The 109,645-nt window shown below is 47.2% G+C and overlaps 3 protein-coding genes and 1 non-coding gene across 16 annotated transcripts; 2 read left to right on the top strand and 2 right to left on the bottom strand.

The window, feature by feature from the left end:
- The first annotated feature begins 9,615 nt into the window (after window positions 1–9,615).
- On the top strand, window positions 9,616–12,732 carry LOC122375084 (ethanolamine-phosphate phospho-lyase-like). The gene is made up of 4 exons (XM_043354254.1): window positions 9,616–9,895; window positions 10,281–10,377; window positions 11,468–11,635; window positions 12,282–12,732. The coding sequence occupies exons 1-4, from the start codon at window positions 9,616–9,618 to the stop codon at window positions 12,352–12,354; spliced, it is 618 nt and encodes a 205-aa protein (XP_043210189.1). The 3' UTR covers window positions 12,355–12,732.
- Window positions 11,885–11,957, top strand: Trnak-uuu. Its single transcript has one exon. It is a non-coding gene; the product is annotated as a tRNA-Lys (tRNA).
- A 7,292-nt stretch (window positions 12,733–20,024) lies between the features above and the next one.
- LOC122375085 (PDZ and LIM domain protein Zasp-like) lies at window positions 20,025–79,654 on the bottom strand. 13 transcript variants are annotated; one of them, XM_043354255.1, is made up of 18 exons: window positions 79,435–79,654; window positions 61,357–61,508; window positions 55,371–55,428; window positions 54,620–54,703; window positions 53,223–53,267; window positions 51,402–51,538; window positions 45,493–45,689; window positions 44,393–44,568; window positions 40,069–40,185; window positions 38,946–39,551; window positions 37,599–37,802; window positions 35,195–35,501; window positions 29,059–29,602; window positions 28,259–28,445; window positions 25,496–25,616; window positions 25,001–25,116; window positions 24,071–24,175; window positions 20,025–21,788 (listed from the first exon to the last, which is right to left on the bottom strand). In XM_043354255.1, the coding sequence occupies exons 1-17, from the start codon at window positions 79,540–79,542 to the stop codon at window positions 24,095–24,097; spliced, it is 3,240 nt and encodes a 1,079-aa protein (XP_043210190.1). In that variant the 5' UTR covers window positions 79,543–79,654; the 3' UTR covers window positions 20,025–21,788; window positions 24,071–24,094. The 13 variants fall into 13 exon arrangements, with proteins under 13 accessions (XP_043210190.1, XP_043210192.1, XP_043210193.1 ...); XM_043354257.1 differs by lacking the exon at window positions 24,071–24,175; XM_043354258.1 differs by lacking the exons at window positions 24,071–24,175; window positions 37,599–37,802; window positions 40,069–40,185.
- A 3,978-nt stretch (window positions 79,655–83,632) lies between these two features.
- On the bottom strand, window positions 83,633–86,242 carry LOC122375087. Its single transcript, XM_043354269.1, has 3 exons — window positions 85,971–86,242; window positions 85,518–85,679; window positions 83,633–84,866 (listed from the first exon to the last, which is right to left on the bottom strand). The coding sequence occupies exons 1-3, from the start codon at window positions 86,047–86,049 to the stop codon at window positions 84,637–84,639; spliced, it is 471 nt and encodes a 156-aa protein (XP_043210204.1). The 5' UTR covers window positions 86,050–86,242; the 3' UTR covers window positions 83,633–84,636.
- Between the last annotated feature and the right edge of the window lie 23,403 nt (window positions 86,243–109,645).

Genomic DNA, 109,645 nt, shown 5'->3' on the forward strand with positions numbered 1-109,645 from the left:
CTGCAAACATCCTTTCACCTAGTTAGAAGGAGTCGTGTTTTTCATCAACGTTGCTTCGCCATTCCCTAGTTTCATATTCTGCGTTAATCGCTGCTCTTTCTCCACACCTTATGGTATCTTTTCGATGGTGGTGCATGCTGGCTGGAATTTGTTAACCGTGCCCTGACTTTGTACCGAGCCTGAACCGGCCCTGAACTAACCCTGACCTGACCCTGACCTGACTCTGTCCCTTGCCTTACCCTGGCGGTTGACCTGACTCTGACTAACCTGAGCCTATTCTCTCACCTGGCTCTGACCCCGACCTTGACCTGAACTGACGATGAATGAAACGGAATGAATGAAACGGAAACTGTTCCGCCCCTGACCTGACTCTGACCTCGATCCTGACCTAACCCTCAGCCTGACCTGTACCTGGCCTTACCCTGACGACTGACCTGGCTCACCTGACCTGATCATGACCTGACGCTGACTGACCTGCTGCTGCTGTGCTCTCCAGATCGCCTGTTTCCTCAGTGAGCCAGTGATGACCGTGCCGGGTATTGTGATCCCGCCGCCCGGTTGGCTGCGGAAAATACACGAGTAAGTACTTTAAAAATGAGTTTTCATTAGATACGATATCAAATTCCTTGCTAATGTTCATACCACTGCTCAATGAACAGGTCAGCAATGACTTAATGGGAATGTTGTGTAGGGCCCACGAGTGATCGCGTATGGTGTGCTATGCACGTTTGTAGGTATATCCTTATTGTTCTAGTTCGTGCTGATGCCGTGCCTACTTCTATCGTCCAGCTTTTTTGACGTCATACCTACCTTATTCCCAACTCTATTGACGCCATTCCCACTTCAATTGGCACTGCTCCCACCTCTATTGACGCTTTCTCATCTCTGTTAACGCCGTCCACGCCTCTAATGAATATTTCCTCACCTCTATTGGGTCCGCTCCCACCTCTATTGACGCCGTTCCCACCTCTACCCTACCTCTATTGACGCCTTGTCCACCCCTTTTGACGCTTTTTCCACCTCCATTGACGCTTTGCCCACCTCTGTTGACGCCTCGCCCACCCGTATTGACGCTTATTTCACCTCTATTGAGTCTGTTCCCACCTGTATTGACTCCTTTTCACCTCTATTGACGCCCTGCCCACCTCTATTGACGCCGTTCTTACCTCTATCCCACCTCTATTGACGCCTCACCCACCCTTATTGACGCCTTTTCCCCTCTATTGACGTCGTTCCCACCTCTATCTCACCTCTATTGACGCTTATTCCACCTCTTTTGAGTCTGTTCTCACCTCTATTGGCGCCTTGCCCACCTCTATTGACGCCTTGCCCACCTCTATTCGGCAGCTACATGCACAGTCTGGGCGCGCTGGTGATTTCCGATGAGATGTGCACTGCGATGGGGCGGAACGGAAAGTCGTTCTGGGGCTTCCAGGGGGAGAGCGGCGATCCCGACTTCATCTGCTGTGGAAAGCCTATCGGTAAGATAAACACTACTGACGGGGAAATATTACCCAAATAACCGAGAAAAAATGGCATGGGAAGCCTTCTGATCAGGGAAATATTACCGAAATTTAAAAAAAAGAATTGACACACACATCGGCGGGAGAAACTTCATTTATGAGGGAAATATTGCTGAAGTATATCGATGGAATTATGTAATGAGTTGTAATCGTCACGTAACATGTGGAATGTTTTTAATGTCAATATGCAGATTACATGCATTCACACATCGACAATAAGTGAAAAATACCGGCCCGACTGATGTGTGTGGTATGCACCAATTACAATTACAAAATGTATTCGGTGCCATGTGTGAAATTAGTAAGTGCACTGTATGTTAGATGAACGAATAGATGAATCCGAACAGCGCTGCCATAGCGCACTCCGACTCCTGAGAGCGCTGCGACCTTTGGCTGAGATGTGATGCAAGCTGTATTGACTGTCGTTGCTAGGCAACGGCTACCCGATGGCGGCGGCTCTGACGCGGAAGGATCTTCTAAAATCCATCAACCAGCCCAGCCTATGGGAACAGGTGAGTGCCTCTCCGAAGAGAAAATAATGAATTGTTTCCTGTTAGTAGTTTATTGTGTTTTAGTGGCTAATGGAGTGTGTTTTCCCAATGGCTGTAACCCATGGATAGGACCATAGATAACATGAGTAACATGATAACACAGTGGCGGCGGAACACCTCCAATTAAGGGGGGGGGCACTGCCGACTTTTGGTCCCATTCTTTCCATGCAACGCCCATAGGGCTAATGTTAAAATGCCAAAATCAAAGGGGGACACGGTGCCCCCGTTCCGCCGCCTATGTGATAACATAATTCATGTTATCTATGATAGGACACATGAGCCCGACGCCATTTCATGTCCCTGACCCTGTCCCTGCATATACCCCTTTCTTCTTCGTCTCTCCTCAATACAAGCTTTACGGAACACTCCCGTCGCACTTCAGTATATCTCACTTTCCCAATACATTCCCTACAGTCCTCTTCGCTAGTTCCTCTCTTTGTCTCTATTGTATTGTGTTGGAGACGGGTTCAATAGAACTCCAATACACTGTCTCCAATAAACTGCCTCCAATACACTGTCCGGTCTCCTCCACATCTCTCTCTCTCTCTCTCTCTCTCTCTCTCTCTCTCTCTCTCTCTCTCTCTCTCTCTCTCTCTCTCTCTCTCTCTCTCTCTCTCTCTCTCTCCCTCCCTCTCTCCCTCCCTCTCCCTCTCTCCCTTCCCCTATCCTCCCCTCTCTTCTCCCCTCTCCCCCTCCCTCCCCTCTCTTCCCCCACGCTCCCCGTCCCTCCCCATCTATCATTACGTTCCGATATGGCACTCCCTGTCCCATTGACAGGACGCTCGTGAGAGCTTCAGTCATGTACCCCCTGACCTCTCCTTCGTTCGCAGTAGGTTATATAACTGACTGTGAACTTGTGCACGCCGGCGGGTCTGGGGCGTCACTGGCAAGGTTTCACATTGTTTTATTTAATAGTTTGATTGTTTAGTTTGGTTATTTAGGGAAATGTGGGCCAGAAGTTTGGAGAATTTCATGGTGAATGCATTTAGAGTAGATGGTAATTGATGTTGCCATTGCATATGAGGTTATTTATTGTTTTATTCATTAGTTTGGTGGTGGTATATTAACAGTGCTAATTGAAACGGAAAATGACGAACTTTGTTGTTGCATTATTCATGACACCGACCTCCGGTGGTACGAGGAGGCATATTTGGCGCATAAATACTTTTTGATGTTTCATTTGTTATTTTCCCTGTGAATTCATCAAGGCTTGTTTCACACAGATGTTGAGGAATATAACAGCTATTTTAAGCACATGTCCAAGACTTAACCCTATTAGTGGCAGGCTCCTGGCTACCCCATATTAGTGGCAGGGGGGGCTGTTTACGACCCCCCCTTGATATCTCGAGATCTAACCGGCCGATTTTCAAAATTCAAACGGCATTCGATTTGGCTCAACGAGATCTACATTTGTAAAAAAATAAAATTAAAAAATGTCAATAGGGGGGGGGTAGAGGGGGGTAAAAACGGGCAAATTGCAGATACATTTTAGACTGTTTATCACGGCCAGGTTTCTGAACCAATCTTAACGCAACTTTTGCCGATCGATAGAGAATGAACCAGGAATTCACATGGGTCCTAAAAATATGCATTTTCAAAAATCATAGGCGGATACAGATCATTGAGATTGGGGGTACACAAAAAGTATAGTAAATAAGGGTTTTGTTGGTACTGTTTCTAAAAAGGGTGGCAATGGTCTTGTTATGTTACAATTTTCTTATGAGAGAACGACTAAAATTGTATTGGTCATGCATAGGCGGTGTCAGGGCACCTATGTTGGGAGGTAAAAAATAACCCCCCTTTTTGGACACCTGGATCCGCCTATTATAGCAAAAACGTGTCAAAAGAGGATGCACAATAACTTTGTATATGTTATCACATGATACCTTTTATTCACTGTTCGTAAAACTGGTGCAGCGTCGTGATCTTCGCCCAAATGACTCGCTTCACGAATAGGACCCCCCAATTCCCAGTGCTCTGGAGCCGCCCCTGGTTAAGTTATGAACTTGAAATTTTCAGGGAATGTGCCCAATTTAGTTTTAGGAAAAGTCAGAAAATTTCAGCATCGTAGCTTCAGCGGTTTCGGAGATATTCCCGAAAAACCTGAGGGGTGGAAAAAACAACCCCCCCCCTGCCACTAATAGGGTTAATGTAAGAAGAATGAATACATTTCACGCTAACTCTACAGAAGTATTGCGGCGCTTAGGCATGTTTTTAATAATTATCACTAGTAGTGTCACAAACGCTGATTGGTCCCGACTGTACGTGACAATATGTTCTGAAAATTACCGAGTGCACATAGTGCGGAAATGAAGGCATAAAAACAGACAGACACTTTACATGCAGAGTTCATATATGTAGACTGACAAAGCAGCGGGAACAAGCAGGCCTAAAGCATGTCAGCAGCATGTGCCTGATAGATTAGTCTGTTTACTTCCTTGTTGAACATTTCGACATTCGTGACTTGTGTTGTCATTTTCTTAATTCATTCAACATTCCGTTATAAATAGCTTGTCTGAAAAGAATACCTGTTCATGTTCTATGTAACACGATCTATAAAAGACATTAGCGCCTGACACGTGATCACGAAAGCACCATTTGGAAACGATAACTTCGATGCAGGACACGCGGTCAACTACACAGCAACCTCTCGAGCTTTGCGCCGGCAGTTTCTCATGTCATTTTCAAGCCATCAACAATGACGTTGTATGGAATAAAATGTGCCCGGACTACAGAATGATGCTTCACTTCCCACAGGAAACATATAGATGCCCGTGACGGCAGTCTGTGCCGCATAACACAGGCCTGACTACACTGTGCGTTTTCTGCGTGCGTTTTTTGCGGCTTTGCGTTTTTTGCGTAATATCGTGCTAGAAAAATAACGAAATTACGCTTTTGTGATGTTTTTTTATTGATTTTTTGTTAATATATTAGTTATAATAATTTTTGCATACACTTAATGTAAAATTTATATTATTGATAACTTTTTTCTAGAACGATATTACACAAAAAACGCAAACCCGCAAAAACCGCACGCAGAAAACGCATAGTGTAGCCAAGCCGTTGCACAGCATCTCCCTGTGACCCTCAGCTCATCATAAACACGCTTGATTGCATGCTTAGCGGCACAACTTACCGTTCCAGTCCACTGATAGTTTCTAAGGAGTGGAACATCGCTTTGTAGTCAGTTTTGCACACTGACAGACCGACTCACTGTTTTATATAACAGTAGCGATGTCAGGCATGCTCTTGTGACTATTTTTATCTGCATTATCACATGATCCCCGTTTTTTGCAGTTGGCCGTGCCCCCCTGCCATACCGGCTCTGCTTTCATGTTCGCTTTGTCATTCCTTGTTATCGGATTATCTGTACTGCTCATCGTTCTAGGCATACCTGAGGATCATATCACGACACGAAACGGTGGGAAAGGGAATGTGATATGAAACAGTGAAGGTGACGGCTGTTGTGTTGTTAAACATCTCCAAGGGTGGGTACGGGCAACCTCTTCATATATTATTGGAGCTGGCTATTGCTGTATGCTGGGGGAGGGGAAAGAAAGAATAGGAATTAACCCGCGACCTGGTGGGGGGGGGGGCTATTTTTTGCCCCCCCCCCCTCCAGACTTTTCGATATATCTCCAGAACCCCTGCGCCGATCGTCACCAAACTTTCAGTACCCTCCCGGACATCAATTTTACACATTGTGACCAAATATTTTTGCAAAGGCTATAATAGGTTGGCCGGAAATGACGTCAGAGTGACGTCATGTTCTGCCGTTTTCGACCCAAAAAAGGGTTTCGCGGGAAGAGCTGTCAGGCCTATAGCTTTGCAAATACAGAAAAATGATAAAGACATTAACCCGCGCCCTGCTGGGGGTCCTGGATTTCCACGCCCTGCTGGGGGGGGGGGGTGTTCAAACACCCCCCCTTCTAACTCGGCTCCTGGGCCACGTAGCGATACGCGGAAGGCGGCGTTCGAAAGAGCGTAAAAAATAATGACGAAATTACTTCGGTCAATTTTTTGGTCAGGTCAAAGGTCAGGTCACCAGAGGTCATTGAAGGCAAAATTTCGCCGATTTCCAGGTCGAATGTCGACAATTTCCAAGAAGCCAACGCATAACTCAGGAACCAATAGAGCTACAGCGCTGCGGAAAAGCGCATTCGATAGCCCTATTAACGCTCTTTCTGAGTAATTCTCTCAGATTTGACCTAGCGTCAACGGTTTTGCCTGCAGGGGGTAAAAACTGCAAAAATAGCCGATTTTTTCGGAAACAGTTTTTCTGCAATAACTTTTGACCCAAACCTTGTACGAGCTTACTTTTACCGGCATCGTGTTCCTCTCGTCAAGACGCATCGAATGAACTATAACTTGACCTTGAAAGGTCAACTTGAAAATTTGACCTCAGGTCAAGGTCATGACCTGACCGGAAAGGGTCATGTTGCATATCAGTCGATCCGTATCGTCGAGCTGAACACATCTAAGGCGTTTTCATCGCTCTAGCATGCCTCTATCAAAAGTTATTTGCGAAAAACTGTTAGATACCATTCGTGACCTAAGATGACCTCAGGGGCATAACCAGGGGTCACGGACACCATTTTCATGTTCAATGTGTCTAAACCACTTGTAATTCAGTGTTTGGGAGTGTTTATAATGCTTTTCGTCCAAAAGAGGCGCATTTCAATTTTCTCCCATTGACTTATAATGGGGAGGTCGCAAAATTGACCTGACCTTAGGTCATCGATATCAAAATTCTGAGATATACATTTTGTACATGCTATTGCTCTTAGTAATCGCTGAAAGTTTCAAAGCGATCGGTCACTCGGTGTAGCTATGGCAGACATTGAAACTTTTTATGAGGTGAGGTCACTTCAAGTGACCTGGTGACCTGACCTTGAATGACCTTGGTCTGAAATTTTCACAACATGTGTAGAATTGATGTATGATAAGGTGTACCAAAAACGGCGGCGCTCCGCGCCGCCGTTTTTGAGATATCCGCGAAAAACCACAGGGGGGGTGTTCAAACACCCCCCCCCCAGCAGGGCGCGGGTTAAAAGCTGTAGATTGGACAGGGCTACAAAACTGCTATCTCGGATTTTCGAAATTTTCGGATTTTGACCCCCAAAAATAAAAAAATAGATTTTTTGGATATAATACTCGAAAAAATCCAAAAAGTTTTTTGAATTTCGCAAAAACCGGAATATATGTGATAGTCCTTACCGCCTTCCAACAACATACCAAATTTGAGATTGATACCTCTTTTTTTGGCGAAGTTATAGCGAAAAAACTGTTCAAAATTGATGACGTCAAACTTTCAAACTCAATTTTAAGCAATTCTAGACCCCGTAGCGCAAAACAAAGACCACCATTAGACTCCCCGTGACGAGCTGCATCGAATCAATACCCATTTTATGCAAAACTATCAACTTTAAAATTTGACCTTTTTTGGCCTGACCTTGACCTGACCTTGACCTGAACTTCACCAGAAAGTGACCTAAGCCGTACCTGATAGTCTTATAACCAACACCATTGAGTTGGAAATAAATTGGCCATAAAACATGTATCACACAACCTTAGTAAAGTTGGGCTCATGTGACCTGACCTGTGACCCTTGGTGACCTGACCTGTGACCTGACCTGGTATTGCCAGTGACCTCTAATAGCAACATATCTACTAGGCAACTGACGCCCTACCGCTGATTCTCGACAAAATGCGTTTTCCTCAGTGTTATAGCGCATTCTCTAGAAGACCCGTGAACGGTGAAACATTTCATCTTTGACCTGACCTGTGACGTCATCGGTGACCCCGAGGTCAATGAAATTTGGTTTCCCTCGACAAATTTGACAGGCCTTTCGAACGCCGTTTGAATTTTGCGGATCCGTCCAGAACATAGTTTCGGAGATACGAGGGTGGGGGGCAAAAAATAACCCCCCCCCCCCCCCACCAGGTCGCGTTATAAACAGACCCCACCAGGGCGCGGGTTAAGAGAGAGGGTGAAAGAGAGAGAGAGAGAGAGAGAGAGAGAGAGAGAGAGAGAGAGAGGAGAGGAGAGGGAGAGAGATAGATAGAGGGAGGGAGGGAGGGAGGGAGGGAGAGAGGGAGAGAGAGAGAGAGAGAGAGAGAGAGAGAGAGAGAGAGAGAGAGAGAGGAGAGAGGGAGGGATAGGGAGGAGAGGGAGAGGTAGTGTGAAAGAGCAGGCTTTGTTGCCAAATGCGAGCCTTAACCCGCGCCCCAGTGGCGGTCTCAGCCAACTTCGCCCTAGTGGGGGGGGGGGGGGGCATATGTTACCACCCACCTCTAACTCAAAAACTAAAAGGGATAGAAAGACGCGGTAAAAAAGCAGTCGATAGCTCTCAATGCGTACGTTTGAAAGTATTTCGGTCATTTTTCACCTTCCAGCAATATTGGGGTCACCAGAGGTCATCAAAGGTCAAAATTTGCCAATTGTCATTATATTTTTCAGAAAACATGCCGCTATCTCAGGAGCTATGGTAGCTAGAAAACGCATGGAAGACCAAACGATAGCTTTTGAACTCTTCTTTTGAAAAGGTCATTATCAATATTGACCTCAGGTCAACGGTTTAGCCTCCAGAGGGCAAAAACTCCAAAAATAGCTGTTTTTACGGAAAGTGTTTTTCGACAATAACTTTCGACTCCAAAAAGCCACGACATTTCTATGGCCAGAATCGTGTTCCCCTCGCCGAGACGCGTCGAATGAATTATAATTTGACCTTGAAAGGTCAACTTGAAAATTTGACCTCAGGTCAAGGTCATGACCTGACCGGAAAAGGTCATGTTGTATATCAGTCGATGCGTCTCAACAAGACAAACACAATGAGACCATCCCCAGCGTTCTATCTCTTTCCAATCGCGAGTTATTGGCAAAAAAAAAACTGTTTGTAGCCTCAAGTGACCTCGGATGACCTGCCTAGAGGCTATCAGCAAAAATGATACCTTGGTCATCACGAGTGGACTAAATCATTGTGATTCTGAAATATTTGGACTGTTCCGATGCGTACACACGGATCTAGAGGCATTTTCATTTTTCTCCATTGACTTGTAATGGAAAGGTCACGCCACTGACCTGACCTTAGGTCACGGATATAAAAAATCCGAGATATACAAATTGTAGGCGCCCATAACAGCATGCAATTCACCAAGTTTAAAATCTTTCTGACAAACACTGCAGGCTGGACATGATTGCAAACTTTTTTTAGGCTTGGTCAGTTAACTTGACCTGGTGACCTGACCTGACATGACCTGGGGTAAAAAAATTGACACATTGTCCAAAATTGATGTACCAAAAGCTACCCTAAGCGGCGCGGCGCTACGCGCCGCGGTTTTTTAGTCACACGCAAAAAACGCGACAGGGTGGTAACATATGCCCCCCCCCCCCACTGGGGCGAAGGTTAAAACAATAACAAGCCTCCTAAAATTTCGGAAGAGGATCTTGATTTCAATCAATATCTTCCTCGGTTACTTCTACGTCCTTTTTAGCCTGAATTCGCCGTCATATACATATACAAAAAAAAGAAGAGAACACCATGATCATTTATGATGGTTTCCGTCTGCGTCTCACCAGGATTACACTCTGTATAAACCGTTTCACAGACGTTCATTCCGGGACTCACGAGATTTGTATTAACCTGCTATCTATCGTGTGTTTGTATAACTTACAGTACCGACCGTCGCCGCTGGCGTGCGCCATTGGCACCACCGTACTGCGTGTTCTGGAGCAGGAGGACCTGATGGCACGCGCCAGGGATGTCGGGGCGCTTCTGAAACGGCACCTGCTGGCCCTGAAAGCCAAACACAGCTGTGTTGGTGAGGATCTGTGTCTTTTTGTTGGTGTTGGTGCTGTTGTTGTTGCTGTTGTTGTTGTTGTTGTTGTTGTTTGTGTTCTGAAAAGTTAAAACACTGTCACATCAGCTGCCTATCAGCATGTGATGATGACTGCTCTTTTTTAACAGCTGTAATATAAGTCACTAAACGTCAAACAGTTCATTACCTGCTTAGTTATCTTGTGCCTGCCCTCATTCGTTTTGCTTTGTGATTGACGGACGTCCCTCTCGTCACTTGTCGGTTAGTCACCTGTTTTCTGATTGGTCAATGTCTGTCTGCAGTCAGACGTCTTGTTTTTTGATTGGCTGTCTCGTGTCTGCCCTCTGACGTGTCGTGGTCTGATTGGTTGCCACACGTTTGCCCCCAGGCGATGTACGCGGGGAGGGCCTTCTGCTTGGCGTGGATATAGTGACAGTCAGCGACCGAAAACCCGACCGACAGGCCTGTCAGTGTGTCGTCTATAGGTGAGAGGTATAATTGTACGCTATGCACTATGCACTATACACTCTACAGGGTGTCGTCTACAGGTGAGATGTATAATTGTACACTATACACTATACAGGGTGTTGTCTATAGGTGAGATGTATAATTGTATACTGCACTATACACTATACATTATACAGGGTGTCGTCTAAAGATGAGTTGTACCTACAATGTACATACAGTTCACTATGCATTATACAATATACATAGGTACATGCAAGGTGTTGTCTAAAGGTAAGCTGTACAGGTATAGTGTTTATCTATTTCAAACAGCCTGCGGTTACACTATACAGTGTGTCGCCTATAGGCAATATTTCATCTTCCTAAGCAACAATATTTGTCTTTAGTACTACCTGAAGTCAAGCGACCGTTTTCGTGAATATCTACCGGGCCATCAAGGCTGGAGAGCTATACCAGGTAAATATGTCATCGTCTCATCTTATGATGATTTTCTAACACAGGCGGCGTCAGTATTCATGAGCACGACGCCGTGGGAAATACGGATCTTCCGACGCTTTTGGCTTAGCACTGCAGTCAAAACCAATTGAATTCGTGATGCCAGTTCCTTCGCACCCGACATGTCTATTTTATGAAATTGGACGGGACTTTGTAAAGCTTGCCACCAACCACCACCTTGCATTGCCAATGGCATGAGTGTCCTGCATTTGAAATCAGTCATTGAGATTCAACGCCCTGTCGTGAATCTATCCGAGTGGGAAACGTGACAGTTGGGCAACTTCATCTGCGTTAGAAGCTTTGATCCTACTAATTTTGTGTGTTATTGATGTTTGTTACTGTCTAGTTACTGTACTTTTAGGTTCACTTATTAGGTACTGTTTGACATTTCGATTTGCGACGAAATGGTAAAATGACTAAGAACATAATGCGCTGAAGCTTTGAATTAAATTCGTTCATAGGGGCACTTGATGTGCGAATCTTATATCTATTCCCTGTAGCTAGCCGTAACAACGAATCTGAATGACCTTTCGCTGTCCTACTCCCTCGTCTCCCGTCTCCCTCCCTTTCACTCTCTCCTCTCCCTCCCCCTTACTCTCCCCCTCTTTCCGGCAGACTGAAGGAAGAGGAGCGGATCATCGCCGCCTCGGAGGGCGAGCACCTGAACGTACTGTACATCACGCCGCCGCTCTGTTTTTCTGAGGAGAATGCCAGGAGCCTGGTGGCCGCTCTGGACAGGGTGCTGACCTATATGGAGGAGAACGGCACGGACATCAACTTCAGGTGAGAGGGGAGAACTTGGGAGGTGGGATGTGTGAGAGATGGAGGGTGAGAGAAAATATGAGGGAAGTTGCAGGGGGTATGGTTGACATGGTACTGTGAAAACTTGGCAGACGAGTTGAGTCAATGTAAAAAAGGGGGGAAATGGCATAGTGGTGCGATTTGAAACAACCCGCTGGATGTGACGTAGTTGTTCTACGCGTAGACAAGGTTCTTTATTATATTGTACATCTAAGCCTCGTGCTTCCAGGGGCCCGGATAGCTCAGTTGGTAGAGCGTTAGGCTTTTAACCTAACGGTCCAGGGTTCGAGTCCCTGTTCGGGCGTGCTTTTTCGTTTTGGGACAGCGATCAGATTACCGTTTCTCCCCCCCCCCCCCCCCCAACGGCCCTCAGTTACGTCGGTCCCATCGGCGTTTAGCTTCGCTGTGAATCTAACAGGTTAAATTTGTTGTGATTGTCCGATGTTCGGGCTATTCACAAAGTCTTTCTTTGTAGTTCGAAGTTTCCATGCCTTCTGGTGTTAACGACTCAACGATAATGAAAACTCTCCTGCCATTTTTAACTGAACGGTTCAACAGCAGGCTAACATTTGTGCCCATTATTTAACAACAAGCTATACCTTATCGCTATCTTCGCCTTGATTCACAGCTCCCTGGGTGCTAGTCTGCTGGAACCCGAGGCGGAACCGGTCGACTTGGCCACCTATGAAGACGTTGACTAAAACCGCTGATTCCTGCGAGCAGCCTCTCTGCGCTATCTGCGCTCTCTGAATCAACCAGAGATGCAGTGTTTTCTTTCCATCTACAGACTTTATCTGATGAAATTTGAAGCTTTTCTACGGTGAAATGATATATTCTTGGAAAAGAAGGGTCGCTGGACGCCCAAGAAGTGAATCTCAGCCGCGCAGAGTATGGGAAGGTGTATTTATAGCGGATGACATATCTCGATATTAGGCTAACCATGTCGGTATTTTGGTGAATAAGTTTCTACGTTACACCGCTGGGCGGAAGAGCTGTGTTCTATTCCATAAAAGTGATGCTGCGCTAAAGGTCACGCGCGGATGACGTTACTTGTCATGTAGTGACATCAGACTGAGAATGACTCAGTGGCGCAGCCAGGATTTCGTTTCGGGGGGGTCATCGCCTCCAAAGCGGGCCCCCTAGTGTGCGGGCCCCCCACTCATTTTTCAGAATCTCTCCATATTTCATACACATTCTTCTGAGCGGGCCCCCTTTACCTGCACGATAACCCTGAGCGAGTATGAATCAGAAAATTTGGATAGAACAATAGCTCGGTAATCACCCGGTGTTCAATTTTTACGCAAATTGACCACAACAGAAATATGTTACTATGACGTGTGAATTCGTATCTTTCGAGGCTGAAAAGTGCCCCTTTCGCAATATGCATAGCATATATGCAATCGGAACTGTTGCCTGATTCTGTCGGGCAAGATTTAAGTAGGCTCATATGCCTGTCCTAAGCCATCTATTGGCTGCTGTAGTATGTAGATTATGCCATTATTATTCTTCATTGCGTGAATTCGCTCACAAAAAGTTTTAACCCTCGCCGGCACAGGGGGGAGGGGTTGATGCACCCCCCCTAAGGTTTTTTCGCGAATAACTCGCGTAAAAAGCGGCTGATCGCGACGTAACTTTCAGCACCCTCGCGTTGATCAATTTTACACCTACCTACCCTAGCCCGCGCCCCGCTGGGCTATTCAGCCATACGCGCCCTGCTGGGGGGGGGGGGGCAGATTCTGCCACCCCTGTCTAACTTCCGAACCGATGGTCGTAGAAAGACAGGGAAAACGGCAATCGAAAGCTCTCAACAAGGCGGATCTTAAGAGCCCAATTTTTTTTGCTTAAGTAGGTCAGAGGTCAGGTCAAGGTCAGGTCAAGGGTACAAAATGCAAGTTTCTACAGTATCGGCCTTGCACCGTAGTTGCCGAAGAATGGACTGAGACTGATTGCCCAAAACGTGTTCTTAGACTACCAAGACAATATTCGTTGCACACAATGTCATTCAAAGGTCAAGTTCAAGGTCAGGTCAGGTCAGGTCAGGTCACCAAAAACAAAATATAGAAAAGGGCATGTGCGACACAGGTTTTATGGGTCATTTTACTCATGGAATTCAATAGGCACACTCAATAAGTGATATGGACCACCTCTGGATGAATTTCAGGTCGAGGTCAGGTCAAGGTCAGGTCAAGTGAGGTCAAATTTTGAAGTTGGTTGTTAAGGTCTAAAAAGGTGTCTATCCGATGCAGTTTTTCACGGCGAATCGAATGGTGCTATTTTTGTTTCCGTACAAGGTCTAGAACTTCCAAAAAATCATTTTTCAAAATTTTTGTGTGTCGTGACGTCATACAATTTTGAATAACTCCCACATTTTTGAACCGATTCTTCTAAAAATTGGTATGTAGGTGCACATAGCCCACTTCTTTGACATATATTCCGGTTTTTTCGATAAACTCAAAATTTTGGATTTTATAAATAATTTCCCAAAAAAGTCAGTTTTTTGGAAAAATTTTGGTCAAAATCCAAAATTTTCAAAAAACCGAGATAGCCATTTGATAGACAAAGTAGAATCACGTATAACCTTTTTTGTTACGCCTTGATTCCTTTAAAAATGAAGATGTTAGCGGCATTTGAAATTTTGCCGTTTTTGAGGCGAAAATGGCGAACATGACGTCACTAAAACGTCAATTTCTCAAAAATTTTCTGACGGATTTCGCTCAAATTTTCAGGGAACGTGTCAAATTGATGTATGATAAGGTACTGAAAGTTTGGCGTCGCTGGCGTAACGCGTTTAGAAGTTATTGCCGAAAAACGGGAGGGGGGGGGGCAGATTCTGCCCCCCCCAGCGGGGCGCGGGCTAGATATTTCATGACCCTGACCCAAATGACCTTTGACCTACTTTCCGAGACCATGTTTGGCCAGAATCGCGGTTCGGCGTATGCCGGTTCGCATTAGCCGCGCGTCTGCAGTCCTTTCGTGGTTTCAAGCGTTCAAACATGTGATTTGATGTTGCTCCCATGCATAAGGGTGATGTCAATGTCACCTGAAGGTCAGGTCAGGTCAGGTCATTGACTTATGATGACCTCGATACACTTTTCCAAGCAATGCATGTGTCTAGGCTAGTTTTTTTTAAAGCTGAATTCGATTTTAGCAACCATTGGAACATTTAAGAAGTAGTTTTGGTGCCTTCGTAACATTTTACGCAGCTGTCAGAGGCGGTTGACACGTAGGTACTACGAATACCCGGCAGGACCCCTACTGGTTGACGTGACCTGACCTGACCCGACCTGGCCTTAATGCATGACGACATCATCTGTCATCAAAACTAACATAATATTCGTGATCAGCACCCCGACAAAAACCCTATAGCAGCCACATTTTACGACGTTCTAACAGGTCCCGATTTTCCCGACATTTGGGTCATTGACCTGACCTGGAAGGTCAATCAATGACCTAGGACATTGGAATTGGGTATTATCGGCTTCCTCTCGTCACGGGCAACACGCTCGTTTTTTTTCCGCGAAGCTCTAGCTCGATCATGGACCAAACGCGAGAAAGGGGGTCGTACCCTCCCTCCCTTGTGCCGTCGAAGGACGCAAAATGGCCTGAGCCGGCGAGGGTTAACGCGCTCACATGGTTCATGTATTGCCTTGGGCCAGGCTTGTTGTGGTGTGGTGATGTGGTGACGTGGGTTCTGTCTGTCACCGTGGTCCCGGCATGGTGTTATTTATCCCGGGGTAGGTACAGGCCAGACCGTTGCACCTACATAGTGCGCTGAACTTTGCGCAACTTATAGAACAAGGATGGGGAACGTGCCTATGAGGGGTCTCAGCTCGATCGGGCCGGTGGTGAGCACATGGCGCGTGCTCAAAAAGTGCAAATTCGCGTCATAGACTTTACATGTATAAATCGGCTTGCAAAATTGGGCGAAAATGGCTAAATTTGCCCGACACGGGTCCGGTCCCCGTGCAGTATCTCGGTAACCGTGGGTCCGATCGGCATGGGGAACACAGTATCGTATATGAGGATCGAACGGGCAATCGAATGGTGTGCGGTGCAGGGATGACACGCGCCACGTGCACCCGTGAGGGCACTTATGCTTGAAAAATTGACGTTTGGGACGGATTTTGGACTTAATGCTATTTTCGGGTGACTGTCAGACGGAGCGGGTTCAAACAACGCCTGTTGGCAAGAGAAATGTACCGCCTCTCAAGGAAAATTTGTGAAAAGATAATTGATCAAAACAATGTGGAACAAATCGCTGGAGAAAATGGTATTTGTTCATGACTTACTTAATTACACGGCTTTTGCTGCATAACCTGATCCGTTTGACAATTAAAAATGGCATCGTTGGAAAGAGCATTCAATTTTGTCCAAGATCCAATCATCGCTTTTGCAAGATGAGCAACAGTATTCTTAAAAATATAATTTTTTTTTTCAAACCTCTACATGGCAATTCATCTATGGTTCTCATTTTTCAATGACCTACGTCAACCTATGCTATAAAATACACTTGGCAAGTTCTATAGTAGACTTATGGTTATCAGACACGAGCACCTCGATGCGATGGATGTTTTTTCCCAAACTAAAATGCTTAGCCGTTAAAAGACAACAGACCGAAATGTATAAATGGCCCACGGACACAAGATCAACCAAACGCCCACCGATCGAAAATATCCCTTATTCGCGTTGCGGAGCAAGCGGATCACCCTAGCGGGCCCCATCCACCCGGGGGGCCCGGCCCCCATCCACAGGGGGCTGGTCCCCGTCCACACGAGGGCCCGGGCTCCGTCCACCCGGGGCTCCGGGCCCCGTCCACCTGGGGCTCCGTGGCCCGTCCGCCAGGGGCCCGGGTCCCGTTCTCCCGGGGGCCCGGGTCCAATCCACCCGGGGGTCCGGGCCCTGTCCACCCGGGCCCCGACCCTATCCCCCCGGGCCCGGGCCCCGTCCACCCGGGGCTCCGGGGCCCCGTTCTCCCGGGGACCCGGCCCCATCCACCCGGGGGCCCGGGCCCCATTCACCCGAGGGCCCGGGCCCTATTCCCACGGGGGCCCGGGCCACGTCCACCTGGGCTCCGAGACCAGGCCCCGTTCTCCCGGGGGCCCGGGTCCAATCCACCCGGGGCCCGGGCCCCGTCCACCCGGAGCCGGACCCCATCCACCCGGGGCCCGGGCCCCGTTCTCCCGGGGACTCGGCCCCATCCACCCGGGGGCCCGGGCCCCATTCACCCAAGGGCCCGGGCCCTATCCCCTCGGGGGCCCGGGCCACGTCCACCTGGGCTCCGAGACCAGGCCCCGTTCTCCCGGGGCCCGGGCCCCATCCACCCGGGGGCCCGGTCCCCATCCACTCGGGGGCCCCGGGCCCCATCCACCCAGGGGGCCCGGACCCATCCAACGGGGGGCCCGGGCCCCATCCACCGGGGCCCGGGCCCTATCCACCCGGGGGCCCGGACCCATCCAAGGGGGTCCGGGTCCCATCCACCCAGGGGGCCCGGGCCCATTCTCCCGGGGCCTGGGCCCCGTCTCTCTCTCTCTCTCTCTCTCTCTCTCTCTCTCTCTCTCTCTCTCTCTCTCTCTCTCTCTCTCTCTCTCTCTCTCTCTCTCTCTCTCTCTCTCTCTCTCTCTCTCTCTCTCGAGCGGGCCCCTGGCAGAAATTTCGGGGGGGTCAGCTGACCCTCTGACCCCCCCCTGGCTGCGCCACTGGAATGACTCAATTTTCCTAGCATGAAGGCAAGGCCAGTTGATGAAAAGCGTCACTTTATGATTGCTTTGCGTTTTTTCGCTTGAACCAAATGTCCATCGGGATAGGTATGTAAGTGCTGTTTGGATATGATTCATTTTACTACCATTGGAAACTGTTATTGTTCAGGGTTAAGTTCGCAACGCGACTTTCTTTATTTCTTGATATTAGCTCATGTTAGCAATGATTCAATGTGCTACTGAGATGCTAAATCCAACAGCGTTTTGTGTTTTGCCGTTTTCATGTGATGTGTGACTGTGAGGAAGCGTGCTTATTTTCGTGCATTATGTCGTTATGAATTATGAAGAAAAACGATAAGCTAAAACATAATTTCGACTTTTGTTTCGTTAAACTGGGTTAATAAAATACCGCCTTTCAAAAATACTCGCAAATTAACATCCTTTTTAGACCTCAAATTATGAACAGAGTTTTTGCAGCTTCTTTCTTCAGATATATCTCTGACCCGTCACTGAATTGCTCATGTGTTCATCGTCATTGTTTACTTGACAACGCTGTCACAGGCCATTGCAGCCGGATAATGTAAGACGTGTGCTTCCCTGTCAATACCTGATACCTGCACAAAACAAACTATATTTTGCGATCTAACGACGCACGGTGTATCCTCAAGTCAAACCTTTTCTACACTTGAAAAATAACTGATGTCGCGGTGTTGTTTGTCTAATCGTGCTCAATGTCGTCATATAATGTCAACCCATGTCCACTATCTCAGCGGTTTCATGTCAATTTTTTTCGGCTCTGTTAGGTGCCACGCTGGTCGGTGATAAGTATACCTTTTTATGTAGTTTCGCAATTACTTTGTATTCTGTCGATGTCACTTTTGATTGATTTTCCAGTGTTTCTACAGTGTAGTGTTCTTTTCCAACCGAAATAACTATATTTGTTGTTTGATGTTAGTAATAATCACTTGTCAAATGTTGATTCTCATCTAACCATTTGTCATTTTGTGGAGTTATTACTCGTCTGCTAAATGTCATCATTTATGCCAAAAATCAACTGTGGATGTCTTCTGTCTATTCCAAATGTAGGTACCCGCGAAAAGTCGGATTCTTAAAAGCCATCAAGTTAAGAGATAAATGCAGCATACTTGGAACGAAATTGCGCCATGGACGTGATTCAAGACGACCCTTGTTGTATCTTAAATGTTTTGTTTAGACACCCAGTAGTTCGTAAAGTACTTAACATAGTCGCACACCAGTAGCAATGTTTGCTGTCTGTCTACATAGCGAAATAGTGAAGAGCACAGCTGTACTATTGAAGTAGAGACCCCCTAATTTAGACGTGGAGAGACGCTGTTTCAGGGACATCAGTGATAAGATGACGGTGTGCGATGTGGCGCTGTGAGCATGGTTTTTGATGTGGTTCGACGTGTGAACACTGAACGCGCGTTGTTTAGGATGTTCTTCGATGTAGGAGTGCGTGTTGTGCGAGTCTGGAGTGTTTGTTCTTATGTTTGTGTACGGGACAATATATACAGCATAGATGTCACATGTTGCATTGAACGTCTGCTTGTTGAACTGGCAGCGCCCCTTTCTCACGTCATGCTACGTTATTACGGAGCGAGCGAAGCGAGCGGAGTCTTACGTAGAATAACGGAAATTTCTGAGTATGAGCGGCCGGCCGGCCGGCCGGCCGGCCGTGGTCACGATTCTGCGATGCTTATATCTCAGCAACCACTTGACCGATTTACACGCGGTAATTTTTGTAGGGTAGCTTCATTCCTTCTACCAAGTATTGGACTATTCCCGATGCATGTGGGTGACCCCTTATGCACGTGCCACGTGCAAAACGAAGAGGTGTCACTTTTGTAATTGTTGCAATATCTCGGTAACTACTTGGCCGATTGCGCTGAAAGTTGGCATTGAGGTAGGCACCCACTAGGCACTGCATATCCATGTGCCAGAGTTGGGGTGCTGCTGCACGTGCGCACGTGCAGGGGTCGATTCCAGATCTCGAGAACGGCTGGACCGATGGCGCTCAAATTTGGTACATGGCTAGGGACCGGTTAGTAGGGTGCCGTGCAAAAGTCAGTTGGGACCCATTTTGCACGTGCGCACGTGCAGGGTGCCGCTTCCAGATCTCGAGAACGGCTGGGCCGATTGTGCTCAAATTTGGCACATCGCTAGAGACCGGTTGGTAGGGTGCCGTGCACAAGTCAGCTGGAGGTACCCCCTCGAAATTTCGCACGTGCAAGGCTCACCCTCTCGCTCGCTCCGTTAGTCGCCCCAAAAGGCGTTATACTGGTTTTATTATCCTTAGTAGTAAGTTGTCAATCGTCACGACCACTGAACCAATTTCGTCCTGTTTTCTAGCGTTGGAGAGCTTCATTGTCCCTGAGACTCCATCCTCCTGTCTGCTATCATACCGTTATCGCATGTCATCTTCTTTAGAATGTGCAGTTTCGTGTAGTTTCTAAACCTTTCTGTCTTACTTATGGGAGTACTGCTACTTTTTCCGCACCGTTCCGACTTTCGCCGTTGTATCTATTTCCTGTGTCTTCTCCGTTTTTTTTTTTTGTGCCGTTTCGGTCACTCCCTCGGTCATTCTATCTAATTATTGCGCCATTCCGCCTTTCCTCAACGTCACCCCGTCTTCTTTCCGCCTCAGTCTGCGCCGGTCCGTCTATTTTATGTTTATTTTCTGGTCGACACAACCAGCGGTCAGTCTAGGGGTGAACAGTTTCTGTCGGGCACCACCCGCGCTCTCGGCCTGTGTCCCAGTGGGACGGGCGCGGGCGGGAGCCGACAGGGGCAGACGCTAGGCAGAGGCGCCGGTCACATTGGCATAGCGCGGCGCCCGTCACAGGCGGGAGGCAAACAACACGGCCGCGCGAGGGTCACACAAACACACTAGGGGCAGCGAACACTATGGGCTGCCCGCGGCGAACACTACAGGCTGCCCGTGGCGCGCAGCATTGACTAGAGAGGCGGTCCACTGGCGAACAAGTCTGTGAAATATTGGTAACATGTCGTTTACAGGATGGCCATATTTCGAGGAAAAGACATTAGAAGATGCTGTGACCGAAACATCCTGTTTAGTTACAGCGAAAACCAAAAGCCTCTGGTTTGGTTGCAAAAGAACGCATTTTCGACATCTAACGCACGGCAAACGGTGAAGCAAGACTTATACTGAACAGGCAGTATTGACGATCGAATCTTGTCCGTGGCATCATCGTTATTTCCTAGACACAGCAACGACTTTACTCTAAGTGTAGCGTGTTTTTCCCACAAGGCACTCGGCGCCGTTTAAGACGACGCTGTTTTCAAACACACACGAAAAGCTGTTCAAAAAAGGCCCTACCTTAGGAGCCAGAGATATATGCAGGTGGCTAAGGCTGGCATACCTTTCCCTGGCACTTCGGTTTAGACATCATTCCAAAATACTGACCCAATAGGCATCCACTCCTTAGGCATGTGGGGCCCCCACTTCATGCCAACAGCACTCGCCAGTACGTTCATACACACGCATACACACAATTGCGAAAACGCACACACGTAAGCACTTTCTATAACACGCGACACACGCGGACTCTAGCGGACGGTTGAGGGCGAAAACACTCCTGGTTAGTCGACTAGTAACGATGGCAAATTCGCTGCCGAAAGCGCTCAGCACTTGGTGGTCACACCGTGAGTAGCGTTAGTTCTAACGCGTCTAACATACGCCGGGGCGTACGCACGCACAGCATAGGTATGCCACGCACTCATTTGCATGATACGCCGCGCACGCTGCATTCGTCGAATGCGCGACGTTTATACTCCGCGGGGCCTCAGAAGACACGCTACATCGCACCGGAAGATCTTCATAAGCGATGTTCGGAGATGATAATCCACGTGCTGAACGCTGAGATATTGTACCACGCAGCGTATACGATGCGTATTCGGCGTATGTAGCGTGCGCACTGTGTGTTCACCTCAACACACGTAGATCCACTCCCGCATACACAGAGCCTCTTCATTGGCTCATTCAATCACACCAAGCAACGTTAGCTGCAAGCACAGGCTACCTGAACACACCATCTCCGTCGAAGGCACTTGGTAATGCCACTTCGTTGTTGTGAAACCTTAGGCACTTTTAAATCAAACATCAACACGATCTTTTCTTTGTCTTCTTTATGGTGCCCTACTGTGAGGCGTTCGCACCACTGGCTGGCGGCTAGGTAGAAATACACCACAACAGGGTGTAGAAATACACCACAACAGGGTGTAGAAATACACCACAGCAGGGTGTAGAAATACACCGCAGCAGGGTGTAGAAATACACCGCAGCAGGGTGAAGAAGTACACCGCAGCAGTGTGTAGATTTACATCCGGGCGTGGTGTTTGCAGAAGGGTCGGCCCTGCTTGGCGAAGAAGCTCTGTCCTTCCAGGTTGTTGCCACATATCTGCAGACAGAAATAAAAACGGTACTGTCAGAGAGCGATATAGTGACAGCTACGGTAGTGGTAGGTATAAAACATTAAATTGATCGTGGCTTAACCCGCGCCCCGTTGGGCTCTGCCGAGCAACGCGCCCGGTTGGGGGGGGGGGCCATTTTGGCCCCCCCCCTAAGATCTCGAGAACCACGCAACATAGCGACAAGCGGTAAACGGCGTTGGATAGCCCCGACGGGGAACTACCTTGTGACCCAGTTTTATTGACCTAGGTCAAACCGATGACGTCACAGGTCAGGTCAAAGGTCCAATTTTCACCGTTTACAGGCACTTCAAGAAATGCGTTGTAAAAACGAGTAAAATGCATTTCATTGAAAATCATCGATGGGGAAATGTTCTTCAAACACATATTTTGCTATTTGAGGTCACTGATACCAGGTCAGGTCACAGAGGTCAGGTCACGGGGGGTCACAATATGAAAGTTTCGTGTGATACATGTTTTATGGTCCATTTTACATGACAAATGCGATTATATGGGTCAGGCAGCCTTTGGGGCCAGCTTAGATCACGTTTTGGTCAAGGTCAGGTCAAGGTCAGGTCAAGGTCAGGTCAAATTAGGTCAAATTTCAAAATTAATATTTTTGCATAAAATGGGTATCGAATCGATGCAGCTCGTCACGGGGAGTTCAATGGTGGTCTTTGTTTTGCCGTACGTGGTCTAGAATTGCTAAAAATTGAGTTCAAAAATTTGACGTCATCATTTTTGAACAGTTTTTTCGCTATAACTTGGCCAAAAAACGAGATATCGATCTGAAATTTGGTATGTATATAGAAGAGCGCTAGGACTATCACATATATTCCGGTTTTTTCGAAATTCGGAAAAATTTTGCATTTTTTCAAAGTTTTTCCAAAAAAATCAATTTTTTGATTTTTTTTTGGTCAAAAACCAAAAATTTTGAAAATCCGAGATAGCAGTTTTGTAGCGCCGCTTTTTGTCTACTAGACCATATAAAGAACTTTGAAATTGCTTAATAACTGTAGATTTGGTGAGCGTTTCAAGATTGCATGTTTTTTGCTCATTTTTGCTCGAACATGACCTCAGTTTGACCTCAATAACTCCTGACCTAAGGTGACCTAAGACTTGAAATTTGGTGTGAAGGTGTCAAATTGATGCCCGGGAAGGTACTGAAAATTTGGCGGCGCTGCGCGCCGCCGTTTTCTTGCTATTCAGGAAAAACCACAGGGGGGGGCCAAAATGGCCCCCCCCCAACGGGGCGAGGGTTAACAACTCCGGTAAGAGCCACGGCTGCAACGAATAAATGCATGCTTATATTGGGATGTATAGTCGACTACAGAATGATGTTCCACTCCTCAGAAGCTATCAGTTGACCGGAGCGCTAAGTTGTGCCGTTTATCACGCAATTAAGCGTGTCGATTGTGAGCATTGGGACAAAGCTATAATTTGTGAACTCAGCCCGTGTGATGCGGCACAGCCTACCACTCCAGGCAAATAATTGCCTGTGAAAAGAGGAACATCATTCTGTAGTTGACTATACCTACAATTGCCAGGTTAACGCGTTATTTAGTTCGTTGTCGCAAATAATTATCCTGATTGAGTACAAATACAGCAAGTTGAGTGTGCGATTGGGATGTGGGCCGGATGCCTAAACTTCTCGTCACTGCGCTGTAGGAAATTTGATTCACACTTTATAAAGAATAGCTTGAAGCCTGGATGATCGAAAACTCAGAAATCATTGCGTAAAAACCCACGATCCGCCCCTTGATCGATTGAACACACCATCAAATGCAGTACCTGCAAAACATCCGAAGAGAAAAACTCAAAATAATGTGAGTTTACGCTAGAGTTTATGGACTATATTCCTGATCGTCAAAGTGTTGAAACATTGTGTGGATGCTATCGCATGCTTCTAGGCATTAAAAGTTTAGATTTAGGTACTAGTGCGATATATTGGTGGTTATAATTGTGTTTACTATATCTAGAACAAAAAGGTGTTTTATGATATGGTAAACAAATCCATTTATGCGGTTTATGTACAGTTAACACAGCTACGAAAAAAGAAATTGTTTATTATCACGGTAGGTACTAAATGAGCACTAAAACAATAACTGTAATAAAGCCATTGTGCGCACTGCATTAAGATCAAATAGCCCTATCGTTCTAGCAATTTGCCAGACGTTGATCTACTTTTGGACTATATTTGGACTACCATTTAGGCCATCTATAAAGCATGTCTACCAACTATAGGCAACTCGCTCGACTATAAGCGCCTTACCTGCGCTCGGCTGGATCAGCCATTTTACAGACCGGCGTGGGACTTGCACACGGCTCGCCCAGCCTTCGCATAGAACTGGGCGCCATCCAGCGTGCACCGACACACCTATGAGGGCCCGCAGTAGAAGAAGAAACACAGCAGAAATGCAGCAGAAACAGTCAGCGGTTAGCTAAAGGGGGCGCCACCGGCGCAGAAGGTAGGGAAGTTTGATGAATATACAGCACAGCAAAAGCACGGCAGATATAAAGGCTGAATACAGAAGTCAGAAAGAGATAGTTAGCTATAAGGGGAAACCATAGGTTGAATGAAAGCAGCATAAGAAATACACACCTCAGAAGAACTGAAGTTAGCTATGCATGAAAAAAAAACACAACGACCAAAAAAGAAATGGAAATTTCGAAAACGATATTTCCAAACAAATCGCAGTATGCATCCACGAACGCAATTGGCCACAAGTGATTCACACCATCGTGTTTTGCATCACTATAGCTATGCGTTTCTACGCATGACTGAGCAAAAATATAGGTACCTACTTGCAAATGGCCGAAAGTACGTAGATTTGGTATCTGGGATGCAAAACACAAATAATATGCAAATATTGATTAATGTGACTTTTTGAAATAAAAAAGAATCGACCGTCGGTCACCTCCGTCAAGCATGGCCGTCTGATTTGAGCGTGTACCCACACATAGGTAGGCTTCACCATAATCAAATGCGTTAAACGCTGGAAGGGGTTATACAGAAAGCTGATAGTTATGTGCGAATGTAAATAAAACAACTTTCAAAACTGGACAAAATCAGGATGCACAAGCTAGGTAATAAACTATAAAAGCAAACCAGACATTCTTACCCTTGCTACAAAAACTGTCCGTGGATTTCCCCTAAAATCCACTACGGACGTGGTAGATTCTACCACACAGCGGTACGTACCGCGCATTTGAAGCATTGCGAGTGGAAGTTTTTGTTGAGAGCCTCCACCCAGCGGTCTCCTGCCTCGATCGGGAACCCGCAGCCCACGCACTTCGTGGTGAACAGCTCGTTCCAGTCTGCGGATAGATGGAATGAGAGTGAAGACGTTGACGAAGTCAAAGACTGATCAGCAGCATTTCCCACATGTTACTAGTACCAAAGAAGATCCCAGCAGGGCTCAGTGGAGCTCACCGAATTCTCCTCGCAGCATAGCTCACCGTTTTCAAGTACAGTTTCTGTTGAGAGTACTGCGCGTCGGTGCGTCGGATCCATCAAGCCTTACCGACGAGAAAATTGTACAGCTAACCGTACTCAAGATTGACAGTCCTAGACCAGTATGGCAGTCCGCTCTTCGACCGTTGTCGCGGTTTCGGCTCCCTGTTCTCGCAGTAGAACAGTCTATTCTTTAGCTCACCGTTGCCGTTATAGCTCACCGTTCTCGCGGTTATAGCTCACCGTTCTCGCAGTACGGCAGTCCGTCCTCGAGGAAGAAGGCCGAGTTTCCGAACAGGCCTCCGCAATAAGCGCAGGCGAAACACTCCGGATGGTAGGATTTGCCGATCGCCTTCAGACAATCCTAAAGGACAAACGGACAGTCAGCCATTAGACAGAGAGGTGTGGGCAAACGGATAAATTTACTGTAGACGGCCATGAAAACAGTTGGACAGGGCATCCACCCGAAGACTTTACATGTCTTAGCAGTCATGATCCTTCGTTAACAATGCAAACATTTAGGCACGAACGGATGATGCGTGATGACGCAAAAGCCAGTAATAAATATATGATAGAACAATAATTATTGTCCGAAATGCGCTTGAGTCAAATGAGACGACCCATGACTAAAAACGTCCCGAATCGTTGAACAAAGAAAATGAGCAAAACACCCGTACTCCATCCCTACTCTCCGTAGCCAGGAGCCTGCCACTAATAGGGTTAAAATTCCCTATATTTATACACCAGTATAACGCCTTTGGGGCGACTAACGGAGCGAGCGAGAGGGTGAGCCTTGCACGTGCGAAATTGCGAGGGGATACCTCCAACTGAGTTGTGCACGGCACCCTACTAACCGGTCTCTAGCGATGTGCCAAATTTGAGCACAATCGGCCCAGCCGTTCTCGAGATCTGGAAGCGGCACCCTGCACGTGCGCACGTGCAAAATGGGTCCCAACTGACTTTTGCACGGCACCCTACTAACCGGTCCCTAACCATGTACCAAATTTGAGCGCCATCGGTCCAGCCGCTCTCGAGATCTGGAATCGACCCCTGCACGTGCGCACGTGCAGCAGCACCTCAACTCTGGCACATGGATATGCATTGCATAGTGGGTGCCTACCTACATGCCAACTTTCAGCGCAATCGGCCAAGTAGTTACCGAGATATTGCAACAATTACAAAAGTGACACCTCTTCGTTTTGCACGTGGCACGTGCATAAGGGGTCACCCACATGCATCGGGAATAGACCAATACTTGGTAGAAGGAATGAAGCTACCCTACAAAAATTACCGCATGTAAATCGGTCAAGTGGTTGCTGAGATATAAGCCTCGCAAAAGCGTGACCACGGCCGGCCGGCCGGCCGCTCATACTCAAAAATTTCCGTTAATTACGGAGCGAGCGAAGTAGGTAGAACCAGTATAACGCCTTTTGGGGCGACTAACGGAGCGAGCGAGAGGGTGGGCCTTGCACGTGCGAAATTGCGAGGGGGTACCTCCAACTGACTTGTGCACGGCACCCTACTAACCGGTCTCTAGCGATGTGCCAAATTTGGGCACAATCGGCCCAGCCGTTCTCGAGATCTGGAAGCGGCACCCTGCACGTGCGCACGTGCAAAATGGGTCCCAACTGACTTGTGCACGGCACCCTACTAACCGGTCCCTAACTGTGTACCAAATTTGAGCGCAATCGGTCGAGCCGTTCTCGAGATCTGGAAACGACCCCTGCACGTGCGCACGTGCAGCAGCACCCCAACTCTGGCACATGGATATGCAGTGCCTAGTGGGTGCCTACCTACATGCCAACTTTCAGCGCAATCGGCCAAGTAGTTACCGAGATATTGCAACAATTACAAAACTGACACCTCTTCGTTTTGCACGTGGCACGTGCATAAGGGGTCACCCACATGCATCGGGAATAGTCCAATACTTGGTAGAAGGAATGAAGCTACCCTACAAAATTTACCGCATGTAAATCGGTCAAGTGGTTGCTGAGATATAAGCCTCTCAAAAGCGTGACCACGGCCGGCCGGCCGGCCGGCCGCTCATACTCAGAAATTTCCGTTAATCTAAGGAAAGACTACGCTCGCTTCGCTCGCTCCGTAATAACGGAAATTTCTGAGTATGAGCGGCCGGCCGGCCGGCTGGCCGTGGTCACGATTCTGCGACGCTTATATCTCAGCAACCACTTGACCGATTTACATGCGGTAATTTTTGTAGGGTAGCTTCATTCCTTCTACCAAGTATTGAACTATTCCCGATGGATGTGGGTGACCCCTTATGCACGTGCCACGTGCAAAACGAAGAGGTGTCACTTTTGTAATTGTTGCAATATCTCGGTAACTACTTGGCCGATTGCGCTGAAAGTTTGCATGTAGGTAGGCAGTAGGCACCCATTAGGCAATGCATATCCATGTGCCAGAGTTGGGGTGCTGCTGCACGTGCGCACGTGCATGGGTCGATTCCAGATCTCGAGAACGGCTGGACCGATAACGCTCAAATTTGGCACATGGTTAGGGACCGGTTAGTAGGGTGCCGTGCAAAAGTCAGTTGGGACCCATTTTGCACGTGCGCACGTGCAGGATGCCGCTTCCAGATCTCGAGAACGGCTGGGCCGATTGTGCTCAAATTTGGCATATCGCTAGAGACCGGTTAGTAGGGTGCCGTGCACAAGTTAGCTGGAGGTACCCCCTCGAAATTTCGCACGTGCAAGGCTCACCCTCTCGCTCGCTCCGTTAGTCGCCCCAAAAGGCGTTATACTGGTCTAAGGAAAGACTACGCTCGCTTCGCTCGCTCCGTAATCACAGGAAGATAACTGCAGTCTTCCATCATCAAAGCCCACAAGGCACAAACAACAAAACCAACCAACCTAACCATCCACCTACTGGTGTACCCTCCTGTTAGAACAGCCATAAATCATCGTTAAGATTGGGTAGCGAAGGCGGGTTCAGGGCCCTCCTAGCAGGAGGGCACGACATCCACCCGCACCCAACATCCCCCTTACGTACCCCCTTGATGCGTTTCTGGCACTTGAAGCAGATGGGCGCCAGGCTGGTCTCCCAGCACTTCTCGCAGTACGTCTGACCGTCCACCTCTACGAAACCAATGTGCTCCAGCTCGCAGCGGCAGTTGGGGGTGGCGCAGACGAAACAGGCCGGGCACCAGCACTGACCCAGAGCCGTGATAAACGGGCCTCTGTAGGCGACCGGGGAGAGGTCAGCGGCAGGGGCGGCGCCAGGGGGTCAGCGGCAGGGGCGCCGCCAGGGGCGGAGCATGGGGCGCGTCAAATGATGAACAGGCCGGACACCAGCACTGACCCAGCGCCAAGATGAACAGACCCTTGTGGGTGACAGGGGAGAGGTCAGCGGCAGGGGCGAGTCCAGGGGTGGGGCATGCGGAGGTCACTCAGAGGCTGGTGCGGATTCAGGGATGGGGCGGAAAGGGAAAATCTCTAATGTTTGGGTAGGGACCCGTTCAGGATGAGGCACGAGTAGGGCGAGCTTTGTGTTCAACGTAAAGGATTCTGAGTCCGAGAAGCGTCCAGTGATGGAGTGCGATATATCTTGAGGTGGGGCAGCGATGAGTAATGGTGTGGAACAGGAGCGATGCATTGAGTTTCAGGGGCGTAATTAACTAAGTCCTCAGATCCAACACGTAATTATCCATCAGTAGCGTTCCAGGCGTTTCAGGGGCGTAACAAACTACGTCCTCAGATCCAACACGTAGTTATCCACCACGAGGTTCCATTCACACATCCACATCGCCATCCACTCCACGGATCCAAATTCCAATCCACATATCCACTCACCGGATCTGATTTCCGCAGGTGTGGCAGACGGGGATCCGCGATCCGGCGGTGGCGGCCGGGTTCATCGTACCCCGGCCGCGGCGCGGGGCGTTCCTCCCCGCCGTCGAACCCTTTCCACCTCCACCACCGCCGCCTCCGCCAGTTCCCAGGCCGCTCAGACCTGGCAGACCGCCGTTGAAGCCGAGCTTCCCCGGGACGCCGATAGATGGTGCTGGTGGCGCCGCCGGCTTGGGCACCACCGGCTTGGGCGCGGCTGCAGGCGCGAACGAGGGCTGTCCGAAGTGTACCTGTTTGGGAGGGGCAGGAGCAGGGGCGGGAGCCGGAGGCGGAGCGAAGGAGACGGGAGCCGGCTTGGGCAGCACGGGAGGCGGAGCCGGCTTCGGGACAAAGGCCGGAGCCGGAGCCGGGGCCGGGGCCGGAGCCGGGGCAGGAGCGGGCGCGGGAGCCAGGGCGGGGTGCGAGACCTCGACGTGGCCTCCAGCGAATGGATGGGGAGCCGAGTCGACTTCTGTAGGCTTCGGAGGCCATGCGAATGTGGTGCCACCTACAGGGCAGGCGGGGAACTGTTACTGCACTACACCACACGCCAGGTGGCGGTGTTCTCAATGAGGTGTGCAAGGTGGGAGGAGCTGACCTTGAGGCACTAGCCAATCAGAGGCCAGAGTTCACTTGGGGGATAGCGCTGATTTTATAGCGCAGAAGGATCGTTTGATTGAATGTCTCCAATGAACGGCATAGGCAATTGTTGATTGGTCAGCTATCAAAGACGTCGTGATAAGTAAACCAATCATCAGCAAGCCTTGTTCATCTTTGGATAGGTATCATTCGGGGACGGCTTTCATTGGCACTGCGCACATCTCATTGAGAACACCACTCGATCAAGCAGCACGACAAAGCAACGACAAAGCATAAAAGAGTGAAGGAAGGCGCGCAAGAGTTGCGCTGAAGTTTCAGATCGCACTTTAGCTACCTATTTACGAGAAAGCACCACAAAGAAGATTCATATCACGTTCCTAAATTCAACTGCATACAAAGCACAGGAATGAGGAAAACGTAGAAACCCCAGTATGCTCTACCGCCTACACCAGATGTTCATATTCCTGCTCAGTGAAGCCAGTGTATCATTTCCTAAGTAACACGTTGCAAAAATATCCCGCGTCTTAATTCTGTGTGAAACCCGCGCACCGACAGGGGGCGGTTTTCCACCCCACCCAGAGGGTTTCCGTAACTAGCGGAAAAAACCACGGTGCATAGCGCCGCAAGATTTGGCATGACTAATTCCACATCAATTTTACACATGGTGAGCAAGTTTACACTTCTTACTTTTCAAGGTCAGGTCACCAGATTACTTTGAATGACCCGCCCTCAAATCACGTTTCTTTTGAGCAAAATGCTTACCTAATTATAAACCAAAGCAAGCTCTCCATGCAAGCTTCCGAGCTACGTGTGGGGATGTTTTAAGCAAATTCATGCAAAGCCAGTCTTGCTCAAGGCTATATAATGGCTTGCTTTGGGCGGTGTGTTGATTAGAGGTGGCAAAAGATGAAAATTTTGGGAACCAGACTCGAACCAGACCCGGCTGGACATTTCTGGAACCAGTCAGACCCGGTCTTAGTTGGAATCGGAACCAGTTGAACCCGTTCCCCAAAAGTCAATTAATACAAACTACTTGTAGGTATCATTAGTTGCATCAAGTAAAACAGCCTATTTCCCACTGGGAATACTCACGAGCTATTGTGTGCGCAAAGAAACATTCACTTCATATTTTGCAATAATGTGTAATGTGCAATATGTATAGTTTATGGAAGGACCCGGTTGGACCCGTCAGAAAATTTCCAGGAACCGGTCTGGACCCATATGGGTCCAGACTGGTTCTTTGGACCGGGTCCTCGGGTCCACATTTTGCCACCTCTAGTGTTGATGCGTGATGCTTATAACCGTCTATGGAAGCTAAAAGTCGAATGAGCTGCATAGATGTCTGAATGGTGATGAAGGATCACAGGATTAGCTAAGCAACGCGTGATAGGATTGAAAAAATGGATCGATTGGAATGCTAGGATGCAACATACCAATGTAGGCCTACACACTATACTGGCAGGAAACAATCTATTGATTGGAGACGATCAGAGGAGTAGGAAACCCGCATAAGAAGAGAATAAGCGATGCGAAGTTGGGATGGAAACTCGGATATTTACACAGATCGCTTATAAGAACGCCAGGAATGTTGGATAATTGGGAACAGTATTCAAAAGGGATCGGCAATATGCATCGATATTAAAGTATGAAAGAAATATTGATAAACCATGGCATGGTAAGCATATGCATTGTGATGACTGATGAGTTAACTTAGCCAAGCATAGCATTATTTGATTTCTGACCTCGACATTAATAATTCATTTCGGTTACATCTCAAGCAACGCCCGTTGGCATACCAGTCGATCGAGCCACGTTCTTAGACTGACAGCTTATCTGTCACGTAACCAATAACCGTGACGGACTTGCGTGACGGGTTGTCAGTATTTCGTGGTCACGTCAAGGTCACGTCACGTCACCTCGCCGTGTCGCGTTATAGCACGTCTAGTTGTAACGTCACGTCTCACACAGTCTATGTAGGCGCGATGTAACATAACTAGAACGTCCTGCTAGAATTCACGAAGGCAGTGACCGAGAATTGTCGGGGTTAGGAGAAAGCGGAAAGCGGAGAGAGAGAGAGAGAGAGAGAGAGAGAGAGAGAGAGAGAGAGGGAGAGAGGCAGAAAAAAAGACAAAGTTACGGATGTGGAGGTAGATGAAGAACGAAGAGACAAGTAAGGATAGTGGGCCGCAGAATATCAGTAAAGGAGATTGTCGAGGAATTGAAATGGAAAGATCGTGAGAATTGGTAGAAACTAGAAGAAGGGAGGATAGGGTGAAGTAGGGAAAATGTGTGATGTGTCCCAGAACAGACTACAATAACTGATCTTATATTGGGTTAGGGTGCGCGGTCGATCATTTTTGCCGAAACCTGAGCTGAAAGGTTAGCATTGTGTGAAACTAGTGTTGTGCATTTATCTCTCCTTGAAGGCCGTCGGTGGTGACTCTCCTCTGCGACCTTCGAAATCGCCTGCCCCAGTTGGCCCGCGCTTCAACGACCTGAATCGCCGCGGGCTATGTCGGGCAGGCGGCCCACTCTTGGCGAGCGACGAGACGAGAGTGCCAGTGGGTGGGAGAGGAGAGGGAGAGAGAGGAGAGGAGAGGAGAGGAGAGGAGAGGAGAGGAGAGGAGAGGAGAGGAGAGGAGAGGAGAGGAGAGGAGAGGAGAGGAGAGAAGAGGAGAGGAGAGGAGAGAAGAGAAGAGAGAGATGTATAGAGAAAGAGAGAAAGAGAGAGAGAGAGAGAGAGAGAGAGAGAGAGAGAGAGAGAGAGAGAGAGAGAGAGAGAGAGAGAGAGAGAGAGAGAGAGAGAGAGAGAGAGAGAGAGAGAGAGAGAGAGAGAGAGAGAGAGAGAGAGAGAGAGAGAGAGACGGAAAGAAAAAGTCTGAGCTCCGAAGCTCTTCGTCCACGACTAAAATCATCGTCATTGTCGAGGTTTGCGTTACCTGCGTTTGATGGAGGCGGAGAGGTGTCTTCGGCTCCCGTATAGTGTGTCTCCCTGCTACATTCGGATGACATCGCCTCCCTCCGCGAAGCCTCGAGACGTTCCCACACTTCATCGGACTGGTCCATCATATCTCCAGCGTGAGGCGATCCTACCGCTTCTAGATGAGGCTCATCTTGGCTCTGATAGGCATAGGCAGACTGCGGCATCGAGTAGGCTGAGCCGTCTACCACTTCTGGTTGAGGGGAAATTTCGTCGTTTTGGTGTGATTCCCATCGTGACATGGATTGTGATGATGTCTCACTCCTGGATGATGATACATGTGTGCTTTGTGAAGACATGCTGGTCTTTTCAGAGTAACAAGACTCAGACTCTTGCATTGTCTGAATTGATGAGGATTTTTCTGTTCTTTCATAGCTCTGTTCGGTTCTGCTATGCAAGGATTGAGTTAAATTTTTCTGCTGTCTGCATTCTTCATCGTCCTCTTGAATTGTGAACTTCACACATTTGCCTTTCGAGTGATCGGATGGCATCGGCTTATCAACGCTATCGCTGGCTGTCTCGGTGTTTTTCGAGACCTCCGTACGCTTTTGAGCCTCTGCTTCCATGATGCGTCGTTCATTTTCCTCTTTTGCCATCAAAGTCTCCCGGTCATCATCAAAAGCGCCTACCAACTCACTCCTTCGATCTTCCTCACATCTTCCCTCATCCTCCATCTTTTGCGGCTGCGTGAGCCCAGAGTCTCTAACCGGTTCAAACTTCCTGACTCTCCTGTTGGGTAGAGGAGAACCGGACCTCACCGCGGCCGCCGTCTCACTGATTAGCTTCTTCTGCTGAGCGCTCAGCTCGCTCAAACTGGGCACGTCAGCCGGTAAAGGCTGCTCGCGACACCACGCCTTGACGTCTCTCTCCATTTGAGCGACCCTTTCCAACTGGGCGCGATACTCCTCCTCACTCGCATCTCCAGCTCTCGCAGCGGCTGCTGTTTCCACCTCTAGTTCAGCTCTACGGCGTAGTAGATGTGGCAAGGGACTTGGTGAGCGATCTCCGCGATCTCTGCCACCCGTGCGACCCTCGGGTAGGTTATCATCACCGTCCCGAGCCCCAGGGTCGCCAGCGGGCGGGTGCCACTCTCGAGCCTCAGGGCCGACGGGCGGAGGGACAAACGGGGGTTGGTGCTTCTCCCGAGCGGCCACGACAGGTTGCAACATGTCGTGAAGGGTGTGGAAGTCTGGTGTGTCGTGAGGAGGTAGACCGCTGCCCGCCTGTGGGTACCAAATTGGACTGGCGGTGGGTTGTTCAGGGTCGTGTGCTGGGGGCCATTTGAAATGGGCGCGCTTGGGGCAAGCTATATGTGAAATGCCGCCTAGGAGTTCGAACGTGCAATGTCCGCCCAAAGTGAGGTGGGTACGTGATAAGTGGCGAATGTGTGAAAATGGAGACCAAAGTTTTATTAATCGTGCGTATGCGTTGCAAAATTATAAAAGGAGGCGAAGGTAATAGGAAAACAATATGTTGCAAGAAAATAAATTAAATCATTAAGGAGTAAACAAGCAAGGCAATTAGAGTACAATATTTCGAAAAACAAAAGACACAGCAAATCGCATGCATGAAATGGAATGCATGCAAATCAAGAAAAGGGAAACAAATGAACAAAAACAATCGCCGCAGCCCCAAAGGTAGGAATTGGGAGCGGCAAGGATGAAAGAAACGACATAGACGTTAGAAATTCTGAAAAACGAACAAGTCTCATAGCCAGCGCCTGCCATAGACTATGAAAAATAAAATGAAGACACAAAAATAAATGAAATTGGTGGCGTAACGCATTCAGTCTCGTAATATATGAGCAGAATGCCATGCAGGTTCGATATTTTCTAAACCTAGCTAAGTGACATTTTTAATTGCTTTCTGTAAAAACCCGTTTGTGCGTTATAAGACAAATAAGGAATCATTTTGGATAAGCGCTGGCCTTTATCTGCACAGACGTTGACATTGGTGTCGAAATAGTTTTTAGGGAGAATCCCATTCATTTTAGGATCAGTGTGTTTTGTGAGGCATTTGCCACTTCCTCACTTTTTCTCTTTATATAGTCACTGAATGGTTCCTCCAATATTGAAGTATAACTAAAATTCGCCGCCACTCATTTTTTGAACATTAGGCTTTCGTTACAAACATATGACAGTGTTTGAAAAATCACTGCGAGTATTACAGTTAAGAGGACGACGATGCAATAAACGCTTGAAGACGGCATATGTGCGTATCTTTGTCTATACTGTGACGATTTGAGGTATTGATATGATCTACTCTCGTCTCTCACAATACTCTTTTCCCAATATTCCTCATTTTATCTTATTCTGTCTTCCTGTGACCTTTTCAAGCATCTTGTCATCCTATTTAAACCTCCCTAATAATCTTGCATTATTTTGCTCTATATCAAATCAATATCAATCTCTACAACATTTTGGAAAATACGCACACACTGAACGCAAAGCACTAAACACAACCACAAGAGTAAAAAATACTCCCGACCCTAACCCGATAGGGCGTAGTTACAGTACTGACCTTTTCTCTGGGGCACATAGCTGGTGTAATCCACTTGGGAGATTCCCGACGATCCCGCTCCGTACAAGTGGGACTTCTGGGTGGACTGCTGGGAGGATTGCTGATGGAACTGCTGCGTGGACTGCTGCTGGAACTGCTGGGTTTGCTGCTGGTACTGCTGCGTCTGGTACGGCTGCGACACGGGTGCCGGAGCCGGAGCCGGAGCCGGAGCCGGAGCCGGAGCCGGAGCCGGAGCCGGAGCCGGGGCCGGAGCCGGAGCCGGAGCGGGAGCAGAGATGGGCTGGTAGCTCCCGGCAGCCGGAGACGGCTGTAAGGGTAAAGGTAGGGTAAGTTTCCGAAGGCACCGGTAGAGAATAGTTGAGGGGTAATCACAGAGCAATCAGGGAGTAGAATAGATAGTTGTCGGAGGCAAACGCTCATAGGCCAGGAACGACAACGGTAAGGAAGTGCAATGTAGAGACGAATGTATGCGGAGCTACACATCAAAACGAGCATTTGATTACGATGTGGTGCAATTTGATGGCAAGCAGCATGAAAGAACGAAAAAGTATTGTTTGTTTGTTTATTAGGGCTTTAGGGTGCGCCGACTACCAAGGTTATTTTGCGCCCAAGAGAACGAAAATGTCAGCATCGTTTTGTTCTTCTGTTTGTCCGTATTTTTTTTTTTTACTTGTATGAGTAAAATTGTGCAAACCTATGGAAGGATTCACCTAGACACGATGAAAATACATAACTTTTAAAGGGACCCTCCCACCTTAACATTAGATCTGAGTTGAGATAGCCAAAATGGGGTCCCTGGCTCACAATTACCGGTTTCGGCACTGACAACATCGAGAAATGCCTTAAATCGGAAATATTGAATTTCAAAATTGCAGCATTTTGATTCCGAGGGGCTAATGCATAGGAATACCCCTCTGAATGTGTGACGTCAGCGCAGATATCTAACGATTTTTAAATGTTTGACTAAAACGTTTTGTAGCACGCGGTGGTATATGCTGCTTTGCGCGCAACAAATGCCGCACTTTCAAATAAAGTCGCTAGGAACAGCGGAGATCCCAAAAAGTAAACAAAATAAAAGTCTAATATCTTGAAAACCGGTGAATATTTTTCGATGAAATTTGGTAGATTTTCGTTTTTTCTCTTTCTGAACCGAGCGACATCACTTTCATGCCAATTCATTAACTTTTTTAAAGGTGGGAGGGTCCCTTTAATATTTGGTCATTATCTTAAAAATATTTCAATCAGGGACGATAGAGAACCATTTACCAGAAGTTTCGTTAAACGAAGGCTGGTTTCTACTGATAGTGTTTTCAATGTTTTTTTTTCTGATAATGGGCATGCTACGGGGACTGTTGAGGATGCGTCTTGATATGGAATATGGCCCAATAGGTACCTAAACGAATTCCTTACTTGAAACCCTCCACGCCACATGGCTTGCGTTTCACTGATCCACTCCACGCAATCAGCGCCACGGTCACTTTACATCAGCCAATCACATCACTCCTCAACCTGCACTGGCCAATCACTGCTGCCGCTGCAGCGCTGACCGCCGCGATCGACAGTGGTCCTCAAACTGAGCCGCACTGACGGCATCTGTCGGTCGCCCTGCTCCGAGGCACGTCGGCCATCTTTGGCACGTGCGTTCGGCGCCAAGCATTCCGTACGTGTCGCAGCCGAGGACAAGTGCGTAGGTCGAGGATGATTTTTGAGTGTCAGCGTATCAAAATGACGACGAAAACGCGCCACAGGGGAGTTCTAGAGATAGACGGCAAGATAATAAAGATACAGAGACAAATAGGCACAATTTTGTGAGTAGATTGTTGTTGATACCACTGGAAAAGGCAACGAGTCATAATAACGAACGAGTCGGAAGTTTGCTCTCATCGAGGAACTACGATGGGCAGCATTGATCGTCTATGATATCTACAACTATCATCAACGTCTCATTTTCGGCATAAATGTCAAACGCCAACTACCAAATCTGCTCTACTACAGTTGCGAAGTCTCCTGCAAATCACGACACCCGTCGAATACCTTCTACATTGGAGATGCCCAGAGCTACAGCAAGCTACATCCTTAGTGGATATGTACTAACAACGCATGCAAATTGCTACAGTCTATCCTAGATACATACTTCATATATCCATATGGCAAACGAAGTATGCAAACACCTTTTGTTACATTGGAAGCTATATGCATCTGCTAGTTACAATTCACTCGCTGTTCCAGGAATGCCAGAAGCTTCCTACATTATTATTGTTGGTAGCTAACGTAATCCAAAAGAGTTTTAGTGCTAACTGAAGTCCAACAGCTACATTATAGTACCGAAACTACGTGACAGCGACAGTGTAATCTTCAAATAAACTATGGGCGGATTTCTGACAAAACATTCTCAAGTAAGTACCGTAGCCTTCGTCGGAGGCTTGGGAGCCTCCACCGGTGGTTCTTTCGGAATAATAACCGACTCAATTTCGGCAGACGCCGATGGAGTCAGAGAAGAGCCCTGGACGTTCTCAAACGGAGAACTCTGCACGTTCTCCGTCGGAGAACTTACAGTGGGCTCAGCATGAGAGTCCACAGGAGGCTTGCCAGCGTGACAGTCCTCAATCTGTGAACAGCCGCCGATAAATTGTACATAACAGTCGCCGGCTATGCCTGTTCGGAATTGATGCGCATCGTGCTCACGCTCGTCCGGCCACAGCCAATCAGAGAGCGCGATAAGATGGCTAGTGATTACGTCAGCAGGCATCATCAATTCACTGACGAGATAGAAAACTAATGACTGTTGGACCGGCTCCTGACGTCAGAATGACGTGGGTTTATATCGTTTGTCGCCGATATTTACACTGGCAACTGGACGAAGATTCCTGTCAAGTTATTTCACTACAGCGCTCCCCATTCATTCGGCTAATGGGAAGTGTTAGGAATTCGAATTTCGAACATTTGTGTACCAAATGGTTACCGGTCTCCTAAGCTATCGTGACATATGCTTCGCATTATAAAACCTAGCTTGATCATCCATTAGTGAAAAAGTGCCTATCTTCTAACATCCCTGAAAACGTCATCCACAACAAAACTGACTCAAGAGATAACAGTGACACATAAAATTATTCTCGTTATGCGTCGTTTTGAAGAGGCATTTACAAAACCAAACATATGTACACACACTTCGAAGCATACTGGAAAACGGGAATAGTTCGGATACCAAAGCACACATGCCAGTTGTACACCACCTCCAGTGGAGCCACCTGGCTGAGAAGCAATGGATTTTTGAGCTGCTATCACACCATCCACACGTCTTGGTCACGCCGAAGGCAGGCATTCCTGGGAGCAGCAAATAATGCGATTGTCTCTACTAAGGAAGAACTCGAAGACACTACGGTGGAGCGATTCTACGCAATCGGCTCAAGGTAAAGCCAAAGCAGGCCTCGCGCTACTTCTACCTCATTGCTGTCAAAACGGGTTGATGTTCATAAATGCAGGGTCAAGCCAGTATTGGCCTAGCTACAGCCAAAAGTACTGGCCCAGCTCCAGCCATCTAACCACTGCAAATACTGATTCGTCTCCAGGCACCAAGTACAGGCGGGTTGATGGTGCCTCCCCAAAACTACTGTTGCGCATTCCAAACAAGCCTCATGACGTCATTCATTCCCGCGAAGCATGACGTCAAACTCCAGCGGAGTCACGCCCAATCACTGGCAGGGGCATGCTTCTCAAGGTCACCGCTACGAGGCGCCACGGGCCGCCCTACCTGGAACCCGGACGCCGATTGGCTGCCCAGCTGTGACGCGATCGCTGATTGGCCGGGGAACTGTAAAGCGCCCGCTGATTGGCCTGGGAACTGCAACGCGCCCGTCGATTGGCCGCCCTCCACGCGGGTCTCGCGCTGGTACATTTTCTGCTCCTGTTCACGTGACTCCACGACTTTTCGTGTGCGCGTGACCGTCGTCCCTCCAACCGTCTCCACCGAAGTAGCCACCGTTTGGTGAGACTCATGAGACTCGTGAGACTCCGCGTGCTCCACCTGAGTCGTGGAACCACCCCCGGCGTTCAGGACGCGTTCGAAGCGATCCTCCAGAGTGTGGCCTTCAGTACGCTGCTGCTGATCGACCTGCTGCTGTTGTGGGAGGCCTTGCTGAACGTCTTCATCCGTCACCAAGGAGGTTTCTTCAGGGAAGGAGACGCGACGCTCTGGCTCCAGCTGTGCCGGAGGCGGTGAGGCCACGATCGGCTGGGGCTCGGGAGACGCCACCGGAGAGGGGACGACCGCCGGCGGACGGGGCTCGGGAGATGTGACTGGCGGAGGGACGACCGCCGGCGGAAGGTCCTTAGTGCCGCCGAACGCGGCCGCTTTGTCCTTGAGAGGTCAAACAGAGGTCAAGGTAGCAACACAGACACTGGCTCCCGGTGAGGTGTTAAGATGTTAGAACATTGACATTAGACTGATATGGCAGAACCAGAAGAATTAAAGTAGCTAGAAACGCGGGTGGAAATGAAGTAAGAATCTGAAGTCACATACACTGCAAAAGAACTGGGCAATCAAAACCAGAGGAGGAGATTCAAACGACTCGTGACGTCTACTCGAGTTTTTAGGAATAATTAGACTTCTTTTCAAAGAAGTTACGTAGCACTAAACTATTAAATACCTTCAAAAACTTTCCAACCATTTTAGACACAATGTCAACAACAAGCGGGAGCAGATTTTCAAAGGTCGCTATAAGAACTATTTCACACAAAATGGCACAAGGTGGAAACAGCACGCCCCACCAAAATTCACATTACATCCGCATCAAAAAAGTCATCGTCAAAACAATCAGCTGACCGTTGCGAAGTCAGCTGATGATCGCCTGGGGCGTCACGCCACTACTGTATACCTTGAAAGATTGTGGGGTGCGGTTGAAAGCATTAAAATGCTTCGTCTCCGTGTCAACTGCCGTCACCAGTTTGACAGAGCCCGTGGACGGGTCTGTCTTTATCATCGTGGCGGAAGTCTGCGGTAAGGTCAAGGTCGCTGGGGTCAAGGTCACAGCAACAGGGGTCATGGCCGCAGCAGGAGGAGAATGCCACACACAAGGGGGAGCAGTCGCGGCAAGCTACTTAGATAAAGTCATAGGTGAATATACATAGAAATGTAGCGAAGAGTATGGTATTTCCAGAGCAGAAATAGTGAGTAGAGAAATGCACAAAGGATCTGCCCCTGTCGCTCCACAGCTCTGACCTCCTCAAATGTCCTCCAATTTGCTCAACACTCCTCCAAACTCCTCTCAGAGCTTCAGCCTCTCCGCCGATTTCCTCAGAGCTCCTCCGCTCCTCCTCGCCTCGTCTCGGGTCTTCTCCATTTACCTCCTAAACGAAAAGCATTGTTTCGTAGGCAGTAATGAATAGTAAAGGTGCATTTAAAGATTCATTCACGCACTCGTTTACTCAAAATGCAGTAAGATTCATAGCAATTTGAAATTTGGATTGATTCAAGCTTAGCTTATTTCAAAGCATGGGTTTGCATTGCATTCACCATGAAATCAGATTTACTCAGTCGTGTTAGCGTTCAGCCAACTTCGACACCGACTCCAACTCCAGTCTCCTCGTCGACTCCGACTCCGACTCCGACTCCGACTCCGACTCCGACTCCGGTTCAGCAACAGCCATGGGCGATGCCGTAATGTTTCTCCTCACGGGGGCTGCACTTATCGTGCCTTAATTACTGTAGTACCGTTTGCTAGTTCTGAAGCTCGAGCTAAGGCCTTGTACCTATCGTGAGCATCGAAGTGTGGTGTGGGGGTTTTTTACCCCCTCTAACTTAGCTCCTAGGTCGCGTGGCGGCACGTGATAAGCGACGTTCGAAAGAGCATAAGAAATTATGAAAGAAGTAAAAGCTTCCTTCATAGTTTACCCCGGACCATATGGGCTATGGTCCGGTCCCTTTTTTACTTAGCCTGTCAAATTGTCCTGATTTTGCATTTTTGGACAAGTGGCTCGCAGCTCTTGGGCCAATATACAGGGCTATAGCATCCCGGAAAATATTTCTTACCGAACTCTTTTAGACATCAATTCAACAGTGTAGCTTTCAGGTAACATAAACCGTAAAAACTGTTATTCTTTATTTGTGCAATTAACTTTGACACAAAGCTTGAGTTTGAGTTATACTGATTGATTTCACCGGCACCATGGTTCTCTCGTCAAAACACATCGAACGAACTATAATATGACCCGAAACTAGTCAAATTTTAGCAATACCTCTATGATCGTTGCTGTCGGTTCGTGACCTTCCGACCAAGGGCGGCGCCACCGTGGGGGCAGTGGGGGGCAGACTGCCCCCACTGGCAAGAGGCCGTGGGGGCAAGACTATGTTTTTGCCCCCACAAAATTTGGCTGATGTATGGGAACAGAAGAACGGTGCAACATTCATTATAGGCGGTTATAATAGTACGCCTGTTTTTGACGGTCCTCGTATCAAGTGCGTCAGCAGAACGTTCGTTCTCGGACCGTCTGTCGCATATCTCCTACTCCCACTCATTCTCCTACTCATTTTCATTCACCAAAAGGCTGCCCTCGAGCTTGATCTCGAGGAGGTTGAGAAGTAGTTTATCAAAAGTCGGCCAGAGAAGAGATCACCCTCTTTTGGGAACCCTTAGACTGAGACTGAGCTCAGAGAGGTATGACAAAATGTGATAGGTATGTATATTCCGGGTTATCTGGAATTGTATGTGGGTCGCCCTAATGGAGCTTGTTCTTGTACCTATATCAATCGTATGTGAGAGAATCGCACATCTATACGTACTACGGGGAAAAGGAGAAATAGGTACCGACTATAGTTTTGAGGAACACACCATTTTACATCTCAACGAACAACATAACGTTTTCACAGGTTTGTGTCTCGCAATCTAGTTTTATAGTTTTATTTCGGCCGGGCCCGGGGGTAATCCTAACCACCGCAGCCCGGGGTAGCCCCCCCCCCCCTGTTTAACTCCGTTAATAAGGCAGGGCAGCTACGGAAACAAAAATGGTACCAAACGAAAAGTATCTATGAGAAGATTCTAAAGCACCTAAACTTTTTGACCTCAGGTCAGTTTTCAAGGTCAGAATTCAAGGTCAAAGGCAAAAACCGGCATTTATGTAGTGGTCTCAAAGTACGTGTTTCCAGAGGACGGCATGGTGCATAAAATCGGCTAAAAGGGATGTTGAACAAAAGAAGAGCATCCGTGGATTCCGATGATGTGCATAACATTCAAATTCAAGGTCACGATCATGCTCAAAATTGACCACAAACTTTGCACTTTTTCTTAATATCTTGTATACTAAATTCCGAGATGTTTTGATATGTTTTCAAGCTTAGCGGACCCCTATTTGTGCCTTAGCTTACGATACAAGGCTGCTACAAGGTCAAAGTCACAAGAGAGTATCCTTGCTAGAGGCTATTTCACTATTCAAGTCAGGCATAATAATTAAGACATGTTTTGCCATACTGAGGCTCTAAATGAATGCTTACAGCAAAATGCATGCCAGAGGCCCAGAATCGTGATCAGCGGCTACGAAATCATCACAAATGACCTTCCATGTGTAAAAAATCAACCAAATGTCATTCGAGGTCACATGAGGTCAACATAAAACTTCACCTTTTCCAAACAATATACATGTCATTCGACGCGTCTCGACAAGACTAATGCGAAGGTACCACTGCCGTAGCTCCTGGACTGGACCATTTTTGTTGAAGTTATTTGCGAAAAAGAAACTAAAGCCCCAGCTCGGGGTCGTTGCCCTGACCTCTGACCTCAGGTCACCAAAGTTACTTAAGTATTTTTTTCTAGGTCAAATGCTACACAACCGTGCTCGTAATTTGTCTTCATCTCTAAAACTCAATTTTTGGCAGCTGGTTGAAGTTCACGTCTGTGACGCCGAAGTTTGCCGTGCAGGAGTCTAGAAAAATCGGCCCTGAGACATTATCAAGGAGGCTAGGTCCAAATTGTTTGCTTCAAAAGATGTCAAATTAATGGGGGATAAGGTACAGCAAGTTTCGTCTTTCTATCCCTAAGCGTCCGTGAGGTATCGCAAATATTCACCAGGGGGAGGCGAAAAACGCCCCCCCCCCTTCCGGGCCCGCGACGGTTAATGGTTAAACTATACGCCTATGCATAAAACCTGAAACCAAAATAATTTTGAATAACAACATCTAGGGACAAGGTGCTCATGGATTTTGCAGATCGGCGTTATCAGACAACAGTCGGGTCAGTCTCAAGCTTGCCCCCACTGGCGAAAATTCGTGGCGCCGCCACTGCTTCCGACTTAATCTTTCACTCTACCAGATTGTCCTTAACAGCGAACTGGTTGACCCAGGACCGCAGGTCAAGAGAACAGCTCATTGAAGGGAAACGTCATCAACTGCAAGGGAGCCAAATTATATTTGGGTCACCACTCTCACAAACACCGGGCACCAATTATGTAGATCTTATTATCAGATCACATCTTGGCTGTCTTTTAGGACAGGGGTACATTAAATTTATCTCCGAGTTGCGTGTTATTTCCACTCCGTGGGCAATTACTGCCTGAGATTTTAATAGACATTCCGGAGTCGCAGCCGAGACAGCTTGTACGACTCTGACTCCGGCATCGACTTCTGACTCGGTGCCACGACATGACTCCATCCGACTGCGACTCCGCTTCCAACTCCGACTCCGAACTCCTGCATGACACACATACGTTTAAGCATAAACGCTCACCCTTTGAGATATTTGCCCTCGGGTCAGTGTTCATGCTGAGATCCGCCAATACTGTTCGCCCTCTGTACGAGTACAGCTGATTATCCATCAAATGCCATTCGGTAACATCAAATTTATACTCGCAACTAATCGTCCAATTTCACTAAGCTTACTAAACTTCGCTTTTCCTGAGGAGCGACAAGGGCAGTCCAAAGTTCTCGACAGTAAAGCTGTACCGTAAGACGGCATTGAAACAAAGTAGTACTGTGACACTACAAAGAGACGTACCTATAGAATTCGATCCAAGTACAGATAAGAAGATAGACGAGCGAAAATACAAACATTTTTTTTGCAATGCCGAAATCAGATATCTGAAGCAATGCAGAAAGTGCGGATGCCATACTGAACTATTCTACGAGGGGAACACTAAAACACATAACACCGCTAAGAGGGGCATTAAAAAAAGAAGAAGCCACCTGCTTCAAGATGGCGGCCGCCTACTCACCGAGCGCATTCCTGGGGGTCCTCGGTTGGCAGGGGCGGCCTGCGGCGCCATTGGTGCGGGCTGCGGTGACATGGGTGCCGCCGGTTTGGGAGCCACTGGAGGCGGCACCTTGGTCTGCTGCTGCGGGATGATCCTGGGCGCGTGCACGCTCGTCTGAGGGGCTCCGTGGCCGTCAGCTGAAATGTGACGTCATAGGTTATGGTGCCTGGTATTGGTGATGTCACTGGTAAAAGTGCTGTCACGTATTTTGGCTGTGTAAACGAGTTCATGATTATAGGATCTAGATAGACGTCAGTTTAGGAATGGTTAAGTGAGGGAAGACTTTATTGTGCTAAACGTATTTTGTAGGCATTTGAAGATGATTATTAGCGTTGAATTATGTTACATTATCAGTAAAAAAATATTACAAAGTCAATGTTAGCGTTTTAGAACGATGTGAAACTATAATAAGAGATGATACACTGAAGTAGCGTAGCGTTCCGAAATATGCACTTCATTAGATTACATATCCCTATCGTGTGATATTAATCGTTAATGCTTGTTCGCTGAAGTGGGTTGCGAGTAAAATCATGAGCATACGTATAGTGTCAAAAGAAGATAATTCATGTCGAGAGAATGATGAGAAGCTGAAACATTTACAATACTCGTACGGTTCGAATAAGATGCTTGAGTTTATGAAAATTCATGCATTAACAGTGGGCATAGCAAACTCGGAAAAATAGAAGCCACAAGCAAGTCCAATTGAAATAGCAGGTCTAGAAAAGGAAAATCGAATGCTGTGCAGCAGTCATATAACATGCACACTACGCAAAAAGGAGCATGCATGGTAGGATTAAAAGGATTTCCATACCTATGCTTATTCGCAATGTTGCAAGCTATTTGAGTCTCCACAGTCTATGTCTTTCAGGAAAAAATTAACGGTATAGACATTACGTAGTTATATAATCATCATTGCCCTGGATGTATATCGTTGTTAGGTAAGGAAATCGTCCTCAGTTCTTTTTTTTCAAACTACGCGCTATCTTCGAATGTCAGCAGCGCCCTCTATACCACCACTTCGCTGCCACCTATCGGCGCCGCCGCGAACGTCTTATACTCACGTTTGACCATCAGTGACCGCATACTGCGCGATTTGATGGAGTTTAGCCCGCTGTTATCAGGATCTAGCGGAGCGGAGTCGACTGCCTCCTCCGGCGGCTCTGCGTGCGACTGCGGGTTCTGATCCATGTCCTGGACCATTTTCAGGACCTCAGACATGTTGCCGTCGTATTTCTTCTCGTTCTTCTTGAAGTCGACGCTGCAGAGGCAGCGGGCGAGGTGTGAACGGCCAACGGGCGGGTTTGGAGAAGTGTGAACGGCAGCTGCGCGGGCTTGTAGATGTGAGAGGTGTAAGAAAAGTGTATTGAGTGTAAGCAGTCCATTGTAGAGTTTTTAGAGGTGTGAAGGGCCGACGAGCGGGTTTGTGGAAGTGTGAACGGCCGATGGGCGGGTTTATAGAGGTGTGAACGGCAGCTGCGCGGGCTCGTAGATGTGAGAGGTGTTAGGAAAGTGTGTTGAGTGTAAGCAGCCCATTGTATAGTTTTTAGAGGTGGGATCGACTAGTGGGTGGCTTTGTAGAGATGTGAACGGCCGACGGGCGGGCTTGTAGATGTGAGTTGTGTGAGGGAAGTGTGTGGAGTGTAAGCAGTCCACTGTGGTCTTTAGAGGTGTGAACGACCGTCCAGTGGGCGTGTTTGCAGATGTGTGAAGGGCCAATCAGCGGGTAAGTATATATGGGTGTCTGGTTTAAGGATAGTTTGTAGAGGAGTTAATAGCCGATGGGCGGCTTGGTAGAGGTGTGAACGTCCACCGGGCAGGTTTGTAGAGGCGTAATTGGCTAGTGGGTTGCCTGGTAGATGTGTGAGCGCCTCCTTGCTTGCTCTAGCGCAGATTGACAATTCAACATTCGAATTCGTTTGATAAAAGCATTGATAGGATTGCAAAAACATGAGAGGAGATGTAAATATTGCCATTATGGTCAGAGCCATGACAAGATCCTCCACAAGTTGCGATCGAAGAATGATATGAAAAGCATGGACTCGGCAGAAACGTTGCAGACTGCGCCTATGTTTCCAACTTTACAACCCAAAATATGACAAAGTAAGAGAACAAATACGAAAACTCACAGAAGAGTGTCAGCTTCAAGAAAAATAATCCACATCATAAGCAGCAAGGCAAATAGTATTCTTATGATTCTAGCAAAACCATTACCTGGGATACATAAGCAAATAAATACCCGTAACACAAACGTATTTGCTTCTACGTTTACCATTGTAATTATTTATAAATGCGTATTTGTTATGCACGTTTATCCGCATATATGATTAATATGTTGTCGGCAAAATCAACCGGACGCGAGGAAACGCAGCAAAGATCCAGTACGAACTTCTGGAATGAAAAAGAAATGTGTACCTGGAATAACAGGGGAAAATCATGTTAATTGTTCAGCACGTTGCAAGAAAGCAGAAAAGGCGAATTTGGAAACCGTCGTGAATTGCAATAGATATTACAAGCCGGCCGAGCAGCCACCCTGCGGATGCCAGCTTTTCCTGGGTGCCCTTTCCTTGAAACGCAAATGAATGCTTCATTTCATACCAACATGTGTCGCACATTCAGCCTAAAAGCAAAAATGTCAGCACTTGCACTACTTCAAGTGAAATCCGACATGAGAAATGACCGTCGAAATTAGCAGCCACGTTCCCGGCCAAGTTCCTTCATTCCACCGGTGTGCCGGGCCAACTAAAGCGCTGAGGGCTGGACATCTGGCCCATAGCCACAGCCCACAGCGACCAGCGGGTACACGGGCAGTGGTGACGAAAGGTGGAGGAAGCGGTCTTGCCATGGTGTACGAAGACACAAGTTGATGACAGTTACAACCGTCAAAAATGCATCACTTTATACTCCTAAACCGAAGTTGCTTACAATGATATAGAATTTAACGTCATTTAACTTTTTTCACTACAATTTTCCATGGCGAAAAAATGACAATTCAGCATATCAAAGTTATGGCTCATCATTCTAGCTCTAGTGGTATCTACTGAAAATACATACTTTTGCGAAAAAAATGAAACATTTAAACTTCGAGAACCCGATCTCATTCCATCAGGTTCACTTTTAGGTGACTCGCTTTTAATTGCGTCTGTTTCTGAAAGAACCCACTTTCTATAGGCATGCCTTACTCCGAGAATAAAATGGGAGCAAGGAAATCCCTTGCAACAAGCCTAAAAATAATACATAAAGTTTACTAGAGTCTAACTCCGCACAGGGGCGTTCATTTCATTGACTCCGCCGGACCAACACTACCTCCCCGTCCCAGACTGTCTTTGACAGTCCCAGCTGAGGGAAGGGGGAGGAGGGGGTTCTGTGTTTGGCACCAGAGGTCAGCGCCTGGCGACTGACCAGGCTGATGACATAGTGGACAGAGGCGGTCTCAGGTCGGTGAAATAGGCGGAGCAGAGGCGACTCCAGGCCAGTATTGTAGGAGAGCAGATTCGCGCCTTAGATACCAAGTCAAGGTGATTCACTTAGTGCCATGTATGAAGAAACAGGGGAGAACCATAGAGAATCGCAGTGTACTCAATAATCCGACATTACGAAGAGGCTCTCATTCTGGTTTTGACTCCAGGTGGGTTGAGTGCTGAGGTATCCCCGAGGCTCATCCACAGCATCTGTTACCCAGATTGTCGTAAAAGGCGTAGTATTGCACTTAATGCTAGGCCTAGCCGTATGCCGCTGCATAGTCAAAGCGTCTGCTCTCGATAACTGCCACAAACTTGTTTGGAACGTGGAATACGCGGCCCAGATCCGAAGACATATGTGACTCCAACAACCACCCGCGTTAAATATTAGCATGACACAAGTTGTGATTTACGCTGCCTTAATAGTTTTCTGTTTTGAAATAGCACTCACTTTTCACCAATTTACCGGCCTTTGGCTCCCTCCGCTGGGAGTAACAGTGTTTATTTATCAAACACCATCCAGCGTACGATGTTTGTAATTCAAACAGTTGACAAACGTTGTAGCGCGTCTATCATAGGCACCATCACACCCAAAGACGTCAGCCCTGGCGGATCTGGCAGCGGGGAGGTATTTTCCTGGCAGCGACTCCGTGGAGGTTGTCTGACCGTGGCTATACGACGACAGGGACGTCGTCCACCGCCAGAGCAAAATGTCAGAGGCTTTGGGGATGTCGGAGGTATCTACACCCGCCGTGGATGCTGGAGCGAGTGAGGAGGTTTGGGAGCCTCTGGAGTGACCTGCTTCCTGTAACCGCCAATTACGAAGTCACGCTGGAAATTTGAGAACCTCAGGGTTGTGGGGCCTTCGAGACATCTCAACCAAGACGTTCTCAAAAATGCCAACCTAATATATTCCTGAACCCTATCCCCACTTCCTCTCGGCGGCAGAACATATAAACATAAGAAAGGCTGGGAACCGAGGAAGCCATCTAGTTAAATTCGCCAGTGCATGCCAAAGGCAGTCTCTTGTGTAGATTTCCTGGGGATAATCCATGATGTCTGGCGACTCCAGTTCTGGCAGACAGCTGTAATGATCCCAATACCTAAAGGAAAACGAGCTTCTGGAAGAAGCAGCTTGCCATCCATCATCTTATATTCGATAAGATAATTCAAGGATATTATTCCTGTATCTCGATGTCGTATGTTCGAGCAAAACGAGTCAGAAAAGAAGACGTAGGAAGTGAAATAAGCGAACCGAAACAGATGCGGACAAAGTCTAGAACTTCATCATACACCAGTGTGGCTTGAATTTTCAGGATGCTCGCACGTTCTGAAGACGAGGTGACCAACGAAAAAAAAAAACGATGCAATCTTCCTTTTCCATCAGTTTTGCTGCGCTTGAGCACTATATACTTTTTTCCTGGGCATAACACCGAAAGTGCAAACCTCTGAAAACGGCAAGAACAAGAAAGAAACCGGAAGAATTACATCGTGTATTCTAACGTCTGCTCATTCATGCGTGACCTAGGCATCGTCTTTTTGTGCGCTTTATGGTTCCATTGTGCCTATGGTAGGTACATCTGCGTTTACTTGCAAAAAGAAAAAAAAATAATGCATTGAACGTTTCGTTGCTGATCACTTACTGTCTCAAAATAAATGTAAGAGGATCCCTGTCCTGTTTGAGGATAGTAGGCATTTCGGGCTTGGGCATAGTAGGCACTAGACAACTACCCAAAATAGGCAACTACAGGGCAAAAGCAGCACTAACTGGAGACTAAAGGGTTGCCGTCCAACAAGGTGACGTTGCAACTAGGTGTACAAAAGAAGCAACCTAAGTGCAGACATGACTGGATAATGGATATCTCTAATGCACGAGAAAAGTAAATGAGGACAGACCTAGAAAAGGCTCGGAAATGCTTGCCTTCTAAGCAAGCTATGTTGGCTTTGAGATTCTCGTTCGAGTTGCATCTGAAGAGCCATCTTTATGACATGAGACTGTCAAATAGACCCCCGGAGTCCAAAGACGCGTATAAACATGTGAGAAAATATTTTACTTTACCTTATATTAAATTATGCAGCTGAAATTTCTAGATAACAAAGTTTTACCCACTAATAAGTACCAATGTTTGCGCACTATTCAGCGCCTACATCTGTAGGGAGCATGATTAAAACAATGAGCAGTGATGATTCCGTTTTAGCTCATAGTTTTGTGTTTCACAATGAATATAAGACGACTTTTTCTTATTTTTTCATTTTTCAAATAGTTGCCGGCTGTCGCGTTGTACAGCACAAAACTGACGCGACTACGTTTACACCAAGGCATAAATCATTTAGGGGATGTAACACGGGTAAACGTCAAGAGGGCGACTAAGGGTATAGCAGTAGGGTCACTCAGATAACCACACGAAAGCAGCGCTTCCAGGAAGGCCAAGGCAACCGAAAATGGACGACTTCTGCTGTGGCACGGAGGCGAGTCTACCCAAACGTGACATCGCAGGACCAACAATCGGCGGCGGGTGGTCTCCAGGTCGACTGGCCTTGTCTTCCGCTTGGGTATTTTACGCATGGCATTGGTGATTACATATGATATGAAAGAAGAATATAATTAAGCACACTAAAGCGTTGCTTTAGCAAGGACAATCGATTCAGATGATTATTATCGATGTAAACTTTTAGCAGCATACCGTGTTTGGTTCGAAGAATCAATAATTTCTTAATTCGAATAAATTGCGATTTTCAATGACAATGATACCCTTGGCAAAATTAAAACAAATTGGCAGGTTGTGTAGACTAAAAAAAAGCAAATTCGTCTCCAAAGTATAGCGCCACATATCATTACGGAGACCACCCGGCGTCGTTGATTGGTCACCGGACGTGTGACCTTGACCGGGTCACGACCTTGAGCTGGACCGCCGTCTGCGTCATCACCGTGGATCATCTTGTATACGGCCGACGAGTTGGGCTTCCACGGCTGGGGTTCGTAGCGTTTGAAGTTGACGCTGTATGAACGTGGTACAATGGGTTCAGCCGAGGTAAACAGTGATGACATGGTTTGGGTTGTTCATGTGTTGCGGGTGCAGGTTAAATGGTGGTGTTTGAACTAACATATAGCACTTTATTATCAATGAATAATTTACGTAGAACGAGAAACAAGTCCTTAAAATCTATGTGAAATAATGGAACAAACATTGTCTTAAAATCATCTTTTTATCTGAACTTTTATTGTTTTATTCTATCTGAACTTGTTCAGAAAACATAATCAATATAGTACACCAGTAAAGATTACGTCATTTGAATACAATGCATAAACAGTGAAGTAAGCATGGCAGGGAGAGACTTCAAAGTCCTCTCGCACTGAAACAGCACCAATGTTTGAAGTTGACGCTATATGAACGTTTTGTATACTGGTCAAGCAATATACATTGAAAAGGGCAATATTGATATGCAGTCATCGTTTGTTCCTATTAGCCCCTACCCAATTCTACCCGATTCTACCGTCTGATTCTACTCACCCCAGCGCTCCACCGGCCAGCACCTCTGTCTGCGCGGACAGGGTCTCTGCGATCTTCTCTTCCGAGTAGAGTGGCATCGGCGAGTTGAACTGGTTGTGAACCAGCGCCTTCACCGAACCGTCCGCAGTGTCCACGTTCTGGGGGTTGACAATAGATGTCAGCACTGTCTACAATATGTCAGTATGGTCGATAATAGATGTCAGCACTGTCTACAATATATGTCAGTATGGTCGACAATAGATGTCAGCACTGTCTACAATGTATGTCAGTATGGTCGACAATAGATGTCAGCTAGGTTGACAGTAGATGTCAGTGTGGTCGACAGAAGACATCAGTGTAGTCTACAATATATTTCAGTGTGGTCTGCAATAGATGTCAGATCGGTCTCCCATGAATGTCATTGCGGTCTACAATATATGCCAGTACGGTCTACAATAGATATCAGTACGGTCTACAATAGATGTCAGTACGGTCTACAATAGATGTCAGTACGGTCTACAGCATATGTCAGTACGGTCTACAATAGATAGCAGTACGGTCTACAATAGATGTAGTGTGTTCTACAACAGATGTCATGTTGATCAACGATAGATAGTCTACAAAAGATGACAGGACGGTCCTCACTAGACGTCAGTACAGTCTACAATAGATGTCAGTGTAAGTCAACAATAGACGCTAGCACAATTGACAACAGATGTGTCAATTCTGTCGACAAAAGATATTGTTTGATGATAAGGTGTCCGCGTGATAGCCATAGGTGCTCACTTCATAGGTATACTGAAAATAGAACTGTAGCTCGGGCTTTTTAAAATGCAAAAATGAACAAGGTGCGATCGATATCATTATTATCATATATGCAAACAGGTATAATATCCAGTGCACACTTTGGATATAACTATTTGAAGTATGATACATAATAGGGCAACCGGAAGTGGTTAGTGTTTGTAAGTAAGGAAGAAAGTAAGAGAGTAATGTTTGGAAGAGTAAGAGTTCGGTAATGTTTTATGAATGCTGGGATTGAGAACGGTAACAAAACACAGCATCACCGCCATACATTGGTGAGGAGGATATTTACTATTTACCATTACACTGAACAGTGAATACCTCATCCGGCCAACTTAGCAAAAAATCCGGAACATTACCAGTTTCTGGATCAAACCAACACAGGGGACTGCTGTAGTTCAGCATCACAAATCCCGATTGTATCTGCGCCAAACTAACACAGAGAACGCCTGTTTGTATGTTTGTGCGTCGCTTTGATGACCTCTTGCGATACCCCGGATTTGGCTGCTAAGAGAAACTTCAGCCACGAATAAACGGTTCACTCATGTTGTTTTCTAGGAATTCGAGCTAGAATGCGCTGTTTCGACTGATACGCGTGTAGGTACGCATGAAGGGAGCTAGTTAGGTAGGTACAGTATGCACGCTAAAATGCATTTTTGGTTACTACAATTCTGGTTACCGTAAGCAATTATCGTACTTACCATAGGCATTGGAAAAGTTTCATACCGAAACACACAATCGTCAGGTGTCATGCAGTAAAAAACTTGTTTATCAGAAAGGTTATCAAGATAATAAGAGTTGCCGACGTATCGGAACTAAGAATCCACACATTCAGAAACCAGAAATTGACACCACAAAAAAATATGTGGTAGCCTGAAGAGAAGAGATACGCCGAATGTTTCTGAAGATATTAGAGAAGAAAAGACAAGCAGCGATAGAACAATGACAGGAAAGGTCTCGAATACCACACCACACAGAAAACAGCGCCGATGGCGCCGCCACGCGGCGACCTAGTGAAACACACGTCATTGAGCTGACCTTGATGACCCTGAACGGGTTCCTGTTTCTCGGCGGCTGGGTCGGCTGTAAGAGCGGTCAGCCAATCAGAACGGGTGCACAAAGCCAGCGACCAATCAGAGCTCAGGACAGGTCAGACAGGCAGCCAATGAGGGTGGGTGTACAGAACCAGCGACCAATGAGCGTTCAGAGCTGGTTAGATAAACGAACGACATGTAGCCAAATAGGTATCATCGTTCCGTTCATTTATGTCTGTCTTTTTGGCGGGTTCAGGAGGAATGGCTGCCGATCAAACAAGCCCTGAACAATGATGACGTAAGCAGCTGACGTCACAGACACACAATGGCGGGTTGGGTGCCGTCACGTACGAGAGAAAAAGTGAACTTGATCGTTAATCATCCATGGATATTCTAATAAAAAAAACAATTATCATCGGTTTTTAGAACACATATCTAGGCATGAAATTAAACAAAACGGCATCAAAATGAAAGCAACTATCCGCTTCCAAATGCATGATTAAATCAGGGAGGACATTTTGCTTTCTAAATACACTACCAAGCAACAGTGATTACAGCTAAATCGGCTAAGCCATTTGACGCACACAAGACAACAACAAAAAGGGGCGGGTGATAACTCTAGGTCGGAGACTAGGTTCTAGGTAGTCTAGTCTAGGGGCAGAAGAGACTACAAAATACACACTCACTATCCAATTCACACAAGCACAAGCATACGCAACGTATCTGCAGGAACTTTCAACCTCACGAAAAGCTGCTATCAAGTCCCCATGCCAAATGCTGTCTGCTATAAAGTGCTTAGCGAAATCATAAGATCATCCGAGTAAACTGGATTGGATCAGGAAATCCATAAAATCACCTCCCGGCGCAACGTCGCATTGCTGGATACAAGGCTAATGAAGTCGTCACATGTTGGAAATGCCTACTGGACAAAACAGAGCCAGGACGAAGGATCCCGACCTCGAACTGCTCGAGGGATCCGCCTATTCCGCACGCCAACTGCATAAATCTGGCACTCAGTTTTAGCAGCAATATAAAAAAGGAAAGGTAGGCACCGTTGAAGATCTAAGAGGGACATGACTCCTTTCTCACATGCTAACCCAACCTACTAACTACAAGCGATTATAACACTTCTGAAGAAATGCAACGAGCACTGAAGAAAGTAGCTCCCCTGGGTGCAGTGCATAGAACTTAGAAGTTTAAATATTTCCTGCATGAAATACTAATACTATGTATATCTGAATCAGCCTCCATGCGTGCGAAGAGTCCACCGAATACCAACAACCACTGAATGAAAACATGCTTCCAAAAACCCTCCAAGCTCCGCTAGCGGGAATGTTTCGACTTTTTACGACCTCATATTACGTCACTAACTGCCTCACATGACGTCACTAAGTATCGTACCATGTGCACGGGAGTTTGCGGCTTGTTCTCCTGTTTCTGCTGCGGCTGAGCTCCAGGCCGCGTACCGGAACTGTCCGTAGAGTCCTATACAAAGTGTACATATGAGGACCACCTCTCTCACACACACACACACACACACACACACATACACACTAACACACACACGAACGGACGACGCTAATAGTAAACATGAGGACCACCTCTCTCTCTCTCACACACACACACACACACATACTGACACAAACACGAACGCAAACGCAATCACACGCAGGTAGCGTCTGTTCTGTATTGAGCTAGCTGTGATGCGATCCATAAGCAGCGGTAACATGAAGTTGAAGCCAGTACGGAGCTGGTGCAATTTACCAGGAACCGGAGCCATTGAAAAACGTACGTAACCAGAGGTCATAGAGTAAAAAATAACGCTTCTTGGGATCCGTAAAACGTAGTAATTTCATCTTCACGTCCGATAAAATCATGACATATGTATGTGCCAGCTTATCAAATAAAAATTACTCACAAATTGTGTGCTTAGAACTTAACGAAATTATCATCATCATGAACTGAAGAAGTAAACGAACTCATTCAGCTTCGCCTGATGAATCATAAATGTTTTAAGTACTCACTTAACCCATGCATGATCAAACTTAGAAATTATCTTGTGATGTGGCCTTTCTCCTGAATTGTGACCGAAGCCGTGCTCCCACATGTGACCTGAACTGCGACCTAAACATTGACCTGTGACCTGACCTACCTTGGGTACAGGCTGCTGCTGGGCGGCACCCGGCGGGCGGAGCGAGGCCAGACCTCCCCTGGAACACGCCAAACACGCCGTCAATGAATGAATGAATGAATGAATGAATGAATGAATGAATGAATGAATGAATGAAATAACTAATGAATGAATGGATGAATGAATGAGCGAATGTATGGATAAATGAATGGGTGAATGTATGAAAGAATGACCGAAGAAACAACCGAATGAATGAATGAATGAATGAATGAATGAATGAATTGCTGAACGAAATATGTTCAAGGGGCAAGAATGTTAAGTTCATTTTTGCCCATTACCTGATCGTATTCTCCACATAACCTGCCGTTTTCTGCCTGTCAGCCAAGAAAAGACTGGTGTTCATTGCAGTCCGATTATAAGCAGAAAAAAGTGGATAAGACTAAATGATGACAGGGTGATTGAAATGCCATTGAAGTGATTAATTGGTCTTTAGTGAATGTGGTTAATCAACTGATGACTGACTGAAGAGTAAATGTTTGAGGTGCTTGACTGACAAATGTTGCTGATGGTTTTGTGAACATCAATTTCAGCTTTAATTGTTGTTGATTAACGAGGTTATGTGATTGCAGATTCAATTGTTATTGATTGACGATGGAATGTGATTGACAGGTGGCCCGACAGCGGTAAGACAATAAACAAACCTCACGATAAACAAACACCACTGACTGGCCAGCAGACGGGGCGAAACGGCAACAAACAGTGATCACACATCATCAACAAACACCGATAACACATCACGTCAGCGTCAGCTGTGAAAACGGCAGTTAGAGGGGAGGCTTACACAGCCAGGTCACAGACAGATGCTGTGCCGGCCATGGGAGCGCACTGGCTTTCACAAAATTTCAGTGGTTGCATGATGCCAGTAATGTAATGTGTCTTGCATAACTGAGGATATATAGAAGAGACGCTAGCCAAACAACCTATGCCGCCTATCAACTCTGGTTTTCCATTCAGCCTGCCGTGGCGTCCGTGACATATGTCTAATATCGTGTGTTGGCCCTCGACAGTCACAGTCAGCTGACTCCTGACATATGACGTCATATGTCAGTCAGGCGAACTGTCAACTAGCTGACCCCGATACCAGACTATGTGGTTCTGTCGCCTAAGGACAAACCTCGAGCTAAGCGAGATTTTTTACAGGACAGCTGATAGAATACAGATCAGCAGAACGAACGATTCATGGAAACGATGATCGATTATTTTACTTTTGAAGCGTTAGAATATGTATGATAAATAGTAAAACTGCTCTTCTGCTTATGCGTCCTTATTTCCTCTGTATTATCTCACAAAATACCTGACGATGATCGGCAGGTAATACTTTATTAGAAAATCGACGGATTACTTTTAAAGTGAGATGGTTACGACATACATAGATGGTGGAAATGGATCAAACGGAACTTATTTGAAGGAAACAAAATGAAAAGGAAGAGTGTAAATAAATTCGCAATATGAAAAGTAACCATGTAAATAAAATGGACAACATGGATTTTTAAAATAATCATCAAATATGTTTTCATTGACTTAAAAAACCATTGCAAATAGTTGGCTGAGGAATATTGACACCAACCAATGTAATAAAGCCCGGATAACTTCCGCTCAGCCCCAGCGATCATCCCCACACACTTTGCTGAGCAGTGAATACACCAACCAATGCAAAGCCCGCTAAGAATCATTCCATCTCACCCCGGCTTTTATTCCCCCCCCCCCCCCCAACTCACTCATCCTCATGGTGAGAAGGTGGCGGAGTGGGCGGCTGTGGCGGCGGAGGAGAGGGTCCACAGGGGCCCGCCGCCCGGGGCCTCGCTGGGCCCTGCTGGGGGCGGTACCGGTCCCTCACACTCAGATGGCACGGGAACTTCATGGCGCGTCACACACGTTTCACTCTGGCTGTTTCCGTCCGGGCTTTCGTCTTTTTATGAGAGTTTTTATGCAATATTTATAATCCGGGCTGAGGCTTCCTGGTGTAAGGGATGCACCAGTTTCCAACAACTACGCCAAATCCAGGTTGCGTCCTTTTGCGTCTTTCTCTTCAACACTCCTCGCTATGTTTCCAGGTGATTTTTTTTCGACGTTTGTCCCACTCACTCTCACTCCCCGTCCCCCTCCCCGCTGGGGTTGAGACCCCTATCAATGACCTTTGACCCCACACTCGCTCAGCCGCCTGCCTTCCAACACCTCTGGGCAAAGACTGCCGCCGTCAGATGGTGGGGCGGTGTCGACAGTGACCCCCCCCCCCCTGCCCCCCCCCCTCTGGCCAGGGCAGGTGACATAAGGTCGTCTCTGAAACGCTGCCAAAACGGCGCGGCGGAGACGTCTGGCCAGCGGAAATGGTGATTTGGTGGGATGTACTGCCGACTGCCAACGAAAATTCACTCGGATGGACGCGGCGGCGGCGGCGGCGGTGGCGGCGAAAGGGGGACGAGGAGGCTGCTGGTGGGTGGTGGTGGTGGTGGTGGTGGTTGGTGAAAGTAGTGGCGAAAGAGGGGGGGGGGAGAACGCAACCACCATGGCGGTGACGGCGACGGCTCTGGTATATGTATGATAAATTAAGTTCGGCCCTCCAGGTATTAAGTGGTTTGTTGCCGGCATCACAATAATCGGTCTGCATTGATGAATACCTCTAAGGGCTGTTAAAAATATGTTGCGGAAGGGTCCGCACGCAACCTCATCTCATTTCTATTATGTCATTTTACTGGAGTGTATGTCTCATTGTCTCATTCAAAGCCGCTTTCCCAAAAACACATCAGCTGACCAACCACTCTTTTGCTGAGGGGGGGGGGGTCTGTACATTTACCAGAGTGCCACAACCGGACACTTTCTCTGTTTATCAGCCGTTCCACTTTTAATGGCACAATCCGGCTGACGGTTCTCATGCCAAATGCCCTATTGTTTATGACTTTGTTATTTGCACCAAATTGTAGAGATTATTCAGAGCTCATACATTATAATTCAACGGCAGTGTGTGAAAGAAAGATATCGTGGAAATAGTTAGAGTGCCTAGCAAAGAAATGTTCGGTAATGTAACGAAACCATATATAGCTAAATAAAAAAAAAACTCAAAAGATCATGATAAAAGTAAAAGAGAAAACTTTTCACTAGTTCGCCCACCAAAAACTGTTGGGTAGATCTTCCCCTTGGATTTACATGGTGCCGGAAGGGAGACTGGCGTTTATCTCGAGTCGCGACAGAGAGAAGCTTGTCCGCCGGTGTAGGTTCGGATTCTGGCCAGGGCTGTGGTAACGTATTTCAGACGGCGCTGGGTCGTGATGAAGTGGTTTAGCTTGTACGGAAGCTGTCAAAGCGTTAAATTTGTTAGTCTTGGAGCAATGTTAGTTGTGCTGCAGCACAAAGATGCATTGATCATGATTTTGCAACATTGAATCTTTTGGGCGGCATTTATTTCATGCGGCAGCAGCAGCAACAGTATTATTTTATGCGGCAGCGGCATTGCGGTGGTTCAACTACAAATCACTGGTCTCGGGGCATTCATTACCTAATTTTTAATAAAAAAACGTATTTAGCTTAGAATGGAATTCAGGCAGGAAGGAATTCATAACCGATACCGTCAATTCTGAAAATGACACCGACTTGTATCTGTGCCTACTGTTCAGCCACTGCAGACCTTCTTAGTTATGTCCCACTCATGTGTTTAAATAGTGACATAGCCTGCGTAGTCAGTAGAGTGCGTTTCAAACGTTGAAACGTGATGACAGGTGCAGCCATATCGAAAAGAAACTATACTCCGAGGTGTCTGGCTGGATGCTTTAGGTCAGGAGATTGGATAACGTGTTTCAACCTTGACGGCACATTCTAATGCGTTTTCATAATTTAATGTCAGGGTAAGCGAAAGGAAATTAAAATTAACTTTTCTGTCGTGACTTCACTGCCCTGATAGGCAATGGTTTCCCTCGCAACTTCTCTTGATCCACCTGATTTACATTGACCATACTGCTCACTGACGAATCAAAAAAAAAAAGCAATCGGGTCGTTTTTCTCCCTCGCGGTGTCCGACATTGACGAAATCACGCCGTTTTCCTTGCATATCTTATACCTTTGCCTGAGGAAAACTAAACTCATAGGTAGGTTTGTTTGTTTTGTTTTGTTGGTTTAGGCCCTTTCGGTCTGACAAGACCATTTCAGAGCCGGAAGGATGATAGGAATTAGGGGGAGACATTGGTCTGGGCAGGCACCCTAGAGAGTCGCCGGGGCTGAGCCCGTCCAAATGGACAGGCCGACCAGCCCCCCAAGCACTCTCTGCACCCGGCTACGGGGTGCAGCTCCCTCGGGAGCAGCGGTGCCGCTCCAAGGGAGCAGCCCGCATGAGATAAAGTTGCCTGTCCAGCCCGGAGGGGGGTTGCGGCGCTGGGGAGAAGGATTTCAGTATCCTGAGGATAGAAGTGCACGGAACGGTGTCATAGGTAGGCATTTCAAAAAGCTTGAATCTAGCTGCACGGGAAGGAGGAAGCCAGAAGCGAAGGAAGTGAGTTTCCAATTAAAAAGGACATTCTGGGAGCATGTCTCCTCCCCGTGCAACGTCATAAACCACTGATCTGGACCCGCCCCTGCGATTGCCAGTTGTCACTGCTACTGCCACTAACCGACCGATCGGTCTTCAGCACTGGAGCGCTGCCAGCCCGCTATACTAGCGCCACGGAGTGGTAGAAAGCGGAACTGAGGGTTACCGGCTTACGCTATAGATGACAGGCTGGCTTGGTCGGGTTCATTGGTTCATTGGTCCACACTCCACATGCGGCCACCTGCCGTTTTTGACTGTCCAGTGTGATTCCATCGCCCATCATTTGCCATCCACCTCCCATTTTCACCATTCATCGCCCATTACTCAAAATTCATCGTCCAACACCCACTGCCCACCGTCCACCGCTTTACCCCCCCCCCCGACCCAGCCCTATCACAGTCAGAAATAGCGCACTGTGCGGCCAGTGACTATAAATACATGGCACAAATACCAACACGGCTCCCTGAGGACGGCGCCACGGATGGGTGACGCACAGTGGGACCGACGGTACCGACAGGTGGCGAAAAACTGTGACAGGAAACAGGAGCAAACACCGAGAGGGGGAGGCTAAGTGGCGGACTAAAAACACGCAGGTGTTTTCCATAGGCAGCGGAACGAGGGGGCAGCGGGGCACCGTACCCCCTTTAATCTTGGCATCTAAATATTAGCCCTATGGGCGTTGCATGGAAATAATGGGACCAAAAGTCGGCAGTGCCCCCCCCCCCCCCCCCGCCTTCATCGAAAGTGTTCCGCCACCACTAGTGTTTCTGCTGTTAGGGATGCGCAGGGGAATGTTATGAAATCAGACTCAGAAAATGAAAAAAGATAATGGTATGCAAAATATCTGGTAACCGTATTCATCGCTGGGAGTTTCAAAGCAATCGTTCGCTCGACCTGGCTATCGCTAGCATTTAGTTACATTTTTCGTGAGGTGAGGTCATTTGACGCAATCCGATGACCTCCCGGCCTTCAATAAGGCACCAGAGTTGATCTTTTCACAATTGCAAAAAAAATAAGCTTTAAAAGGTGTGCCAGGAACGGTGGCGCGTGGCACAACCCCATTGAGACTGCAAAAGACTGAGTGCGCGTAAAGGCTACGGGAGTAAATGCTACGTCTTGTGCCATGTTTGTCCTAGACATCAGGTGCCCATATCCAACCACCAATCACCGTTCACCACCCATCCATATCCTCCAATCAGCGTTCAGCATCGATTCCTATCCACCAATCACCGTACAGCTTTCATCCCCACCAGCCAATCAGAGCTCAGTACTAGACGCTGAACGCTGATCCACCAATCAGCGTTCAGCACCCACCCCATCCGCCAATCAGCGTTCAGCACCTACCCCTACCCACCAATCACCGCTCAGCTCTCAACCCCACGGCCAATCAACGTTCAGCACCCATTGCAATCCGCCAATCAGCTGACCCACCTCTGCACCTCCATGCTGATGGCGTTGCCGGAGTGGATGATGGCGTCCTGACACTCCTTGTGACGCATTTCGATGGCGTTCTGGCCGCCGATACTGATGACGGCGTCACCGGCCCGCAGACCGGCCTTCTCGGCCGGACTGCCGGCGTTCACCTGAAGTAGGGGTTACAGGGGTCAGCGGTAGGTGGCAGCACTAAGCACCGACCCACAGACCGGCCTTTTCAGCCGGACTGCCGGCGTTCACCTGAAGTAGGAGTTACATGGGTTAGCGACAGATGGCAGCACAGTGCCTCATCGGCCGGACTGCCGGTGTTCACCTGAAGTAAGAGTTACATGGGTTAACGATAGGTGGCAGCACTGAAAACAGTACACAGACCGGCCTTCTCGGCCGGACTACCTGCGTTCACCTGAAATACGAGTTACAGGAGTTAGCGATAGATGGCAGCACAGTGCCTTCTCGGCGGGACTGCCGGCGTTCACCTGAGGTAGGACTTACAGGGGTCAGCGATAGGTGGCAGCACTGAAAATGCATTTACAAAATGCAACGGACTCTTTCGACTTTCCGGAAAGTAGGAAGGGACAAAATAAATGGGAGAGCTGCTTTCCTGTGTCATATACGATCCAGATTTTCTCCACTGCCGTCTCATCATACATTCATACATAGTGCATTTGCCTCGCGCCTCGTGGTATTATACATCATTTCCTGTCGTCTGCCGCTTGCATGATCATGTTCTTATGTCAGCGGTTGAAGCCACTTCAATTGTCTCAAATAACACGCGAGCATTCCTTAGTTATCAGCTACACTCTCCCAACTATCACACCGTTTGAACCTGACACGTTGAAGTTATCAGAGACACCGCCACGATCAATTACTATCTCACTCTCCTCCCCTGTTCCCCCTCTCTCTCTCTCTCTCCTCTCTCTCTCTCTCTCTCTCTCTCTCTCTTCTCTCTCTCTCTCTCTCTCTCTCTCTCTCTCTCTCTCTCTCTCTCTCTCTCTCTCTCTCTCTCTCTCCACTCTGCACCCTGTTGGCGCTGTCAGTGATCCATCCATTTCGGCCTATGTCAACATTAGCGGTGGCATTCACCCGACCCACATCTGATTTCAGGAAACAGCTCTTCGACTGTGGCACGTGCCGACTGCCGAGTCTGTACTGGTGCCCAAACTTGCGCCCAAACTTGCGCCCTTCTTACACGTGCTATCGGTTCGGTGAGCGGTTTGTGACGGGTGGTTTCCCCCTGTGGACTTTTGATTATTTAAAGCTCGAATTGCAATGAGTGGTGGTGGTTTGAGTGTTGGCAACGAATGACATTTGTTGCTCTATGTGGTAGAGGTGGACAGTATCAAATGACAGCATCTTGATACTGTCAAGTGGCGGTGATATTTGCTGATGCCTGATAACTGCGGGAAAATTTGTGATAATTGTGAACCGGTAGGCAGAATTTTACAAACAGATGCTTAAGAATATTGCATCTTAAGTATTTACTTATGAATCTAACCTGGAAAATTATAGGTATGTATGCTGCGTAAGAAAGGATCTGTTACGAACGAACTAACAATATATAAAATACGTGACCAGCATAACAACACTTTTAGATCGTCATATATTTATTCCAGTCAAGTGTCCAGTGTCCGGTCGGTACTCATATGGTCTGATAGAGACAGCACTGAGCACACCATTGCAGTTGCAGTGTCCTTCACTGCAGTGCTGCAAACCACAGCAGCAGCCAGCGACACCTTATCATTACCACCTGCTCGAATGTTTGCTGTCAATAGATGTCCTGTGTACTTGGCTCTTAGGACAGTGTCAGCATTTCAATCAGTCGCCTGATGATAGACTTGTTTATCGATGGCTTAGGGGACGTTTGAATGGTCAAGCGCTATTTGTTCGTAGTAGGTATCGACTGTGCAGGCACATAGATCAGCAAGTGACGATGAGTATAGGCTGCTCCCTCATCCATTCATGTTAGGTCTCATATTGTCAGCTTTCTCCCTCATCTGTCTGTCTGTCTGTCTGTCTGTCTGTCTGTCTGTCTGTCTGTCTGTCTCTCTCTCTCTCTCTCTCTCTCCTCTCTCTCTCTCTCTCTCTCTCTCTCTCTCTCTCTCTCTCTCTCTCTCTCCTCTCTCTCTCTCTCTCTCTCTCTCCTCTCTCTCTCTCTCTCTCTCTCTCTCTCTCTCTCTCTCTCTCTCTCTCTCTCTCTCTCTCTCTCTCTCTCTCTCTCTCTCTCTCTCTCTCTCTCTCTCCATCCGCACAATAACACACTCCTCAGCTACCTCTCACCACGGTCTTCGCTAGGCGTGCGCCAATACTAACAATGCACAGCGGCTCGGCTAGGGTCAGGGTCGAACTGAGCGTCTTCAGCAGTTTGGACTGGGGATTACTGGCTGATGAGGATGGGATTGGGCTGAGTGGGACAGATTCTGGTGCGGAGGCTGGAAAGGAGAAGTAATAAGTGAGATGGTAAGTAGGAAAAGCAATGGGAACGTGTTTTTTTCATTATTTTAGTTAAAAAAACATTCCGATTGGCTTTCCTATTCATATCAATGCGTCCCATGTAATAAAAATAAGTGGGTTGGTGGGAAGCTGGAACGGAATTTGATGGGGAGGTAAGGTTGAACTTGCACTGCCCACTGGTGTTGGTGATAAGGAAACTGGTGCGGTGCTGATGTAAAACAGTCTGAGGGGACGGGCGGTGGCCTCGGGCTGGTGTTGTTGGGGGATTGGTGTGGAGGACAGAACAAAATATGGTGATGAGGCTGGTGACAGAATGGTGGTGTGTTAGGCTGGGGTAGAGAATGGTGGTGTAAGGTGTGAAGGCGGAGTGGAAGAGGCGGAAAAGGTGGTTGTAGATGGGCTGGATATATGATTCATGAACCATCTTGAGCATAAAGTTCAGATTTCAGACGCTCCGAATCATCCAGGCTATATGCTCTAGATCCAAGAGAACCAGGACAAGAAAATGCCGAAGAAAAACGGAACAGGTCACAAAGGAACTGGAAGTCATGAAAAGCTGTTACGTTATGACAATGAAAACGCTTTAGAGTCTCGTTGGTCGTCTTTCGCTGGTCACATCGGTCACATCCATGTCAAGGTGTCCGTGTCTCAGTGTGTCAAGGTGTCAATATGTTAACGCGACACCTGAATTAAAGAAGGCGCTACCGCTTACGCACTCGTCGTGTGATAGATTCAATGGCGAGGTTGTGATAATTACCATTCTCATCTAGCCTTCATTATCTCATCGGCCACTTACAGTTCACAATGTCTTTGTAGCAGTGACATTTTCTATACGGAGCTTTGGTGAAAGGAATAGTGGGCATTGTGATGATACTAGACAGGAAACAAGAAGTAGGGCAGCGATACAAGCTTCGTCTTCAGTGGAGCTGCTTAAAAGTGGTTGGCTGAATTGCCTAGTACATATATAGCAGAGATTGCGATTGCGAAAACTACTTACTAAAAGTGCGCAATGAAAGCTATCAATCTGACTGTGCTGTGTTGTCAGCTGTCTGTTATCCTTATAACTCACAAATGTACTAATTAATTGTGCACATGATAGAACGAAATTGTGCGTAGTCGCACATCACACATGTGTGTTTTGAACATCACAAACGTGCTAACACATGGCTCACATATTATGCAGGCGCGGCGTCACGGGTTTTATCCAGGTGAGGGGCAAAGCTTCCCCCGGGGGCCCCACACCAGGCCCAGGGGGCCTCCCAGCAGTGCAGAGGGGCCTTTATGGAGCTGGGCTGGTGTCGAACAGGACTGAGGGGGCGGAGCGAGCCGTGTTGGTGTTTAGTGGGCTGGTGTTGAGCATGGAACGGAATACGGCTTATCATGAAGAAATCAAAGTTTGGCCCGGACAGTCAAGGGGACTCTTTCAGCCTCCAATATTCGTATTACGGCCTTCTCTGAGGGGAAATTTATATCGATGTTTCCTTTCCTCATGCTGACAAGGGCCTCTCGACACGTGGGTTCTCGGCCTCTCTTGACTGCCTCAGTAAGTACAGGGCGATGGAACCTCATTCTAACTATACAGAGAGCTTCCTTCTCCGGTATTTTAGAGCTGACATTTCAGGAATGGAAAAGGTCTGATGAAGAACTTTTACATTGGGCAAAAGGCTCTCCGTAACTACAGCTAGGGTAAAAAGACATGTTTACCCCCTGTTCTGCGCCAGTGGGGGGAGGCTGTCCCTTCAGCTTCCCCCCCCCCCAGTGACGCCGCCCCCTACTGACATATATGTATGTGTCATTAAACACCACATAACACACCACAAGCCCACGTCACCTTCCATATAAGGAGTGAATCCATACCGTCCTCCGTGGTGTTTAACAGTGCCGACTCATGTCGTTTATAGCTATCACCCTGGGGTGCTATGGCAGTGCAACCCTGTTTACATAGTGTGCAATGGTGCGCGCGCGTGTGTGTGTGTTTATCCGATACAAACCGAGGACCGCGCTACAAAGTCAGGACCGCCGACGCCGTATTGCGACTGGTGCCGCGGGGAGCGGTGCGAATAGTGATCGTGTGTGCGTTGATCATGCATAGTATGAATGGACAAATATAGACGTTACATTTTGATATGAGCTGTGAAGGTATGTGCATGATGTGCGTCGCACAATGTTGCCGGTCAAATAACGTGGTTACCTACGAAATGTGGAATTCAAACGCATACATGCGCCTGTTGCTTCTGTTGATATATATGGGTATAGTCACTCCCAGTAAAAGTGCACATTTTAAATCGGGCACCTGCTGCTAACACTTCTCGCTAAGATGAAATGCATTTAAAAGTTTATCGGCATAAAGTCTTTGGTTTCAGGGAACCATTTCTGACAAGGGTACCTAATACCTATCTCACATTCCGCGTTTTTTTATGCAACATCTGCACTAGTTAACGTGCTGAATATTACCTTGCAGGTACTCACAGATTTTGACCCATATCCACCCTCTGCTCCAAAACATTACCAACGCGACCCAATCGCACTCATACCCAACCCCCCTCCCCCCCGCAGCATACCACCCCGGGCTGCATGCACGTGTTAGCACTGAGCGGCTGCATTGGGTAGTATCAACAAACCTCGCCTCACGAGACATGTGAAACGGCCTTTAGCAGAGGCAGATTCAGAGAGAGGGGAGAAAGAGAGAGAGAGAGAGAGAGAGAGGGAGAGAGAGAGAGAGAGAGAGGGAGAGAGAGAAAAAAAGAAAGAGGAAGAAAGAAGGAGAGAAGGGGGCCAAATGAAGCTGCTGTTTGCATTGATTTGTAATTTGTTGAACTTTTTAGCTTAGTCACGAAGCTAATCTTATCAACAAAAAAAAAAACAATCTGGATAGGTTGTTTTTCTATGTGCAAGAGGTTATATACACGCAATAGCAAAAAAAATCAATCTTCTAAAATTATAGCGTGAAACTTCCCCCCCCCCCCCGCCGTCATCTCGTCCCACTGGCCCACTGGCCACTGGTCTTCCGTCGCCGGCGTCGCCCGACGTAAGCCAGTAGTCGCGTGCCCCACAGTCGGTCGCTTCTCCCTCCGGTGGTTTATTTTCAGCCCAGTCGGGCCGCACGGCCAACTGGCATTCCGGTCAACGCCAGCAGGTTGTCATGGCAACGTCGAGTGTGTACGCCAGCAGAACACGTTGGTAGTTGTAAAGATGCAGTGGATGGATATTGGGAAATATTGTAGACCACTGACAATGTGCTTGATACCAATCGTCAAAAACGGTGAATTTTACATGGCACCTACCTATGCAATTTATTTCATGAGATCAATACCTCTTTTAAACAACTTTAATTAAAAGTGATTTCATCATGCATTCAAAATCATCCGTTCTTCATCACTTCAAAGACAAACATATTTTGAACAAAGGTATTTTTTCTTAATTTCTCATTAGATGCAAACAAATGACGTAATACAACCAAAGTTTTGACGCAAAAATTCGCATTCGTTGTAAAAACTACGCGAACTTGTAGTTTGCTACCAGAAAATTGAAATACCTTATTTGAAATACATTATGAAATTACATTTACCAATTGTTTTCACATATCAAGTTAGGAAGGTAAAAGAAATGCCAAAGGCCCAAAGCGATCATGACATTGCGAAAAATTATTTTGAATTACCTAGCTACCAGTAACTGACGATTACACTCGTCAGTGGCGTATCCGGGATCTTGAAAAGGGGGAGGCCAAACCTGCTCAAGGGGCCCCATCCTTACCTTAGGGGCCCCAGTAGTAGCGTACTTAACCCACGCCCAGGTGCGGCTCTTTGCCACTTTCACCATGTGGGGGAGCCTTTTTAGGCACACTCGGCAATCTAAAAAAGAAAAGAAAAACGTGAAAAGGCCATCGATATCGATAGCTCTGTATGTAGTGTACAATTTATTTCAGCAGTAGGCATACACTAGCTTTTTTTTTGCTTTGGTCGTCGCCGGGGCCACTAAAGATTATCAAAAGCAAAATGTTTTGCAATTTTGTACGATTACGATTTACGATTTTCACGATATTTTTCAAAGGGAAGATGTTAATCTCTTAGTGATTTGCACTGGTTGAGGGCTGATACCCTTAACTTTAGAAGGGCTCGACTCGGGTTGAGCTCTGATCTAGACTCTGATGGCTCTGTCACTCGTACATGCTTGCGCATGGAAAATCGAATTGTTTATTTATGTTTAATAGCAATTCTGCGAGCACACTCTGTGGTAACGTGTCCCTGATCACTGATGTTTGTGCCAAATGTCTTTTGAAAGTTGCACCTCGTTACATTTTCCGCCCAATCTTACACCTCTAAACAAACCCGTCGGCCAACACTATTTGGCAGCACTCATGGCCACGGTGACGTCACAAATGCTGGCGGGCTGCCAGATGACCCGGAGACTCCACACGCCCATCTCAAAGTTGTGTGCCTAGACGCTAGAATAGCTAGCTGTATTGGTCCTGGCTGTCAACGGGTTTATGAACATTCTTATCAGTTTTAGGAGTGCATGTGCGTGTATGTGAATGTGCATGTGACAACCTACTCAACCGGCCTCCGTGCGTGTATTTATTGAGAGCAAAATGAAGAGCATTTTTAACACGTCGCAATGGACGTAGGTAATGCCTGACAGGTGTTCACAGCAGGTGTATAGTTTGTGAACGATAGACATCAACGAAAATAAACACCTACCCCAAGATCTAACCCAACTGTTGCCAATGCATAGCTTGCTTATTTTCTTCTCAAAAACTTGCAGAAAGCAAGTAGGTTTAACATCACGACATGGTACCGTCTGCATTCAGGCCATCAACCGGAGAGCTGGACGGCTCTCTCGCGTTTCAGCAGTAGGTTTTGCCTTTTTACATTTCCGGCTATATCTCAGATACTAATCGATATACGATAAAGCCATTTTAGAGGATCATGGCTGATAGCAGGCATGTCTACAAATAAATCGAACGCATCTTCAACCCTTAAAAGCTTAGAAGAAGAACATACAGCGGGATATTTACTAAATTTCATAGGGGCAAAACCTACCGCTAAAAATCGCGAGACCTGTACGTCTCCACAAGTTAACGGCAAGTACATTACATTTTTTAATGTATTGAGCTCAGTGATGAATTTATTAATCTATTTTAAAGGCTCAGTGATGAAGGCTGTGTTCAGGCCAGTTCGACGATCGCATACCCCACGGGGATGGTGGGTAGTAGCGTCACGTGTCGGTGGTAAGCGGTGACAGTAGTCTCGGCACGGGCAGTGAGGTCGGTCAGTAGCAGGCAGTAGATTGCTAAACCTCGCTATCAAAGTCTCATAACACATTTCTAATAAAGATATTGAGCCACATTTGTATCATAAAGACATTTATAGGTGGTCATTTTGGTGCTATTTCTTATCAACCAATATTATCTTTACAACATCACTGTTACGATTAGTTTCAGATTTATTGCTTTTCAGTGATCATTTCCTGATAGGTTAGGTTCCTTAGGTACGCACTTTTTTATTTTCTATTTTTCGCTGCAAGAGATACTTTAACACCATTTTATATGCGGAATGTAACTCAAAGCAGTGGTAAGGCAAAAGCCAAAAACAATATCGTGGCCGTTTTCACGACGGAACTTTCGCAGAGGAACTTATTTGATACCTAAAAAGTACCTACCCTTAGAGGCCTTAACATCCCTAAAACTGAAATATTTTATGTTCAAAATAATTTTAGAAGTTTAAATCCGGGCATTTTTTGCCCTCAAATCACTTATTTATTTACAAACACAGCAATTTTTGGTTCTAGTAGCCCACCTTTCGACTATGAGGTATTAAATCAGCGTGGCAACTTGCTCCCTCTTTGCTCCCTCGGGTATCTAATTCCGGAATTCTTAAAAACAAGGAAAGTATATATCGAGTTCTCTTTTATACCTATTCAGTTATGTTTTAATGGTGATTAAAATATGACAATTTTTTTAATTACATTTCATATAAGAAAACACGCAAAACAATGAAACAAAAATAACTACGGCAGATAATTACCTTCAGGTATCTAATTCCGACCAATCAGCACCTCAGTAGGATATGACGTCATACAAGAATGGTGGTGAAGGCCGTTTGCAGTCCCGGCCGGTAGGTCACGTGACCGCCGGGCGCCTCGGGTCACGCGGCGGTCGGGAGTCGGACGCGGGGCGTGGTCGCGGGCGGACGCGCGGGGCATCATGCTTTGCTTTGCTTGCTTTGTCAACTTCATATAACTTACTATCGCATTCGTGTGAAAGCCAAACACTGCTCAGTGCCCTTAGAAATTGAGTTTTGGAAAGCTCAAGTCCCTATAGCTCCTCAGGTCGGCAACAGTTGAAGCCTCATCTGAACCCATGTGAAAAAACGAGGGTAAGGAACCTTGTGTTGCTTTTTCTTTTACCGTCATAATTATCTCAAACCATCACAATTTTGAGTTGCCACATTGTCTGCTTCACTACATTCGTGTAAAACTTGGGTGAAGGCTGGTGGCTCAAAGAAAGGTGAAGATATTTCTTTAAGTGCCTAATCCGTGAAATTGAAATATCCCGGCTTTACAAATCTACACTTTTCATTTTCTCCACGATACATTTTTTAAAATTGTTTAAATTTTATCTACATTTGTTAAAATCGGGGCTTTGGTTTTGTGTAAACTAGATCATAAAGTTTACTATAGTTTTGTGTAACCTGATGGCTGAAGAAAATAGTAATTTTGCTAAAATGATGTGCGGAAATTTGTTGCTTTCCAAATCAAATTACTCATACCTATATTTCATTCAAAATTAGGAGGCATTATTACTGTTTTTTCTTGTAACATGAACTGAGTTTGGGTACGGTGCTCCGGAAACGTTGTGGAACTTTAAGCTAGCTAGAGCAGTTTCCATAAAAATTGTTTAGATAGTTGACATGGCTTGTTGACAACTCTTTTGCTGTTTCTAAAAAAGTGGAAAAAATATTTTCCTGCATTAAGCACACAAGGCATGTTATTCTCATAAGCTATCGAATGTGTGTGTGTGTGTGTGTTTTTTAAGCTGTTTTTTAAGCTTTTAGCTGTAACTTCAGTTACTTCACTTTAGAACATATTGCCCAGAATGCGTCACTGATCATGAGCTGGTATATCATATCATATGTAGCAAATACATAAATGAGAATAGTGTGTCATGAATTTTTGTGCATGCTTCTGGATCATCTGTAATTACATCAAAGGCTCGGCTCAAGAGTGTCCTGCCGACCAGCTTATGCCCAACCCTTTCTGTCCGCAGAACGTCGCCTGCGACTCCCGCACGCCGTTTGCCCCGGCCGTCCGTACTGGTCTTCGCGCTGCGAGCCGCGCTGGAGTTCGCGGCGGCGTCGTGGAGCTCCCATCGGGAGGGCGTGTGATGCCCGCGTCGAGCTTATAAGCCGTGAGCTTCGATTGGCGGCTCACGCGGTCACCAGCTGTATGTACAGCCTCGGCCCCGACGACCCCGCTAATGGCCGAGACCGGCATACCCCCGGCATGGGTCCGCTGTCCGGCGCAGCGCTGGCCGCCCGCATGCTATGCTACTTTTGGCTGTATCGCTGCCCAGCGGGAGCGCGCTCCACGCTGCGGAAGAGGTACACGTTGCGACCCGACTGAGGACTGCAACCGGATGGTGACACGTCGGCCTCTGCGCCCTGGCCGGGGCAGGTGTGACCGACGTCACAGTGGAGGAACGCCCAAACAAGACCAGCCCACCGTCGGAGCAGCATGGAAATATCATGTTCTGCCTGGACGTCGGACCCGGCGGCGGCGCAGTGCACCTGCACACGTGCGGAGAGGGGCGCTGGAGGCTACTCTGGAGCTTCTGCCATTCCGCGGCGCGACTGCTGGCAAAACGGCGGCGATTGAGGCGGTTGGGAACAGCTGCAGCAATGGTGATGGCGGTGATGGCGACATGGCGGTTTGGGACTTCATCTCAGCGCGGCCGCCGCCCAGGCGCCGCTGCGCCCGGCTGCTCAGCCACCTACCGGATGGCGGGGTGGCCCTTACGGCCCTCACGCCCGTTCGGTCTGCGGCCACGTTGTGGGGTGGCGGTCGCGGGGTTAGCGGCGTTGGACTTCGTCCTTTATCCAGACTGCACCGCACCATCTGAACGGATGGATCTGCCAAGAAAGATGACATCCAAGGCGGCTATGAGGCGATCACAAAGCTTCACCAAGAGCTTCTCCTTCATGGGGCCGGCCGGCCGTTAAGTCGCAACACCGGCTGCCGAGTGCCAACAGCTGCGTGCGCTGGCGCCGACGCGTTGTGGGCCGCGCTGCTGACGCCCAAGCTGCGATATCAACCATCTATGAATAAGTGGCAGCGGTGGCGGCTTGTCAGTTGTTAACGTGCCTTAACAGACGTTGCGAATAGCCCGCGTTGGAATCGCATCATGCGATTCCAACGCGGTTCCCAACCAGTGGTTGGGAACACAGCAAGTAAAAATGGGCTTCCTTGATGAACCTACTTTTTAAGCATTGTAGCCTTTGTAATTTTGGATGTTTTGCTGTAGATATTATTTTCTACATATATACTATATAGGCACTCACGTGCTTTAAATCGCGCAATGCAATTGAACCATGGTGAAGACAATGATAAATGAACTGAGAGCTGACATGCCCCATGCTTTGTGTGTGTATGTGTGTGTGTGTGTGTTTTTTTTTGCGAGTCGATAAAAGTGGTTTTGGACACTGGATGAGTTTTTAAGGGTGTGGTGAGGGGGGATGTAATTCCACAGACCTTCTGTCAGATTCACTAATGCAGTAGGTCTGTGCGGTGTTTAGTTATCGGAGCATTCTTTGAAAGTCGTGAATAGGGCCACCGAGTACCTAAAGCCGTGATATTCCCCCACAAAAACTTCTTTTAAATAACCGGGGATAGGTACATGAGCAGAGTAAATGCTATAGTACGAACGCCTATCACAATGCTGAGCGAATATGAAAATCCATAGATGGAGAATTGTGCCGCGTTACGGGTGCTCGGGCGCAGCCAATCCACCGTTACCCCAGCGGTGACCTTGACCCGCATCGTCTGTCTCGGCTCCAAAGCCAAACCGGCGTGGAATTGGGAGCGTTCGAGCACTCATGGTCCAGCGCAATTTTCCACCTAAATCCATTCCTGATACACATTTGCTTGCTCATAGTCATGTAACCCCGGTAAATTCACCCAACTTTCATATTGGTCGCTCCATAAACAGATGGCCACAGAGATCAACTTAAAAGGCCATTGTTGCATTCATTTAGTGGAGATCATTAACCCGCGCCCCAGTGGCGGTCTCAGCCAACTTCGCCCTAGTGAGGGGGGGCATATGTTACCACCCACCTCTAACTCAAAAACTAAGAGGGCTAGAAAGACGCGGTAAAAAGCATTCAATAGCTCTCAATGCGTACGTTTGAAAGTATTTCGGTCATTTTTCACCTTAGAGCAATATTGGGGTCACCAGAGGTCATCAAAGGTCAAAATTTGCCAATTGTCATTATATTTTTCAGAAAACATGCCGCTATCTCAGGAACTATGGTAGCTAGAAAAACGCATGGAACAGCAAACGATAGCTTTTGAACTCTTCTTTTGAAAAGGTCATTATCAATATTGACCTCAGGTCAACAGTTTAGCCTCCAGAGGGCAAAAACTCCAAAAATAGCTGTTTTTACGAAAAGTGTTTTTCGACAATAACTTTCGACTACAAAAGGCCACGACATTTCTATTGCCAGAATCGTGTTCCCCTCGCCGAGACGCGTCGAATGAACTATAATTTGACCTTGAAAGGTCAACTTGAAACTTTGACCTCAGGTCAAGGTCATGACCTGACCGGAAAAGGTCATGTTGCATATCAGTCGATGCGTCTCAACAAGACAAACACAATGAGACCATCCCCAGCGTTCTATCTCTTTCCAATCGCGAGTTATTGGCAAAAAAACTGTTTGAAGCCTCAAGTGACCTCGGATGACCTGTCTAGAGGCTATCAGCAAAAATGACACCTTGGTCATCACGAGTGGACTACATCATTGTGATTCTGAAATATTTAGACTGTTCCTATGCGTACACACGGATCTAGAGGCATTTTCATTTTTCTCCATTGACTTGTAATGGAAAGGTCACGCCACTGACCTGACCTTAGGTCACGGATATAAAAAATCCGAGATATAAAAATTGTAGGCGCCCATAACAGCATGCAATCCACCAAGTTTCAAACCTTTCTGACAAACACTGCAGGCTGGACATGATTGCAAACTTTTTTTTAGGCTTGGTCAGTTAACTTGACCTGGTGACCTGACCTGACATGACCTGGGGTCAAAAATTTCACACATTGTCCAAAATTGATGTACAAAAAGCTATGCCAAGCGGCGCGGCGCTACGCGCCGCGGTTTTTTATTTATACGCAAAAAACGCGACAGGGTGGTAACATATGCCCCCCCCCCCCCACTGGGGCGAAGGTTAAAGAGCCGTGACAGGCCACAAGTCGCGTGACATCATACGTGTAACGACCAATGACGTCGGCCTGCAAAACCCAATGGAAGCGGCTAGCAGCGTGCAATAAAACAGGGCGCTGCTTTCTAAATGTCTGTCGTGCGCCATAAATGAATATATTCTTTGTAGCCTGGCAACTCAGTATCTTTTTTTAACTATTGTACTAGTATTTAATAATTTCATAATTTTATAATTGTGCTTACGCTTTATGTTGATATTAGTGATAAATCCTTAGATAAAGTAAATCGATGTGATATTTAATAGAAAAATAGCAAACTAACGCACCATTCATTCGAAAGCTGGGGAACCTACTAAAAAGAACTACTAAAATTCCTGAGGAACTAAAGGATTAAATGGGGACTAAATAGATGCCTGCTATTCCGTCGTGAAAACGGCCCGTGAGGAGCTGACCGAAACCGTGCATTTTCTTTCATTTTCAGCGCTGTTTTACATCAACACCTAATGGGGAGGGTCAACATTGCCCTGGACCACTACCTAGTAATTCAGCGCAATACAAACATCAATTTGAAATATGGAAATGTAGTATTCTTGTACGTAACACATTCAGGATGTCATACAATATTCCAAAGTTATTCAACCGTCAATTCTTGCATCTTACGACCGCATTCGCGGTCAAATTTCCCCAAAGCATGAGGCAATCATGATTCTTGATTTATAGCATAGCAATAAGTGCAAACGTATGTATGGAAAATACTACGACAGTCTTCTATCTTATCTACGCCAGCTCATCCCCGATACCGCTGATCCGTCGTGGTGTTTGTTTATGAGATCTCCCCTCCTGTTGCTAGCCGCAGGGTATGCAGCGATGAACAGCGTTGTTAGTGTGAAGTAATGCGGCCGGTACAGAGGCGCCTCTGTCAGTCAATGTGGCGCAGATGTGGCGTCAATGTGGCGCAGGCGCGCCGCGACGAAAAACGCGCCAGTTTCGTAACCACCTCCGGCTAGCGAGAGGGTTGGGGTGGGGACAGATGTGTTGAGGTGGGGATGGAAAACGAGAACACGAAAACGTGTGCTTTACTTGCGGGGCCCTGTTAGACTTCAGGCCAAAATGTTTAGTCTCATTTCTGATAAGTATTTAACATACAATACGCTCGCCCCCGCGAACCCTTGCTCTTGTTCACCTTTGGGCTTTGGCAGGTTCATCTGATTGTCCGACACCACAGAAAATAAAATGAGCTAAACTGCCGATATCCGACGCATCGTATATAAATGACCGAAATAAAAACGTCTAACATTCCGCATGGCTGCCTTATTACTGCCAATTACCTTAAAGTTAGCAATCAACAAAGTCAGGATGGGCTGTTTCTAACTAGTTCGAACCGTCAACATCACCACTAGACTTAGCATTGATGTGTTGATGTAGGTATGATTGAGAACTGATCCGTATTATTGGTGAAATACGACAGTTGGATTGGAAAATTATACCTATTCCTAGTCATGCACTCTGTCAAACTCGTCCTAAAAATGGTTTTATGACCCACATGGCTCAATCTACATCATTTTTGGTGCATTGAAACGCTCGTGTGACTTTGTGAAAACTATAACGTTGGCGGCACATAATTCATATACGTTAGCTCACATACTGTCATACAACTTACTACCGAAACAGCTATCTTGTCATATTCAGCAGTAAACATGGATTGTTATCTGATACGCCCCATGAAGTTCGAGTCCCCAACTTTGAACTTTTGGCTGAAATTCTAACCCGTTTCAATCCTATCCAACTTAGAACTAAAACATCATTTCAAAACAAACCTAAACAACACCAACAATTCGTTAAACTTGTTTTAATCTTGCCTAATTAATGGTCAAGATGATGAAATTAACACATCACATAAATCCCACCAATCCTGATTTAAACATCCCATGCAATCTGACCCGCTGACACCCTGAAGTTGTCCTCTACAGCAGCCTGACCGGGGCTCGACACTGGACAGTGGCTGGCTCGGCGCCCCGACTCTCGACTTGGCTCGCCGCCAGCTGGCGCCTGACCCCCGCCTGCCAGGGCCACGACCTAAGCTAGCCTCGGGGCACGCGAGTGGGCGCGGCGGCGGCAGGAGTCTGAGGGGGCGGTGGCTGCTCCAGGGAGGGAGGCCGAGGGTGGTGTCTGAAGGGGGTGGTGGTTGGGAGTTTAGGAGAGGGTGGTGGGTGAAAGAAAGTTTGTATGAGAGGGTGCGAGAATTGTCTGAAAGAAAAACAAATATTGTCTGTGATGGGGTCAAATATTCTCTGAGAGGGGAACATGCATTGTCTGAGAGGGCAACGTGATTGGGAGGGGTACGTGTGTTGTCTAAGACAGGAGGACAGTGTCTGAGAGTGGCGTTGTCAGAGAGATAGTGACCGACGTTTACGAGTAGCTGACTGGACACGGTTACTGAGAAGACGTTCTGAGATGTCAGTCTGGGAGGGGACACCTCAGAATGTCTTCTCAGAAGGTATTAGAGGCATTATTTGTGTTGAAAGGGGTGAGCAGGGGGGACGTTTGAGAGGGGTGCTGTCTGACAGTTTGTGGAATGGGTAGCGTCGGCAATCGGTCTTAGATGTGTTGCGTCTGACAGCGATGACAACGGATGTGGAGCGGAATGGTCATAACGGGTAAAATCATTTTTCGTTAAGTGTGGGCAGGTGTCTCAGCGCTCGTCGTCTTCGATGGCGAGTAAAACTGGCTTATCGCCTTCTTGCCTTTTCGTCCCTCCCATGATCCCGGCATCGGGTTTAAGGGTTGGTTTGCGTCCTTAAACCCAAACCAACCCCCAAACCCGGCAGGCAGATGACAGCAGATATCATGTGTGATACAATTTTAGGTAAAAACTGCATGAAAAGGAAGCACGAAATCGGTCGAATACACGTCACACGACATTGTTCAGGGCCTGTATTCAATCAAAGCCAAATCGAGACGCGCTTTCAACGGATTGGACAAGAACGTTCCGCCTGTCATCGGTCAGTCTAGAACGATAGCCGGGGGCGATTCATCCACGTATCTGGGTCAAATGTCACCGGTGGACGCACCTGGCGTCGGTCCGGGATTCAGCCAACTATCGCGGCCGCGGTCTACTGCAGTGGGGATAAACTGTCGGCTACCGGAGACGAACAAGGATGGGTGGATGCTGGGATTAAGCCAATTATAATTATTGCCGGTCGTGGTCCATTGGGGAGAAAGTGGGGCTCCTAGGGATGGCTGGGATAGGGTGCGTTAGATAGAGGAGACGATATGGGGACACACGCTGGGTTAAGAGAGAGAGAGAGAGAGAGAGAGAGAGAGAGAGAGAGAGAGAGAGAGAGAGAGAGAGAGAGAGAGAGAGAGTCTGATAGAGAGAGAGAGAGAGAGAGAGAGAGAGAGAGAGAGAGAGAGAGAGAGAGAGAGAGAGAGAGAGAGAGAGAGAGAGAGAGAGAGAGAGAGAGAGAGAGAGAGAGAGAGGACTAGCAGATGGAAGTAAAGGTCAGAGTAAGTTCTATAAATATGATTAATTCGTTATGATTCATTGTTCGCAAATCGCAATGTAACATCCAGAAGCCCTTGGTTCATAAGACGTCCTATAAATTGTCTCTTATTTAGTCTAAAAAATATAACGACAGGCAGATTACCGTGCCAAATAACGGGTCACGAATCATGTTATACCTACACCACCCCAACCTAGCCTAAAACTTAATACGGTATAGCAGAGCGGCATGTTTCCCTACGCCACCATTCGGCCAGACGCCCGCCGGGGTCATATCAAACATCAGGGCAGTAACGATCGCCCGAGTCAGACCGCCGATTAGATAATGCCCACACAGCATGGCAAACACCGGGCGGGTACCATGTGCTCCGGGTTGTGATCGCATGTGCTGCTGCATATAGCACATGGAACGTGTGATGCGTGCTGTGTAGTCGTGTGCGGTCACGTAGGGCAGTTTACCATATTTACCAATTTTATTTACCGAATTACCAATTTCACATGACGAATCATTATTCATGAAAAACACGCTCTAAGCTTTCCCTACGTTAATTTGCTCTTATGCAGATTTTCATACTCCTTACAATCCTACTATCTTTATTCAGGTATGAGAGTCGTAGAACATATAATGATCGGGCGGTGCGTGCTATAAACATATCTCTACGCAGTGTTCTGTGACTTCGTTCTGGATAATGGGTGTCGAATAAATTTTAGAGATACCTAAATATAAATCGCACTTTTGCCACGATCAATGGGAGGGGAATGACTCGCAATAGGCGACTTCGGTTTCCTATGAGGCGTAACTGGACCGTTAGTCTATCAATATGGTGCATTTTTGTACCCATAAACCGACAGAGTGAAAAAAAATAGAAGCGCAGCGATGTCGAATGTTGAGTGATCATGCCTTCCATGATGATTTACTATTGGGTAGATGCCGATCTTCTAAAGCGTTGATATGGAGTTGATGGGTTACGGGTGTATGATATACCATGCATCATGCTCGGTAAACGCGCTTGCCAGTTGTGAGTAGTTTGATAAGTACGGTCCGAACGTTTATGTCCTGATCCGAGGTCGGATGTTTTCTGACAGTTCCTTACGTGCTACCGATTACCTACGTGCCGGATTGTTGTTTACTCGTATTGGGGGTTTTACGGCGCGCCGATTACTAAGGTCATTTTGCGCCCATTACGTGTCGGATGAAACACATACTTCTCTATATAGAGAAGTCAGTGGTGAAGAAAGTCAGCCATGAGATGTCTGGCCTATGTCAGCTGTTTACTGGCCGGGAAGGTTATGATGCTGCAGATGATATCATCAGGACATTCCTGGGTTCAAATGAAGTTCAAATATTGCCTCCAGTCAGCAGAAACCACTGGAGTAACTAACCTATGGTGATATTGTGTAGCCGATGATCCAGGAAATTTATGATTTTAGCGGTCCAGGAAACCCTCCCGTTCCCCCTTTCAGGTGTTCTATGGTTGATGAAATGATGTAGGTAATATAACACCGCCATAAAAACGTCAGGGTTGGGCGTTTTGAGCCCCACGCTGCTGTCATATTTGATGACATAGAAGGTTCACAAGGTGTTAGGTTCATTGCCGCGCGCTGCACTTAGCCCCTAAAGCAAGCGTAAAACATCAAAAATATCTCGCAGGGCCCGCGGTAAGACTTGAACCCGCGCTCTTCCGCTTACCTTTTGGATGATGATGGGCATGTTGAAATCCTTTCCGCCCTGCAGCCGAAAGCCCCATGGTTGATTGGGCGCCGCTCTGGATATTTGGAGCTGCTCGGTCTGCGCCATTTTCGCCGCCGCTCGTCGCGCTCGCCGCGCCGTCCGCCGCGCCGTGCACTCACCGCAGAAACACGCCGGCCAAAGCAGAACGCCGGCCGGCCGCCGTCAGCTGGCTATCCCAGGAACTATAAATAAACCGGTGATTCAAGGTGTTGGGTTGCCGGCCTCGGTGGGTGGAGGAGGGGCGGAGGGGAGGGAAGAAGTGGGCGAGAGGGGTCATCAGGGACTGGGGTGGGCCGGGCGTGAAAAGGGTGGGAAGACTGCTTCCTGAAGAACAAAAAAGGGCATCGGGGCATCGATTTTCTTCTTAATTCTACCAGCTAAAAAATCGCCGGTTAAAGGAAGATCAGGACAGTGGCGGATCCAGGGGGGGGGGGGGCAAAATGGGCATTTGCCCCCCCCCCCCCCATGGCATAATTTTAACATTACGCCTATGGACGATGCATGGAAAGAATCGATAAATTGTTATGGTTTGCCCCCCCCCCCAAAAAAAAACTCTGAGCTGGATCCGCCTCTGGATCAGGATAGCCCCTTTCTCGGGGCGACACTGCCCTATGCAATTCTGCGCGGTCTTGAAATGAAGAATGATCCCAGTTTTGAATCGCGACTCCACGAAACTTAGACGGGCTGAATCTGAATAGTGAGTAGGGGAGAGCGGGGTCATTTGGCCGCCCGGGTCACTTTGGCCGCCCCATGTCTACGCGTTTTGACGGTCCCGAGCGATTATTTTTGAATATGGCACCATCCGCCGTCATAAGAACTACTTTGGAAAGAAACTAAGGAAACTCGACGACGCCCAGTTTTTTTGTAAAGCCAACGATATTTGAATTTTGGCTAAAAAACGTAACTTTTTCTTCTTTACGAAAAGTTGCATGGTGTCCCTTATTTGGGTGACATCAAAATTTTAACTCTATTGGTAGAACAATCTGGTGATTCAGGGAGCTGTCTGACCCTTTTGCAAGTTTAAGTAACAATTTTTGCTTATCTGCGGACCCCTTTTCCTAAAAATGTCATATTGGGGTAAATTGGCCGCCCCATACGGGGCGAATTGGCCGCCCAGCGACTCAGTTGATTTTTTGCCTAGTCTGCGAGCGACGCGCTGCGCTGGCTAAGTTCTGCCGCTGAGGATGGTAATGCGGCGCAGTCTAAATGCAAGGGACGGCCTAACCAAGGTGTCCGCTGATTGACTTTCGGCACCCGGCGGCAGATGGCGAACCCGGGACGTCACATCGACCTCTACCGGTGGCGCCGATTTTTCGTCGTGCCTAAGACGCCACCTTCACGCGGAAGAACATCCGCGGGTTAACCCTCGCGGGCCCGGGGGGGGCGTTTTTCGCCCCCCCCCCCCCTGGCGAATATTTGCGATAGCTCCCGAACGCTTAGGGATAGGAAAGCGAAACTTTCAGTACCTTTTCTCCCATCAATTTGACATCTTCTGAAGTAAAAATTTTTGACCTAGCCCCCTTGATGACGTCACAAGGTCGATTTTTCTAGACCCCTGCAAGGCAAACTTCGGCGTCACAGACGCGAACTTCAAATAGCTGCTAAAAATAGAGTTTTAGAGATAAAGACAAATTACGAGCACGGTTGTGTAGCGTTTGACCTAGAGAAAAATAGAAAAATAGTTTTGGTGACCTGAGGTCAGAGGTCAGGTCAACGACCCCGAAATGTGGTTTTAGTTTTTCGCAAATAACTTCGACAAAAATGGTCCTAGAGCTACGGCAGTGGTACCATCGCATTCGCCGTGTCAAGCCGCGTCGAATGATATATATTTTGTTTGGAAAAGGTCAAATTTTATGTTGACCTCATGTGACCTCAAATGACCTTTGGTTGACCTTGACACATGAAAGGTCGTTTATGATGGATTTGTACTCGCTGATCACGAATCTGGCATCCATTTTCCTCTAAGCCTTCATTTAGAGCTTCCGGATGGCAAAATTGTCTTATTTATTATTATAACTTGAGTTAGTGAAATAGCCTCTAGCAAGGATACTCTTCTGTGACCTTGACCTTTGGGCAGCCTTGTATCGTAAGATGAACCACAAATAGGGAACTGATAAGCCTCCAAACATTTCAAAACGTCTTGGAAGTTAGCAAGCAAGATGTACGAAAAAGTGCAAAGTTTGAGGTCAATTTTGAGCGTGACCTTGACCTTGACCTTTGATTTTGAGCACATATTCGGAATCCTCAGATTCTCTTCTTTCGTTTGACACCCAATTTTGCCAGTTTGATGCATCCTGCCATCCTCTAGAAGGCTTACTTTGAGATCACTACACATGTGCCGGTTTTTGCCTTTGACCTTGACCTCTGACCTTGAAAATTGACCTGAGGTCAAAAATTTTAGGTGCTTTAGAACCGTCTGGTAAGGACCTTTCGTTTGGTATCGCTTTTGTTTCCGTAGCTCCCTTATTTACGGAGTTAGACAGGGGGGCGAAAAACGCCCCCCCCCCCCCGGGCTGCGGTGGTTGGGATTACCCCCCGGGCCCGGCCGGGTTAAGAGATTCGAAGCGACCGGGATATCCCCGCTATACCGGGTTATCTTCGACGACGAAGACTACGCCGACGGCGGTCTTCGCACCGGTTGTCGCCCCAGCGACGGCAGATCAGCACGCCGCGGCCTCGGCCGTGCTCCAGCCGCCTGCCGCGGCTGTGCTCCAGCCGCCAGCCTCGGGGCCGGCCGTGCTCCAGCTGCCTGCCGCGGCCGTGCTCCGGCTTTGGAGGACGAGCAACAGGCACGTATGGCGAGGAGCAAACAGCGGGGTCCACAAGCTGGACCATCGAACCATCGAACGTCGGGAGCTGGACCGTCGAAGAAACAGGGGCGCAAAGGTGAAAAACAGTGAAGCGCAGTGATGACTGGACATGTGTCCATGTCGTCGGGACCGTATTTTACAGTGGATGTGATCTGAAGTGCTGGGTCGAAGACGGGGCCTGCTGAAAGCGTTTTTATTTCGTGTTTACAACAGAGTTTGAAATAAACAAACAACTCGTGCACAAAGGACATTTTTTGCAGTGCGATGGTCTAAAGCAATCTACGATTTGGCAGCCATTACAGTTGGCTGTTGTTATCACTGGGCAGTGCTCAACTCATGAGTCGTAAGCTCGTAAATCAAATGTGGCTCCTCACTTGCACTGATTCAAATGAATCGAGTGTAAGCCTAGTCCTTTGAAAAATTAAGGATTTCAGGCGAATCAACGATGAGTCACGATGCTCATCATTTGTGTCAGCATTGGGCATCTGAATCGTCACATCAGTCACGCGTCGAGTCAATCCAGAATTCATGAGTTAAGCACAATCTTGGGCGTCAATATTTCAGGTTGTCTCAGCTCTGTAATAGGTATATCTCTGGATCACATGCCCGGCCAAATGACCCCACTCCCCCGGCCAAATGACCCCGGTACCGGGGTCATTTGGCCGCCGCGCAGTCTTTGAAAGAACGGTTAATTACCACCGAAATGAGATGTCCCGGCATGATGCAAGTAATAGGCCGGAACAGCAATTGAACGCCCCACACCCCTCCATGGAGAAATCGACCAAACGCGCACTGGTTTTCTCAAAATATCGTTTTTACAAAAAGGCGGCCAAATCGCCCCGTTCTCCCCTACCTAGGCTTCGTGAATATTTGCTCGTTTAGCCAGATGATCAACTTTTACCGCAGACTGACATAGGCGTGTACTTTGAGGTCGCCTGATGCTCTTCCAGCTGAAAGGCTAGTTAATTTAGCGAAGCCATTACGTTCTTGAAGCATTCGCGAACAAGTGGATAGATACAGTCGGTCGGTGCACTTCTGATGGCCCAAAATAATTGCAATTAAGCATGAGATTGAAAAAATATAAGATAAATTCTTAATTCCTCAGAACCAAATGAAAACTTATGATACGGATGAAATGTAGGTATATTTGTGAAAATACTCGCACATCTTCCCTACTGGAACATCATTACAACTCGTATAAGCGGTGGCCATATGACGAACGATCACGTGGAATGCCTCTGGTAGCGTGAACGGCATCAGACACAACCCTTAGCTTCTACATCTAAACATCGCGGATTAGTAATTAGTGCAAATGAGAAACAAAGAATGTGAACGAAATACAGAACGACTCGATGTGGTTATATATGACCACGTAGCGGTGTTACGGCGTATAGCAGTACGTTGTTTTAACAAAAACATCGCAAAAAAACGTAACGGAAGCCATTCTACAGCTCTTTTAGGTGCAAGTTAATGTGAAGTGGAGATTCTACAACTACGAGCATAGCTATATAACTAACCAACTTTTTCAGAGACACTCCAAGAGCATCTTTTATCAGTTGTAGGTACTCTGCACTAAATCCAGAAGAAGAATAATAGCAACATTTCATGACAGTTGCTCACGTCTACGCGTTCAAAGAACAACGATAAGCAGTTCAACATCGGATCAGCGAATCCAACAAGTCCAACGAATCTAGCGAATGTTTGGTACAGAGACGTTCGTTGAGGAAAATAAATTGAGCTGAACGAATATGACCGTTGAAAGAGATATGCGTCGTTGAAAGAGATATCCGTCGTTGTATGTAAAATGACAAGTGTTAATGAGATGGGTCGTCGCCAAACTAGTCATTATCCTACGCATGTGACAGCTCATACAATCATGATTATGTATGGTGAACCAAAATGTAATACGCGACAATCTAAAATTGTCTTACGTCGTACACTAGCGTTGATGCCTCGAACATGAATGGGCAAATAAACGTAGCATCAGCACTACGCTATCGCTACTTGCAAGCAAAAATGATCTACGCCTTACACACGATTGAAGATTCTGGTAAAATGGACGGAATAGCACACACGGCATCATCACAAATCTAGAGAAAAGACGTTAAAAAGGTTTCATCATTCAAATCCATCGACCTTCGGACGGAAGACAGCACAGCACAGTCAGTATACGGCTGATCAACGAATTACCTTCTTCGTGAGATTCTCATAGAAAACGTACCTACTACGTTCTTCAATGATCTTCTCGACGGGGGTCGCCCCGTGCATAACCCCACGAGCCTCGAGATACTTTCTCCATCTCCGAGCGCCGCGCCATCTATACGCCAAACCCCACCGCTCGCCCTGCCACCTATCGAGCGGCTCCAAAAGCAGTCAGCAGCACTACCAACGCTGCTGCCGAGGCCGCCAGAGGACTGGCTGGCTTTCCGGCGCCGTTACAGCCATCTTTGGCGGCGCAGGTACACACCTCAGTGTAGATATCGAAGGTGCCCCACTTGTGCAGACAGAACCGCTCGTCTCCACCGATCCCTGGCTCGCCGACGCGGGCACAATCACGGATAACCCGCCATTGGCCGTTCACTGTGGAAGGTTGGAGAGTGGTGTTAGAGTGAAGTGAACAGAGGGATGCAAGAGACGAGGGTAGGGGCGGAGTGTAAGAGAGGAATGAGGGGCGGTGTTAGATAGAAAGGGTGTCTGGAAGAGGAGTGGGTTGTATGGTACATCATGGTAAGAGAGACAAGGATATCTGAACTTTCAAGCAAGGACAGGTTATATAACACGCATGCATTGTGTTAGAGGAAGAGGACTGGATGGAGATAGACTGGTCTTAAATGGAGGAACAGGTTTCAGTTTTTGGACATGGATGAGTGAGCCACATTGAATGAGCATAGAACAGCATTATGCACACAAATACTGAAGCTGACTGGTTATGGCGAGAGAAAGCGTGGCCAAACAGCAACTGAAAGACATGCACAATTCACCCCCTGAATCCATAAATAAAGTATATCCTTTCAGGTTCCCACTCACTGTCACTCATAACTAGACCTGAATCCATGTAATAAAATGCAAGAAAAAAAGTAATACCATAAAAGGGCCAGCAGAAGGGTAAGCCCACATCAACCTACCAAGTATAAACCAGTCATCACTGATCACACTATCCAAATTGTCAAACCTGTTCACCTAGAGTACTGCTATGGCCCCTACCAAACTTATTAAAAGAGAAAAACACACCTTTCTGTCTGATTTTGCGGCACATTGTCGCCTTTACCCCAGGCAGGTGGCGCCTCTCGTCAGCCTTGTCGCACTCCACCTTGTAGTAGGTGTTGTTCTCAAATGGGTCGCCGCAGCTTGGGTCCTCCCGCGAGTTGCACTTCCAGCACTGGATGCCAGCAACTGCAAGAGAGCAAGCAATCAGTGATAATGCCACATAGACAGGAGCAGTTTTTATGGGTTTGACTGCATTGTCAACTAAATTGGGCAAAGGTTTATCACACAAGATAAATTAACAATGTTTTAGTTGAAAATCAAAAGATACTAGTTTCAATTAATAACAAAGCAAAAAATGGTACCAAAAGAACCAAACCTTACTTTACAAAATAATGCAATTAAAAACTAAGATTTCATTCCATCAACACATTTTCCTGCCACTGCTTTTGACATAGGTACCTAAGAGTCAATTCTTACCAAAATTAGGATAAATCAGCTGCAAGATGATTATCAAAAGCAGTGTTGCACTGATAACTCGCAGAAGCAGTGGAGGCATGGTAATTGGATTTAAAAGGTGCACAAGATAACTTCAAAGTCGGCCTTGCAACACAATGTGAGTTCTCCTCTGGATAATTGCACCAAAGATGAATAAGGTGCAGGAATCAAACAAATTATTCACAAAAACAGTCCAACCACCACAAAAATTCAATTTTGGCGACACACCCAAATTATTCGCAACTGAAACAGCTGCGCAATATATGCAACGCGTATTTTACTGCCATATTTAATTTGGTTTGAATAATGCTACCATATTTCCCCACTCCCCTAGAATTTCATCCACCTACAGGCACATATACATTATACATGACCACCTTACCAATAGGGGAAAGTGGGGTAGGGTAAGACGGTCAGGGTAGGTAAGACGGGCACCCCTTTTGCAGACCAAACCAATAGCGCTACGAGCGAGAAAAATTAGGACCAGGCCATTCCCACTACACACCACCATTGAAGTCGGGCTGAATCTGGGCTGATGATATGGGCTGTCTTACTCTTGACGGACATGCATTTGGTTACCCTTTGCAGCTGCAGACACGGCCTGCTTACAGAGCTTCAGGTAGAATCCAGCAGCTGAACCCCCAGGTCCTTCTCTGCTGCAACCGTCGTCAACTGAAAACCATTCATGGTGTATGAGCGCCCAGGGTTCCTAGGGCCGAGATGAAGGACCTTGCACTTTGATTCGTTGAAAGGTAGTTGCCACTTCTCCGACCACTTGACCACTTCTTCAATGTCTCGCTGAATTGAGCTTATCCCAGTTGAACGGCGAGACAATGGAATTATATACCGTGGAATTCGACCTCGATATTACATACCCAATAGTAAATAACCATGTTCTTGAGAAATGATATTATATGTACATACACATACAAAATGAAGAACGAGACGCCACACACAGGTATAAGGAATAACCAACAATCTACAGCATATTTACGTCTGGGCAGCCAGTTGCGTTGGATAGGGCGGAATAGTGGCGATTTCAGGACGGCAAGAATGGAGCGTCATTGGACTGATTCTATATCAAACCGTGTACTGTTTTTAGCCGGCATCCAACAGTTACTACAAAATATTATTGTTAACACGCGCACCGACGGGGGGGCGGATATCCGCCCCCCCCCCTGAGGTTTTTCGCGAATAGCGGGAAAACCGCGGCGCGTAGCGCCGCGAAAGTTGCTACGACTATTCTCCCATCAATTTTACACATGGTGTGCAAGTTTGAACCTTCCAACTCTTCAGGTCAGGTCACCAGGTCACTTTGAATGATCCAACCTCAAGTCACTTTTTTGCAACTTTATCGTCGTGCTAGAGCTACAGTAGATGTCGGAGGCCTTTGAAAGTCGCAGGATGTTATAAGGTCATTAGTAGCTACACTTTGTTGATCTCGGAATTTTGATATCGATGACCTAAGGTCAGGTCAATTTCTCGACCTCCCCATTATACCTAAGTCAATGGAGGAAAAATCAACTCCCTGTTTTTACCACTAAAACGGGTCAAAATGGCCCCATAAACCATACATGACTTCATATACGATCAACCTTCACTACCTTGAGGTCTGTTTTGCTGTTGGGCAGCTGTAAGGTCATGTGACGTCATCAAAGGTCATCAAAGGTTTTTTTGCCAATAACTCCGTACAGGAACAAAATAGAGCCGGTCTCATTGTGTTCAGCTCGTCAAGGCGCATCGAATGATATACATGCTGACCTCAAGGTCACGTGACCTGAGGTCAACCTTTGACCTTGACCTTTCGAGGTCAACATATATATCATTCGATGCGGATTGACGAGAGGATCACGATGCTGCTCTTAGTTTGTTCTTATCTTGCCTAGTTCGAAAGTTATTCGAGAAAAAAAAAACTCTCCATATCTAACGCCGCCATTTTAACTTTTTTGACCCCTGTGACGTCATCTTTGACCTGACCTGAAAATGACCTTTATAAAAATTGTAGACCTTGTCCGTGCGTATCCGATGCCGTTTACCGCTTGTCGCTATCTTGCTTCGTTCTCGAGATCTCAGGGGGGGGGGTCATCGCCCCCCCCCCCCCCCCGTCGGTACGAAGTCGGCGCAGACCCCCGTCGGTGCTCGTGTTAACCTACATGCGCCAGCGCCGGCAGCTTCATTTGGCGCCGGAGGAAATGAGCACCCTCCCCTGATGTCGAAATAGTCGGTCGGCGCGCGAGCTCCTTCCTGTCGGAAATCCGAGACCGCGATCACTGGCGGATCCAGGGGGGGGGGGTACCGGGGCCGTGCCCCCTCCCCCCCAAAGCCTGAAAGGAGGCGAACATATATTTTGCCCCCCACCCAAAAAAAAAACGTTTGAAGAAAAATTAAATTAGAAGGTTGCGTAGAAGATACATACTAGAATCAGCAGCGTGATTCAATAGCGTAGAGAAACTATCGCATGTTTACTAACTTCATAAGTCTGTGAGCTTGATAAAAGTGACGTCATTTCTCGTCTTCACCCAAAGAGGTGTTATTAGTGTATACCTATCGATCGAAGTGTGTTTTAAAGCCGTTTTCGGGGTCCTGAGTTTGAATTTCACATAAGTTCTGAGTCTGACCAAAGATGATGTGTTCAAACATTTGGGGTAGGTCGGGTCAGGTCGGGTCAGGTCAACCAGAGGGCGTCCCTGCCGGCTTTCCAAAATAGGTGTAAACCGCCGAGGTCGTACGTCAAACAAAGGTCAGGTCAAACAAAGTAATTTACCGAAAGCTTCATAATAATCTGTTGCTTCATTACCAGTGGGCGAATCCGGGGAGGGCCAAAATGGACATTTGCCCTCCCCAAAGCCATAACGTGTGGGCAAGGCTATCTTTTTGACCCTCTCAAAGATGAGAAAATATAATAAGGCGTCGACTTACTTATCTGGACGAAAAGCAGGACTTTCCGGGAAGGTCATTCTACAGGAAGGAGTTGACTGTTCGATACTGACGATTTGGGACGGTATGCTGATAAATGGGACTCTCCGAACTGAATGCATGCTGGGCTGGTGTAGTTGGCATTGTCAAGTCGCTTGGTCACCGGTGCGGCGGTGGGTCGGGGTCGCCGAATCGGTCGGAAACTTGTGCCTTCCCCAAACGGATCGGCTGAGTCCCTCTCTGTTGCTATTTACGCAACTTGCTTGTGAAAAACCGAGGAGGTCCGTTCCGCTCCCTCCCTATAGGTAACACAATGTAAACAATTTTTAATCCCGCGCCCCAGTGGCGGTCTCAGCCAACTTCGCCATAGAGGGGGGGCATATGTTACCACCCACCTCTAATTAAAAAACTAGAGGGCTAGAAGGACGTGGTAAAATCAGTCGATAGCTCCCAATGCTTACGTTTGAAAGTATTTCAGTCATTTTTCATCTTAGAGCAATACCTATTGGGGTCACCAGAGGTCATCAAAGGTCAACATTTGCCAAATGTCATTACATTTTTCAGAAAACATGCCGTAATCTCAGGAACTACGATAGCTTGAAAAAATGCATGGAAAAGCAATCGATAGCTTTTGAATTCTTCTTTTGATAAGGTCATCAACAAAATTGACCCCAGGTCAACGGTTAAGCCTCCATAGGTCAAACATTGTGAAAATAGCTGTTTTGGACAAATAACTATTGAACCAGAAAAGATGAAACATAGGCAATGGCACAATCGTGTTTCTCTCTTTCAGCCGCTTCGAAAAATATATTTTTGTATCTGGAAAGGTCAACGGCAAACTTTGAGCTCAGGTTAAGGTCACGTGGTGACCCAAATAGGTCATACTGCATATTATTCGATGTGTCTCGACAAGACAAACACAATGAATCCACCCCCAGCGTTCTATCTATTTCCAATCGAGAGTTATTGGCAAAAATCTGTTTGTAGCCTCAAATGACCTCGGATGGCCTTTCTAGAGGCTATCAGCAAAAAAAAAAAAACATCTTGGTCGTCACGGGTGGTCCAAATCATTGTGATTTTGAAACATTTGGACTATTCCTATGCGTACACACGGATCTAGAGGCATTTTCAGTTTTCTCCATTGACTTATCCCTCGCCCGTAAACGGCGATCTGCCACCTTCGCCCATGCAGGGGGGGGGTTGGTGCGACCCCCCCCCCTTGGCGTTTGAAAACGGAGCGTCGTAGAGCTTAGCGGAAAAGACCAACGGATTGCTCTCGCCGAGATCTCGCGATTGGTGGTATATTTTTTGGTCCTAGGTCAACATTTGACCTACTTTTGACCGGTCAAAGGTCAAATTTTCGGAAAAATAGACTTGTTTCAACTTTCCGCGGCGATTGCGGCAAAACGGTGGGAGATATCGACTTGAAACCTTCACTATCGTGTTCCTTGATCAATTCTCTATCGTTTGGTATGTATTTCGTTTCCCTAGCTCTAAAAATGGCGCGTTGGGAGCGCCGGAAGTCGGCAAGGTCACAGTCGGCGGCAGAAATTCGAAAAATCAAAATTTAAATTTTTGAAATCTGATTGTATTTTTGGATTTGGAAGGTCCATTTGCTCCCTATAGAAGCTAATATTGCTGCATATTCCCATTGAGGTGACAAGAATTAGCAAAATAGTGGTTCGGGCGCTTTTCAAAAATAGTACCGGACGCTGTTCCTCTTGTGACGTCATAGCTCCGTGACCTGACCTGACCCGGTCAAGTTTCTTATACCATATGATAGCCAATACTTGCCCCAACATGCTTGGGAAGTTTCATCACGATCCATCAACCGATGTCCGTACCACCGGCAGGAAACCTCGGGCGTTGGCACTCAGTTTGTGAAAATCCGGCCGGAGGCTGTTCCCTTTGTGACGTCATAACTCCGTGACCTGACATGACCCGGTCAAATTTTTTTTACCAAAAGATGCGCAAGGTTTGCCCCATAAGGTACCCAAAATTTGGCGGCGCTGCGCGCCGCCGTTTTTGCACTATTTCCGAAAAACCTCAGGGGGGGGGTTGCACCAACCCCCCCCCCCCTACATGGGCGAGGGTTATAATATAAAGGTCACGCCACTGGCCTCACCTTAGGTCACAGATATAAAAAATCCGAGATATACAAATTATAGGTGCCCATAAAATCATGCAATCCACCAGGCTTAAAACCTCTCTGACAAACACTGCAGGTTGGACATGATTGCAACCTTTTTAGGCTTGGTCAGTTAACCCGCGCCCCACTGGGGTCTGCGTATAACACGGCCTACTGGGGGGGGGGGGGGGGGCTATTCATAGCCCCCCCTCCTAACTCCGAAACTACTGGGCCGATCGTCAAAATTCAAACGGTGTCTGATAGCCCCAGAAAAACTGTCGAGCGAAACCTAATTTCATTGACCTCGAGGTCACCGATGACGTCACAAGTCAGGTCAAAGTAAAAATTATTAGCATTTTGGCTTCTTCACGTTTTGGGCTCTGGCCGCCGTCTTACAAGTCAGATCAGGCTCATTTTTAAATCACACACTCGTAAACAGATGCTCTAGATACTCTGAGGGTATCAAACTTGTACTTTGATTTTCAGGTCAAGGTCAGGTCATCACAGGTCACGAAAATATTATATCATCCGTCGGTCACGTGACACATGTTTTATGGTCCATTTAGGCCAAACATTTTGAATTTGATGTCGTCTGTGTCATTCGAGGTCATTTTGAGTCAAATTTAGCTTAGGTCAGGTCACTTTCAGGTCAAATTAGGTCAAATTTTGAAGTTACCTTACGGTTACGGTAAGTTAAAATTTTTCAACAAAAAAAGGTGTCTATTGGATGCAATTTGAGCTCAGGAACACAATGGTGCTATTTATATTGGCGTACAATGTCAAATTCGGGCTGAAAAATTGATTTGAAAAATTAATAATTGTTAATTTTTTGCAATAATACGTATAACTTGGCCATTTTTGAAGATATTTAGCTAAAACTTGCTAGAGTTAGTCATAATAAGGCGTTCTATGACATATATTCCGTTTTTTTTTCGAAAAGTCAAAAAATGAAGAAAATATAAAAATATAAATTTTGAATTTTATTATAAAAATTTTTCGAAATTTTCAAAATTGCAAAAATCCGAGATAGCAGTTTGATAGCGCAGTCTATTCTGAGTCCTCTTATGCAAAGAAATTGGATCTAGCTTAAAAACTGAGCTCTTGGGAGCGATTGCCGTGGTTCAATGTTTTGCGTCGAAATCGGCCGAACATGACGTCACCCTGACGTCATTTCCGGCCGACCTATGGTAGGTACGAACTTCAAATTTAGCCACAAGGTGTCAAATTGATCCAGCCGAAGGTACTGAAAGTTTTGCGTCGATACGTTAAGCGGTTTGTAAGTTATTGCAGAAAAACGGGAGGGGGGGGCTATAAATAGCCCCCCCAGTGGGACGCGGGTTAACCCTCGCACCGACGGGGGGCGGATATCCGCCCCCCCCCTGAGGTTTTTCGCGAATAGCGGGAAAACCGCGGCGCGTAGCGCCGCGAAATTTGGTATGACTATAACCTCATCAATTTTACACATGGTGTGCAAGTTTGAACCTCCTACCTTTTAAGGTCAGGTCACCAGGTCACTTTGAATGACCCAACCTCAAGTCACTTTTTTGCAACTTTGTCACCGTGCCAGAGCTACAGTAGATGTCGGAGGCCTTTGAAAGTCGCAGGATATTATTAAGGTCATTAGTAGCTACAATTTGTATATCTCGGAATTTTGATATCGGTGACCTAAGGTCAGGTCAATTTCGCGACCTCCCCATTATGAGTCAATGGGGGAAAAATCAACTCCCTGTTTTTACCACTAAAACGGGTCGGAATTGCCCCATATACCATACATGACTTCATATACGATCAACATTCACTACCTTGAGGTCTGTTTTGCTGTTGGGCAGCTGTGAGGTCATGTGACGTCATCAAAGGTCACCAAAGGTTTTTGGCCAATAACTCCGTACAGGAACAAGATACAGACGCGTGGATGGTCTCATTGTGTTCAGCTCGTCAAGACGCATCGAATGATATACATGATGACCTCGAGGTCACGTGACCTGAGGTCAACCTTTGACCTTGACCTTTCGAGGTCAACATATATATCATTCGATGCGGATTGACGAGAGGATCACGATGATGCCCATAGTTTGTTCCTATCGTGACTAATTCGAAAGTTATTCGAGAAAAACTCTCTCCATATCTAGCGCCGCCATTTTGACTTTTTCGACCCCTGTGACGTCATCTTTAACCTGACCTGAAAATGACCTTGGTAAAAATTGTAGATCTTGGCCGTGCGTATCCGATGCCGTTTACCGCTTGTCGCTATCTTGCTTCGTTCTCGAGATCTCAGGGGGGGGGGCGGTCATCCGCCCCCCCCGTCGGTGCGAAGTTGGCGCAGACCCCCGTCGGTGCGCGGTTTAAACCTTTCAGTGATTGATAAGAGTAACAGTATGTCCAAAATGCATATCTCGGAATTTTGATGTCGGTGACCAAAGGTCAGGTCAATTTTGCGATCTCTCCATTATAAGTCAATGGGAGAAAATTAAAATGCGCCTATTGTGGACGAATGGTGTTCAAAACCCTCTCAAACATCGCCTCATGGGTACATATGGCACACTGAATCGAAAAAATGCACCTGTGACCCCTCTGTGTGCCCCTGAGGTCATCTCAGGACTCGGGTCATGAACGGTCACAAGCAGTTTTTGGCTAAAACTTCTGATAGAGACGTGCTAGATCGATGAAAACACGTCAGATGTATTCATCTCGACGATACGATCGACTGCTATGCAGCATGACCCTTTCCGGTCAGGTCAGGACCTTGACCTGAGGTCAAATTTTCAAAATTACCTTTCAAGGTCAGCGCGAATAGTCCATTCAACGCGTCTCGACGAGGGGAACACGATGCTGGCAAAAGTAATGTCGTGGCCTGCTTGAATCAAAAGCTATTACCGAAAAACCTTTTTCGTGAAAACTGCTTTTTTACAGTTTTTGTCCTCTAGAGGCTAAACCGTTGACCTGAGGTCAAATCTGAGACAATATTGAGAAAGTTCTGTAAAAGGGCTATCGAATGCGCTTTTCCGCGGCGCTGTAGGTAGCTCTATTGGTTCCCCAGTTAGCCGTTGGCAGTTTCCAAAATTGTTGAAATGGCCAACATTTGACCTTTGATGACCTTTGATGACCTCTGGCGACCTGACCTTTGACCTGACCCAAAAGATGACCAAAGCAGTTCCGTCATTATTTTTGACGCTCTTTCGAATGCAGTTTACCGCGTGTCACTACGCGGCCCAGGAGCCGAGTTAGACGGGTAGGGGTGCTCAGACACCCCCCACCCCCCACCCCCCGGCCCGGCGCGGAAGTTGCGGAGCACCGGCCCGGCGCGGTTTTTCATCTTTGGCCAAGGCAAGGAGGACGGCGGTAGAATTTGACAGAAGCGCTTGTCAAAACCACCGCCGGATGGCTCTAGCGTCGCCTTGAAGACACCCCTCGCCCATCGCTGTTCAGCGAAGCGTTCCCAGTCCCAGGCTAGACCATCGCGTCGGCTCGGCCGGCCGTATTCTCACGGTCCAGACTGTATCCCGCTCCACCATTGGGCGGCTGGGTAAGACGCCCGCTCTGATTGGTCAACTACCGGAGGGCCGCGCGTTGATTGGTCGAGAACTGGGTTTCCAGGCGGGCGGGTTACCTTGGAGAAAGTGCGGCGGCTCCGCGGCTGGCGCTGCCTGCAGTTCAGCGAGAGGAGAGTACTGTGAGGTAACTACGCGTGAATTTGGGTTGCAAAGTGAACTACATTGGCGATTGTAGTGCGACTGTGATCCTCACTCTAACGAAGAGTGTCGTGAGTGAGTGATACACCGAGTGAGATATCTTCGGAGTGAGTCTGACGAGTTTGTGAGTGTGCCAGCTAACGGAGTGTTGACTCAGAGTTTTCCGTGGTATGGTGGAGTGACTGGGACCGGTGAAAAATTAGTCCCAGAAGGATGGGACGGCTGCAGATTCTGCTCGTCCTGATCAGTATAGGAGCGCAATTAGGTAAGTTTCTGAGCCGGGTATGGGTTTAGCGAGGGGTAGTGGGTCTCTGTCTGTCTGTCTGTCTGTCTGTCTGTCTGTCACTGTCTCTGTCTATGTTTCTCTTTTCTCTCTCTCTCTGTCTCTGTCTCTGTCTCTGTCTCTGTCTCTGTCTCTGTATCTGTCTCTGTCTCTGTCTCTCTCTCTGTCTCTCTCTCTCTCTCTCTCTCTCTCTCTCTCTCTCTCTCTCTCTCTCTCTCTCTCTCTCTCTCTCTCTCTCTCTCTCTCTCTCGTACTTTTACAACAATATGCCCGGCCTGCTATAGGTCATGTATGATGTATGAACTTCAACGAACAAAAACAAACGAGACGAATTTTTATTCTTCTCTTCTATCACTTGTTACAATATCACACCATTACTAATTTTTGATTTTGTGCTCAAAATCCTACATTAACACCGACTTATTGAACACCTATTCCTTTCCCCAAGTTCGCCAATATTTACGGCTAGAACATGTGGTTGTTATCGAGGAAGTTTAGCCATATATGGAGTTGAAACTGGGTGCGCCACTACAGTTCAAGTCGCGACAGTTCTGTTCATTGTAGTGGTGCCGGCAGGTGGAGCCAGGTTTTCCTGGTTTGAAAGGTACCGTCCTAGCGATGTCACGTTTTGGGCATTTTCCTGTGGCACTCTACGATGCAGACGCCGACTTTTCGCGCTTTTCGCCTGTGCAGCCTGAGTAATGAATGTTGTTGAGCCAATTTGCTGGTGGGCGGTTATTTGAAGGCTTGTAATAGAGCTTGTTTTGTATTTCTTATATTTTATGACGTTAAGTGTGCAACAAGACAAGTGTAAATTACATCGCCAAAGCGCTTTGTTTTGTCAAAAAAATTTACTACTTTGTTGTCGTAGTGGTTGCTCGCCGGCTCTTACACTGTGTAAGGTAGGTATTGGAAACACTTGTGCTCACTGCTCAGCTCAAAGACTGCAACACTGAGAAAACACTAACATACGAAAAGCAGAAACTGCAATTTAACCCAGAAAGCTATTATTATGAACGATTTTTTACGAGAGACTTCAATGTAGGCTAGGAACCTACAGTGGCGGATCCAGCTCAGAGTTTTTTTTGGGGGGGGATGGGGCAAACCATAACAATTTATCGATTCTTTCCATGCCTCGTCCATAGGGATAATGTTAAAATTATGCCGTTTGGGAGGGGCAAATGCCCATTTTGCCCCCCCCCCCCCTGGATCCGCCACTGGGAACCTACCCAGCTGGGCGACTGCAACGGTAGCCAGTAAACTAACACTAACCACCACGGTTGTGATCGGAGACTGCAACGCGAACTACAAAGTTAGCACAGTCACGACCAGCTGCTCGGGAGACTTCAATAGCGGCTAGAAGACGAACACAAGCGGGGCTCGATTGGAGACTACAACTCAAAGAAGGAAGTTAGCGTGGCAAAAGAGCAGCATTGCCGAAACTGGCATTAGAGAATATAATAATAATAATAAATAATAATATAATAATAATAAATAAATAATAATAATAAATAAATAATAATAATAGCATCAGGAGCCACGATTTATTCAAAAAGATATGGTACTGTGATTCTTTTTTTCTGATCGATGATTTTAAGGAATTACTTATCCATTTTGAGGATCGCTCATCAGATCAGAATATGTTGGTAGGCTGCAATAAGTGGTTGCGATATGGAGAAGTGGCTGCTTTTGGGTCTAGGTAAATACATACCTCCTGTTTGGTGGCCAATGCATAGAACTTAACCCGCGCACCGACGGGGGTCTGCGCCAACTTCGCACCGACGGGGGGGGGGGCGGATGACCGCCCCCCTGAGATCTCGAGAACGAAGCAAGATAGCGACAAGCGGTAAACGGCATCGGATATGCACGGTCAAGATCTATAATTTTTACTTAGGTCATTTTCAGGTCAGGTCAAAGATGACGTCACAGGATTCAAAAAAGTCAAAATGGCGGCGCTCGATATGGAGAGAGTTTTTCTCGAATAACTTTCGAATTAGTCAAGATAGGAACAAACTAAGGGCATCATCGTAATCCTCTCGTCAATCCGCATCGAATGATATATATGTTGACCTCGAAAGGTCAAGGTCAAAGGTTGACCTCAGGTCACGTGACCTCGAGGTCATCATGTATATCATTCGATGCGTCTTGACGAGCTGAACACAATGAGACCATCCACGCGTCTGTATCTTGTTCCTGTACGTAGTTATTGGCCAAAAACCTTTGGTGACCTTTGATGACGTCACATGACCTCACAGCTGCCCAACAGCAAAACAGACCTCAAGGTAGTGAAGGTTGATCTTATATGAAGTCATGTATGGTATATTGGGCCATTCCGACCCATTTTAGTGGTGAAAACAGGGAGTTGATTTTTCCCCCATTGACTTATAATGGGGAGGTCGTGAAATTGACCTGACCTTAGGTCACCGATATCAAAATTCCGAGATATAAAAATTGTAGCTACTAATGACCTAATAACATCCTGCGACTTTCAAAGGCCTCCGACATCTACTGTAGCTCTGGCACGGTGACAAAGTTGCAAAAAAGTGACTTGAGGTTGGGTCATTCAAAGTGACCTGGTGACCTGACCTTGAAAGGTAGGAGGTTCATACTTGCACACCATATGTAAAATTGATGAGGAAATAGTCATACCAAATTTCGCGGCGCTACGCGCCGCGGTTTTCCCGCTATTCGCGAAAAACCTCAGGGGGGGGCGGATATCCGCCCCCCCCGTCGGTGCGCGGGTTAAATAATTGAGCACATTCGATATATCAATATCCAATATCCATATTTGATTGGTGGGACCCTTCACTAATATTGTCTGTTTTGACCTGTGAATTGTGAACTTCCCATCTCAACAACAATAACAAAAAGACATCAGAAACGTATTTAATCCGTTCCGGATTCCTACCAGCAAAATTCGTCAGGCAGGATACAGATAACACTTCAGAACATTTTTTCCGTTGCTATGGTCACTAGACCAGCGTTCAAAGGTACGTACCTAACCAACCGAATAAATTTGCAACTACCCTTAGTGACCTTTGCTTGCGATGCATACATTCATCAAACATTCATCAAACAAACGGTCTCGGAAACGATTTATATTCGTGGCGGAAAAAGAACATGGCCGGGCTGATGCTGGGCACGGGCTTCAATGCGGAATATGACGTGCAAGATGAACTTTTATGGTCATGTCTGACAAGCGCCATCTTGGCTGAGTCGACTCATAAGGTCGTGCCATTGCAGAACTGCGGGTTTAGTACAGGATGTGAAATATGGACACTTGTCGTTCCCGATCCTGTTCCACGTTATTTGCCGCGGATAGATTGAGGAGTTAGTATTCCTTACAAGTAGTTTTTCTTCGAATGGCAAGCGCAATAGAAAATCCGTTTCAATCCGGCTTTTTTGCTCATTTGTTAATGTAGGGTAAGGTGCCTAATTAGCGACCCCCTTAATTTGAACCGTCATTGCTCACGCTCTGTGGGTGCCACTGTATTACTGGCTTGATTTTCGGAGAGATCGTTCATTTTTCTATTAAAATATAGTCATTTTCTGCCCCAATATTCACTAACTTATTTGTAGTGAGCATTTTGGCAGACCATTGCAAAAAACGCTAATAGGGAACTCTTCCCGGTTAGCGACCGGGGAGGGTCGCTAATAAGTCTATGGGTTTCCCCATATTAAAAATGGCAAAAAATGCGACGCCTGAAAAGATGAAATATGATCTCAAAAAGGTAACCTATACGCATAGCACTCAATCACTCGAACATGCACGTTTATCCAACACATTTACGTAAGTAAAAACTGATCACGTGATGCACTGAAGGTGAAAAGAAGGCGGAAACCCAAATTTTGCGGGCTATCTCGTATGATATTTGAGGTCCGCGCTGAATTCGGCACCCCTGCAGTCGGTGACGACATTTGGCATCCCCTGCCACACATTGCAAGCTTCAGCAACACCTCATTTTCATTTCTCCCTTTTCCCCTTTCTTTCCCTTCTTGAGCTATTTGCGACCATGTCAGGCGCAAATAGGAAATATGAGTTGCGACACATTTTTAACCGCCATGCTGTGCACAGTTGAGCGATTCACTATGGGAAAACGGCAATCAATTGAAAAAGGAATGTCGATTCAGAATAAAAAAGGTGCATCATCCTAATGTGCATCGCTTTTCATCAGAGAGGGCCCAAACACACACTTTTTGGATAAGAAACTCGTCATTTTTATTTAAACTCACCTGAAACGTCCCACCAGAAACATCGACGACCGGAAAATAATTTAATTTGATAACCAAAGTATGGCTGACCTTTTGACGATGTTTTTACCGCGTTTTCTCCTGCCAGTTTTTCTGTAGGGAGGTAGGTCGCAAATCGGAAAGGGTCGCTAATTAGGCACCTTACCCTACCTATATTGTCTGACGGGTTCTAAAGCCAAATCTGGCTTGAATTAATAAGAAGATTCATCGCTCATTGCTCACCACAGTTTTCCTTAACAACTGCTAAGGAGTCTGTTGAAGGCCTTATCCAGATCTCTATTTCCTTGTTCTTTGTAGTTGACTTTTTCATCGAGTTTCGATTATGCTGTGTTTTTCGTCACATTAGATTAATGAACTCCGCCAGCAGCAACATACTGGAGTATGTATGCTTAAAAATAACAACACATTTTCTTGCTTTGTTTAGAAAGGCGTAGTAGTTAGTGACGAATAGTAAATAGTAAACGAATAGTAAACGAAAAGTTAGTAAATAGTGACGTAGTAGTTAGTGACGTTTACAAAAAAAAATGTTTGTTTTCGTTGCAATAGGCTAATTCTAGTCGCCAATGTTATAGAGTTTAGACATCGCATGATGTTAACAAAAACAATAAAAAAACATCAGGTAGAATTGCGAATAGTTCATGATTCAGCTTGTGACAGCTTATTGAGTTCAAAGGAAGAAATTGAATTTTATGCGCTTTTGTAGGGATAAATGTTTCAAGACAAATTTTTTTAACATGAATGACAGATCCAGACTAAGTTTACGAACACATTGTGCCTCTTTTCTTTACCTCCATTCACACCATATTATTGGCAAACGTGTGCGATTTAGTGAACATATGGAGCCATCCAAATTATTACCTTCCAGTAACCAAGCACAGGAAGTCAGTTATGAAATGCATCAAGTGATGCACTGGGAGGAAGGAGAGGCCACGACTCGGGTCAGGGGACAGCGTGGGACGCAGGGAAGGATATAATGGGAAGGGTTAAATCACGCCAGCAGCGCGGGGAGGGGGTAGGGAGGTGGAGGGGGGTATGACAGCGGCGGCCCTGGGGGGGGGGGGGGAACCGCTGGGGATGGGAGAGGTGGAAGGGGCAACAAGGTCACGTCGTTCTTGTCTATGCCGCGGGGACGGTACCTGTCACGACTCACAAGACATCTGGCAATTATCACAGAGTCCGGTGGACAATGACCCAACTCGAGCTACCTCAGCCATACCTAGATGATATAAAAAGTGTTTATGGTTTCCATCCTATGCAAATTTTCCCAATATTTTCCGTAAACGATGAATTTTGATTCTTCACATTTAAAGATGATTGTTCATAAAACCTTGCAAGGTGGCTATTTTTTTGTAGGACTGTAATAAAGTGCCAACTAACTAATAAGGACATATATTTGACTTTCAGAGTAAGAAAGGCTTATATTTTTGTGAACCGGCTACGATATAGAAATCACCAGCATGAAACACAAGAGCAAAATAGCATAGAATTAATCATTACGAGTAAAGCCCTCAGCGCCCATCTAGCGCGAAGGGGAAAGTGTAAAGTCGTTGGTTTCACCTAGTCTTAGTGTCACTGAAACCAGTAGAACTGGTATTGCTCCACCCGGGCTACGGAAACCGGTAGAACAAAAGGCTCTCTACCAGTCGCTGCTGAGCTGCCTATGCATTTCCGGTTCAACCCTATCACTAGACCTTTCTACGAGAACTGGTAGAATAAGAGGCACACTCAACTCAGGCACCTGCTTTTACTCATGAGCTGACGGCTACGCGCCCTAACCCACGAAGAAGAAGAAGAAGATTTTACTCATGAGGATCGGATCTACCAACGCATAACTTAACTCGAGTACCAGCGATACCGGAAATTGGTAGAACTGCAGCTGTCCATGAACTAGTCAATGCAGCCTGCAAATGCCTGTCGTTCGTGTGACCTGCCGACGCTGGTAATGTGATTCATTCACTGCGGAACAAACGGCGGGTATGCGCCAACATTCCCTGTTGGCGGTCAGCGGTCATATTTGGGAGGAGAAAGTGTCTTTGTTAGAAATGTTGCGTAGGGTTTCATTGGTGTGACTCATTGTCAGACTCAGACAGTCCTCGGAAAATGCCACAAACGTGTAGCTATAGTGGTACGATTTCGCTAATCCTCAATCAAAGTTAAAGTAGGTACATGTATGTATATTCTCATGCTGTTTGCAATTGATGTGATTTTGTCGTCTTCCCGAAAGTTCAGTTTAGTTGTTATTCTGCACGTTTGAGAACGTGTGCTCAATTTAATGCATAATTTAAGCGGGACTTAATATCCAGCTATGTTTGAGTCACAGCAAATTACTACCAATATTTCAACTTATTGGTAATGTCAACAAATGGGGTGGTGTCACAACTGGCGGTTTTAATGTAAGTAACGGCGTGAGGCAGGGAGGTATACTTTCCCCCTTCATGTTCAATGTGTATATAGACTCTCTTTCTTCAGCACTGGATGAAACTGGCGTTGGCTGCCGTTATTTAGGCAGCATGAATCACATTGCTTATGCTGATGATGTCATCCTTCTTTCGCCATCTCACCATGGCTTGCAAGTGCTCTTGAATACTTGCGAACGATTTGCAGAGGAGTATGATATCAAGTACAACACAAAGAAAACTGTATGCTTGATTATGCGTCCAAAGGCTTTGAAAAATCTTAAAACTCCTGAGCTGTCTCTTTGTGGCACAATATTAAGAGTTGTAAGTGAGTACAAATATCTTGGTTACTTCATGACTGACAATGTGCGTGATGATCTTGAGATTCAGCAGCAATATCGTATGCTGTGCTGTAGAACCAATTCGCTCATTCGCAAATTTGGCATGTGTACGTATGCTGTGAAAAAGTATTTATTCACGACCTACTGTGCTTCTGTGTACTGTGTTCACTTGTGGCGTGCTTATAGTGCTGCGGTTATAAGAAAATTCAAAGTGTGTCTTAACAATGCTGTCAGAATATTCTTTGGCTACTCCAGGTTCTGTAGCGCTTCGTCTATGCATGTGTGTGAAGGATTAGATAATTTTGACGTGATGTACCGAAAAGCAGCATGGGGTTTCATGCAGCGTTTAGATGCATCCACCAACGCGATCAGGGGGGTCCGGTCCGGAACATTTACCACTGAAAAAAGTGGACCTCGCGTTCTGGATCGCCCATTGGCTGAGAGTCATGTTACGTCACGAATTCCTCTCATGCTAAGCACCTGTGCCCTCAACAGGGGAAAGAGAACACCACTTTTGCAAAAATTTTGAGCAAATATTTTTGTTTGACCTTCCATAAAATAAAAATAGATTTCAGCTCTTTCGATCTGATTGCATGAAATGCTTATAATGCCACTATTTATGTCTATTTCACGGTTGTACCCCCTTTGACGTCACTTATGTAATTGCCCTACGTTACATTGAAAACAGTGTTCCTGATTTCAAGACAATTCTTGCGCAGATTAACGGAGTCGCCGCCGTGTGGTACAACTGGCGGATAAATTTATTGACAATTGCCTTTTTTTTTGCATTTGAGTTGGAGTGTTAGTTGTCTTTTCTGTATGTAGCTCAAAACAAAGTGTATCCTTATTAATTGTATGTCTTTATACGGTCCTTATTATGTTTAAAGTACCTCGCCATCGCCAGGTAGCATTTAGCAAGCAAATTCAAATCAAATTATGTTTAAATGCAATATCGTTTTCCATACATGTCCCAGGTCAAGGTGTTGTTACTTGTTAGGCTATGGCCCTTAGATTAGATTTGGTATGCCTATTGGGCGTATAAGGTCCAGTTGTGCTTGATATCTAGTAATTTGAAAATCAATTTATAATGTGTATAAAGTCAAGTGAGCATGCCTCTTGTCTTAACGCTTTCAGTTTGGGAAACTTCGAGGCGCAAATCCAAATATTGATAGAACAATTTGGAGTGGGCGGGGCCATGCCCATAAAAGGAAAAATGGATGGGATTTCGTGCATCCTATCTTTCAAATGAAAAAAAGACATAAGGAAGTTGTGATACGACACATGGCCTGCACTCACTCAGCGCACAATTAACTGGCAGTCCTAACGATGAACGTTGCGAGTCAGGGTCAACTGGCATTTGGAGGCAATTGCTGATCGTGATCAAAACAGACCCATGCTGCAAAGTATGGCTTGCATGTCGACGAGGCGCGCGCACCTGCCAAAGTTCAAAATTCGCACCAACCCTTCAAACAGAGCCAGAAATCCAGGTTCAGGTTCAGGTTCAGGTTCAGGTTATGAGCTAGGAGTAGACAATGTCTGTTTGGTGCTCATCTGCACCAAAATAGGCTGAGATTAAAAGAAAAAAATCCGCACTTAACCCAAAAATGACTGACTGCTGCACACTCATTTAGACCCGAGAGCGCATTGAATTACATGGAAAAGCTCCAGCAATGTTTTTCAATTGTCCTCATCTATCTCGTCTGGTCTGTCATGTCCATCACCGAGCCAAATCTGCACTGTGATACACTAAATCCGCACCAGCCGAACAAGCCCGCACTGTCGAGATCTCGTCTAAATTGGCAATTGCCATGCTTTGAAGACTGGAAACAGACACTTACTTACTTACTTACTTACGTGACACGCCAGCAAAAGTGAGTAATTTAGGGATGTTAAATTGTTATTATTTGTATTACTTTACCTATTGTCAATTATGACAAAATTATTATTCAAAAGTTGCTGTTTTGTATTTATCGTGTTAAAATTTAATGTTAAAACAATTTTCTTTAATAGTGCCAATCTATTTATGGAATGGCCAGCTGATTGCCTACCAAAGCAGACGGCCAGAACCTGCAGAAAAAAAATCATTTTTTGATCGACATATTCAAGGGAATTCGCTGGCTTTTGTCAAACTATTCACTCTTAACTCTCATTCTTAATGGTAAATGGAAGCTTTTTCCTCCAGTGGGTGGACCCAATGCCGCAAGTATTGTGCTGTTACCCCGAACGTACCCCGTCATAGCGAGGGCTGCATTTACGCCCATATATGGTCATACAAAATCCTTTATTGATCGATCCATATTTGGATTTCTGCCTCATAAGTTTCCCCAACTGCTTTGAAGTCCACAGAAACAGCTTTCTTGACACACACACCATGATCGTATACTACCCTGATAGAAATGCAAACACTACACATTGAACTCTTAAAATATCCTAGAACTTCAAGTGGGTGATGTGACCATTCCGTCTAAGCAAACAAACTCTGACTAACAGTGTCACTCTGTCAAAATGTAGCCTAATGAGATCAAGATCCCTGCAGCTATGGACATTCATTCTTGGGCTAGCAATCAGCAATGCTTGTAAATTTTTATCATCAGCTGTGGCTGTGTCGCATAAACAGACTTGATTGCCAGTTGCATGGCTTTATTACAATAAAAGTAAGTTTGACACAAACAGAGGTCCTGGAAATAAACAAGTACCTAATGTACATACATAATGCTAGCTAGTCACATTCATGATGTCATGACCAAAACAATGGACAACCTGTGCAGGTCTAGTATTTCACAGGTAAATAAGTAGGGTACAAGACTAAGAAGGCACCACTTCACAATGCTGTTAACTGTTGCGGATCAACATCTTGCATTTGAAATAAGCATGAATTTATGGCCTTTTTGTGTTGATATGCTTACTGTGTTTCGGTTTTGTTCTTTTTCAGGCTGTTGTTAGTTGTTGCTACAAATATGCCAAAGATATGTGCCATAGGGTTATGTCCGAATCTACAAGGCAAGAAAAGTGAGATATCATTTCCCATTTTATTTTTCCTAGGATAAGAAGCTTCTGTTTACAGAAAGAATGATTACTTAAAAAGTACGGACAAATGACACATGACAATTCCACGACACACGATAAAAAAACGCGGGTCCCGGAGAGCACTGAGTGTGTGCTTCGAGTTGCACCTGTGCGCCTACCGTTCACAGCGGTTCTGGAGCAGCGCCGTGGTCGCGGATGCTCTCACGCATCTCTGCGAGGAGCGCGGCATATGCGGTCAGCGCATTGGGGCGCGGCGGTCGGGGCGTGTCCTGTGCCAAGCTGGGAGAGAGGCATAACAGCTGCTCGGCGAGCTGCTGCGTCGTCGGCGAGTCCGCATCCGTAAGCGGTGGAGACTCGCGGCGGGGCAGCAGGTAGTAGGCCAGGTCTGGGTCATCTAGGGGGTTTCTGCTAGGCTCCTCACTGCGACTCCCTGCAGATGGACGGACTGGCATCACTGGACCGGGTCGCAAAGCTGTCGCTGAATCCTTGCTGCAGCCGACGCTTGAGTTCCCTTCGCCAGTGTTGTCGCAGCCGTCGCTGATCTCACCAGTGCTTCTGTCACCTCCACCGCCGCCGCTTCCTCGGCCGCTGCCGCCGCCGCATTCATCGCTGCTCTCGCCGCAGCTGCTCCTGCTGCAGCGGTCCACGTCGTGGCTGTTTCCACGGCTGTCGCCACCGCTTCTGTCAAAGCTGGTGACAGCAGTTCTGACGTCAGGTCTGTCGTGGGCTCCCGCCAATCGTATGGCCGTGGCGTTTCCGCGGACCACTGCCACCGATATCCGCTGAATGAGGCGCTCCATGTCCCGCCGGTCTCCGGTTACCTGCACGATGCGTCGGCCGAGGTCCTTTAAAAAAGAACAGCTGTCCGAGCCCAGTGCTCCGGATGTTTCCACGGCGACCGGGCGGAACAGATAGCGCCGACTGATGGCCTCATACCGCCGGCGTTTGCGTCCCTCGGCGGCGGTCGCGGCTGCGCTTGCCCGGGCTGCTGACGCGGCGACTGATGAGGCGCTGAATGTGTCCACACAGGTAGCATCCCAGACGAGGCACCTCCCTTCTGCGTAGGGGAAAGCTGTGATGCCATCCGGGCGTCGTCCATCACCGCGGTCCAAGCCAGCCGGCTCAAGAACCGATGGCAGTCCAGCGGCCGCGAGTCCGCGCTTAATCACGCTGTTGAGCTCAGCGTGACGGGGGAATCGGCCGGCGCTCAGCTGGCAGCTGAGGCCGTGCAGGCCGCGCTCGTCGATGTCCGCTCCGCAGCGGCAGCGATGGGGAGCGCAGACCTCTGCGCCGACCCGCAAGGCGACGGCTGTTCGTAGGGTGTCTGGGTCGAGCAGCGTGCCCACGCTGGCTGCTGGGAAGGCGTTCAGCCAGGCGCCGGAGTGCGGTTGTGCGGCAGCTCGGAGCCGCGCCCGGTCCACATCAGTCGTGCAGTCATCCAGCAGCTGCCGACTGATCGCTTCTGCTGCTGCTCGGTCCCAGTCACGCTGATAGCGCTGTCTGGACACATCTGGCGACGGCAGACCAGTGTGAGCCTCCCACTCTTCGACCAGGCATCGCGTCGCCTCACCGACACGAGCAGCGGCGGAGCCGTAGATACTTGCGATCGTGTCAGCGGAGGCCACTTGTGAAGCGATGTGGGCAGGAAGGGCCACGTCAGTCACCATCCTCACACCAAGTCCGCCGAGATTGACGGGCAGCGTCGCCTGCCGCCATGAGTCGCCTCGCAGTCGGACGTTCGTGATTGCCTCCATGCCGCAGCGAACGGTTTCGTCGATCTTGACGAGCAGGGCAGGGTGGCGATAGGCCGGGGAGCTTCGTAAGAGGTACAGAACGCGAGGAAGGCTGACGTAGCTCTTCAGCAAGAAGAATGCCTGGTGTGCCTCCTCCAGGGCCTGCAGCCGTCTGATGAGCTTTTCCACCATAAGCTGACCTTGTAGAAGCTTACGTCGCACCTGGTCGTCGTGCACAGGCGCGCCAAGCAGCTCCAACTCGCTCATGGCCACTTCTCGGATGTCTGGCAGGACGCTGTGGAGGTGGCGTAGAGCGATGGACTTGGATTCTTCGCTGGATCCTTCCAGGAGAATGGCTTCACATTTCGTCGGATTTATGGTGAGGCCCACCTTGCTCAGCTCTGCCTTCACTCGTTGGATGCTGGAGACAACATCAGGCACTGATCCCGCCAGCGTGCCGTCATCGAGGTACCAGATGTTGATATCTGTGTCTGCAGACCTGGCGGCGGCATCCACCGTCAGGGAAAACAGCAGAGAACTCAGTGGGTCACCTTGCTGAATTCCTGTTTGAGACAAGATTTTGGAATCGCCTATGAAGAGCGGTGTGGTGGTGTTGTATCCCTGCCATACGAAGGGATAGATGGCAGGCGCTTGCTCTATTACGGCTTCCATCATGGAGTCCCTGCGCACGGTGTTAAATGCATTGGACACGTCCAACTTGACCATGATCTTGCTGTCTACGGCCGATTCTGAGCTCCCTTGTATGTAGGCTCTGACAGCGTGCACCGCCGCCTCACAGCCGTTCCTTGTGGCCACACCGAGCTGTATTGGACGCAGTCGAGCTCCTATAGCCCCAGAGACGGCTGCCGCGGCGACTTTCCCTGCGATGCGGCGGTAAACACTCCCAACCGCGATGGGCCGCAGGCCGCCGTCCTTCTTTCGGAGCGCGATCAGCGATGCGCCGAAGAACGCTGGCACCACACACTCGGGCAGGCGACCGCTCAGTGCCAGGTTTGTGAGCGCCGTCAGGGCCGTGAGTAGTCGAGCTCCAGCCTCAGCAGTGTGCTTGGTGAGCAGAGAGCGCAAGTGGGCCGGTCGGATTCCGTCGAGCCCTGCGCTGGAGCTCGGCGGGAAAGAGTTGATGGCCTTCATCACGTCTGCCTCAGAGGCCACCAGAGGCGCCTGGCTGTCATCGGGCGGTGGGATGTCACGCAGATCGGCGGGCGGCTTCGGGTGCTTTTCTTGCATCTTGTTGATGACATCATCCGCTGGGGGTGCGTAGGAGTCATCGGACGTCAGCGTTCGGAGTGCTCCTCGGATGTCGCCGTCCGTGAGCTTTGAAGCCACGCGTCGGGACATCGCTGTCACTCCGTCCGCTGGGCGATGACCGCGGCGGCGCTTGGTGGGTGGCACCGATGGCTGTGCTCCGTCTGGGTCCCCGTTCTGCGTCAGATTTAGGCGTACTTTTGCAGCTAGTGAACTCCTCGGCGCCTCCTGCGATTGCTCCTTGACCCTCAGCGCGGTGTAAGCAAAGCGCATTAGTCTGCGCCATGCGCCCTCGGTGCCCTCAGCGACGGCGCTGTTGATGAGGCGGGCGAGTTCGTCAGCCACAGCGATGCGCGCTCCTCTTGGGACGTGGGGTAGAATCCGCCCGGTTCGCTTCAAGGTAGCTATTTCAGCGGCAATGTCGGTCGTGGCAGATGGTGTCGTGTTGGGACATTTATCCCCGAATCGGCAGGTGGTGCACGGGTTTCCCAGTCTGACACAGCGGCACGCCTTGCATGGGTTTGTTACGCACCTACAGCAGTGCGTTATGCATTGACTGGTCTTCATCTTGCATCTACCAGCTCAGCAGCTGAAGCCTTCAAAGTTGACCATACCAGCCAAAGCGAAAGCTCCGACGGCCAGCAGGGCTCGAACCCGCTCCACTCCTCACTCCCTCTCCTCAGGGGCCAGCACCCTATCCACTCGACCACGGTGACATGTGCCTGGCCGAGTCATCACAGCAATCAAAAGTTAGCTAAACGGCTAAAGAGTGTCCTGGAGCCCACTTTCCGTCCTGGCTTGTCAAGAAACTGGGAAAAACACAAAAAATAGCTGAGCGCCTTATCTCCGGTGCAAGGCGATCTCGGGGAACAATGTCACGTTTTTCTCCGGAAGAAAAATATGCGATCTCTTGCAATCGCTGACGCTCTAAGAAGTTGTCAAATATAGCCAAATTTCAAAGAATTATAGCATTATAGTTCTGATCTTACGTGAGTTCATGCTGCGGCCCAAGAGAGAAAAAACTTGAAATTTTCATCTTACATATGGCACAGGAAAAATGTTTTCATCTTCAGTCTTCTAAGCCAGCGATGAAAATCCGCGCCAAAAGTCGTCTCAGCAAGTCACATTTGTCGAAGGAAAGGATTTAGAGCCTTTTTTGTTTGTATAAGGGATTTATGTGCGCTTCGGCCGGCCAGTGGGCTCAAACAACACAATATAACTATAGGATGTACGATCTTTGCAAAAGAGGCTTAAAATGCTGGAGATTGCGGGACCAATTCAGGAGATGCTTCCGGCAGGACTGCACCGACGACATATAAATCATCATTCAATATAAATCATCAATATAAATCATTCAATATAAATCATATAAATCATCGACATATAAATATCATTTCATGATATTTATATCATGAAATGATATAAATATCATTTCATAAATTTCCAAAAGACAAAAGGTTGAAATCACTCTGGAAGCAAAAATGTTCTCGCAAAGACTCGTACTTGAACCCAGACACAGCTGTAGTATGTTCTGAGCATTTCAATCCTGAAGACTTTCAGAATAGCTTTAGGGCACAGTTCATGCCAGGGAAGTTTAATAAGGTACTGAAGAAGGATGCGGTGCCAG

This window comes from Amphibalanus amphitrite, unplaced genomic scaffold, assembly GCF_019059575.1.
Source record: "Amphibalanus amphitrite isolate SeventyFive unplaced genomic scaffold, NRLGWU_Aamphi_draft 001771F_arrow, whole genome shotgun sequence".
NCBI classification, from domain to species: Eukaryota; Metazoa; Arthropoda; class Thecostraca; order Balanomorpha; family Balanidae; genus Amphibalanus; species Amphibalanus amphitrite.

Excerpts from the sequence above, each read along its gene's own strand:
- LOC122375084 (XM_043354254.1), top strand. The coding sequence starts at position 9,616 with ATGATCATTTATGATGGTTTCCGTCTGCGTCTCACCAGGATTACACTC. Across the intron at positions 9,896-10,280 it reads AGCCAAACACAGCTGTGTTG|GCGATGTACGCGGGGAGGGC; the intron begins GTGAGGATCTGT and ends GTTTGCCCCCAG. Across the intron at positions 10,378-11,467 it reads TGTCAGTGTGTCGTCTATAG|ACTGAAGGAAGAGGAGCGGA; the intron begins GTGAGAGGTATA and ends TCTTTCCGGCAG.
- LOC122375087 (XM_043354269.1), bottom strand. The coding sequence starts at position 86,049 with ATGCCTCCACTGCTTCTGCGAGTTATCAGTGCAACACTGCTTTTGATA. Across the intron at positions 85,680-85,970 it reads GCTGATTTATCCTAATTTTG|TTGCTGGCATCCAGTGCTGG; the intron begins GTAAGAATTGAC and ends GCTCTCTTGCAG. Across the intron at positions 84,867-85,517 it reads CCGCAAAATCAGACAGAAAG|TGAACGGCCAATGGCGGGTT; the intron begins GTGTGTTTTTCT and ends AACCTTCCACAG.
- LOC122375085 (XM_043354257.1), bottom strand. The coding sequence starts at position 79,542 with ATGGCGCAGACCGAGCAGCTCCAAATATCCAGAGCGGCGCCCAATCAA. Across the intron at positions 40,186-44,392 it reads GACCCCCAGGAATGCGCTCG|ACTTCCGCCACGATGATAAA; the intron begins GTGAGTAGGCGG and ends ACCTTACCGCAG. Across the intron at positions 39,552-40,068 it reads GCACCCCACAATCTTTCAAG|GACAAAGCGGCCGCGTTCGG; the intron begins GTATACAGTAGT and ends TGACCTCTCAAG.